This window comes from Bos indicus x Bos taurus, chromosome 10, assembly GCF_003369695.1.
Source record: "Bos indicus x Bos taurus breed Angus x Brahman F1 hybrid chromosome 10, Bos_hybrid_MaternalHap_v2.0, whole genome shotgun sequence".
Classification (NCBI taxonomy): Eukaryota; Metazoa; Chordata; class Mammalia; order Artiodactyla; family Bovidae; genus Bos; species Bos indicus x Bos taurus.
In genome coordinates this window covers 10,475,049-10,619,227 of record NC_040085.1, presented here as the reverse complement: position 1 = coordinate 10,619,227, position 144,179 = coordinate 10,475,049, and positions in this window count along the sequence as shown.

Sequence of the window (144,179 nt, the reverse complement as noted above, 5' to 3'; positions counted from 1 at the left end):
TGAGATTCCATTAAGTTCCCTGTGCAGTAGCAATCATTCTGGAGAAATTGATTGTGACTCTGTTAATGACTGCTTGGGCGGACGTTAATGTACCAGGGGACAGTTTGCACTGTCCGGCTTGCTGGAGCCAAAGCAGAGACACGTTCCCTGGGAGGGCATGAGAGGACTGGATGCAGGGTGGGTGGGGCCTGGAAGCAGGGTGGGCGGAGCCTGGAGGCAGGGTGGGCAGGGCATCCACGCAAGGAAGTTATGCCGTTTCATTAGGACAATAGGAATTTTCAGTGCTCCTCAAAAAAGTATTTTCCACCTGTCAGGGGTGTCTGGGTGAAGTGTGTTCGTATCTGGGGTAACCCTCTCTACTTTATGGTTCCTGCCATCCAGGGGGTCAGGTGTGATGGGCAGTGGCGGGGGTGGGGGATTGCTTACTTCCTGCCCCTGCCCTTATACTCTGAAAGTGCTGTGCTCCGTCATGTAAGAGAAGGAGATCTGATCAGAGACCAAGAGCCCACTCTGGCCTGCCTCTGGGTGTGACTGTGGGCTTCCTCAAGCAACTTTTGGCCTGGGGAAAATAAACAGTCACAGGCTCTTCCCACTGGGGCACAGAAGTCAGAGGACCACCCACCAGTGGCCTACCGGTACCCATCCCTTCTGCTCAGTCCTTGCTGGCAGAGCCAAGTGGGAGCCTCTGCCCTGAGGGGTGGTATGGGTCCCTCTCGGGCCCACAGAGTAGAGAGCTTTGCTCAAGCCCACTGCCAGTGGTGGATAAGAAGGGGCCCTGTGATAGTTCTGGCCACAGGGCAGAGACTCTGCGGAGCCTTCTCAAAGTGGATACCTTGTTGGTAAAAACCTGTGCCAAGAAGTGACTTCTTGCTTCCTGCCTCTGGACACTCTGGCCCAGAGTGTTCTGAGAATGCAAGAATTGTTCAGGACACCTCTCATGCTTGGAGCTGTAGCAGGCATCTTGCAAGCATGAAGGGACATGCCTGAGGACCAGGTGGGAGCAAGACCTAGACAGTCGGGCTTTTATTATCGTTCTAGATGACCAGAGGAAGTGCTCCAGGGGGAAGCTGAGGTATCCCAGGCAGTGTCTCTGAGTTTTTATTATCATTCTAGATGACCAGAGGAAGTGCTCCAGGGGGAAGCTGAGGTCTCCCAGGCAGTGTCTCTGAGTACAGCCGCACACAGAGTAGTTCTGAAGCCCAGGGAAGGTTGTGACCACTCAGAACCTTCCAAGTGGAGTGATTTTTTTTTAATGGCAGGGATTAGATACTGCTGTAATATTTTTCCTAATTGATTCTTCTAATTGCAAATCAATAGAACTAGTTTGCACCCACCCTGGCTGGGTTTGTTTTGTTGTAAAGTTATTGGGGGCCCTGAAGGACTCCCTGTGAGAAGAAGACTTTTGGTGAGGTGAAATCGAACATTTCAGACCGTCACTCACGGGTAGCAGGAGGAGCAGGGACCAGGGATGGAGAGGAATTGGTTCCTTTCCTCACTCCGTATCCTTCAGCTCTCACGAGGAGGCTGATGCTTGGTGGGGTTGTTGTCCAGTTGCTCAATCACGTCCAACTCTTTGTGACCCCATGGACTGCAGCACACAGGCTCCTCTGTCCTCCGCTATATCCCAGAGTTTGCTCAAATTCACGTCCACTGAATCAGTGATGCCACCTAACCATCTCATCCTCTGTCGCCCCCTTCTCCTTTTGCCTTCAATCTTTCCCAGCATCAGGGTCTTTTCCAATGAGTCGGCTCTTCGCATCAGGTGGCCAAAGTATTGGAGCTTCAGGTTCAGCATCAGTCCTTCTAATGAATGTTCTGGATTGATTTCCTTTAGCATTGACTGGTTGGATCTCCTTGCAGTCCAAGGGACTCTCAAGAGTCTTCTCCAACACCATAATTCAAAGGAATCAATTCTTTGGCACTCAGCCTTCTTTATGGTCCGGTTCTCACATCCATACATGACTACTGGAAAAACCATAGCTTTGATTGTATGGACCTTTGTTGGCAAAGCAACATGTCTGCTTTTTAATATGCTGTCTAGGTTTGTCATTGCTTTCCTTCCAAGGAGCAAGTGTCTTTTAATTTCATGGCTGTAGTCATCTTGCAGTGATTTTGGAGCCCAAGAAAATAAAATCTGTTTTATTTTATTTCCCCTTTTGCCTTTCTATTTTCCATGAAGTTAAGGGAATCACAAGCTGGAAGCAAGATTGCTCAGAGAAATATCAACAATCTCATATATGCCAATGATGCTGAGTGAGTAAGGGGCAAAGCCAGCAGGTGGAAAGGCTTGGTTGCCAAGCTGTCCCATTCAGACCCCGAGGGCTGTCTCTGGCTGAATAGTGACATCCCCTTCTCGGGACTTCACTGAGCAACTGTAAGGTAGCCTGGAAATGCATTCATCTAGTCAGTGCATCATGAGTATTTCCTGAGCACCTACTGTATTCCAGGTTCCAGATGGAGATTGGAGATTCAATGGTGGACAAGACACCTGTGGACTGTCTTCTTGGAGACTCTGGCATTGAATGACTGAATCAGTCAGGGTTTAGCTGCCAAGAATTGAATCTTCTCTGGCTATTTATGCAGAAAGGGACTTAATGCAAGGTATTAAGTAGCCTATATCTATCTATCTATCTATATATATACAAAATTTTATTTTTAATTTTATTGTTTTAATTCTGTTTTATTAAAATGTATTATTAAAAAGGCTTTTAGAACTGCTGCAAGGTCTGGGGAAACAGGCATTAATTAGGCTGAGTTCCCAGGCCACTGAGAATGCCCCATTCAGGCCACATCTGGGCAGCTGCTGCCAGTGTTGCGTGTTCTAGAATCCTGATGCCTCTTCAACAAAATAGGAGCCTCATGATTGTCTCTCTCCTCTCTTGCCTTGGTTCTGAATTTGAGTTTCAGATGAGTACATCAATTGGTAGAACCCAAATCAGCGTGGAACCCTAGCTGCAAGGGAGTCTGTGCATGTAGGCATTTGTTCTCTTGGAAGGACCCCTTGGAGCAGGAGGTGGGAATGGATTGTGAGTGAACAGACCTTCACTTTAAACTAAGCAACTGATTACAAAAATTTTTAATTAAATAACTCCGTGGTTAGTGCCTTGCAGAAAAAGCAGAGGGAACTCTCAAAAGGAGCTTTTGTAAGTTCTTGGCAAGCATCAAAAGGAAAGCATGACGGTAGGGGTAGATCGTGGAACCACACAAGGACTCTCTGATGGTAGTGTCCTCTTGTCCTGAAGGCACTGCCCTGGTTTCTCCTGGAACTTGGCTGTGTTTCTTCACCTTCCCAGGCCCCAGGCCCACATGGTGGTCATCACTGAGTTCCTGAAACAGCCGAGTAAAATCCTGGTGATCTCTATCCCTCTTCAGACCACAAGCCCAACACTCTTGTTCAAATGGTCCAGGTGTCCCAGGGCCCATCCATTTGTCCCAAGCTCCCTGGGTAGGAGGTGTGATGGGCACAGCAAATGACTCATCCATCTTAGCTCAGCCACCAGCCTTGCCTGCCTTGGGAAGCCTCCAGACTGACCCTTTCTGGTGTGAGACCACCCTCCATGGTCAGGGAGAATGACTCAGTCCACTATAGAGCTGCATTAGCCACACATCTTAGCTCAGTGTTTCTTGAAGGTTGGCTGAGGGCCCAACCAACATTAGATTTTTTTTCTGCCCAGCTTTATTGGGGTATGGTTGACAAAATGAATGTATTTAATTTTATTAATTTTTAAGGTATACAATGTATTGTTTTGATATATGTATACATTGTGAAGGGCTTCTCAGGTGGCGCTAGTGGTAAAGAACCTGCCTGCCAGTGCAGGAGATGTAAGAGATGTGGGTTAGATCCCTGGGTCAAGAAGATCCCCTGGAAGAGGACATGGCAACCCTCTCCAGTACTCTTGCCTGGAGAATCCCATGACAGAGGATATGGCTACAGTCCATAGCATCACAAAGAGTCAATAAGTGTGGGAAATAGACAATAAACAATATAAGGTAAAATTGGTCACAACATAGAATGTGATTAGTGCTTGGAGAGAATAAAGCAAAGAGAGGGAATAGGCGCAATGGGGCTGATATTTTTGGATGGATGACCAGAGGATGCCCTGGAAATGATCCCTTAGAGAAAAGAACTGGAAAATATGAAGGGGAAGCCTGTGAATAAGCAGAGGAAGAGCTCGCTAGACAAAGGGGCAGGTGCAAAGGCCCTGAGTCAGGAGTGTGTCTCGGGAGCAGCAATGGACAGCATGGCTAGAGCAGAGTGAGCAAGACGGAGAGCAGTGGGAGACAAGGCTGAGAGCAGCCGGGGCCAGATCCCATATGGTCTCACAGTCTGTATCCAGCAAAGACTTGGGCTTTGCCTCTGAGAACACAGGAGCTGTAGGAGATTCAAGCAGAGCTATGCCAGGATTGCACTTGTGTTTTAATAAGATCACACTGCTAATGGGTGGAGCCTGGGCTGTTGGGGCAAGGGTACAATGGGAGACCAGGGGAGGGGCCACAAAGGTGAGAAGTACCAGTGGCTGGTCTAGGGTGGTAGCAGCAGGAGGAGTGCGAGGTCGTCAGATCCTGGGTACAGTGTGAAAGCATGTGTAGCTGGCTGTTTGCCTGGAGATCTGCTGGGGTATCTCAGGCGGCAGGGCTGCTCAGGCTGGATGGGCTACAGGTCTGTGGTTCCAGTGGTCTATGCACTTAGAAAGCATCTCCCCCTGGGGAGGGGGCTGGCAGGAGCCGGGCAAGTGCGAGGTCCAGTCCTTCTGGCTGGACTAGCTCTGGTCTTGCCAAGTGAGCCAGGAGGGTGGCCTGAGGAAAGGCCACAGCTCAGTGAGCACATGGGGACCAAGGACACAGGCTGGAGTCAGACCCACTGCAGCAGGGCTCCTCTGCCTGCCATGGGTTGGCAGGACTGAGCACACTCTGGCGACCCTGGCCTGACTAGGAGCGCCTATGCTGAGCAGGGCTGGCAAAGGTGGGGCTGGGTTCCCAAATTGTACCTCCTGCTTCCCACTCTCAGAGCACCCCCTCTGTCAGCTGCTCAGCACTGAGAAGAGCTTATCACAGGATCCAAAGGGGCCTGCTGAGAGGGGTTTCAGGAACAGCCTCTCTGGGGCTCTCAGTTTAGAGCAGTGGGCCCCAAACATGGACTTTGCCCTCAGGGTGACGTTGGACAATGTTTGCAGACATTTCGGTTGTCACAGCTGGATTGGGGGTGGGGATGGTGCTCTTGATGTCTAGTAGGCAGAGGCCAGAGATGCTCTAAACATCCTGCAATGTACAGCACAGCACTCCATAGAAGAATCACCTGAGTCATCTGTCCCAGTACATCAGTAGTACCGGGTGGAGAAAACCTGGCTGAGAGGCACCTTAATTCACTAACCTTCCCAAGTGTGGCAGATTGCAAACAAATGGCCGCAAATGTCTCCCATCTCTGTGTGTGTGTCTCTTTACCCCATTAAGCAGGGGAATCTACTTCTTCGCCCCTGTGGCTTGCTTTGACTAACCAAATACAATGGAAGTGAAATTATGGCATGTCTGAGCGTAGGTCTCAGAGATCTTGCAGCTTCCACTGTCACCTGCTTAGAGCTCCAGGCAATCACCTGTGCCAGCCACCACTTCAAGGGCATCTTCTATCATCCAGCCCCAGACAGCCGCCAGATGAGTGTGGCTGTGTGAGCGAGGCCAGATGAAACCAGCAGACGTCCTGCCCAGAAAAGTCCAGCTCAAATTGCTGACCCTCAGATTAATGAGCAAACAGAAGGGTGGTCGTTTAAAGCCACTAAGTTTTGGGCTTGCTCGTTTGGCAGCAATAGATAACTAATACACTGGGAAGATGCACATTTAAAGGGGGATATCTAGGGACCACATGCCTTAACGCAAGGGATTAATGGGTACATTTCAGTCAACGGAAGGCAGATTGGGGCAGAAGCAGAATCCTTCTTCCTGTTGATCAAACCCTGCTAGATGAGTGGCCAGAAGGGTGGATCCAATATGCATACAAAACATCTGTGATCTGGTGCTGGTGGCCACAGGTCAGGAAGGGAGCAGTTGGATAATGGAGACTAGATTGATGATAAATAGCTGTGCAGATAGCAAGGAGATCAACCCTGAATATTCACTGGAAGGACTGATGCTGAAACTGAAGCTCCAATACTTTGGCCACCTGATGCAAAGAGCTGATTCACTGGAAAAGACTCTGATGCTGGGAAAGATTGAGGGCAGGAGGAGAAGGGGACGGCAGAGGATGAGATGGTTGGGTGGCATCATTGACTCGATAGAAATGAGTTTGAGCAGGCTCTGGGAGATGGTGAAGGACCGGGAAGCCTGGTGTGCTGTAGTGCATGGGGTCGCAAACAGTCAGACATGCCTGAGAGACTGAACAACAAGCTGTGTGGTGGGTGTGGCTTTAAAGTGGAACAGTCCTGGGCAGGAGCACTGGTCCCACTGCCTGGGAGCTGCCTGACCTTGTCTGGGTCATTCTGCTTCCCCCTCCGAACCTCTGCTTTCTCCTCTGGGAAAGGGATGATCATACCTCTCTCAGGCTTGTTAGGAAGATTAGATCAGATTAGATGAGATAATGTATGTGAAGGGTTTAGCACTAAGCCTGGCACAGAGAAGGTACAATAATGGCTTGTTGGCTGATAGAAACAAACCCTGTTTGAACAGGGTGGGCTGCCAGGGTAGACGGTTCAAAGGCTCCGGCCAGTCCGTGTGTCCTCTTCTGCTGAAGAGGGAAAATGGATTGGGAGCTGTAGGAACTAGGTTGTTGCTGGGTGATTCCAGAATGGGTGTCCCCAGGTGAGAAGAGCAGGTGTAAATCAAAGTGGCACTGAGAGCAGAAGGCAGGGAAACAGTCGGTCTTCGTATTATTCCCGTATGAGCCAGCATGTGGTGTGGGTTTTAATTTAAAGCAAGCATTTAGTGAGTTGATAAACAGGAGTGCACCTCCTGCCCTCCCACACCCTGAGCCCCAGAAGCACAATTATCCTGGAGAGAAGATGAAGCGAACATATGGAAATGAATTCTAATAATGTGGCGAGGGCAGGCGGCACCTGCCTTCCTGGGGCAGCTTTGATGGGGCTCGGGTTGAGATTGTTCACACGCCAGCAGGTAGCAAAGGTCAGCTGAGGCTTTGCTTCCTGCTTCCCTCAGCTGGCTCAGTCCAGCCGTGGGATGGAGGAGGGTCAGGGGCTTTTTGATCTTCTTTTAACCGTGTGCTCTGAGGCACACCCTCCTCTGGTGGGTCTCTATGGTGTTGTGTATGAATGGTCCAGATGGGTGGGCCGGTTGGGTGTTACTTTTCCTTCTCCCAAAGGCTGACACAGAGTGGACACATAAGAGGCCCATTGGTCTAAGGTCTCCAGACCCAACTGGGGAAGTGGTCGTTTGGATTCCAAGTTATGATTCATGACAACCCATTTCAAACCAGCTGGGCCAAAGAAGGGCTTCGCTGATTTGAGGGACTGAGCTATGGAAGGAACGAGGTAGTGGGCTCCCAGGCACCAGATCACTACCACCAATACGAACTCCACTTGTATCACATCTCACGTCAGTGTGTTTCTCTGCCAGTTTTCTCTGCAACACGGAGCATCCTGACTGCCCGTAACTCCCATTCAGAGCTTTCTAGCTCTGTCCCAAGTTGAAAGACCCTTGAGAATGGCTCACTTGGGCCAGCTTGAGTCCCATGTTGGCTTCTGTGGCTGGGGTGGGTGCTCTGGAGGGTGGCCGCTGTCACAGCCTCACTGGTGGGTAGGTGAGAGGGAGGGAGCTCCCCAAAGAAGTGAGGATACTGTTGCCAGAAAGAGGGGAATGTCAGGCAGGTAACACAGTAGTGATGCTACGGGGGGCAGGGGAGTGTCAGTAGAGTTGCAATGGGGCTTTCCTGAATTATTCCTAGTTTCTTTAAAGCCCAATCAGGAACCATATATTCACAGATGGGCAGGCTGTCCACACTGTGGAGAGGTTGCCGCACTGGAAGACAGTGTTCCATAGGCCTCCTGTGTATTCAGGCATCTTATAAGCAGAGCCACAGCCAGCTTTTGTTCTCAGAACATGTTTTTTATGGGTGCTTTATAGTGCATAGATTTGGAAGAGATGCAGTACCATTCTCTGCGTCAAAGGGAGATTTCTTTGCTGTCCAGGATAGTAAAGCTCCATTTAGCACATTTGCATTCCATGCAGCAGAAAAGAGCAAAGGAAAAAGACAAAGTCACCACCTCCCAGCTCTCCTGGAATTCCTACACAACACTCATGGGCCACCACTTAATGCTCGGCCTTGAAAAGTGAAAAGTAAAAGTGTTTGTTAGTCGTGTCCGATTCTTTGCGACCCCATGGACTCTAGCCAGCCCAGCTCCTCTGTCCATGGAATTCTCCAGGTAAGAATACTGGAGTGGGTAGCCATTCTCTTCCCTAGGGGATCTCCCCGACCCAGGGATTGAACCCGGGTCTCAGGCATTACAGGCAGATTCTTTACCATCTGAGCTACCAGGGAAGCCCAATGCATGGCCTTACCTACCTGCAAAGGAGGCTGGGAAATGTCGTAGAGCTGGGTGCAAGGTTGCCCCAGCGATTTGTTACTAAGGAAGCGGGAGAACAGACGTGTTGGGTGGCAACTGCCCGTCTGTCCCAATCCCACCTCCTGCCTGCCCTCCCCTGTCTGCTGGTGGGGACAAGAAGGAGTTCCTCATCTGAGTACAGTGCTCACTGGGGAGAGAGGAGATAGTGAAGAGCAGGTTTGGAGAAGGGCATTCTAGATGAAATACCCTCCCCACCACTGCAAGGGATTCATAAGATAGAAGGAGGGATGGATATGTGCATTACTGATCACAAAACATTGTGAAAAGTGTGACCAGAGCTGGGTCGAGGTTGTCCAGCCCAGGGAGCTATGACAGTACTAACAGGGGAGAGGGGGCAGCTACATTATTTGGGGATCAGGGAGGGCTTTCTGGAGGAAATGGTGCTTGATTTGAGTCTGGAAGGATGAGTAGAAGTTCACTAGACATGGGTTGGGGGTAGGGCTGCCAGATTAAAATACAAGATGCACGGTTAAATTTTCATTTTAGATAAACACCTAATCATTTGGGGGTAAGTACAACCCATATGATATTTGAAACTTATGTGTACTAAAAGGTTGGGGCTTCCCTGATAGCTCAGTTGGTAAAGAATCCGTCTGCAATACAGGGAGACCCCAGTTTGGTTCCTGGGTTGGGAAGATTCACTGGAAAAGGGATAGGCTACCTACTCCAGCCTTCTTGGGGGTCCCTGGTAGCTCAGCTGGTAAAGAATCTGCCTGCAATGCAGGAGACCTGGGTTTGATCCCTGGGTTGGGAAGATCCCCTGGAGAAGGGAAAGGCTACCCACTCTAGTATTCTGGCCTGGAGAATTCTATACAGTCATGGGGTCACAAAGAGTCAGGGTTGCAAAGAGTCACAACAAAAACATTATTTGTCGTCTCTCTGAAATTCAAATACATCATTCTACATTTTTATTTGCTAAATCTGGTAACCCTATGTGGGGATGAAGACAGTGTGTGCAATGAGCTGACATAGGAAAGCCCTAGGGTTGGGGAGCTGGGAGCAGCCTGGCAGCTGGAATGATCTGATCGGGGAGGTGAGTGAGGGAGTGTGGGGAGCAGGGAGGAGGGGAGTGAGGCTGGAAGAGGAAGCAAGGCAGATAAGTCATTGTCCAGTTAATAGGAACCAGGATTAGCTATTATCTAACATTTACTGGGGCCAATTGCAATGTGCCAAGAACTCCAATACTGGCTCCTGTCATCCTACCTCCATCGCCAGGAGGCAGGTGCTTATATTATACCCATTTTGCAGATGAGGCCAAATGACAGCTAGGCAGTGGTAGAGTGGGAATTCAAACTCTGGTGTAAATCCAGCTGTGCCCTGTCTCCTTCACCAGCTCCCTGTGACCCGGCAGGGTTGGTGGTCACACAGCTGCCAGAACAGAGGAGAGAAAGAGCAGAGACCCAGGCCATTTAAGCTCCTTAAAAATGTGGCCCTTGGACTCTCAAAGAACAGCGAGTCCAGAGCTTCCACACTGGGCACTCGGCAGCCCTTAGGGTCCTGGCTTCGTGGGGTGGGGCTGGAGAGGGGTGAACTGAAGAGGAGGGGAGAGACACGGAGAGGAGAGACGGGGAGGGCCTCGCAAAGGGGAGGCCTACTGTGGTGGGACTCCAGCTAGAGAAGCGCTTCTGTCCTGGGCCCCTGTGAGAGGCTGTATTTGAGTACAAAACGGCTCAGTGTCTTTGGAAACACACACTCTGCTGGTAGCCCAGCGCCCTTCTTTTCCAGGGAGGAAACGGATTCCCTTGAAGCGGGTGGTGGGGGCTGATTTTGCTGGTGCAGTGGGGTCTCAAGTGCATCTCTGTACAGCGGGGACACCACCCTCCCAACCCACCTACTTCTGCACCCCTGGACTCCAGACGGTGAAGGAGCCAGCTGGCACCTCCAGCAGACAAAGGCTCCCGCTCAGCCTGGCTTGCCCGACCCTTCCAGGCGCTGGACTTCAAGGCCCTGATTTGCCGCCCAGTGCGTGGGTGGCAGGACCCAAGGGTTTACAGACCTCAGCCGGGGTGGCCCCGGGTGGCTGTGTCAGGGCCACGGGGGCCCAGGAGAGCCCCCATCATACCTGCTCCCCCACCCTCTCAGCTGTGGCTGGGCCAGGGCGGCCCATTGTTGTCCACGAAATGTTTAGGAATCAGCCATTTAATGAGAACAAAAGGAATTAATTGGTGGTTTAGGCCTAATGAGACCGCTGTGCAAATTAACAGTCCTCATCAGCAGAAACAAACAGAGCCCTTAAATGAATTGCCGAAGAGCATTAAACTGAATAAGCTTTTGCCGGGATGATAAATAGCAGGTCAGAGGAGACCATCTGGCCCCTTCCCTGCAGCTTCCTTCCAGGGAGGAGGGAGCGAGCGAGGGCGGGGCCCAGCTGGGCCGGAGCCAGGCGCACACTCACGCCCACTGCCTTGAGCGCACACATGGTCACACGCATCCATCCATAGCTACTCACACACCCTCAGAGCCACATGCACGCACATTCTCACGCTCACTATCACGTCTGTGTGCCTCCATGTGCAGTCACACTCAGACACCTTTGCACGTATTCACAGACACATTTGCACCCACACGTACATGGTTGCACGTACACCTAGAGGTGCAGTGGACTGTTGCTGTCAGTCGCTCAGTTGTGTCCGACCCTGCAACTCCATGCACTGCAGCAGGCCAGGCTCCCCTGCCCTTCACCACCTCCCAGAGTTTGTTCAGATTCATGTCCACTGAGTCGATGATGTCATCCAACAATCTCATCCTCTGTTGCCCCCTTCTCCTCCTGCCCTCAATCTTCCCCAGCATCAGGCTTTTCCCAATGAGTCGGCTCTTAGCATCAGGTGGTACTGGACTAAGGCAACATTTGTCTCTGAGAAGCAGGACAAGACCCTCTGCCTGATCTGTGTGTGTCCCGAGGTAGCAGATGCTGAGGGCAGAGGGGCGGAAGCGCCCGCCACCCCACCCGCACGCTGGCAGAACACTGGGCTGGGTGGGAGGACGGAGAGCACCCCCCGGCCGCAAGGCAGTGGCTCTCTCCTCCTCAAAGGGCAGTCCTCCCTTAGGTGGGGCACGTGGATGCCTCCGATGTGCCCTCTGACCCTGCTATCAGATGCCGCCTGGTGGTCTAGTGACCTCAGGTGGAACGTACTGGGCGAGGCAGTTACCCAGAGGGTCACAGGCCCTCCCGGTGGTCCTGGTGCATACTAGTTGAGTGTCTAAGATTCCTTCTAGAACTGACATTCTAGACGTCTGGCCCTACTTTGTGCACGCGTGCTCAGTCATTCAGTCACGTCCAACACTTTGCGACCCCATAAGCTGTAGTCTGCCAGGCTCCTCTGTCCATGGGATTCTCCAGGCAAGCATACTGGAGCGGGTTGATGTTAGGGGAAGCACACTGACTGAAACCACCCACCCTGGCCAGGCACCATAGTAACCATTTGCATGAGTTGTTTACGACTGGAGGTCCTGGTAAGGAACACAGAACTAAGAAGCCACCACCCAGCGGAAGAGTTTGGTAAAGGTCGAAAGGAGACACCACGTGTCAGACCACTTCCCAGAATCCTTCTCACTGGCATCCGTCTTGGCTGAGCAATGCGTGCGCCACCAGGAAGGACTCTGACTCAGAATGATCTGTCAGAGACAACCGGGAAACTAATCCCATCACCACAAAACCTGAGATCGGGAGCCACATAGCAGAGCAGTTCTCCCCGGTTCTCTTACCCCACTGCTCTCCACCCGGGTACCCCTTCACAATAAAATCCCTTGCTTTGTCTGCACATATGCCTTCTCAGACAATTCATTTCCTATTGTCAGATAAGAGCCCATTCTTGGGCCCTGGAAGGGGTCGCCCTTCCTGCAACATTGTCATTTCCTACTCCAAGGGACCTTCCCAACCCAAGGATCTAACCTGCGTCTCCTGCATGTCGTGCATTGACAAGAGGGTTCTTTACCACTGTGCCACTTTAATTTTTATTAAAAGTATATATTTTTAGCTTATGTGTTCTTCTCTATTCTTCACTCCACACACAGTGACTGCTTTTGTTTATCATTGAACACTCCACCTAACCAGTGTCTGGCACACTGGAGGAGCTTAATGCATATTTGTTGTCTGAATGAGTAAACCAAATTCGTTCAAAAAAGTATGTGATAATCCATTCAGGCTAGGGCTCTGGTAAAATTTGATGGAAATCCCAGTGTTACATTCCATGCACGGAAGGCTGACGTTAGGCCCTAAAGATGTCTTGTGTTCCCCACTGGGGGATCAGCTCCTTAAGTGAGTTGTCTGGATGTTATTTGAATCTCCCACAGGGGTGCTCTGCTCTTTCCGCCACACCCGGCCACTCCAGGCTATGAGAGTCACCTTGCTGAGTCACAGAAACCTCTGCTGGCCCCTCAGTGCCTGCCCGGTATACAGTGAGCACTCAATACTTCCTAATGAGATAATTAATCTATCCTTCCACTCAGTCATTCATTTGCAAGCATTCTTCAGAGTCCAGCACTGTGCTAGGTATTGTATAACACAGGAATGAGTTGAATTGGCCAAGTGTTCTACTCTCAAGCAATTTATATGTGTTGAGAGAGATAGGAGACAAGAAATTTGGGTTAAGCACATGGAGAAGTTAGGTTCAGAGCTAAAAGAAACAGTGGAAAAACCCATTTTAGGGAGGTGGTCAGGGAAGGCCTACCTGTGGAGGTGATGTCTAAGTGCTACCTGAAGAATGAATGAGAAATCTGACACACAGACTGTGGGCAGAAGAGGATTCCTGGAAGAGTAGACAGCATTAGCATGAGCAAGGGTCCTGGGGTTTGTGTCTGGCTGGAGCAGACAGCGTATATGAGAATCCTGAGGTTTACATGTGGCCAGGAGGAGGAGAGAATGGTATGAGGCAGGCTAAGTTAGGCAAGCCTGAGTGTGCAGCCATGAGGATGAAGTTGAAGGAACCAGTGAATATCAGTTGTTAGAGTTTAGAGTGGAAGTAACAAGAGAAAACTACAAGGATTCTCAACCAATTAGTGTTCAGAGAACCTTCCTGGGTATGGCCCTGTGCCTAATGCTGTGGGGGACAGAATAAAGTATAAGGTATGGTCCCTGACCTCGAGCCAGTGACCAGTGCCCTGGCCTGAACAGCCTGTTCACAGTTAGCACCTTCTGAGTGTGGTCCGGCTGAAAACTTCAGAGAAATGCTGAGGTTCCTGGGGCCTCTTTGTGGCCCATAGCACAGTTGCTTAGGAAGAGGCCACGTGGAGGCCTGGCATGGGAAGCCAAGACTTGAGAGGACTTCCCAGGAAAAACAGAATGTAAACTGAGTTTGGGTGATAATTGTAGGTACCAGTGCCTCTCTGCTAGACATCACACACATCTCCTGCCCTTTCAATCTGTCTGCAAGATTCAGATCATCATCCCATTTAACAGATGAGGAAACTGAGGTACAGAGCAGGAATTAGAGCCATTGAGTAATGTAGGTAGGATTTGCCCCTGGCTCTGCCTGACTATCCATTTCCAGTGCCAGGAAATGGAAACCCAGGGCCTAGCTCAGGGTGGCAGAGCCATGGTGTGGTTTTCATGGGCTCTGGGCCTTTTGCCTTCATGGGCCCCATTTTTCCATTAAAAAAATTACTGAAAATTATATTTTGTGACCGTGGTGTTATAAAGATGAATATGTTCATTTCTCCTGATTTTGAAAAGATTAACAACATGCTCATGGACCCCCAATGCATCATGGACTCCGGTGCCCCGCAGTGCCTGCTGACCCCTCACTGGTGCTCTGTAGCTCCTTCAGATCCCAAGGCCGCCTCCCCAAACTCCAGGAGCTCACATCCCACCGCCAAAACGCCCAGACCATGCCCCATGCAGGGGGTGATGCCACCAGGAAGCTTTATCTTGGGGGCGGGGTTTCTGCAGTGGGGCTGTTGAGGGCAGCTGGGCAGATAAATCACTGCCTGGGAACGTGTGTCTGTGCTGATGCAGGGACAAGCGATTGCTTGTCTGTTTTCCTGGAACCAGAGCTTAAATTCACTGGGGTGATAAATGGTTTAGCCTCCACGATTAAGGCCACCTCTATAACTCACAGCACCAAAGAGGGCCCAGGAGCATCGGTCTCGTGTTTGCTGTTTTTCTCAAGGTGGAGGAGGGCCATGCTTAAAAGAGTGAGGGAAAAAATGGCCAAGCCATCCTGCTGTGCCCTCGGGAGGGAGGCCCTGGGATGCTGGATTCCACATTGGGGCGTCTCACAGATTCTACCTTCATTCTCGCAGTTTAAGGCCCTGCTTCCCTCTGATTCACAAGCTTCCTGCTGCTCCTAGGGAGCTCCCAGAGGTTCAGCTCTACTGGGGTGCCTCCCTAACTCAGAGACCCGTGATTGCTCCCCTTTGCCTGCAGGAGGAAAGCCACAGGCCTCAGGTAGGTCTCCAGAGCTTTCCGGGCACCAAGCCTTCCGTTACCATTCAGGAATACTTTCCTGTGAACTTTTTCTTCCAGCCCTGAAACCTGTACTGTACCTCCAGTTCTTGTTGACCCTGGCTGTTTTCCCCTCCTGGAATGCCCTTCCTCCTCCAGGGAGTCCTCCAAGAAGTTCCGCTTACTGGAATTACTTTTTCCTTTCATGGACTGTGTTTGGATCTCTGCTGCAACCCTGGGTTCAGTCTTCTTGTAGTAACCTGTGTGTGCCTCTGTCTCCTCCTAGTGTGAGAACCTCTCAAGGCTGGGGACCTGATTTATTCGTTCTGGTCTCTCCTTGAGGTTTAACATAATGCTTTGCACACACAGGAAATGCTCAGTGTTTGTGAAGTGAATTGACTTTCCAATGGGGAGCTGCTTTGGTCTATTCTAATTTGAGACCTTTGCTTAGAGGCAGACCCAGTTCCCCCATTTCTAATTAGACAAAGTCTTGACCTTGACTCATGGCCTGGGAGAAACTTGGGACATCAGGTTTGGCAAATACATTGGCCCAAGAATCCATAAATATTGATCCGTTGTTTGCAGAGTAATTTAAATGTCAGTTATAAGCCCAAGGCAGATAAAGATCTGTATTAACAATAAAACTGGATACAAGCCACCAAACCCTAGGGAAGCAGCTTTGGGTTAAGACGGAAATGGAATGCACAGGCCTTGGGGAGGGAGGGCATTAGATGGGGAGGCAGATTAATGGCTCTGAGAGACTGAACTGCCCGCGATGCTCACGTTGGGATGTGCTTGCTCATTACCATGTCTTCTGTTTGAGGATGGATGCAGTCCCTCATCCATCCATACATCCATCCGTCCATCCATACATCCATCCACTGTGGAATTCTGTGTCTCAGCTATTCATGAGAGAGACAGATACACATACATACCCAGAGACAGGAACACACGGAACAAAGATAGGCACTGACGTTTGCACACAGAAACAGAGATGCAGAGACACAGAGACAGAGACGGAGACAGACACTCAAGGGGAAGAGAGACAGAGGTGGAGGGAAAAACTGATACTCCTCAGAGCAGGAGGGCACTGGCATAAACAAGCAGAGTTTGGACACGATTGTGCATTAGGGGGCAGCAGGCTGGGCCCTCGTTTGCAATAAGGGACCTTGATTCTGACTCCAAGAGGTAGTAATGTCCAGTGGTTAAGATCCACAGTTAGGAATTAGATTGAAATGATCAAATGAGTTCAAGTCCCAGCTTTCTCATGTACGATTGTGATTTGGACTACTTAATTCAACATCTAAGCCTCAGTTTCTTTCTTTCTATTTTTAAACGGAAAGTTTATTTTCCTAGGCTATTGTTGATATTTTTACTTTATCTTATTTTTTGCTTTTTGGCTTCACTGGGTCTTCACGGTGGCACACAGGCTCTTCATTGCAGGGTGTGGGCCTCTCTGGTTGTGGAGCATGGGCTCAGTAGCTACGCTGTGTGGGCTCTGTAGTCGTGGTACAGGCTTAATTGCACGGCAGCATGTGGGATCTTAGTTCTCCCATGTCCATGTCCCCTGCATTGGAAGGTGGATTCTCAACCACTGGACCACCAGCAAAGTCTCTGAGCCTCAGTTTCTTAATTTGTTAAATGGAGATCTTCATATAGTATACAAGGATTCTTATCTCACAGGTTCTGGGGAGTATGTGTAGATAAAGGTTGAGCACACCACAAGCATTCTAGAAAAGCTGGGTTTTATCACCCTAAGTCAGAGTCTTCTCCTAAACTACTGTGTGACCTTGAGCAAATCGACCCCCATTTCTGTGCCTGGGTTTCTCCATGTGTGGAGTGAGGAGGCACAGCTTTGAGGATTTCCAGGGCCCTCCCTTCCTGCGATGCTTTCTCTTCCTGTTATCCTCTGACTGAGGTTCTTCGTAGTTGCCCTGAGTGAACGGTCTCTTTGGCAGAAGGTGCCCCCTCTGCCTTCAGTCTCATTTAGACACAGTCAGACCCAGCAAATGAATTGCTTCCCTTCCCTTGGTGTCATCAGGAAGCAGCTGGCCTGACAGCTCCCCAGGAAGGATCAATTGGAGGATGTCTGATTTTGAAATGAACCAGAGGACAGCTTTGGGATGTTGAATCTGACCTGCCGCTGTTCCGGTCAGGGCTGGTGGTCAGGAGCTGCTGCCTCTCCCGGTGGTCTCTCAGAAACTGTCAGGGATGGCAGAGGGCAGGCTGCTCTGTGTGGCCTGTGCTGACCCTCCCGTCCACAGAGGCCCCTGGGGTCTATGGGTCCAGTCTCTCACCAGGCAGTGTCCCCGACTCACCTGTTCCTAGACCTTTTGAGAAATATGTACTGACCTTTGGGGCTCAGCCTGGATACCTCTGTGCCTGGAAGCTTACTCCAGCTCCTCTTCTTAGAGATGGGGAGGGCCTTCACTCATGATGCTGATACTCTATGATGATGAGCATCAGCCCTTGTTTTGTGCAAACCGTGTTAAGGAGGTGATACAGCAGATAAAGAGATTTTAAGGATTTTTTTGTTGTTGTTGTTGTTAGGAAGCAGAACAGTAGAAGAAAAACACCCAGAATTAACATTGGATTTCTAGCTCATCTCTGCTCCCGCTCTAAAACCTTATTAAAATTACAATAGAGGGGTTTTCAAAAGATAAGAGCCCCTCAAATGGGGAAGATGAAAGAGAAAAGAGCAAACAAGAGATTTCAAGAAAACTTTAGAAGATAGGAAATAGATGAACAACCGATGAAATCTGCAAAGCTTTCCCAATTGTTGCCACTCTGACACTGTGTCCTTACATGTACTATAGAGTCACAGACACTTCAGTTCAGTTCAGTTGCTCAGTCGTGTCCAGCTCTTTGTGACCCCATGAATCGCAGCACGCCAGGCCTCCCTGTCCATCACCAACTCCCGGAGTTCACTCAGACTCACGTCCATCGAGTCAGTGATGCCATCCAGCCATCTCATCCTCTGTCGTCCCCTTCTCCTCCTGCCCCCAATCCCTCCCAGCATCAGAGTCTTTTCCAATGAGTCAACTCTTCGCATGAGGTGGCCAAAGTACTGGAGTTTCAGCTTTAGCATCAGTCCTTCCAAAGAAATTCCAGGGCTGATCTCCTTCAGAATGGACTGGTTGGATCTCCTTGTAGTCCAAGGGACTCTTAAGTCTTCTCCAACATCACAGTTCAAAAGCATCAATTCTTCAGCACTCAGCCTTAGTAGGCCTGTTTTCCCTACTAGGCACTTAGCTGAGGAAGTGGGGGATATGCCTTGCTCTGATGTTTTTGTAGGTGACTATCAAATGTTTGCTTAATGAATATATATTATAACCTGTAATTTTAATATATGTGGTCTTCAATTGGTCTTTAAAAAATTTAAAATTTTATTGCAGTAACACCTCAATATTGGGTAAGCCAAAAAGTTTTTTTGGATTTTTCATAATATCCTGTGGAAAAACTTGAATGAACTTTTTGGCCAACTCAGTACATTGTTCAGAAAGCTAACTGGTATGACAGGGCTTCTAGCAGAAGAAAGCAGTTCCCATCCTACATCTTCAGTCTTGCTTTCTTGAGGCAATGATTTCAACTCTTTTCTCTGTATTTTTATCTCCATATTTTAAAATAATATGATTATGCCTATATTTTCTGATTTTTCCATTTTAAATATTGTCTACTGGCTTTACATGATAGAATTTAGCCTTCTGACACAGACACATGCACACATTTTTTTTCTCACACTCTCCCAATACAGTTCTATCTATCACAAACATCAGCATTCAGCATTCAATAATACATCGGTATTCAGCATTTAATAATACATCAGTATTCAGCATTTGATAATACATCAGTATCCAGCATTTATACTATTATGACAACCTGAAACTTGAATATTATTTATGGCTGAGCCGGGTAGTGTACTATGGTTAGTTTTCTTTTTTAACTTTAATTTTTTTCTGTGGTTAATAATTGCTTTTTTTTGTTTGTTTGCTTGGTTTTCTATATTTCTGTCAGTAACTTATCTCTGATTTACCCAGACTAATTTACCCAGGTCTCTTGCACTGCAGGTGGATTCTTTACCAGCTGAGCTACCAGGGAAGCCCAAGAATACTGGAGTGGATAGCCTATCCCTTCTCCAGTGGATCTTCCTGACCCAGGAATCAAACTGGGAACTCCTACATTGCAGGTGGATTCTTTACCAGCTGAGCTACCAGGGAATCCTAATTTATCTCTAGATTTTCCAAAAAATTTGTAGAACTCCTCTAAATACGGTCAGACATATCAGATAGTAGTTCAGTTCTATTTTTTTTTCCCACATGGAGACACCCTCTCTGGAACTCTTGACCCTCTGCTGCAGTCTGGAAGGGGGTCTCCAAGTCTGCCGTGTGGCTCCTGTCCTTGGCCGCCCTCCACTGTCCTGGTGGCTTATTCAGGGGCCTCTCTTCTACGCTGGCTCCCCTGTTGTATCTTCTCTTTTCTTCTTCACTGTGGATGAGCATAGTTTCTAATGACATCTGTAATTTTCAGTCCCTTCCAGCACCTTTGCCTTTAGGAACGCTGGTGTGTTTGATTTCCGAGACTTCCTAGGGTTCTAGTATATAAATCAGCTTGCCCTGATAGGTACTTCAAGAGAGAAAAAAGCTGAAATCTAAGTCATTTCATCAGATGTTCAGCTATTTCTTATCTTCCAAAATTTTCTTGAAACCTCTTGTTTACTGTCTTCTCTTTCATCTTTCCTGTTTGGGGGGTTCTTATCCTTTTAAAACCTCTCTACTATAATTTTAATAAGGTTTTTGAGAGGAAGCAGAGATGAGCTGGGAATCCAATTGATTTAAGAAAATTTAATGAATGTAAAATTGATTCTTTAGGTCATATTGTGTCTCTGAATGAAGAGAAAGTGTCTTTGCCTTAATTTAACATTCAGAAGTCAGAAGACAGCTTTTCTTCCAACTCCTCTTTGGCTAAGTTTTCTTTGAAATCCACACTTGAGATGAGGGTGCATTAGGGACCACAACTGTTCATGACAAACTATCAGATGAAAAACAATGAACTATCTGTTTTGGTTGTCTATTACCCAACAAGGCTGCATCACAAACAACCACAAAACCTCACAGTTACAAGATAACTGCTTACTGCTCTCAGGTATACAGGGAGGCGGGAGGCTCTGGTATTCTTGGTGGGTTCTCTCCTATGTCTGGGGTTGGTTGGCTGTCAGCTGATTTAGGATGACCTCATCCGTGGAAATTTGGAAACTAGGGGTACTTGGGTTTGGCTTCTTGTGTCTCTCATTCTGCAGCAGGCTAGCCTGGAGGTCCACTCACGCCAGTGGCAGAGACACAAGGCTTCTTGAGGCTTTGACCCTAAAATGACAACCCGTTACTTCTACTACATTCTGCTGGCCAAGTCATCAGGCTAGCCCAGACTTATGGATACGGACATCACCTCCAGCTCTTTGGTGAGAGGAACTGCAAAGTCATGTGACAATGGCTGTGGATACAAGGTGTGTGTGTGTGTGTCCAGTTGGGGCCGTTGAAGCCATCAGTCTGCTATACCAACTAAAATCAGGAATTCTCCAGATGAAGTCTGCCATTACAACATAATAGGGTGCTTGACTTTACAATCTACTTCCTCCATGAACTTCTGCCTGATCTGGCACCACTGAAATAGTAAAATACATGGTAAATTCCTGCTGGGACAGGCTGAGCTGACAGCTCTGATCTTCACCCTGTCTGCTGATCCTGGTCTCAAATAGGGAATTCCCTGAGCATAAAGAAAAACCACCCAGATCCTTCCCATAGCCAAGGGCCTCTAAGGATTTTTTTGTATGGTCTCCACACTCCTGGGGTCTTCTCTGGTGGCTCAGATGGTAAAGAATCTGCCTGCAATGCAGGAGACCTGGGTTTGATCCCTGGGTTGAGAAGATCCCCTGGAGAAGGCAATGGCAACTCCAGCATTTTTGCCTGGGAAGTCCCATGGACAGAGGAGCCTGGTGGGCTACAGTCCATGGGGTTGCATACAGTTGGATAGGACTGAGTCACTAACACTTTTCCACGCTCCTGAGCCGGACCCTGCTGTTTGTATCTGGACCTAACCCAGAGCCCCAGAACTCTGCTAGGCAAGGGCAGGAGTCATACGTGATCATGCCCATCCTGGGGAGGAGCTAGGATGGTGTGTTCTTCCCCTCCCCTCCTTGAATTCTGATGGGGTTACTCAGTTCTTTAACCCAGAGGGGTGACTTTATCATGAGTGTTTTGCACTGGGCTTGTGCAGCCCCGCTCCCCCATCCCACCAGCAATTGAACAGGATTTCTTTCTTTTAGACCAAGTGGGGTTCAGTGGTGTTTGAAATGGAGCCAATGGGTATTGCCTTGACCCCAGTGGTGAAGTGGGGATGCTAAGAGAGCCACCCTCATTCAGGTGCTTCAGGAGAACTCTTGAGAGGTCCTGCCTCCTAGTTTATTCCTAGAGCTATTAACTGACCTGTTCTCTGCCTCCTATCCAGGGGCTCTCTAAAGAGGCTGGTTCAAATCCATTCCTCTCTCCTTTGTTCCTTGGTGTCTGGCTCAGACTTCCCTACCCTGCTTCTGCTTTTCAGGCTGAACTCCAGTCTGACACACCTGTTCAGCATCTTAGCTTTCTCCTTTCTCATCTGCAGGGCTGGCCCAACAGCTGGGAGGGGAAGAACCCACTCACTCACAGAAGGGGTCACCTGTGCGCCATCCTGGGCAGGCTTGGACCACCGGCTCCATGTTCTGTTTGGGGCTTGGCCTTTGGGAAGATTCCTTGTCCTGAGCTCTCCTCCCAGTTCAGGGAAGAAAGACTTGAAAGTAACATTTCTGTCATATGAGTGCATTTGTAAAGGAAGATGTGTAAAGGAAGAAAGGGTCCCCAGGGTGGGAGAAGTCCAGTAGCATCTCAGTGGCTGCACCTGTGTCAGATGTAGGGGAGGAAGTACTGCTCTGGTAACCACAGAATCCCACGGGTCTGGGTGAATGAGACCTCCACCGAGTGCCTCCTGCCCTCTGGCCTGAGTTCTTTCCCCCAAGGAAAGGAGAACTAGGGCCAGATCTTTGTTTCTTAAGCCAAGACTGCAGACCCCTTAAATGGCTGTGGTCTTTACTGAAGGCAAAAGGGTGAAGGAAAAGGGGAGGGCTTGGGGTGGATCTGGGGGCTAGAATGTGAGGGAGGCACAGCTGGCAGAGGGGCCAGTGAAAGGTGGACAGGATGTGCCAGGGTCCAGACACCTCCAGGGGCCATCCAGTTCCAAATTTCATGAATCTACCTTCCAATCCAAGTAGTGCTGACTTTTATCATTGTCTATGTCAATAACAACAGCTACATTCATTGCTAGTAGGTGCCAGGCAGTATTAAGCATGTTGTATAAAAAAGTAGTAATTAGTAGCTTAGTCGTGTCTGACTCTTTGTCACCCCATGGACTGTAGCCTTCCAGTATCCATGAAATTCTCTAGGCAAGAATACTGGAGTGAATAGCCATTCCCTTCTCCAGGGGATCTTCCTGACACAGGGATTGTAACTGTGTCTCCAACATTGTTGGCATATTCTTTACCGTCTGAGCCACCAGGGAACGTCACCTCATTTTATTTTCATGCCATCTCTATGAAGTAGGATGAATGTCCCCATTTCACAGCTGAGTAAACAGGTTAGGAAACTTGCCCAGCATCACACTCTAACTAGTATTACCAGCAGAACTGGAAATGAAACCCAGAAGTTGTATAGGTCCAGGGACTTTAATCCTGGTTGGATTTCTGGGAGTTGGGCTCTGGTATAGAAAGCCTGGAACACAGAGGTAAGGGAAAACCCACCCTTAGCTCTGGAAACTTGTTCTAACACCATAACAAGGTAGCAAAGAGAGGGCTATGGGAGTTCCAAGCAGGGGTTGGGGACAATCCAAGAAGGCTTCCTGGAGAAGAGGGATTTAAACTGTACCTTGAAGGAAAGGGGTTTCAAGAGTAGTCTAGAAAGACAGCAGGGCTTCTGGAGAATGCTAGGTGGGAAGTTTGCGGAAGGTGGGGTATTTTGGTTGGAAGATGATGGCTGGAAAGCTAGGTTGAGGCCATACGATGGTAGTCCTGAATGCTGAGGCAAGAGCTCGAAACAAAGTAATGGAAAGTGGACAGGAGACTCGACAAGTTTTGCATCTTAATTCTGTGCTGGAGGAAAAGTTGGAAAATGGACAGACACTGACAATACAGGTAGTTTAAATAGGGCTGTGAAAATTTAAAAAATATTGTGAAGTGTTTTGGTTTTGATTTTGTGAAGCAGCTGAACATCCTTATCTTGGAGATCTGAACAAACCTCTAAGAGCTGGGTTGGGAAGGTAATTGACAACTCCTTTCTACTTCTTGGATTTCCTCTCTGCAAAACCTTTCCAAATGACAACCAGAACTCATTTGGCTTCTCAGCCTATGCGGAAGTCCTTAAAATGCTCATTCATTTGTGAAGAACTGGGGGCTCCTGGGTGGAGGGAGACAGCTCACCCTGAAATGGTCCTCACTTTTCACGGGCCACTTGACTCCTTCATTTTCAGCGACAGCGATTTACACTGCTGGTTTGCCTAGAGTCACCCGCAAATGTCCCAGTCCCTGATGCCACTGTGGCTGCAGCTCCAGCTTCAGGCTCAGGTTTGCAACTGGCAATTGGCTGAGCCACCCAGCCAGGGTAGAGGGAGGGCAGGGCGCTGATGACCTGGATGGGGCCTTGGGCTCCAGTCCTGCCTCTCTTGTCACAGTCTCACCGGCAAGTCCGCGGCTCTCTCTCTGCGCCACTGTCTCCTCACTGCAACCCACGTGAGGGCCTGCCCTGGATCAGCCCTTCTGGAGACAGTCATACTCATCCCCTCTCGGAAGGCATCATCCTGTCTGAACATCCTTTGCTATTAGTCAGTGAGTATTTCCTTTAAGTCGACTCACCTTTTAAAACACACCAATTCATGTCACTCTACCATTTCTGTAAATGATGCATCATTTGCTATAAATGGACAGTTAAGTTAGCTGTTAAAAGAGTGAATGTTCACCCTCATGCCTCCTAAAGATCAGTGGACGTGCCTGCTCGAGGCGTGAGTGCATCCCACGAAGCGAAACCCCCATCCTGGAGCCGAGGCAGCCCTTCATACACAGTGTTCCCAGAAACACCTGGAGAACTTACTAAAACACAGGTTCTGGGACTTCCCTGGTGGTCCAGTGGTTAAGAATCTGCCTGCCAATGCAAGGGACACAGGTTTGACTCCTGGTCTGGGAAGATTCCACATGTCACGGGGCAACTACCGGAGCCTGTGTGCCCAGAGCCTGTGCTCCACAACACGAGAAACCACCGCAGTGAGAAGCCTGTGCACCTCAACGAGAAGCAGGCGTTGCTCCCTGCACCTAGACAAAACCCGTGCAGCAACAAAGACCCAGCACAGCCAAAAATAAATAAACAAATAGGGACTTGGACTCAGGAAGTCTGGGGTGGGGCCTGAGGCTCGGCCTTTCTAACAAGCTGTCAGGTCCCAGTTTCAGATACCCCACTGTAAAAAAATGAGGGTTCACGGGGCTTTCCAGTTCTCATGTCCTAGGGTAGGACAAGAACATCAACAGAAACAAAGCAGCGGATCTTCTTGAGAACGTTTGCAGTGAAATGCAAAGCCCCATAGCCAAACTTAGAAGCAAAGCCTGAATAGGAACAGAAAACTCAGAGAGATGTTATTTCTTCTTTTCTCCTAAATATATGTTTAGTTTATCTTTATGCGCTTAGAACTAGTTGTCTCTGCTCATAGCTTCAGAGATTAAACAGCTGTGACTGTCTTCACACCTCCCACCTTTACTTAGAGACCTGAGTATAGAACACCATTAATGGGGACCTTGATTGTAAATCATGCCAGCCTTGCCTGCAGCCTGGGGCCTGGCTCTTGCAAAGAGACACAACCCTGGGGCTCTGGAGGCCCAACTGCTTGGGCTTTCCCCTTCTGTGACCTCCTGCCCAGCTCACAATCAGAACCACACACCAACCACTGACTCACTGCAGCTTCATGGTTCATCTCATGTTTTCCTAGGGGCGGGGAGTCATAAGCTCTAGTAGTACTTGGTGTATGCGTGGGGGTGTGTGGGGTGCTTGGAAAGCGGAGAGGGGAGCAAGGCTGCTCCTCAGGGACCCATACAGGGCTGAGGCCATGGCAGGCCCTTGACAAACATCTGAGTCCAGGAAAGAAAGAGAAATTGACTTGGTGGCAAGTGTGGAGGAGGCTGTCTTCATGGCTCTGCGGTGACTGGTACGGATTGCTCTTGCACTCAGGCTGAAAAACAAAGCTCCTGCTGCACGCCAAGCTGTGCCCTACCTGAGTCAGTCCCTGAGCCCAGATAGCGTCCCTCCCTTCCCGGCAGTGGCAGGTCATGCCACCCAGCAATTCCTGGCCTCCCTGTAGAATTCAGTGCCTCTGGTGTGCTTGAGATGCTGAGAATGGAGGGCAAAGCCAGGACCTGGGAGTGTTTAGGGAGGATTGCTGGAGGGGCTTGAAGGTTGTGTGCTGAGCAGAGGCCTGACCAGAGATCCGGGGCAGTGTTCACACTGAGCACCGGGAGGGGGTTGTAAAGGCACCCCCGCCACCCCGTGCCGCTCTGAGCCCCTGGAATGGTGACTTTCTGATGTTTTGTATCCTCCTACCGGTCTCCCGCCTCCCTCTCTCATTTAGTCTGTTCTGGACTGGATAGAGGAGAGGCGCAGTGTGGATTTCTTGCGTCCTGAGAGGCACGGGAAGGGTTGCCTTTCTTCCATTTCTGAGGCTGTGAACAGAAACATGAGTTCATATACAGAGAAATGAATCCAATCTCTCACATCAGGCCATGGTTCTCTATTGCTTGCAGAATGAAGTCAAAAGCTCCTACACCCTGTAAGGGGCTGATTCAGGATTTGAATCTGTCTCTGGTTCCAGACCCCAAGAGTATCTGTCTTCCCACAGGTGAGGCTCTGTAGTCTGTGAGGACTGTAAGTGTATAGCTGCCTTCTGGACTTGGGCCATGAAACAGCTCTGTTAGGGGAGTAGCTCTCCCATAAGACTGGGGCTCTGGGGCATCAGGACATTTGCATCCTGCTTCAGGGACTTCCCTTGTGGCTCAGAGGGTAAAGCGTCTGCCTACAATGCGGGAGACCCAAGTTTGATCCTTGGGTCGGGAAGATCCCCTGGAGAAGGAAAGGGCAACCCACTCCAATACTCTTGCCTGGAAAATTCCATGGATGGAGGAGTCTAGTAGGCTACAGTCCATGGGGTCTCAAAGAGTCGGACACGACTGAGCGACTTCACTTCACTTCAGGGAGGTGAGGAAGAACGGGAAGAGGAAGCCAGAAGGTGAAGCCAGCCCAATTATCACAAGACCCTGTTACTGGCTGTCTAGTGGCAAGCCCTGCAAAGCCCCAGTAGGTCTTCACAGAGCTTTCATATCATGATGGTGGCTCTTATATTGAGTCCCTAGACCATGACAGGTGTTTGACATGCTTTCGTCACTTCAGTTCTCCAACAGTCGGGTGAGGTGCATTTTGCTAGGTTCAGTGTTCAGAGAAGGAGACTGAATAATTGAACACAGACCTGTATAGAGTTCAAGTTCAAGTGTTTGCTGTCAGGACCTCCTGCCTTTCTTATTTGAAGCTTTGATAACTGTGGGAGATAGACATCACCAGTCCCAACTTATGATGCTGTAATAGAGCTCAGAGAAGTGAAGAGATTTTGCCTTGTAGGTAAATGACAGAGCTAAGACCCAACGCCATTCTCTGCACTTTGCCCAGGATTTTCCCTTCATGCTAGCTCAGTGATTCTTCAGGCTTTTATGGCTTATATGCTCTCGAAGGATTTGCTCTTATGATTGAAACCAGCCTGCACTGGGCATCTAGAGGTCAAGGTCTCAGCCTGACTCTACCAGTGGCTGGCTATGTGACAGCAGAAAGCCAGCTTCTCTCCATGGGCTGTGGTCCCCTTCAAAGTTTCTTCCAGCTCTAGAATTCTGGTCTCTCTTTACACTACAAATATAATACACATTTGTTATGAACATGTTCAACAACATAGAAATATGAAAAGTCAAACAAATAAAAAACCCAGCTCATCATCTTCTTACCATTGTTAGAGGCAGAAGTTGTTAATAGTTCAGTATGTTTCCTTCCAAATGATTTTCTCTCTCTCTCTCAAAATAAGCACATGTAAGTTTTATTAACCTAATAAAAATTTAAAAATTGGTTTTGTACTGAAAAATATATTTCAGTGATCTTCCTGTGTCATCCTATATAGATCTACTTTATTCTTTTTACACAATATATCTTGGACTAATTTTTTTTATCAGGTCTTTCCCTTCCTTTTCAAATGGTAGTTTGTTTTTTGTTTTTTGTATCATGGGTAAGGATAATTTATTTGGGCATTTACATTATTTTTAGGCTTTTCTTGGCTATAATAAGCAATGCTGAAATGAACATCTTTATACATATATTCTAACTCACATGCAGATGTATATCACTTAACGTGAGTTTTTAGAAGTAGAACTGCCAGATCACAACACACATATTTAAAACTTTGAAAAATGCTGCCAAAATCACTCTCCATAAAGGCCAATTGACCTTTCTCTCCAGAAGGCAGGGGGCAGCCCAAAGATGTCTGCATTTGTCCCGTCTGAGACAAGATCGGCAGGAGCAGGTATTCTGGTACCCATGGGAAGATGGGACGGCAGCTCTAAGAGGACGGTGGGTGTTTCGGGGTCACACAGGAGCTGGGGGCAGAGATGGAAGTGGAGCCTCTGTGCCCCAGATCCTGAATCTAAGAGCTCTGCAGTCCTGAGGGGATGGCTGATGGAACAGGCTGTGACTCTGAGGTCAGAATTCCTGTGTCTGAATTGTTGCCATGCAACTTGTCACTGCTTGCACTTTGACCAAGAAACTTAATCTCCTCGAACTCAGTTTCTTTCTCCTTGAAGTGGAGATGGCACCACTGTGAAGGAGGGACTGTCATGGGGATTCAGTGAGAATTTCTGTAAGGATCTGGCCCCAAGATAGTGCTCTCTATAACCTCCTCCCTTCCAGAGAGTTGGGGGCCAGGGAACTTTGCCATACTCTAGAGTACTTTTATATTCATCCAAGAAGGTAACTAGGGGCTTCCTAGGGGGCACTAGTGTCAAAGAAGCTGCCTGCCAATGCAGGAGATGTAAGAGATGTGGATTAGATCCCTGGGTCAAGAACATTTCCTGGAGGAGGGCATGGCAACCCACAGTATTCTTGCCTGGAGAATCGCATGGACAGAGGAGCCTGGAGGGCTACAGTCCATAGGGTCGCAAAGAGTCAGACACGACTAAAACCACTTAGCAAGAAGGTAACTAAGGATTTATTGCCCAGTCACACATAACTCAAAATATTGTTGCTGAATATTGTTGAAAAGATTTGCAATTCAAAAGGACTTTTTTAAAAATGTAGAAATGAAAAAAAAAAAGTTCTTTTTTGATACAGTGAGACCTGATACTGTGGCCCTGAATGTCAGCAGGAGAGCTCAGAAAGACTTTTAATTGTTCCTGATACAATTATGAAAGCGATTGCAGCAGAGGCCAAGTGGACACTCAGCTTAACACAGTTGTAGAGGCAAATTCATTTCTCCATGGGTTCACCAGAGGGTCATCCCATTATTTGTAAATTTAGAGTGCTTTGGGGATGCAGGATAATGGGGAAAGTGGCAGAGTGTTTCAAAAACAATTATTCTTTTCCCTGTGTCTGAGCCTTTGGGGACTCCCCTCCCGCAGACTCAGAGCTTGACCGTGTGACTTGCTTTGGATGACAGAACATGAGCAAATGTGACAGAGACTTGAAAAGAACTTGAGTATTGGAGCTTGCCTTCTCTTGTAGTCTTGGGGCACTGAGTCCACCCTACACATAAGCCTGAGCTAACATGCTGGAGAGACTGCATGGAAAATACTGAAGTGCCCCCAGCTAACAGCTTGGCAATCACCAGACATTTGAATGAGGCCATCCTAGCTCATCCAGTGTCAGCCAAGCTGACCACAGATCAGCCAGGATGACACAAACCAAAATGGCCTAGGCAGCCCATAGAATTATGCAAAAAAAAAATTTTTTTTAATCTATTAAGTTTGGGGATGGTTTATTATATAAGCAAAGCTAACTGAAGATATTTATGAAATGAATATCTGGGTGAACTAGACCATTCAGGTATGACCTAAATCAAATCCCTTACGATTATACAGTGGAAGTGACAAAGATTCAAGGGATTAGATCTAATAGAGTGCCTGCAGAACTATGGACGGAGGTTTGTGACATTGTACAAGAAGCAGTGATCAAGACCATTCCCAAGAAAAAGAAATGTAAAAAGACAAAATGGTTGTCTGAGGAGGCCTTACAAATAGCTGAGAAAAGAAGAAAAGCTAAAGGCAAAGGGGAAAAGGAAAGATATACCCATTTGAATGCAGAGTTCCAAAGAACAGCAAGGAGAGATAAGAAATCCTTCCTCATTGATCAATGCAAAGAAATAGAGGAAAACAATAGAATGGGAAAGACTAGAGATCTCTTTAAGAAAATTAGAGATACCAAGGGAACATTTCATGCAAAGGTGGCCACAATAAAGGACAGAAATGGTGTGGACCCAACCATGATGGTGTGATCACTCACCTAGAGCCAGACATCCTGGAATGTAAAGTCAACTGGGCCTTAGGAAGCATCATTATAAAAAAAGCTAGTGGAGATGATGGAATTCCAGTTGAGCTATTCCAGATCCTAAAAGATGATGCTGGGAAAGTGCTGCACTCAATATGCCAGCAAATTGGAAAACTCAGCAGTGGGCACAGGACTGGAAAAGGTCAGTTTTCATTCCAATCCCAAAGAAAGGAAATGCCAAAGGATAGTCAAACTACTGCACAGTTTCACTGATCTCACACACTAACAAAATAATGCTCAAAATCCTCCAAGCCAGGCTTCAACAGTACCTGAACTGTGAACTTCCAGATGTTCAAGCTGGATTTAGAAAAGGTAGAGGAACCAGAGATCAAATTGCCAACATCTGTTGGATCACAGAAAAAGCAAGAGAGTTCCAGAAAAACATCTACTTCTGGTTTATTGAATATGCCAAAGCCTTTGACTGTGTGGATCATAACAGACTGGAAAATTCTTAAAGAGATGGGAATACCAGATTGCCTTACCTGCCTCCTGAGAAATCTGTATGCAGGTCAAGAAGCAACAGTTATAACTGGACATGGAACAAGAGACTGGTTCCAAATCGGGAAAGGAGTACGTCAAGGCTGTATGATTGTCACCCTGCTTATTTAACTTACATGCAGAGTACATCATGCAAAATGCCGGGCTGGATGAAGCACAAGCTGGAATCAAGATTGCTGGGAGAAATATCAATAATCTCGGATATGCCAATGACACCACCCTTATGGCAGAAAACAAAGAAGAACTAAAGAGCCTCTTGATGAAAGTGAAAGAGGAGAGTGAAAAAGTTGGCTTAAAACTCAACATTCAGAAAACTAAGATCACGGCATCCGGTCCCATCACTTCATGACAAATAGATGGGGAAACAATGGAAACAGTGACAGACTTAATTTTTTTAGCCTCCAAAATCACTCCAGATGGTGACTGCAGCCATGAAATTAAAAGACACTGGCTCCTTGGAAGAAAAGCTATGACCAGCCTAGACAGCATATTAAAAAGCAGAGACATTACTTTGCCAACAAAGGTCCGTCTAGTCAAAGCTATGGTTTTTCCAGTAGTCATGTGTGGATGTGAGAGTTGGACTATAAAGAATGCTGAGTGCCAAAGAATTGATGCTTTTGAACTGTGGTGTTGGAGAAGACTCTTGAGAGTCCCTTGGACTACAAGGAAATCAAACCAATTCTAAAGGAAATCAGTCCTGAATACTCATTGGAAGGACTGATGCTGAAGCTGAAGCTCCAATACTTTGTTCATCTGATGCAAAGAAAAGACCCTGATGCTGGGAAAGATTGAAGGTGGGAGGAGAAGGGGATGACAGAGGATGAGATGGTTGGATGGCATCACCGACTCAATGGACATGAGTTTGGGTGGATAGATAGGGAAGCCTGGCATGCTTCAGTCCATGGGGTCACAAAGAGTCGGACATGACTGAGTCACTGAATTGAACTGAACCTGGATGAAACAGCAAGAATCCCAGTCTTAGGAGAACTAACCTTGTCTCAGTGCACTTAAAAAAAAAAAAAAAAAAAAAAGTTTCAGAACCACGGATAGAGGCACAGGATAGGGCTGTATTTGAGCTGAGCTAATTGGGAAAGACCCTGATGCTGGAAGGGATTGGGGGCAGGAGGAGGAGATGACAGAGGATGAGATGGCTGGATGGCATCACCAACTCGATGGACATGAGTTTGGGTAAACTCCGGGAGTTGGTGATGGACAGGGAGGCTTGGCATGCTGCGATTCATGGGGTCGCAAAGAGTCGGACACGACTGAGCGACTGAACTGAACTGAACTGCACTGAAGCACTTGCCAGACTCTGGAGCGAGAGTGAATACAGTGGCTCAGGGCAGGGGACACAGAAGTATAAAAGGACCTGATAACAGGTGTTAGTGAGTCTTGCCAGACAGCTCTTAACACAGGAAATCCCTCAGTCCCAGACAAACCAGGACTGTTGGTCTGTTACCCATTTGCCCTGAGTTCAGGCAACTGGAGGACTGAGGGGCTAGAGGGCAGAAGAGGCAGGGGACTGAGCTGATGGCTCACTGGGAGGTGACTTGGCTCAGTTTTCTAACTGCCTTCTCTGCCCTTTGTGCACAGTCTGGTGTACTATTAATTCCCTGGGGAAAGTCAGACATCATGTGTAGGGAATCTTGAGTCTGCAATTTCATAATAACAATAATCCCTTGTTTTCAGTGGTGCTTAGACTTAGATAAATCCTTTCATAGTCACCTGTGATATAATCTGGCTTGATCCTTACAACCCTTTCTGAGAAAAGCAGAGCATCCAGGTATATTCACTTCATCCAGTCCTTTTCTCACCTCTTTCCCTTGACGTGTGTGATCAGCAGATGGAGGAGAACCCAGGATTCAGGATTCCTGTGTCCTAAGACTTTCTAACTAGCTGAGGGCCCTAGGGTCCAACATCCAGGCACATAGGATGGATTTTCTCACCTTTATGTTAAAAAGAAAGGTCAGGACTCCAGTCTTAAAATTCTTTCAAGCTCTGAGCTTCTATGAGTCTATAAAAGCTGAGGAACTCAAATCTTTTGTTCATTATATGGAATGCTATTTGGGGGCCTCCTACATAGCTGCCTGTTTTCCCGGCATTTGAGTCAGTAGGGCCCCTCCAAGTGAGAGGTGTGGGTGGTAATTTCCATTTGCTACGCATTCAGTACAGTCTAGATCTTAGAAGCTGGATGGAGGGGCTGCATAGGAGTTTCACAGGCTCATGTGACCCACCTAAGGGAAGGGCAGGGGCCTCAGGGCCTCGGTGTTGATTGCATCCCAGGTCTTCTCCCCATCTCTAAGTGCTTCCCTCTGCACACCAACTTCAGTCTCTCAGGCCAGTTTTCTCCATAAGGCTGGGGTCACATCTTCTCAGCTTTACTCCCAGAAAGGAAAAGGGTACCTTCCTTTATTTCATTTTGAAAATACTCTCGAAGGGGCCCCCAGTTGACCTGGCTGGACTGTGTGCCCACTCCTGTAAGCCAGACAGGTGGGACCACTGTGATGGGCCCCTTCTTTCAGAACTACATGGTTAGAGTTGCGGGAAGAACAGTTTCTTATAGATGGAGAGTCCTTATAAGGAGAGGACAAGAAGAGGAGACAGACGGAGAGCAGATGAAGCAGGTGGCACTCAAGGCAGAGTGTCTTCCCTGCTTTGGGCTGAGGAGCTGATGCAGAGAGCTCGACCACACTGTCTGAGGTTTGACGACCTAGAAGCTGGGCAGAGATGTGAACCCGGCCGTCTGACTCTAAAGTCCATGGTCCCCCCACTGTTGTTTCTACCTACATTCCATTCTCATATGGTAGCAGGGGGATGGAGTCTGTGCCTCTGAGGGTTCTCTGAGATGGTTGCGCTGTGCTCGTTGGAGAGCCCTGGGCTGGGGACCAGGAGACAGTTGAGTTAGTCTTAGCCCTCTACTGTCTTGCTCTGTGACCTTGTGAAAGTCACTTTCCTTCTCCGAATTGCAGCATCTTCTCTGCCAAATGGGGATGATCATCTCTGAGGCCCTCCCATAGGCACTGAGGAGAGCTAATGAGATAATGCTGTGAATGAGCTTTCAAAAGCTGAAAAGCCCACACAGATGTGAGGATTACTCTTATGATCCTCGGCCCCACAGGATTAGCTTAAATTTATGGCAACAGGAGGGGTGGGGGCTGACAGAAACATCCAGATGTCTAGCAGCCTTGCTCAAACAACACAACACAACCTGCTTCGAGGGTGGCCCCCTGATTTATTTACTCATGGTGGGTGACTCACGCTGGGCTCCCTGACTCTTCCTTGAACTCCCTCTCGCCTGTCTCCACGATGCCCTGGGTCAGGGGCCATGGGGCCCTCTGATGACAGTGTGCAAGGGTAGTCACATGGTTTTGGTTTTCTCTTTTTTTTCCTCCCTTGGGCCAAGAAATGAGGACATTGAAATACTTCTTGGGACAGCTGCATCTTGCATGTTTATCTATTGTTTCCTGGGGGAGGAGACACAGGCTGTTGGAGCCATGAAGGATCAGAGAGCTCCGTCTAATTCCATAGGAGGCCAATGAGCGGGGAGGAGTCACGTGAAAAGAGAACTCTTGGCAGAAGCTCTAGTAAACCCCGAGGTAAAGTGAAACTAAACAATTTTGTTTTTATCATGTAGAACTTCTCGGGGCCTTTAATATACTAATGAGCTTTGCTCAGCATCAAGGAGGGGATATAACAGCCACATTTCCCAATATCTACACATATGTGGGCTCCCCAGGTGGCTCAGTGGTAAAGAATCCACCTGCCAGTGAGGACGGAGAAGGCAATGGCATCCCACTCCAGTACTCTTGCCTGGAAAACCCCATGGATGGAGGAGCCTGGTGGGCTGCCATCTATGGGGTCGCACAGAGTCAGACACGACTAAAGCGACTTAGCAGCAGCAGCAGCAGCAGCCAGTGAGGAGACTTGGGTTCAACCCCAATTTCAAGTCCACAGGGTTGCAAAGTGTAGGACACGACATAGTGACTGAGCATGCACACACACACACACACACACACACACACACGCACACTTTGGGTTGGCCAAAATGTTGGTTTGGGTTTTTCCATCATCTTATGAACATTTTTGCCAACCCAATACATATACACATATATTGTTGTTGTTATTGTTTAGTAGCTAAGTCGTGTATGACTCTTTTGTGACCCTCCACGGACTGTAGCCTGCCAGGCTCCTCTGTCCATGGGATTTCCCAGGCAAGAGTACTGGAGTGGGTTGCATGTCCTCCTCCAGGGGATCTTCCTGACCCAAGGATCTCCTGCGACTTCTGCATTGGCAGGCAGATTCTTTACCACTGAGCCACTTGGGAAGCCCACATATAAATATACAGATATATATACAGATATATATATATATACACATACACACACACACACACACATATATAGGGCAGACTTGTTTTTCTCCCCGTGACAGAGCAGTTTGGGGACTGGTGTCCTGCTGAACACACCTTAGGAAACATAATCCAGTATAGCTAACTGCACAGACAGGGACAGGGAGGCCCAGACAGAGCGAGTAGGTGGAGCAGAAGCCCCACCCCCTGTTCTCTGTCTCCTGCCCTGGGGCTCTTCCCACAGCACCACCCTGCTCACATCTACCTCAGGAAACTCTCTCTGCCACTACAAGACGCCAGCTTGTTTAATTTGGAAGTGCCACTGGGCCCCTTGGAAAGCATAGAATGTGCACTTTCCGGGTAAAATACACAAGATAAGAGGGAGTGTGAGTGTGAGTGAGATCGGGAATGTTGGGTGTGGGGAGAATCTTTGGTTTTCATCTTCCCTGAAGGACCAGACAAAAGAAAGCGGAGTAAAATGGCCTCAGGGTAGAAACTGACATGCCGCTCATGCTTCTGGGCCATAGATTGCACACAACTGTCCATTCAACACCTCCTTGGTGAGAGCCTGGCGTGTCCTCCAGGAAACCTGGCCCAGGCAGCCCGTGTCAAGTTGCAGAGCGACCTGGGAGCTCTCCAAGGTGTGTGCGTTCAGGTCCCAGTGAGTGGCACCTGGTGGGAGGGGGCTGTGGTCTGTGTCAAGAGGGCGATGATCACAGCTCCCGTTATCAAGTACCTGCTGGGCCCCAGGTACTGTTGCAGCAGCTTTGCACCTGTTTACTCATCTACTTCTCACTTCATCTCTGTGATGCAGGTGCTGCTACTTCCAGTGCAAATTACGGAGGAGGAAAACAGAGCAAAGGTTAAGGAGCTTAAGAGAGTGAGCCAGGCTGGATTTCTCCCCTGCAGGTTGACTACAGAACACACACTTTTAAACCACAGCGTTCTACTCCCGCTATGGAGCACTGGGGAGCTCGGGAAACTGCTGTTCTGATTGGCTATGAAATCCATGGAGATGCTTATAAGATCAGAATATTAGAGCTGGGATAAGCCTCATGAGTCATTCAGTCCACTCCCTTCATCATAACTGATGAAGGACAGGCCCAGCGAGGATAACTGTCTGGTGAAGGTCAACAACTTTTGGCCCCGCCAGACAAAAGGAATTGAGCTTCCTGGCAACAGCTGCAAGAGTGGGAGGCTCCTTGCCCTGGGGTCAAACTCCAGCCATGCTGCCTTCCTCCGCACAGTATCTCTGAGCCTCTCTAGACCCTCCCCTACCCCATCTGTAACCTACGATGATGTTCACTGACTCCCACACCAAACAGCCCCAGAGTCAGACTGCCTCCCACGCTGAAGAAGAGAACTGACCCTCTCAGCTGCATCTTCCCTATCCACGCCCATCTGTTGATCCAACTTTAAAAAGAAGAAAAAGAAAATGAAAATCACACCTGAGATGCTTTCAAATGATTTTTGAGATCAAGTAACTTCCTCAAAACATCATAAAGTGTGAAGATTCCTACATCAGTACCCCTTATCCATTAAGGGTCTTTCTAATTCAATAAACACGACTTCATGTCCTGGGCCCTCCCTCTTCCCTTCCCCCACTCTGGGAGGACATGGTCTGCTCCCAGGACAGCTTAAATTAAGCTGTGCAGGTTGACAGATCTTTAATCTTGCCAAACACATGTTGAGAAGAATAATACCAATTTTGTTTAGGAAACCAAGGGCCAAACTCAGCTGGAAATTAGCTCTTTGGGTAATCTCACCCCCTGTTCTGATCAAGGAGGCCATGTGGGTGTTGGTGGGGAACTCTCGAAGGCCCTGAACTCGTTGGGTCCAAGACAGGAGAGGGGGTAGAGTTCTCACTAGGGATCCCTGCCCCAAATCCCTTTGATTCTTCCCTTTCAGCACAGAAAGCAGCTCCAATCCAGGCTGCTTATGGATCAGAGCTAATCTGGATGTAATTCCCTGCCCAGCTCGCTGCACCCTTAGTGACACATAAGTACAGATTAAAGGGTTATATAAATGCAATTTTCTAATTAATCAGTGCAAATCTAGCTATTGCAGGGGACATAAATTTCAGCTTTTACGTGAGTGGTAGTCTTCTTTGAGTTTAGTTTACAAAATACAAGTCCTGTCCCCATGATTTCTATTGTACATAGCCATGGGGTGGTCCAGAGGTCTGACAATTCCCAGGAAAGTCCTCATAGTGACCCCTAAATCCTCAGATTCTCAGCAGGAGAGTTTGGATCATGGACAATACACAACTTTGTATGGGGTGGAAAGAGGCTGGGCTTAGGGTCACTTGGCTCAGGTTCAATCCTGGCCTGATCCTTGACAGACTGTGTGGTGTAGGACCTGTTACCTAACCTCTCTGAGCCTCGGATTCCTCATTCTTAAAAAGATGCTGAGACTTGCTTCACGGAGATGCCGAGAACAACAAATGCTGTGCCTGAGGTACACAGTCCCTGTGAATTGTTAGGGGCTGTTGTCATTTGCAAGGGAGGAGAAAGATTCTAGAGGATACAATGCAGGAGATGACCTAAAATCTCAGGCCTGAGCCTCTGCATTTGTTCTGGCAGGATTCTGTTTTTGGATTTGCCCTGTATAGAGAAAAGGGTTCGTGAATCTAAGGGCGTGATCTCCCTAGATTTTCCAGCACTCCTTTCCTCACTGTCTCACCAAACTGCGCCAGAGGTCTGAATGAGACAACACCAGTGTGTGACCCACCCTACATAGGGTGAGCAGAAAGGAGGTTCTACAGCAGCCTCCATCGTGGCGATGACTAGGGTGGTGACAGTGGACTGGGCATGCTTCATACTTTTCTCCCTGTATCCTTAATGACAAACCTACACAGTGGATGCCAACTCTCTTCCCATTTGGGGGATGAAGTAGCTAAGATTGTAAAGAGGTGGAATAACTCACCACATTTTGCAGAGCTTTCCTTAGATAAGCCGACAGTTTCTGTCTTGTCTTCACTGCACGAATGCTCTTCCCCTGAGAATGTGTGTGTGCTCCCATGGCCAGCCCCCAGCGCTCATGCAGGCACACACCCGCCAGCCAGCGTGCCCTCCAGGCCCAGCGCAGCCACATGTGCGCCTGCTCATGGAGACAAACCTCCCTGCGAATGAGCCACGGGAGAGAGAAGGCCAGCAGGGGAGCGGGAGAAGGGTACATGTGAGAATCTTTTCTGAGCAGAGTGATTTTAATTATTTTGGAACCTTAACCTGTTATAGGGAAGTCAACCAGGGTGGCAAGTTGGATGGTGCCTGCTTTGAAGAGGACCCAGCAAGTCTGGCATTTTGTGCAGATGTGGGAAGCCCAACAGGAATTAGAAAACTGCTTTCTTCTGAGTCATTCTCTAATTTTACTTAGACCTATTCTGTGACTTCTGACCTCATCAATTCCTCTGACCTTGTGCAAAGCCTGGGCATCTCTGGTCTTCAACTTCCTTATCCCCCAAATGGCAGGAAACACCCTCCCTTAAAAAACCCCAACCTCATTTATATATTCAAAGGGTTATGATGAAACCCAAATAATAAAATACAAGGAAACTTGCGTTCAAACAGAACATGTGATGAGTAGAGGTGAGAGGAAAGAGCTCATGAACAGTGAGGTCTTTTGAAAACTGAGGCTGGGCAACTTCAAGCTCTCTGTCATGTCCACAGTCCCCTGTCATGTTGGAAACATCAAGGCTGAGATTGCCCAGGCAGTCTAGGGAACGCTGAGTGCTGTCACTTTAAAAGTAGAGTGAAGTGTTCATTAGCTGGGCTATTTTTTCAGGTGTGTTCTAATTGTACTAATTAACTCTAAGGTAGATTTTAGCACTCCAGCCTCCATTGCTGCCTTCAAATGCCAAAACAAATCTTGCCATAATTACCAGCAATCCTTTTCATTACCGGCTGCCTAATTATCCTATTAATAGCACATCCTAAGAGACAGTATTTGCTTGGCAGGCAAATATTTGTTTTTAAATGAGCAAACACAAAGACAAACTGCTCTGTTTGCAAAAGGATTCCAAAATGCAAAATGGTTTATATTCATGGAAAAAAATAATAATCCAAGTAAAACCAAATGCTTAATCCATTTCAAGCATTTGAGCAGCATTAAAAACATGTTCCCCCCTTTCTGGCTCCAGTTCTTCTTTGCTGAAGGGACTGGGTGCTAGAAGGGTTTTTTTTAAGACACTTCTGTGATACGGAGTTGAATGTCTCATTGGGTTGGCACTAAACTCAAGGGAACAACTGAGATGGAATACGGTAATGTTAAGGCTGGAAGGAAAATCATGTAGTCTTCTGGCCAGGGGCTTCCTGGTCGATTATCAGTCACCTGAGGAAGGCCTGGTCAGAATGCAGGTTTCCAGGCCTGCTGATTTTTTTTTTTTTGGCATTTAAAAGCTTTTTTTTTTTAATTGAAATACAGTTGATTTAGAATGCTGTGTTAGTTTCAGATGTACAGTAAAGTGATTCAGTTATGTATATATGTGTGTGCGTGTGCGTGCTAAGTTGCTTCAGTCGTGTCCAGCTCTTTGCGACCTTATGAACTCTAGCCCGCCAGGCTCCTCAGTCTATGGGGATTCTCCAGGAAAGAATGTTGGAATGGGTTTTCATGCCCTTCTCTAGGGGATCCTCTCAACCCAGTGATGAACCCCCATATCCTATATTGCAGGCAGTTTCTTTACTGCTGACCTACCCGGGATATCATATCTATGTATATATACATATTTTTTTTTTAACATTCTCTTCCATTAGAGGTTTTTACAAGATACTGAGTATAGTTCCCTATGCTGTACAGTAGGTCCTTGTTAGTTATCTATTTTATATAGTAGTATGTATATTTTAATCCCAAACTCCTAATTATCCCTCTCCCCTTCTCCCCTTTGGTAACCATTAGTTTGCTTTCTGTGTCTGTGAATCTACTTCTGTTTTGTAAATAAGTTCATTTGTATCCCTTTTTTTAAGATTCCACATGTAAGAGATATCACATGATATTTGTCTTTCTCTGGCTTACTTCACTTGGTATGCTAATCTCTAGGTTCATTCATACTGCTGCAGATAGCATTATTTCATTCTTTTTTATGATGGAGTAATATTCTGTTGTATATGTCTACAACCTCTTCTTTATCCGTTCATCCTCCAGTGGACGTCTAGGTTGCTCCCATGTCTTGGCTACTGTAAACAGCATTGCAATGAACACTGAGGTGCGTGTATCTTTTTGAACTGTGTTTTTCTCTGGATATACGCCCAAGAGTGGGATATATGTACCAAGAGTGGGATTGCTGGATCATGTGATAGCTCTGTTTTTAGCTTTTTAAGAAACCTTCATTCTGTTCCCTATAATGGGGGTACCAACTTAACATTGCCACCAACAGTATCAGAGGGTTCCCTTTTCTCGAGACCCTTTCCAGCATTTAGTATCTGTAGACTTTTGGATGATGCCATTCTGACCAGCGTGAGGTGATACTTCATTGTAGTATTGATTTGCATTTCTTTAGCAGTTAGCGATGCTGAATGTCTTTCCACGTGCCTTTTGGCTATCTGTATGTCTTCTTTGTAGAAATGTCTTTTTAGGACTTCTGCCTTCTTTCTTCTTCTTTCTATTTTTTGCAACTGTCTCTAAGAGATTTTCATTTGTGTCTGTCTATGTTTGGGACTCACTGACCTAATCAACCCCCTCATTTCACAAAAGAGGAAATAAGTGACTGAGGTCATACATTGGATATAAAACCAATATCAGAACCAGGTCAGCCTTGAGGGTTAAACAACCTTAATTCAACCTTCACATTTAATTAATTTTCCTTCATTTAAAAAAAATCGCAATACGAATTGTGATGAAATTAAGCCCTATAGAAGTATGCTGTGAAAGTGAAAATAAAAGCTCCCACCTCCCCAACACACTCAGTTCTATCCCTGCTCCAGTGTTCCCTGTTATCCTCGTGTACTTGAACATGCTCACTTGCTTTTTCCTTTCCTTTTAAACAAGGAGAGACCACACTATATATCAGAGTGAGCCGTATGAATTTGCTGATGTGTGACTGTTTTATAAAAGTACAAAACAGCAATTTCATATGGTTCAATTTAAGATCCTGTTCTAAGTTTGTTGCTGAGTCCTTTCAAACCTCTGCAGAGTGTTGTATATGAAGGCGGTTCCCTGGTGTATATAGTCTTTACAGATGGCTGGTTGGTAACTTTCACCCTTCACCCTCACAAGCCCTAGAGAGCTGCTGTGATGCAGGATCCTCCCCCTGGGGATCTCTGCCAGCCTTGTGGAGCTCACCCTTCCAGGTGGAGCCCAGATCCTATGACTCCGTGAGCCCTCCCGATTCTGCCACCTTTGCCAACGTCCTTGTTCCTATGAAGCCTCTCACCCCACCCCCAACTCTCTGCCATTGAACTAGAGAGTTTGAAATGTTGTCAGTGCTGTTCCCTCTTCCTCCAGCCTCTAATATTTAGCATACATCTCTTACCCCACCCCCACCTCATAAACCCTCATGGGCTCCCCACAATGTCTAGGACAGAGCTCTTCCAGGGTGGTCCCAGCTCTCCATCAAAGGGCTCTGCCTTCTTTGTAGTTGCTCTCTGCTGAAGAGGAGACACAAGAGACACAGGTTTGATCCCTGGGTCAGGAAGATCCCCTGGAGAAGGAAGTGGTAACCCACTCCAGTATTCTTGCCTGGAGAATTCCATGGACAGAGGAGCCTGGTGGGCTGCAGTCTATGGGGTCACAAAGAGTCGGGACATGACTGAGCACACAGCACAGCCTGGAATGCTGGCCCAATCCAGCACAGACAGGTACATAGTAGGAGCTCAAAGGGATGTCTCTGCTTTTTAATAAGCTGTCTGTGTTTGTCATAGCTTTCCTTGAGAAATTGTTAGCAAACATTAAGTAGATCTTTTAAGAATTTGACATTGAAGTGCTGGATTATATCATCAGACCTCCTCACATTAAATGATGTTAAGCCTAGTAAATTGCAGAGAATTGTTCTCTTGGTAGACTGTTGAATGTAGTGGCTTGTATTGTACTTTGAATTTTTACATCTATATTCACTTTTTAGATGTGCTAATTTAATCAGAGCTTAGCAATCTAGTTTAATTTTCTCAGTTATTTGAAAAAAATGCCCCTTTGAAGAACCGTTGCTTCTTTTTGCATTAATTTGTTAATTGTATTTGAGGTTTTAATTGATTTTAAAGTTTGTCCCTAATTCTTTTGTATTATTTCATTTCCTTTCTTGAATTCTCCATTTTGATTCATCTCTCAGAGGACTAACACATGTCTTGAAATATCATTTTTTCTAGCAGGAACATGTGGGTGATATATTTTCTTAGGCTTACAAATCTGCAACTGTCTTTGTGTTGCCCTTCCAGTGAAAAAACAAATTGGGTAGGTAGCAAATTCTTGGGCTTCACTTTTCCCTTCCCATCAAGATTCTTTGAGAAAAAAAAAAAAAAGCTCTATTTTTTTTTTCTGATGTATGGTTCTTTTGAGAAACTTGAGGTTCAACTGGTTTTTTCATCTTGAATGCTCCTAAGGCATATTTTAGTTTTTTAAATTTCAAAAACTATCCCTAAGATAAAAAGTCTGTGTTTGTTGGGTATTGCTATAACACAATGGAAAACAAAAGGCTTCTTCTCTTTTGCATTTGATTAGTTTTGAATTTTGATTTTTGAATTTTGATTAGTCTTCACTCCACTGGCTTAGTTTTTTTCTTCAAGGAACTGGTAAAATCTAGATCTGGGAACACTTATGTGCCCCTGACTCAGTTAAAAAAAACTTTATTAAAGCTTTAAAATTTTACTTACTTGCTTTTTAATGTACATACAAGAAAATTTACTCTTTGGTGTATAGGTTGATGAGTTCTGACAAATGCTCTGACATGTAACCACCACCATAGTCAAGACACAAAATGTTTCTGTCACCTGCCCTCCCCCCGACCAAATTCCCTCTTGCAGGTCCTTTATAGTCATCCCACCATCAACTCCTGGCCGCCACTGATATGTTATCTCTCTTCCAGGTTATTTATTTCTTTAATTATTCATTTTATTTTTAAAGTGGCCATGCACTAAAATTGCCTTTTCTTCCACTGGTGTGCTTGTTTCCCACTTGTGCTATGAATTTGAGCACAAGTATGGATTCTCATAATCATCATGCTACATGTGCACACGTGCTCAGTTGTGCCCACTTCTTTACGACTCCGTGGGCTGTAGCCCGTCAGGCTCTTCTATCCATGGAATTTTCCAGGCAAGAGGACTGGAGTGGGTTGCCACTTCCTATTCCAGGGGATCTTCCCGACCCAGGGATTGAATCCACGTCTCTTGCGTGTCTTCCGCATTGGCAGGCGGATTCCTTACCACTGTGTCAGATGCTGTTCCAACAGTAGCGTGGGGGCAGCCTCATTTGTTTTTCTCAGCACTGCCAAGACTCACTGCTCACAATCGGGGGTGTGCCCAGTTCTTCTCTTAGGGTCCAGGGTGACGTTTCTTTATCAGTAGAGACATTTTCATTGTGAGTTGGAAAAGGCCTACCTTCACTCAAAGCTCTTCTGTCCTGTATTTTCAACTACTTTCTCTCTCCTGGTGCTTTATTCAAAGGCGATGAACCAGGCGATGTTCAAATCTCTCCCATCACTTAGAACACAAACAAAAAACAATAGCTAAGAATGAATCATAATTTTACCCTGAGTTCTGGGCCCCTGTTATGCCATCTGGTTACAAAATAATTTGAGAACCAGTTTTATCAAAAGAATATTCTAGGGACTTCCCTGGCAGGTCAGAAGACTTTGCCTTCAATGTAGAGGGTGTGGGTTCAACCCCTGGCTGGGGAGCTGAGGTCCTACATGCCTCGTGGCCAAAAAAACAAAACATAAAACAGAAGCAATATTGTAACAAATTAAATAAAGAATTTAAAAATGGTCCACATAAAAAAAAATCTTAAAAAAGAATATTCTACACATATTACCTTTACTTTTATATAGGTGTTCATTCTGTTTTCTCCCCAGAGAGTAGTTTTTTAATTGTATTATTTTTATAGTTATCGAACTAATATGTGCTCTATAATATGCACATTTGTAATATGTTTTAAAACTGCTAAAGTTCAAGAAAGAGTAAAGAAGTCTAAAGAAAACCTAATAACAACACTACCCTTATTCTTAGCCAGAGGCAGCTATGAATAACAGTTTGAACACATTTATTTCACATTTCCCTAAGAGTACTTGTTCTTTTCTTCATGATACTGTACAAAACTGTATACAATTTTGACTGTTGATCTCTTTTTGTGCTTAACATTATATCATGATCAATTTCCTATATAATTAAGAACTTCAAAAACATACTTTTAAAGTATTTCATCATATGTGCTCAGTCCTCAGTCATGTCCGATTCTTTGCAACCCCAGGGACTGTGGCTGACCAGGCTCCTCTGGCCATGAAACTTTCTAGGCAAGAATACTGGAGTGGGTTGCCATGTTCTACTCCAGAGGATCTTCCTGATCCAGGGATCAAACCCAAGTCTCCAGCATCTCCTGCATCGCAGGTGTATTCTTTACCTGCTGAGCCATCAGGGAAGCCCATCTCATCCCATGGATTTAATGTGATTTAACTTATATGCAGAGTACATCATGAGAAACACTGGGCTGGAAGAAGCACAAGCTGGAATCAAGATTGCCGGGAGAAATATCAATAACCTCAGATATGCAGATGACACCACCCTTATGGCAGAAAGTGAAGAGGAACTAAAAAGCCTCTTGATGAAAGTAAAAGTGGAGAGTGAAAAAGTTGAGCTTTAAGCTCAACACTCAGAAAATGAAGATCATGGCATCTGGTCCCATCACTGCATGGGAAATAGATGGGGAAACAGTGGAAACAGTGTCAGACTTTATTTTTGGGGCTCCAAAATCACTGCAGATGGTGACTGCAGCCATGAAATTAAAAGACGCTTACTCCTTGGAAGGAAAGTTATGACTAACCTAGACAGCATATTAAAAAGCAGAGACATTACTTTGCCAACAAAGTTTCGTCTAGTCAAGGCTATGGTTTTTCCTGTGGTCATGTATGGATGTGAGAGTTGGACTGTGAAGAAAGCTGAGCGCTGAAGAATTGATGCTTTTGAACTGTGATGTTGGAGAAGACTCTTGAGAGTCCCTTGGACTGCAAGGAGATCCAACCAGTCCATTCTGAAGGAGATGAGCCCTGGGATTTCTTTGGAAGGAATGATGCTAAAGCTGAAACTCCAGTACTTTGGCCACCTCATGCGAAGAGTTGACTCATTGGAAAAGACTCTGATATTGGGAGGGATTGGGGGCAAGAGGAGAAGGGGACGACAGAGGCTGGATGGCATCACTGACTCAATGGACATGAGTCTGAGTGAACTTCGGGAGTTGGTGATGGACAGGGAGGCCTGGTGTGCTGCAATTCATGGGGTTGCAAAGAGTCGGACACGACTGAGCGACTGAACTGAACTGAACTGAATGTAATTAATATAAATCACATGGATTTATATTTAAATACCTATCTGTTGAACATTTAGACCACTTCCAGCTTTTCAGCATCATAAGTGAGTGTGGTTTGCTTTGTCCATTAAAAAACATTTTTTTAAAATTTATTATTATTATTTGCCCTCACTATTCAGCTTGCAGGATCTTCGTCCCCCAAAGAGGAATTGAACCCATGCCCTCGGCAATGAAAGCACCAAGTCCTAAGCAAGACACGCTTTGCCCAGCAGTGATTCTGAGCACTCCTCTCCCAGGTGACTGTGGCTGTCTCTGATCTATCATCAGATCAGTCCTATGAATGTGAAAGGCGGCTGTGACTTTCTGTGGTTTTATTTTGTAGGATAATCCGTGATATGGACGTGCCATGTTTCATTTAACTATGCCCCTTTTACCCATCCTTGAGGTTGTTTCTAACATCTCACGATCATAACTAATGCTGCAGAGAATATCCTTGGACATAAACTATTCACATCGTCGATTACGTCTTATCTTTCTCCCATATACCCACGAGACTTGCCCCCTCCACTTTTTCTGGTCTCTGCTGCCTGTCACTTCCCTGAACACCCTCTACTAAACAACCCCTCTGCCTGTCACTCCCTAACCCCTCCCAGTGCTTTATTTTTCTTCTGTGTTATCACCACCTGACACATTGTTTATTTATTCATGGCCCAATCCCCACCATTATAATGTAGCTCCACCAAGGCATGGATTTTTATCTGTTGTTATAAAAGTAATACATGTTCATCAGATTAAATTTATAAATAGAGAAAGAAGATAAAGTATACTAAAAACACAATGGTTCCTATTTTGATATGTTTCCTCTAGTCTTGGCTACTGTTTTGATTTTAACCTAATAAAATCATACTCTATGTATAGTACTAAATATATATATTATATAATATAATGTATATATATTATAGTACATATATGTGTGTGTGTGTATATATATATAAAGATATAGATATATAGATATAGTTCTGTAACAGCTTTTTTAATTAACAAAGTGCCTTAAGTATCACACCACAATCTTTGGAGTGATAAAAGATTGATCACACAGTGATCTCAGTGATGTGAGAGATCACTGACTATTATAATCCACTGAAATCAGGTTTCTGCTCCCGCTGCACCACGTGCCTATACAGGAAAGGCCATTTCTGGCCTCCTAATCACTAAATTCATTGCCACTTCTCAACCTTCATGTAAATACTTGACATCCAGCCTCCTTAAAATGCCTTTTAAAGTGCCCTCTGTCCTGAGAGTTCCATGACCATCTTCTTTTCCTCCTTTCTTCCATCCCAGCAATAATTCGGCTTTGGAAGGCAACACTTTCACTTAATGTAAAATTTTAAAGCCCCACAGTTTATCACTTATTTTTAGCTCAGTGTGGGTTGAAAGGAATTTTATAGGACTAAGGATTTTAAGGCCAATGGTAAAGTGCTTTGGGTGTTTTCCAAAGGGTACTACGGGGAAGCCCCCTCCATCCTCAGAACGTCATCCATCACAGGCTTCTGCTTCTTCCTTCCCTTCTGCTTTCTATTCTTCTTTTTTTTTTTTTTTTGGCCTGATTTTTTAAATTGAGGTGAAATACCCAGAGTCGGACACAACTGAGCGGCTGAACTGAACTGACTGACACAGAAGAATTACTGCTTTAAACCATTTTTAAGTGTACATTTGAGTGGCATTAAGTACACTCACATTGTTGCATACCCATCGCCACCGTCCATCTCCAGAACACTTCTGTCTTCCCAAACTGAATCTGTACCCATGAAACTCTGACTGCCCCTCCCTATTCCCCCAGGCTCTGGTCACCCTTGTTCTCTCTCTCTATCTTAGGCTACTCCAGGTACCTCACGTGAGTGGACTCATACAGTAGATGTCCTTTTGTTTGGTCTACTTCACTTCTCCTAATGTGTTCAAGCCTTGTTGCCGTTTCCTTGAATATTTATTGTACACCTGCTCTATGGCACTTCCACACCTGGGCCTGGGGACACTGAGGAGATTTGACAAAAGGGCAGGTAAACGCCGTCAGCTGAGATATCAGGCACTAAGCTTATAACAGGGCTTAGCCTCTCACATATTTCCCAAGCTCATGATCAACAGAGAGGAAAATGAATAAGGAGAGGTGAAATTTAATAAAGGGAGTGGAGGAAGAAAGACCTGGAGCATTGGCTGTCAGAGAGGGAGTTCTGGGTGGGATGGGGCAGAAATCCATTTGATAACCAGAGTGTCCTCAGAACTTCTTCAGAATGAGAGGTGGTGGACGTGTCAAGTTCAAATTCTATGCAACTAAGAGCATAAGATACCATGGCTGAAAGGGGGCTGAAAAATAAGTGCCTGCCATCTCATTATGAGTGGTTTGAAGAAACAATCACAATTTTCACTTGACCCTCTAGGACCCAATTCTAGAGCCCTCGGCAGAAACGGCTCTGCTATCAGTTAGCATGTATCCTTTCTATCCTTTTTCTGTGCTTTTCCATGTATGAATGTGGACATATAGAGATCTACATGTTTCTCCATGTACATGAGGTTCACACATGATACAACCTAAATGGAATCACGCATCTATGTGTTTTTTTGCAACTTTTATTTTTCATTCAATAGTATGTCTTAGAGATCATTTCATAGAGGTATTAATAGAGCTACATTTTCCTTCTTCATGTCCCCATACTCTTCCCTGGCCACTAGTGTGGCTATTGGTTTGACTATTTCAACAAGACCAGATAGCAGAGGCTTAAACAAGGCAGGAGGTATGGTTTTCATGTGAGAGCGGTGGTGATCCAGGGGTGGGCAGCTCGGCCCCACCATCTCCTCCAGGGGCCCAGGCTGCTCTTGTCTTGTGGCCCCTATGGCCCCTATGCTGTGCGGTGCTGTGCTAGGTCGCTCAGTTGTGTCTGACTCTTTGTGACCCCATGGACTGTAGCCTGGCAGGCTCCACTGTCGGTGAGATTCTCCAGGCAAGAATACTGGAGTGGGTCGCCATGCCTTCCTCCAGGGGATCTTCCCAACCCAGGGATCAAACCCAGGTCTCCTGCATTACAGGTGGCCCTTATATGTAGTCCCTATTTGCATCACAGAAGCTAGCTCATCATCCTCAGAAAAGGGAGACCCAGACCTCGGGAAGAGGAAAGAGGAAACGAAGGGCAAACAGCTCCCATTTAAGTGTGCAGTCCAGAAAATGCACCCGTCACTCTGCTTACAACTCCGATGTCTCTTCTGTCCTAAGTTTTTGCCCTTTTGCAAGGGAGGCTGGGAAATGTAGTTTCCAGGTGCATGTTCCTGAGCCAGGCTAAGACCAAAAGAAAGGGGGATGGACCTCTGGCCAGGATGACCACAGTGACAGTCCCTTCTGCTGTGTGGCTGTAAATGTACTTCCTCAGCCACTGTCCTGTGAGTGGACGTCTAGATTTATAAATGAGACACTGAGGCTCAGATGAAGTCGTGGTCTGCTGTGTGCCAGTGAGCTGGGCGGCCTCAGGTCTCCTGCCCCTGGTGCTGTGTTTCTCTCAAGCACGGTTTCCTGACCAAGCCCTTGGTGTCCAGGGCAGCCTCCCCATGGTTCTCTTGGAAAGAAGTCTTTAGGTGGTAAGGGGTGGCGGGGGGTGGGGGAGAGGGGTGGCCTGCAGGTAGTGAGCCGGGGCACCTATGCCCCTGCAGACTGACCGAGCAGACAGTTACCCCAGCTCGGCCCCGGTTGCAGCTTGCTGGCCAGTCTCATGATAGCCAGGCCTGGGCTTTGGTTGGGGCAGATACCATGGCCAGGGTAACTGCTCTTAGCTTAGTGTGGGTCCCAGGTCCCAGCTTGTGTCCAGAGCAGACATTCCTTTGGCAGCCAGCCAGGCCTCAGGCTCCTCCTCAATGCCCAAGAGCCGAAGTGGCCTCATGCTGGAGAGTGCCAGGGTGCCTAGTCCCCCTGAGCCCCACAAGGCACACCGTGAGACCCGGCTGCAGGAAGTACTGCTCTCTGTTATCTTCAGTCCTATGCTGTGCTCCTCTGCACCATCAACCCCATCATCCTAGCACTGGACTCAAACATTTAAAATAGGCTCTGGCAACACATCTGAAAGTGGTGTGTGACAAACTGCACCACAGCCTGTCATGGCGCTGACTGACAGCAGCCAGGGCAAGGGTGACAGAGCTCACGGCCCCGCGGGCCCAGGGATCACACGTGGAGGCCATGATGCCTTGTGACCAGGTCACAAACCACATGCCCACCCCCAGAGCCAGATGGCCCTCATCCGCAGGTCCCAGGATGCCCAGCTCCTGTAGCTCCCAGTGGGCTGGGGGAGGCCAGAGAGGAAAGGAGAAGGGAAAAAGAGGGAAAAGATGAGGAAGATGAGAGGGAAATAGTGGGGGAGGTAATTGGCAATCAGCAAGTAGAGTCCTCTATGACTAAGCGGGGAGTTGGAAGGGGGAGTCAATCAGAGACAGATAAATTATTATAGCGACACAGAGAGGTCCAGACAATGACGTGGAGACGTGATGGGAGAAAGAAAGGGAAAGAGGGAGACAGAGAGAGAGAGAGAGAGGAGAGATCCAAGTGAAACAGACATAGAGGCAAAGGAAGAAATGGGGGACAGAGAGAAACAGGCAAAGAGGCCCAAAAGGAGGGAGATAGGAGGCAGCTTGGCAGGGCAGGGTGGTTGGATTTTAGGAGACAGTCCTTTAATCCCACCTGAGAACAAAGTCTCCAGATCCAGTGAGCCTGGTGCCATCACCTTAGTCCCCAGAGATGAGTCAGATGCTCCCACCAGGGACACTGGGGGCCTTTTTGATGAACCCAGGAGGTCTCTCCCTGCAGCCTAAAAGATCACAGGTCAATTGGCTGTAATTGTTTTGTCCAACCCAGGAGCAGTTAGGTGATTTATTAATAAAACCAGAGATGGGGTTGGGGAGTGGTGACAGAAAAGAGAGAGAGAGGGGGGGAAGAGAGAATTTGAGAGACACAGAGAGAAAAAGAGATAGGTAGCTAGAGAGATGAGATGCCCAAATGTGGCATCTCGTGTGCAACCCAGACCCTATGGCCCTCAGAGGGCCAGCTCAGTCCTTGCCCATCTCTTGCTACTTGTCAACACCAGAGTACTTGTGGATATTTCTTCAGGAATGGATGAGCCTGTTTATTCCAAGGTAGGTTTGGAGTACAAGAGCCACCCTCAGACATGGCTGATTTAAGAAGTTAGAAGAGGTTGTGCCCTGTCATTTTTGGCCCTTACCATCCCCCACTGTGGAACCGCTCCACCTCTACTTAATGGGGAAAGATATTGCAACAGGGTTTGGCAGCCATTGGAGGAGAGAGTGAGACCAGCTGGGATCCCGTCCCAATTCTGGCCCTGCCTCCACGTGAAGTGGAGCCCCTTCCTGCTCTGAGCCTCGGTTTCTCCATCTATATTAGGAGAAGGCAGCCCTGCAGTGAGGGCCCTGAGGGCTCTGCTCTAAAGCTGTCCATCTGTGAGCCCAGGCCCTCAGCATCAACTGAAAGATGGGCAATACTGGGTCCCCACCTAACGGGCTGGAGTTGCCCCTCCAGGAACTGGCCAGCTGCAGAGAGCCAGCCCCTCCAGCACTTCTGGCTCCCTCTCCTGGCATGTCCAGCTGACCCAAGGACCTTGCAGAGCCATGGAGCTGGAAGAAACTGGACTCCAGGTGTCATTACCTAAATATATTCTTAGAAGAGCAAGACTGAGAATACGGCCTCTGAAGTCAAACACCTTTGCATTTGAATCCCAGCTCTGCCTTTTTCTATCTGCATGAATTCAGCCCATTGATTTAACCTGGTGCAGCCTGGTGGGCTGCCATCTATGGGGTTGCACAGAGTTGGACACAACTGAAGCGACTTAGCAGCAGCAGCAGCAGCAGCAGCCTCAGCTTTCTCATCTGTAAATGGGAATATAACAGGGCTTATGGCATAACATTGTCATGAGAATTAAACAAGATAATGCCAAACATGTGCTAATATAGAAATAACATGGTTTGTTCTGTTTGCAAAATAGTATATGTATTCTTCTATGATCTGCTATTTTTTGTTGCTTAATAATATATCTTTGTAGATACCTTTTTTTTTCTACATAGATTTGTTATTGAACTCAGGTTCAGCTACTCATCGCTCAAGAATCCAATACTGAGAGACAAGTGTTGGGTAAAAGGAAAGATAGCTTTACTGAGGAAGCTGACAATCCTGAGGAGAAGGTGAACTCATGTCCCAGAGAATCAACTCCTCATTTTCCAGGTTTTACTCAGGAATTACATAAGGAAAAGAGAAGGGCTATGTGCTGATGAGAGAGTTTCAGGGTACATGATAAGCTCCTGGATGTTCTTCTGATTGGTTGGTGGTGAGGTAACTGGGAGTCAATATCATCAACCTTCTGGTTCCAACCCGTCTGGGGTCTATATGCTTATGGGTAGCCTACAGTTAACTTCTTCCACTTGTTCAATATCTGAGCTTAAAGGACATGGCTTAGAATATTATCTGTAGCCCTCGAGAAGGAACTAAAAGTCCTTGACTTTGTTTAATGGCTAGGCTATTACTATTTTGTCTTACTTGACTATTTTCCTTTATTTCTGCATATTCTCATTTCGCGAATTGAATTTATTCTTTAGATCTCAGGGAAAGCCTAGGAAGTTAAAGTTTTTCTACAGTTAGAGGCGGGAGAAAGAAGTGGTGGAGTATCCTGTCCTGGGAAGGCCCCATTAGGTCCTGTTCAGTTACAGATCTATTCTGTTAAAAACCAGATCTTTTGTGAAGTGTTGTATAATACATATGTGTCAGTTTGACCTCCCTCTGTGGATAAACATTTAGTTTGGTTCTTTTTTTCCTTCCTATGGCGATACAGTAATGACTATCTTAGACATATTGCTTTGTGTATATGTGCAGGTATTTCTCTAGGAAGGCTACTCAAAATTTCTCGGTCAAAGGGTCAAAATCTACATATTTAAAAATATGATAGATTATGCCTGCTGCTGCTAAGGTGCTTCAGTCGTGTCCAACTCTGTGCGACCCCAGAGACAGCAGCCCACCAGGCTCCCCCGTCCCTGGGATTCTCCAGGCAAGAACACTGGAGTGGGTTGCCATTTCCTTCTCCAATGCGTGAAAAGTGAAAGTGAAAGTGAAGTTGTGTTTGACTCTATGCGACCCCGTAGACAGCAGCCTACCAGGCTCCTCCGTCCATGGGATTTTCCAGGCAAGAGTACTGGAGTGGGGTGCAATTGCCTTCTCCGAAGTTATGCCTAGTTGTCTCCAAAATGATATTCCAATTACATACCTGCCAGCAACACATGAGACCATTTCTTCAGTCCACCTCCAACCAGAATATGTTCCTCTTCCCTTTCCCCAGTTTTTGTTGATCTGATAGGTGAGAAGCAATATCCCATTACTGCTTTAATTTGCATTTTTCTGACTACTTGCAAGCATGAACATCTTCTCATGATTTATTGACATTTCTTTTTCTGTGAAAATCCCTTTCACATTCTTTGCTCATTTTTCTACTAGATTGTTTGCCTATCTGCTTATTGATCTATACACACGATTTATATATAAGGGTTATTATTTCTTTGTCTTTTATTCATGTGGCAAATATTTTCTCCTAGTCTGTCTCTTGTCTTTTGGCTTTATGTTCTCCTCCATCATTTTTATGACACTTTTATGTGGTGAAATTTATCAGTTGCCATTGAGTCTTGAATCTTTCAAAGATATATTCTTTCCCCAAGATGATATTTTTCTTCTAATACTCTTATTGTTTCATTTATTATGTTTAGTTCTTCAACCCATGGGGATTTCTTTGTGGAGCTTGGTGTGAAATAAGAAGCCTAACTTTACTTTTTTGCCCCAGTGGTTACTCTGTTTTCCCAACGCCATTTATTCAATAGTCTACACTTGTCTCACTGATAGAATTTGTCACGTTGATCATACAATCAAATACCGTTTCTATATGGATTGGAAACTGGCAGCTCTCAAGCCAGACCTAACTCTTGTGTGTTCGTTGTGTTCATTATTTTGAGTAATACAATTATATGTTCTGGCAACCTCTCCATGTTGACACAGGGCTTCCACATCGTTTTCAGGCTACATGGTCTGTTAGGTGCCCACACGGCACTGAATGACATGTATGCATGCTTGATTGCTTCAGTTGTGTCCGAGTCTTTGTGACTCCATGGACCGTAGTCGGTCAAGCTCCTCTGCCCATGGGATTTTCCAGGCAAGAATACTGGAGTGGGTTGCCACAGTCTCCTCCAGGGGATCTTCCCGACCCAGGGATCAAACCCATGACTCCTGTGTCTCCAGCATTGCAGGCAGATTCTTTACCACTGAGCCACCTGGGAAGCCTGTACCATTATGGAGAGATCTTCATTTTTTTAATCAGACTTCCACTGATGGACATTTGGGTTGTTTCCAGTTTTTTCTCTTCTACAAACAATGGTGCAACAACTTGTATGGCCTGTTTTGCAAGCATTTGAATGTATTTGTAGGATAAATTTTTAGAAGTGGAGTTCCTGGGTCAAGGGTATAAGTGTTTATAACTTTGAAGGTGTTATTAAATTGTCTGTCACCATGGCCTGGACTGGGTTATACTCTCATGGCCAGTCTCTGAGAGAACCTGTTCTCTCACACCTTCATCAGCAGAGTGAAATAGCAAAATGTTCAATCTTGCCAATCTGACAGATGAAAACTGGTATCTCATCAGAGTTTTAGTTTGAAGTTTTCATATTATGAGTAAGGATAAACGTCTTTCTGTGGATTTCTATTCATATTCTTTGCCAACTTCTCTCTTGTGTTGTCTTTTTTCTAAAGGAGCTCTTTGTATATTAGGTTATTTGTCCTTTGTCTTTTATGTGAGATAGAAGTGTGTGTACATGTGTTTTACCAGATACTCACTTATTTTTGTCTTTAATTTAATGGCTTTTGCCATTAAGATATTTTTTCCTATAATCAAATTTATCAATTTTTTTCCTTCATGGTTTTTGAGTTCTTTTAATACTTAAAAAGTATTGCCATTTCTTCAGTGGTTTTTCCTCTTACTGTGAAGTCACTGCCTGAGCCTCTCTAGGTCTGCCTGCCTCACCTCCCTCTGGTACCTAAGCTGCTGCTCACGACACTCTCCACACCTCCCTAGTCTCAGCTTCCTGGGGTTGGAGGACCAGGATCTGCACACCCCTTGTCACCAGCCTTGGAGCCTGATCTGCCCAGAGCAGAAGCTCTGATTCTTAGCACCGTTTCTAGGCTCAATGGAAGAGCCCAGACACAGACATAGGTTTCATTCCCCCAGCAACTGCTCGTCAATGACACAGTCTGGAGGTTCACAGGAAATTAGCACTGTGGGTGGAAAATTCTGACCAATGAGAAAGAGTAGCTGGGAAGGAAACAGCAAATCAATTCCTTTTATTTCTCTCCTGCTGACAGACCATTCCGAGGAGTGAAAGTGAAAGAAAGTGAAAGTGAAGCTGCTCAGTCGTGTCTGACTCTTTGGGACCCCATGGACTGTAGCCTTGTAGCCTATCAGGCTCTTCCATCCATGGGATTTTCCAGGCAAGAGTGCTGGAGTGGATTGCCGTTGCTTTCCAAGGAGTACTGGTGCCAAATAGCCTCTCCACATGTAGCCAGTCTCCTTTTCTTTCTTAATTTTAAAAATTGTGGTAAAGTACACATAACATAAAATTGATCATCCAACTTTTTTTTAAAGAAAGTTTTATTTACTTATTTATGGCTGTGATGGGCCTTCTTCATTGCTGCACGTGGACTTTCTCTAGTTGTGGTGTGCAGACTTCTCACTGTGGTGGCTCCTCTTGTGTGGAGCACAGGGCTATAGGGTTCAGTAGTTGTGGCACACCGATTTAGTTGCCCCATGGCACGTGGGATCTTGGTTATCAGATCAGGGATTGAACCCAGATCCCCTGCACCAACAGGAAGATTCTTAACCATTGGGCCACCAGGAAAACTCCCCAACCTCTTTTTGTGTACAGGTATTTGCTGGCAACATTTGGCTTTCCATGGCTTGCTGAAGCTGAAGCTCCAATACTTGGGCTACCTGATGCATACGGCCAACTCACTGGAAAGACCCCTGATGCTGGCAAAGATTGAAGGCAGAAGGAGAAGAGGGCGACAGAGGATAAGATGGTTGGATGGCATCACCAGTTCAATGGACATGAACTTGGGTAAACTCCAGGAGATGGTGAGGGACAGGGAAGCCTGGCGTGCTGCAGTCCATGGTGTCGCAAAGAGTCGGACACGACTTGACAACTGAACAGCAACAACATGGCTTGTAGACCCATCAGTCCAGCTTCTGCCTCCCTTTTCATCTGTCTTCTCCCCTGTGTGTCTCTGTACCTCTCTTATAAGAATACCAGCCATTGGATGTAAGGACCACCCTTACAAGTGGTCCAGTGTGACCTCATCTTAACTAATTAAGATTCTATTTACAAATGATATCGCCTTCAGAGTTTCTGTATAGACATGAGTTTGGGGGACACTATTCAACAGTTTCCTTCTTTATTTTTCTTCTGCCCTCATTCTCACTGCTCTGGGGTTATACTCACTGGTAAGGGAGAATGTTCAATAAGCAGCAGTGAACGACAGAGTCATCAACCTAATGGGTAGAGTCTCTAGTGATATGCCATAGGACTCTGTCTTAAATGCTGATCAGTCTAACCAATTAAGTTGATCAAGACAGAACAACTGCTTGCCCTGAATTTGGGAAGAAGAGTTAAGTGTGTTGGAGGAAGCGTAGCAGGCACGTGCATCCTGATAGTCTAGATTGAAGGGGCAAATCCATTAAGACATTTAATAAGGACAGACACCAAGCCCTACATTTGGGGACTCATAGCCAACAGCACAAATCCTGGGGTACATGTTCAAAATAGGCAGCAAGGGTGGTGAGAAGTGGGGCTGGGGTGGCAGTTAGTCCACTGTTAGCTGGCTATCAACAGAGAGGGCCCAGTTGGGCAGCTTTAAGAGAAGCACAGCATCCAAATGTGGGTGGAGGGAGGCGTACCTAGTGCTTGCTATTCAGCCGACATCTGGAGGAGGAGCCCGGCCCAGGCCTGCTTCAGGGGCAACAGCAGGAGAGGCGCTTCTGTAGCTGCCTCGGAGATAAGACAGTCCCCTCGGGTTCGAGGTCAGAATTCCGAACACCTTTCCACCTGGAGAGCTGGTTCTACAGAGTATAATTAATTAACTAACTAATTATTTCAACAGATACTAATTGAACTGCATGCTGGGCCAGTCATTGGCTGAGTGTTGGGGCAAAGCAGTGAAGAAGACCAACAGATCCAGGTTCCCACAGAGTGTGGTCCAGGTGTGTGGTGGTTATGGGACAAGAACTGCTGAGGGCCATGCCTCTTACCCGGGTAGGCAGGGTGTTCGGGATGCACCCCAGGAACCTATGCTGGGGCCCAGGGTGTGCTTCCCCGAGGTCCTGATGATGGTGTCTTCTCTATCTTTCATAGTAGGCTGGAAGGTTACAGTTACATGTCACTCCTTGAGTCACACTGCTTTTCCAGAAACATCCTGAATTCAAGTGTGCTTTCCCAGCCAGCCCTGTAACACTGTCCAAAGCTGAGTGTGGTCACCCCTCTGGCGACTGGAGTGGAGGGCGCTAGAAGCCAACAGTCAAGGGCCCAAGCTAGACCCAGCTCTGCTATAAAACCTCTCTGTATAATCTCAGGCAAGTCTCCTCCTCTCTCTGGGCCTTCCAGTTTCTTCACCTGTAGAAAGAGGATCCTCAGAGCTGACGACGCTGTGGACTTCAATTCTAGGATTTGGGGATTCCCTGTTACACAGCACACTTCCATGAGTGCACTCACAGGTCCACGCTGGGCTCTGTCCCCAGGTCCCTGTCCTGTGCCCCTCCCCCCAACTCTTCACTTTCATTGACTCAGCCAAATATTTACAGGGTCTGTGACTTAAAGGGGCAGGACTCTGCTGGCTCCAGCCAGTCTTTGTGCATTTGTCAAATGTTCAGGAAGCTACGTGGAGACAGTGACCCAGGAGAGAAGTTCCCATGTGGTGATACTCAGGTCTGTGCATGAAATGAACCAAGCAGTCAAGTTTGTGGGGCCTGGAGAAGAAGCATCCTGCAAATATCACTCCTTCTGAAGGGCTCGCCCGAATAGCCAAGGTGTGTTGGAGAGTCACTCTGCATGAAAAAGGACTACCAGGCTTCCTAGCCAACATGTTTCTGGGGCCTGGGTGCCCTCTGCAACCAACCATGACACACATTTACTGGATCCAGCAGCTGGAACTTAAAAAGCCAATTTTGGGTTGGGTGGTCTGCTAGCTCCAGATCCCCTAGCAGAATCAGGACTAGCAGAGGCTGCTTGCCCACCCTCCACATGACAGGCATTGATGAGGGAACTGGGACCCTCTAAAAGGAAGGAAAGAGGGAAAATAAATGGTGTTTTCCCTGTCCCAGGTGGAGGCAGTGGTATCTGTCATATTGCTCAAACTTCTTTCATCCTAAAAAAAAATCCCCACACTCTCTATCTGCTTGTCTCTTTCCATCTACTGCCCTATTTCTCTCTTCCATCCATCCAGTCAAACCTCTGCGGAGTTCTGTGCACTGAAGTTCTCCATTTCTGTAGCACCCGCTTCCTCCCTGACCCACCAGCCCCTGGCTTCCATCCCTGCCTGCTGAAACTGCCCCACCACGGTCACCAGCAACTTCCTGTGGTCAGATCTGTGGGGAGCGCTTCTATCTATTCTTCTATCTGTTCTTGTTCTCTGGACCACTCAACTGCCTTTGACCTGTTGGCATCTCCCCTGCTCTAAAACCTTCTTCTGTTGGTTTTTACGACACCATTCTCTACTGATCCTCCTTCTACCTCTCTGACCATTCTTCAATCCCCTTTTCAGGCTCCATTTCCACAGGCCAGCGCCTTCAACTCTGATTTATATTACAGTCTATTATCATTTAGGCTTTTATGTGTTTGGCTCTGCTAGTGGGCTGTGTTCATTTCAACCTCCCTGGTGATTAGCACAGGGATTCAGAATGTTCCGTGGACTGAGTGAATAGATAGATGGATGAATGAACACATGAGTGGATACATGTGTTAGCACCACTCATGAGGTTTTGCCCTATGAATGAGGGTGAAATCTAAGGGTGATTTTGAAGGTGATAACTCATTCACATGTAAAACACTCAAGCACCTTCTTGATTAGTGAGAAAAACTTCCAGGAGGAGGTTGTGGAATCTGGGAGAGAGAAGGATGTAACCCAAGTAGAACCAGGCTAGTATTAATACCATGCTTTCCAGAATCTGAGTTTCCTATCCTGTCCAGTTAACCACAGTTAAGAAAGGAAGGAAAAAGAGGCAGATGCTAAGAGGATAACTAGAGGAAAGGGATGGTAGGATAAAGAAGGGAGGGAAAGTTAAGCAGAGAAAGAGCCACTGAGAAGGAGAGAGAATAAAGGAGGGAGAGTGGGGTAAAAAGCTTGAATCAGAGAGGAGATGCAGACTGTGTGTGCAAGACCTTGCACGCACACTCAGTGCCCAACATACGAACCTTCAAGTTGTGAACTTTCAAAGACGCAACGTGTGTTCGCGTGTTCAGTCTTGTAAGTTAGTTCAGGTGTCTGGTGTACACTGTCACACGTGTGCCTCCTCCCTGAGTGGTTGTGCTTTTGTGTACTTTACAGCTCTGTATAGAGTACAGTAGTGCAGTGTCCTTCTTTCAAACCCAAGATGTCCAGAAGCAAGAGTAAAGGCAGCAGTGATAGGTATTATAAGTCCGTTACAGCACAGTACCATACAGCCTATTGTGTTAGTTGGGTACCCAGGCTAACTTTGTTGGACTTAGGAACAAATTAGACTTACCAATGCACTCTTGGAACAGAACTCGTCTGCATGTAGGGGACTTACTGTACTGAAGTATGTTCATTAATCATAGTTGTGATAATAGAATTCCTTAAGGACTACTACTTTTCACTGTTACTCTCCTTTAAACCTTACAGCAACAGGAAGCCTCTGTCCGTGTGGACTGGCATAGCCTCCAACTGGGCAGAGCTGCTTGCTTCCTCCTCTAGGTTCTCAGCACCTTTTCTACCTCTGATCCAGCCCTGGCCGCAATATGTCACTCGTTAACTCTTTGGCCATCTTTCTCCTTCAGAATGTAAAGCCCTCTTTCTCTATCCCTGACTTCTAGCTTATGCCTGGCACCTCGTGGGTGCTCAGAATAGTGTCTTTTTTTTTTTTTTCTTTAATGGAGGAAGGAATTAATGAATGGAAATTCACAGATACTGTCCTCAGGGGGCTTTCCTGGGGCTATGAAACAACACAACAGAAGATCAATTAGATTGCTCTGACCCATGTGTCATCAATATGATGGCAGACACCAGCAGTGCTCAGCTTTCCTGATTTACTTCCTCGCAATTTCCCTAGCACAGAAGCCAGGTCCCATCATGAAAGAAAGCCAGTGTTCAAGAGAGAGGCATTTCTATGCCTAGTAGCCTTTGTGATTACAGTTGTCACCTACAATCAGTTTAAGTTATGAAAAATTAGAGTTGGAATTAATGGAAATACATGGCATATGAAGCTATAGCTTGTAGGCACCCAATGTACACTTCCTCTTAGCGCTTAACGTAAGAATTCAAATGGTCTCTTTATGGGTCTTCTTCTGCTATTAGATAGTAAGCTTTCCACAGGTTTTTATTTTCTTTTTCTAGCAGTGATTATGAGTATGTATCTTAGAATCAGATTTCTGAGATTCAAACCCTATCACTTAATAGCTCTCCCACTTAATAATTGTGTGGCCTCAGTTTCTTTATTGGTAAACTGGTAAAAATTGGAATCATAACAGTATTAATATATAGGGTCATTAGGAGAATTAAATGAGTAAATGCTTAATACAAGCCACTGTTCTTATTATTTTTATCATCTTTGTGTCCTAGTATCTAGCCTTTCAGGTCTTCTCTTGTGGCTCAGTAGGTAAAAAATCTGCCTGTAATGCAGGAGAAGGAAATGGCAACACGCTCCATTGTTCTTGCCTGGAGAATCCCAGGGACTGCGGAGCCTGCTGGGCTGCCGTCTATGGGGTAGCATAGAGTCGGACACGACTGAAGCGACTTAGCAGCGGCAGCAACAGTAATGCAGGAGACCACCTCCTCCAATGCAGGAGTTGTTGCTGTTCAGTCACCAAGTCGTGTTTGACTCTGTGATTCCATAGACTGCAGCACTCCAGGAGTGCCATGTTCAATCACTGGGTTCGATCCCAGGGTTAGGAAGATACCCTGAAGAAGGAAATGGCAACCTGCTCCAGTATTCTTGCTTGGGAAATCCCATGGACAGAGGAGCCTGGTGGGCTACAGTCCATGGGGTTGGAAGAGTTGGACATGACTTAAGGACTAAGCCACTACAACCATCACCATCGGGCCTTTCACCCAGCAGCTCTTCCAAAGATGTTTGCTGAGCTGGAAACACAAGCAAAAATATTCCTTGGAGTTGCAAATGATAACAGTGCTATATTTTTGCAAATTCAACAATAGAACACAAAGACAATAAAAACAAAGTTTGTTGTCAAGGAATTGGGAATACACATTATTATTCTGACTACAACACAAACAAACAAGACTCATAATTCCAGGATCTAAAATGTATCCCAAGAATGGTTATGGCTGCAGATGGCTGACTGGGGAATTCTGAGCGAGGTGCATAATTGCAGTACTGTTGCATCTGCTTGGACGGCTGCTGCACCACTGTACTCCAGTGCGTGCTCCTGGCTGTCAGGGGGAAGGAGATCTGCAAGGTGGGAACCCCCGGGGGTAGGGGTGGGAGTGGGGGTGGGGGTGGGGATGAGCAGTGATGGCTTGGCACTTCCAGAAAGTGAAGTCGCTCGGTCAAAAGGTATAAACCCCAACTGTGGAGTGACCTTAAGGACTTCTGTGACCTTATACACTCTGGTGGCGAGAGCGACAAGGATCTCGGCTCCCAGGAATTACCATCTCCCACACCCACAGCCCAGTCATCTCAAGGGACAACTAATGTCTCTCCTCCCTCAGAAGCAGAGTGGTAAAGTTTCACTCCAAGCTCTACCATTAATATAAGTGCTCCTTTCCCTGGGTCTTCATAACTTTCTTCCAGCCTCACCTGGCATTCTCTCCATTGTGTCCCCATTCAAATTCCAGAGGGGAAAGTCTGAGTGACACCACCCCCGAACTGTCCTGATTTTATCCTGGGTCTGTGCATTGGCTGCTCCTTGGTCAGGAGCCCTCCAGCCCCCTCCTCCAGTCCCCACCAAGGTTCAGTCAGGGACAGGCCTTTGCTTAAGCCACAGCCTGGTCTCTGCTTCCCTCAGGTGGGTGACAGGTGGGGCATAGTGCCTGAGGTGTGGGGCAGTCTGGAGTTGACATGTCTGGTCTAATTAATAAGCATTGCTGGTGGGTGGTTCCCCAAGGAGAGGGGATAAAGGATGGGAAGGCCATGAGTGGAGGAGGAAGGTTCTGGTGTGAGCATGGTGTTGGTCTTTCTTCAGCTCCCTGCTGTCCGTTGGCCCTCCCAGGCAAACAGTCTTCACTGTTCTCTAGAGAGGAGTAGGTTGGTGACTCTGCTTCTGGAACCCTGCCTGCGTGTCTCCATCTGAAATTTTGACTGGTGTTTCTAAGGGTGGAGCTGGGGGCTGGGTAGTGGCCTGAGGACTAGGGCACCTCAGCTCTTTCCAATGACATGGGGTGTAAGTGGGCTTCGGTGGGGGAGTTTCCAGCCTCACACGGGAAGGCATGAGTATGTCAGGTGGGCCCTGATAGAGCCACTCGGGGCAACAGGGGGTCATCACCATCTGTGAAAGGCTCTGGGAAAGAGCCTGCTTAGGGCTCAGCCTGTTTCTTCACTCCCTCCTTCTCCATAAAATATACTCACATTGTATAATCACACCTTCCCTTTCATCTTAAGAAAAAGACGAAAATATCCAGAAATATTTCCACTTTAATTGTCACAGGGATAGCATGGCCTGCTGGTTCTCCTGTCTGCTTGATAATTAGGCTGCAGTCTTCTTCCAGCTCTTCACCAGCACCTGGGGCGCGTGGAGCTGGGCGGGTTGGGGAGGGGGAAGCAATTACAATGATGCTGTCTCACCTGCCGCCTCACAGGGGGCGTGTGATTACCTGTGCCCCCATTTTGAGAAGGGGGTCTGTAATTGAGGTTGACCTAGGTTTGATTTGTCTCCTGGGCAGGGGCTGTTCCTTTGATCTCGGGGTGGAGGAGACCCCTGTGTGGTACAGCAGATAGAGGCCCAGGGTACCTGCACCCTGCCATCACAGATAAGGCTGTTGGCTGAGAAGTGGCCAGGAAGCAGCTGGAGGCAGGGGAGGAAGTGCCCTCCTTCGCCCCCTCTGTACAGAGATCTGTGATTGGGGTCATTCCCAGCTGCATGAGAAGGGCTGTCCCTGTCTGCTTTCCATACACAATTTCAGACTGCGATTCCAGCTTCCTTTCCCTTCCAAGTCATTGATCCTCTTCCTGGAAACAAGAAGTCAATGTCATTCATCTCTCAAACCTGAGCTTAGGTGTGGGGAACAGATGGACAGGCACTATACTGTCTGCCCAAGCTCACTGTATCATGGAAAAGTGGGCCGTGCCAACTAGCAAATGCCACATGTGTGGTGGGCCCAGGAAGGAATTGGGGTACTTCAGAAACTGGGAAGGGACATCATTTCAGCCTCGGTGGTGGGGGTCATGGAAGGTTCCATTCAGTGCATCTTGTGTGTGGTGAAAGCTAAGGTGTAGACCAGGGCCTTTGAAACCACTGGGCACTGGAGACCCAATGCCACCTTTTCCTGCTTGTCAGAAGCCTGCAGAAGCAGAGACACAGGGAGCCAATCACCATGGGCTCCAAAGGAAAAGAAAAATGCAAAATCAGAAGGAGTAAATGGCCCATTAAATGTCTACAAAACGCGCTATGATGTCACTCAGTCGACTGCATCTCCACTCACCTCTTCCACGCTTAAATATAACATACAGTTAATGTGGCATGTGGGTAAATTAAATGGGCTTGATATGATTAGGGGTGAGTGCTGCAAGAGCGCCTGAGGCGGAGGGAAATTCTAAGCCAGTTCTGCTGGGAGTAGCACGGAGGGGGCTGAAGACTGCAGATAAAGGTGCAACGTGGCCACCGCGGCCGGTGGGGAGTAGCTCGCCCTGTCGGGTCCGTAGGCCCTGGGGGAACACTTGTCTGTTTGTCCGGTGTGTGTGGGGGGTTGTGGGGCGTGGTTGCGCAGACAGGGGCCCAAGAAGTGGGGAAGATCCGGAAGGCTCCTGCCTATAGCTTCCCAGCTTCCCCAGCACCGATGCTTCTGACCGCCCTTAATCTTCGCATCCTCCGCATTCAGGGGCCTCGTGCGCGCTGCTCTGCAGCCACAGCCGGCACCACTGAAGATAAACACGCATCCCACAATTCACCGTGGTTTGTCTTCCCCTCCAACTCCAGATGGCCTATCTGGGGACAGCCGAGGCCCCTGGGTGCGGGCCGTTGCCGTTTTTGATGAGCTGTGCACATATGGATACCCAAACATCTGGAGCGGCCATGTGCTGCTCTGGGCAGGCCAGCCCTGGTGAGCCAATCAGGGGCCCCCGGGCTCTGGGGGGTGCGCACGGCCCCGCCAAGTGAGCACGGATAAATTATTCATGACCGAGTTATTTGTGGTGCAAGGGGTCCATCAGCTACTTTGATTAAAAATCCAGTGAGTAATGAATATGCAAACGCCAGCGACTGCTCCGAGCAACAGATTTGTCAAATTGTCTATACTTCACCGAGATAAAGGAAAATCTCCTGGGGTCCCGAAATTGAAAAACCGCACCGTCAAATCACAGCATTATCTTAATTATCAAATCTCCTTGGCCGTGCAAATACCCCGCGTGAAGCTGAGCAGGGCGTTGGAAAAAAAAAATCAAGAGAAAGAGATATATTTGTCAACGAAACCGGGGCCTGGCTAGTGAGAAACAGGCTGGTGGAGGAGAAGCGATTTCAATTCACATGGTGACTCCACAGCCATTTAATTATTTTAATTAGGCTTAATTAGTGGTAAATTTACAATGATATGCTTGATACCTGGCATTAAATCTTTCATGCATAAATGTTTTGTTAAAATGAGAAAAAGGCAAGTGGCATTTCGCCAGCAATTACTGCTGAATGTTCTAATGAAGGATTAGGCTCAGCGGTGATTCATGAAGACAGGCGGGCACCAGACTTGTTTACGAGGCATCAGCTCCATAACTCACTTGCTCCTACCCAAATGGTCGCTGTCCTTGTCAGTTTCAGGGAGCACCTGCTTGGGGTGAGGGCCTGGGTGGTGCGGGCAGGGGCTGGATACTCAGCTCAGCGCCCCAGGCCCTCTGTGTGTGTGTTTATGAGACCCTCCAACTCTCCCCCAGAGGGCCTTCATCTGTGGGCATCAAAAGCCACAGTGAGGAGTTGGGGGAATGGGATCATGTGTTACAGAACAGGGTGATTGTCTGTCTGTGGCCCTGGCTAAGTTTGTGAGAGCCTGGAATTGCCCTGCACATCTCTGGGCCTGGAGCTGAGCCGGCCTGCAGGACAAGTTGGCTGGAAGGATGGGTCCCTTCCTAAGTTGTGGCTGAGCTGTGCTGTAGCCCAGCTGGGGAGTAACTAGTTGTGGCGACCACTACTCGTTCACTAAAGAGGCATGCTATACTAAAGTGTGACATACTCTGGGCTGCAACAGGTGGCAGTTCCTGCGGGGCAAGTCTGGGGATCCTGACAAGATGCCCCCCACCCTTGTCCTGTCCCTGGGTGCAGGGTCCTCCTGCAACTCAGTTAACAGAGAACGAGGACTTGCTCCCTGCACTCAGAGACCAGCTGCAGCTGTCCCTTCCCCGCAAGGAGGAAACACAGCAGCTCACACCTGGACCAACAGGAATGGAGAAGCAAATGAAGCAAACTACCGCCTGGCCATAGAAACCTGTAGAACCCTAGTGTCTGGCTGGCTCTGTCCCTGGCCACGGGCTGCTTGGGTCCTGGCCAGAGCTCAGAAGTCCCCAGAGTGACCCCAGGGGCTGTTCGCAGGTCCGCACTTCACTTCCCACTCGAGGCTCCCCTGGCAGCTGCTCCTGCTCCTCCCACTAGAGGAGGCCATGCTTAGCGTGCCACTGACGGTGGCTGAGGGGACCTGGCCTCCTGCCTCCCTCCTTTCAGTCCAGCACTTGATCCCTAGTCACCTCCCCTCCCCAGGCTCCTCCACATCCTGCTCCCTTCTCATTAGCTCAAGCTCCTCTTAACTTAGTGCTAATGCCTTTGGCTCCAACTTACCCATTTCCCTGGAGAGTCCTGATGTTGTGTTTCTTAAGCCCATCCTGAATCTCTAGTCGATGAGGCTGTGTTTCTTGGTTTCAGTCCCTTAATGGGCTTTCAGAATTTTCTGCCTCAGCTTTTCTTTCCCTTCACAACAAAAAGACGTGACTATTAATAAGGAGAGTTTTTTTGAAATTTCTTGGTTGTTAAATCAGTTTTTCTTTTTACTCATTCAAAGGAGTGTTTTTGTAGCCAGGAGGGTGTTTGTCTCTTCAGAGTAGCGGCTGCTTCTGTCCAGTAGAATGGAAGCCCCACGAGGGCAGGGGCCTCGTCAGTCTTGTTTCCTGTTTATCTCCTGCTTGTCATAGTGCTCGGTACACACACAGGGCAGGGGATCGCTGTTGGTTGGACCCTGCCCAGTGTATCTAACCACTTCAAGGGAAGAGTTATTCAGAGTTTCATCTGTGAAAGTTAGAATCTATCTCTCATTGCATTGTTGGAATACAATACCTATTTGTTGAGTAAGGAGAATGTACGTAGGTAAGTTTTTCCCACTCAACAAGGCAGACTCCAGATAATGCCCCATATTTATCCCGTGGCCTTGTTCCCCCCTGAAACAATGGCATGTACCCCAAGATATACTGTGCTTCTCTTTGAGAAATAATGATTTGAGGGTCTGACCAGGCTGCATCATGGTTTGGTGCCAGGAGGTGGGTGCCGCAGACTAGAGGCTATAGGGAGAGAAGGGGACCTTTCAGATGAGGAAGAAGAGCTATGAGAGGCTGGGAGGAGGGGATCAGACCCTACCCCCAGTGTGGAAATTTGGAGCTCCTGAGGAGTCATTTCATGGAGGGGCTTCACACACTCCACCCTTCTGGATAGGTCAGATAATGTGGGCCTGAGAACAACTCCTCTCCAGGGGGAGGTGACAGGCCAAGTCTAACCACAGGAGACGGCTCTGCCACAGATGATGTCGGCGTAAGATTCACAGACCATAGGATGGGAGCTCCTGGAAGTCCAAGGAGGAAGGGTGATGGGAAGAAGGCAGGACTCAGACCACTTACTGATTAATAAAACTGCAGCGATGGACATCGCAATGATGGCAGAGTGGACGCATGTTTCCTTTCACTCTCTCTCCAATCCCTACTAACATCACAACGAAGGAATGAGAAAGAGGCAGAAATCCACACTGGGGAAAGAGTCAGACGGGATGACACCAGGCAAGAGGATCCAGTGAGACTGCTGAAGCTGGGGAGTAAAAGAACCAGCAGTAGATAACTCATCAGATGAGAGAAGCCAGGGCCCATATAAAGGCGGGTGAGTGGTGGGGAGCTGTGGAGATGATGTGAAGCAAATTGTTTCCCAGTGTAGCCCCCCAGAAAGACTCAGGAGTGGCAGGCACTCGGGACCTCTGAGGCTGAGGTGTGGGCTGGGACTGACGACAGCAGGGATATGTGGCTCGTGCTGTGCTGTGTCATCCAGAGCCTCCCTCAGAACTCATGTCCCCCGCTTCCAGGAATGCTGTTGCTTGACAGCTCTGGCAGAAGGTCCTCACCAAGAGTCACCCTCCATAGGGAAACACCTTGTGTGCGTGCTCAGTCATGGCCAACTCTTGGTGACCCCATGAACTGTAGCCTTCCAGGCCCCTTTGTTCGTGGGATTTCCCATAAAGAACACTGGAGTGGGCTGTCATTTCCTCTTCCAGAGGATCTTCCCAACTCAGGGTTGAACCTGTGTCTCCTGCATCGGCAGGCAGATTCCTTACCACTGGGCCACCTGGGAAGCCCAAGATAGTAGACTCTAAACTGGGATTGTGGAGCTGAGTTGCCTTTCACAGGTTGGCTAGTGATGATACTTCCATCACTGGTGGAGTATAGGTACCTCCTGGTGGGCTGTTGTGGTGCGATTGTTACCACTTTCACAAAAATAGTGCACTGAAAGGGCATACCAGTGGAAGGCAGAACCCTGGTGGGGGCAGTATTCAAGGCAGTTGAGAAATCTGGGGAGGCAATGTCAACCCACTCCAGGACTGTTGCCTGGAAAATCCCGTGGATGGAGGAGCCTGGTAGGCTGCAGTCCATGGGGTCGCACAGAGTCGGACACAACTGAGCGACCACTTTCCCTTTTCACTTTCATGCATTGGAGAAGGCAATGGCAACCTACTCCAGTGTTCTTGCCTGGAGAATCCCAGGGATGGGGGAGCCTGATGGGCTGCTGTCTATGGGGTCGCACAGAGTCGGACACGACTGAAGTGACTTAGCAACAGCAACAAAGGACAATCAATGCTTTGGAGAAAGAAGTCAAAGCCCAAGGGTGATTATTCCCCAACTAAAGACCAAGTCTGAAAGCCAGTGAGCCCAGTTGGCAGCTTATAAAAGGAACTTTAACTCTTGCAACTGGAGGGCAGGAAAAGCTGAGGATCAGATGCCGGACTTAATTATAGGGGTAGCAGAACTCAAGAAGAGATTGGCTTCCCCACCTCAGGAAGTTGGTCATGCCAAGATCAGGGCCATGATTGGGAAGGAGTGGGATGCTGAGGACTGGGTGGGGCCATTTAGGTTGATGCACTCAAACACCTTGAATCTCCAGATCCTTCTAAACTTTGTAGTACCCTCTTTTTTTTTTTTTTTCTGTTAAAATATAGTAATTCTCTCTTTCTTGAAAGTAGTACAAAGGCCTCTCCCCTGTGAGGCAATGCATGCCTTTCTCAGGATTGAATTCCATCTCCCTTCCTGATCACCTGATCAATCATGACACATCTGTTACAGTGAGGGCATATTGGAGTGGCTAATAAAATGGAGTCTCGACCCAGGTCAACTTGACCCAGGTCATAATGGATCAGCTAGGTCCACAGACCTACCCATCCATTATCTAGACTTCAAATGAATACTTGTAATGGACATACTCAGTAGTTGGCAGAACTACTAGACATGTAGGGTGAGACTTATTGTAGAGAGGGCCCAGTGAAAGCCTCTGAAACTGTCTCCCCACCCAGAGCCAAAGCAGGAAGTAAAAAGCAGTATCATATCCCAGTTTTGCCAAGAGAATGCACTGGTCATAGAAAACACTCTCTTCCAACAATATAAGAGAAAACTCTACACATGGACATCACCAGATGGGCAATACTGAAATCAGGTTGATTATATTCTTTGCAGCCAAAGATGGAGAAGCTCTGTACAGTCAGCAAAAACAAGACCAGGAGCTGACTGTGGCTCAGATCATGAACTCCTTATTGCCAAATTCAGACTGAAATTGAAGAAAGTAAGGAAAACCACTAGACTATTCAGGCATGACCTAAATCAACTCCCTTATGATTATACAGTGGAAGTGACAAATAGATTCAAGAGATTAGATCTGATGGACAGAATGCCTGAAGAACTATGTACGGAGGTTCCTGATTTTGTACAGGAGGCAGTGATCAAGCCCATCCCCAAGAAAAAGAAATACAAAAAGGCAAAATGCTTATCTGAAAAGACCTTACAAATAGCTGAGAAAAGAAGAGAACCAAAAGGCAAAGGAGAAAAGGGACGATATACCCATTTGAATGCAGAGTTCCAAAGAAAGAGAAGTTCCAAGGAGAGATAAGAAAGCCTTCCTCAGTGATCAATACAAAGAAATAGAGGAAAACAATAGAATTGGAAAGACTAGAGATCTCTTCAAGAAACTTAGAGATACCAAAGGAACCTTTCATGCAAAGTTTGGCACAATAAAAGATAGAAATGCTATGGACCTAACAGAAGCAGAAGATATTAAGAAGAGGTGGCAAGAATACACAGAAGAACTATTCAAAACAGATTTTCATGACTCAGGTAATCACAATGGTGTGATCACTCACCTAAAGCCAGACATCCTGGAATTTGAAGTCAAGTGGGCCTTAGGAAGCATCACTATGAACAAAGCTAGTGGAGGTGATGGAATTCCAGTAGAACTATATCAAATCTAAAAGGTGATGCTGTGAAAGTGCTGCACTCAAGATGCCAGCAAATTTGGAAAACTCAGCAGTGGCCACAGGACTGGAAAAGGTCAATTTTCATTCCAATCCCAAAGAATGTTCAAACTACCACACAACTGCACTCATTTCACAAGCTAGCAAAGTAATGTTCAAAATTCTCCAAGCCAGGCTTCACCAGTACATAAACGGTGAACTTCCCGATGTTCAAGCTGGATTTAGAAAAGGCAGAGGAACCAGAGATCAAATTGCCGACATTCACTGGATCATAGAAAAAGCAAGAGAATTCCAGAAAAACATCTATTTCTGCTTTATTGATTGTGCCAAAGCCTTTGACTGTGTAGATTTGTTCCAAGTTCCAAATTTGTTCCAAGTTTGTTGTGACAAACAGTGAAAAATTCTTAAAGGAGATGGGAATACCAGACCACCTTACCTGCCTCCCGAGAAATCTGTATGCAGGTCAAGAAGCAACAGTTAGAACCAGACATGGAACAACAGACTGGTTCCAAGTTGGTAAAGGAGTACATCAAGGCTGTATATTGCCACCCTTCTTATTTAACTTATATGCAGAGTACATCATGCAAAATGTTGGGCTGGATGAAGCACAAGCTGGAATCAAGATTGCTGGGAGAAATATGAATAACCTCAGATACACAGATGATACTACCTTTATGGCAGAAAGTGAAGAGGAACTAAAGGACCTCTTGATGAAAGTGAAAGAAGAGAGTGAAAAGCCTGGCTTAAAACTCAACATTCAGAAAACTAAGATCATGGCATCGGGTAAATAGATGGGGAAACAATGGAAACAATGAGAAACTTTATTTTGGGGGCTCCAAAAAATAGATGGAGAAACAATGGCAAATAGATGGGAAAACAATGGAAACAGTGAGAAACTTTATTTTTGGGGGCTCCAAAATCACTGCAGATGGTGACTGCAGTCATGAAATTAAAAGAGTCTTGCTCATTGGTAGAAAAGCATGACCAACCTAGACAGCATATTAAAAAGCAGAGACATTACTTTGCCAATGAAGGTCCATCTAGTCAAAGCTATGGTTTTTCCAGTAGTCATGTACAGATGTGAGAGTTAGACTATAAAGAAAGTTGAGTGCTGAAGAATTGATGCTTTTGAACTGTGGTGTAGGAGAAGACTCTTAGAGTCCCTTGGACTACAAGGAGATCCAACCAGTCAATCCTAAAGGAAATCAATCCTGAATATTCATTGGAAGGACTGATGCTGAAGCTGAAACTCCAATACTTTGGCCACCTGATGAGAAGAACTGACTCACTGGAAAAGACCCTGATGCTGGGAAAGATTGAAGGCAGGAGGAGAAGGGGACGACAGAGGATGAGATGGTTGGATGGCATCACTGATTCAATGGACATGAGTTTGAGCAAGCTCCAGGAATTGATGATGGGCAGGGAAGCCTGGCGTGCTGCAGTCCATGGGGTCACAAAGAGTCAGACATGACTGAGCGACTGAACTGATCCATCCCAGGAGGAATGGAAGAGATTCATCTAGGTCTTCAGACCTGGAGGATTTGGGGGTAGGGAAGGTGGGCAGTGGTCTGCATCATTTCCCTTTATATTCAGTAGTCTGACCCTGATGACAGTGGGCTCTATGAAGACTCCAACAGGTAGTGACCCTAACTGCAGCTGCAGTGCCAAATGTGACTTTGTTAGAGTAGGTTCACACAGCCTCAGGTACATAGTATACAGCCACTGATTTGGTGAATGCCTTCTTTTCCAGCTGTATCAGGAATGAGGATCAGAAACAGTTTGCATTCACTTGGAATGGGTAATAGTGTGGTGCTGGTGGTTTAGCCACTGAGTGGTGTCCGACTCTTGGGACCTCACAGACTGTAGCCCTCCAGGCTCCTCTGTCCTCTGTATTTCCCAGGCAAGAATCCTGGAGTGGATTGCCATTTCCTTCTGCAGGGAATCTTCCTGACCCAGGGATCGAACCTGGGTCTCTTGCATTGCAGGTGGTCTTCTGCATTGTAGACAGATTGTTTACTGAGTCACCAGGGAAGCCTGGATAATAGTGTACATTTATGGTTTTATCCCAGAGCTGTGATAACTTTCCACCCTCTGTCATAATTTAGTCCAGAGGGACCCGAACCATCTGGACATTCTTCTGAATATCACCTTGGCTCATCCTACAGGTGATATGGTGCCAATGAGACTGACTGAGCAAGAATTTTGGAGGCTTGGGTTGCATATGTGCTTCCGAGGTTGGGAGATAAAACTTACAAAGCTTCAGGGCCTTGCCATGGCAATGTCTAGTGTTCAGTGGTCTGGAACATTCCAGGAGGTGCTCTCCAGATGTTAGTCATCGTGTGTCTCTCATCACTAAGAAAGAAGTATGACACCTGTGAGGCCTGGTTGGGTTCTGGAGTCAGCATATTATACACTTGAAAATACTGCTCGAACCCATCTGCCGTATGACGTGAGAGGCTGGTGTCTTTAAGTGGAGTCCAGGAGAGGGTTCTGCAGCCAGCAGGCTATGGTGTCAGTGGCCCTGCGATCTGGGCCACACCATCCAGAAGTCCCTATGATACTAGAGGTGTGGGTGCTGGGGCAAGATGTCAGGTGGAATTTATGGAAGGCATCAAGAAGGGAATCACATAGCACACATCTAGGGTTCTAGAACAAAGCCATCCTGACTGCAGTGGAGAAAACCTCAGCTCCTGGTGTGCTCCAGGCCCTGAAAGAGAGAAAGCACCTAACCCATAAGACAGTGAGCATCCATGTAACCAGCACTGGCCTTTGAGAGCTGAGTTTTGCCAGACACGTGCCTCACAGTGTCAGGTGGGTCCAGCAACAATCCCCCATAAGAGGGAAATGGTACTTCTGGGATCAGGTAGGGACAGGTCAGAGGAAGCAAGAAGATGTTTGAGCAAGTGGTTCGGACCCTGCGTTCTGCCTCACTGTAGCACTGGCCCCTTTTACTGTGCTGGCACTGTGACCAGCACTTAGGATTAGCTGATGGAGAAGGCCTAAGCCCCAGTTTGGTTCATGGCTGGATTGACTTGGAAAAGGGATGCAGGCTGGAAATGGACAGTGGAATTGCAGCCCCACTGCCCTTTGGCCGTGAGTATCAGTCCTCCCCTGAGCAGAGTTTCAGGCTGTGCAGTTGGCCAGCCACTTTGTGTGGAGAGAGAAGGGACCTGAAGCAAAAAAAGGTAAGGACTCATCCTTTTTATACTGTAACAGGTGACTCATTGGAAAAGATCTTGATGCTGGGAAGGACTGAAGGCAAAAGGAGAAGAGGGCAGCAGAGGATGAGATGGTTGTATAGCATCACCAATGCAGTGGAAATGAACATGGGCAAACTCTGGGAGATAGTGAGGGACAGGGAGGGCTGGTGTGCTGCAGTCCACAGGGTCACAAAGAGTTGGACATGACCTAGTGACTGAACAACAGCAAAGGAGGAGTGGCGATGTGCCTGGCAGGTGGAATTGATGCTTCTGAGGACCCAGAAATGGTGGGAGCAGGGGACCTGCAGGGTGTGATGCTTCGTGACCCCCATGGGGAGTTTGTGCTTATTTACCTACAACTTTAGGCTTAGTGGGTCTCAAAATCCTGGCTTCCTGAGGGAGCCTATTTCTTCTAGATACATAGTGAGAATTCCATTAAACTTTCATCAATTACTGATGACCGATTACTTTGAGTTCTTTGTGCCAAGAGACCAGCAGGCAGAGAAAGGGGACCCCATCCTGGCAGGAGGAGCTGACTCTGACTATCAAGACCAGGTGGGGCTCCTCTTCTAAAACAGGGCTGGGGTGGGATCTGTGGGTGGCACTCAGGCAGTACTCTGGGGAGTCTCTTGGCCCTCTGTTGCTCAATGTCTGCAGATAACAGACAAGAGCAATGTCCACAGCTTGAGAAGGGCTTGAGGATGAGGACTCTGGCCTTCAGGGATAATGATCTGGGTCACTTCCCTAAGTTACCCATTTGGTCCAGCAGAAACACCCAATGAGGTAAGATATATCTGGAATGGGGAGTGGAAAAAAAAAAAAAAGATGAGGGGTATCATTACAGCCTGATACAGCTCCAGTGGTTGTTGGTGTTGGGGTGGGAGAATCCCTTTCTCCTCTGTATCTCCCCAGGGAAAAAGACCAACTGGAATTCTAGATGTTATTCCCTGGTGGCTCAGACGGTAGAGAATCTGCCTGCAATGCAGGAGACCTGGGTTTGATCCCTGGGTTGGGAAAATCCCCTGGAGAAGGGAATGGCAACCCATGCCAGTATTCCGGCCTGGAAAACTCCATGGATGGAGGAACCTGGCAGGCTACAGTCCATGGAGTTGCAGACTCGGACACGGCTGAGTGACAAACACACTGAGGAGGCAGGTCGCTGCTGTGCCTGTGGTGATGTGCTGCCCAGGGTCCCTTGGGCCTCAGGCACTCATTTCTCCAGTGTGCTGGGGGTATTAGTGACCCTCAGTTCCTGTCTCTCTCCAGCAAATCGCTCCTAGTTAAAAAAAATCCTCTTGCCCCCCTCTCTGGAGGAGCCCAATTCCAACGACTGGTCAGTGAGGGAGTAGAAAGGCCCTGCCCTCTCGCCTCAGGGCAAGCCAGCCCTGCTGAACCACTTCAGCTGTGGGCTCCCTGGCATTGGCTGAGCGTTTCTGCTCCCTCTGTCTGACCTCTCACACCCCCCATCATCACTCATCCTGGAGGCATGCCCCAGTACACTTCCTGCAGGCAAAACTCAGAGTCTGTTTTCCAGGAACAGGAAAATTTGACCATGATTTCCTCCCCTCTCAGTGCCACCAGGCTACTATTTCTCTCCCCGCCAGCAGAAAAAAGCTTCACTCTTGGAGAGGCTAAACAGGAGAGCCCCAGCCTAGGGAAGCAGGCGCCACTGAAAATGAGGTTGGGTGTCTGTCTCGAAAGTGAAGTGGAGATACTTTCTACTACTTGGCTTCCAGAGTGCTGGAGGCCAAGCTTAGAGTCTCCTTCTCCCTGTTCCTTCCCCAGTGACAGCAGATTGGATGAGTTTTCTGGGGAAACCAGCAGGTCCAAGAGATAATTCTGACAGATACTGGCAGACGGGAGGACCACGAGGAAGTGGCTGGTTGCTACTCATCAGCCTACAGTGAAACCACCCACCCAGGCACGGAGAGCGTCTGATGCCTTTTAGCATCTTATGCATAAATGTGTATGTAAAAAAACAAGGATTATTAGATGTTTGAAGATGATCTCTAACTTGAAAGATAGATGTCAACATGGAACCAACAAAAAAGGAACTCCGGAGAAATAGAAACATCGTGGGGAGAAAATGAAAGCTTCAGATGAAAAAGTAAAATCTCAGGGATCTAAGAAAAGACATATTGTCTATGCAACAAAACCAAGATGCTATTCAAAAGGAGCAGTCAGAAGACTTTGGAAATTAAATGTATCATAGCAGAAATAAAAACTGTGACGTTAAGATATTGTGCTGTGCAGAGGAAGTAAAGTGTGTGTAGGGGTATGTATGAGTGTACATGAATGGGGCATAAAAAAAACAAACCCTCATCTTTCATAGAAGGAAGATTTTAGATTACAGTTATCTCTTAATATCCACAGAAGATTGGTTTCAGGGCAGTGCCCCTCCCCTCAACCCCCATGGATAGCAAAATCCAAGGATGTGTAAATCCCTTATACATAACAGCATGGTATTTGCATATGATCTATGTACATCCTCCCATATACTTTAAATCATCTCAAGATTACTGTGATACCTAATACAATGTAAATGCTATGTAAATAGTTGTAAATACAATGTAAATGCTATGTAAATAGTTGCCACTGTGACAAATTTAGATTTTACTTTTTGGAACTTTCTGGAATATTTTTTTTTTCTGGAATATTTTTTATCACAGTTGGTTGAATCCACAGATGCATACCCATAGATACAGAGGGCTTACTATATATCTAAATGTTTTAAAATCAAGAACTGGAAGTTTAAACATTTTACTTAGAAATATGACTATAAATATAAGAAATAGCCAAAAAATAGCAAGTGCTTGCTACTAAGTTTTGGGAAATCAGGGTTGGTAGAGTTTTGGGCAGAGGACTGCTGCTTTTCAATAAAAGCCTCATGGAATCATTTGATAACTTAAATTAATACTTATGTATTACCTTGTTAAAATGCAAATCAACTTAAAAACTTAATCCTGATGAGATTTGAAATCTGAAACACTTGGGCTGAAGTCTCAGCTCTGCCATCTACTCCCTGGGGAACCATGGGTAAGTGCCTTGGTTTCCCCATTTATAAAATAAAAACCAGACCACTTGCTTTCTCAGACTGTGTTGAGAATTCCTCCAGACAATAAATATGGAAGCAAGTTTTCACCTGAAAAACTCTGTACAAGTGAAGCTAACATGCTGCTGCTGCTGCTGTCGCTTCAGTCGTGTCCGACTCTGTGCTACCGCATGGACTGCAGCCGACCAGGCTCCTCCACCCATGGGATTTTCCAGGCAGGAGTACTGGAGTGGGGTGCCATTGCCTCATCCAAACAGGCCACTAAACATTTTAACCACCACTGGATTCGGCCAGCGAAATAGGCTGAGGTGGTTGTGCTTTTTGGATGACAGTGTTCCAAAAGGCAAATCCCTTTTGGTTGTAAAGGCTTTAAATGTCTTACTCTGAGACAGATTGTCTCAACAGAAATACTAACATATCTGGATGATTTGCAAACCAATCACCAGCTAAATTTGCTGCCTCCTGAAATAGTTTTGGGATATCTCTAGGACAGGCCCAGCCCCAAACACATTTATGCAGGCAGTCAAGACTGCCTTTGACGCTCAGATTCCCTCCTGTCCTGTGGTGTCTCTAGCCTCCAGCCCAGACACCCAGGACCCTTGTCCCCTCCTCCCATTCCTCCACCCTCCCTCTCCAAACAATACCCACTCTCTGGGAAGGAAATGAGAACCTAACTGCAAGGATATAATCGGCCCACAGTAGCTTATATCAAGGTAGTCCTTTCCCAGGGCAATGTGTGTGTAGACGTAGAATAAAGCATTAAACTAAAGAAATAAATCTCTAAAGTGAATTACACAGAAACTAGACATTAAAGAAGTGTCTTTGGGTAAGTGATGACATTCTGTGTGTGCATGTGTGTGTGTGCACATGTGAGTGTGCGCCCAGTTGTGTCCAACTCTTCGGGACCCCATGGATTGTAGCCCACCAGGCTCCTCTGTTTATGGAATTTTCTAGGCAAGGATACTGGAGTGGGCTGCCATTTCCTCCTTCAGGGGATCTTCCACACCCAAGGATTGAGCCCACGTTTCTATCGTCTCCTGCATTGGCAGATGGAATCTTTACCAACTGCACCATCTAGGAAGCCCAATGACATTCTAGTCCTCGTAAAATTGTATCACACATCCAAATAAGAGTTGGATTCTCTCTTTGCACGTCCCCCACCACCCCGAAAGCTCCCCAATCTGATGGGCCTTACTCTGAGGCCCCGGGGCAGGGGGGTTGTCTATGCACGTCAAACTAATAGAATCCTGGGACTTCACATGATAGTCCTTGGAAAGAATCTTCTCTAACTGCCTTCCTGATGCAGGAAGCCACTTTCCAGCATGCTTTGACCTGTAATTATTCACTCTCTAGGCCAAGGGTGACCTTCTCCCTTCAAACTCTAGCCTCATGCTACTGGTGGGTTACTTCATTATTAGAAAAGATCTCTTCTTACTAATTTGAATTCTGTCCTCGCTGATTTTTACTCTTTGGTCCAATTTCCACTCCCTGAAACCAAATAACAAGTTGACCCTCCTCTTCGACGATGGCCCTTTGTTTGCATGAAGACAGTGTTTTGTTTGGCATTGTCCAAAGTGTGTCCCATCGAGCGCTGGTTCCAAGGGATGCTGCTAAGAGGTATGTGATGAAATGGTTGGGTGGTCAAACAGGTTTGGAGAATGCTGAGCTAATTGAACTTGCCCAGGTTTCTTTACTATGGGACTTTGGGGGACTTTAATAAACTAATGCACCAAATCGTGCTCTGAGAATAGGATTTAGCTAATGCTGTGTTTTTCGAAGTTGTGTAACCCTAGCATGCTCCTTTAGTGGGTGTCTTAGGGATTAGTGTTGGAGAATTACTGGACCTGCAGAACGAGCTCTGTGTTGGGAGTTGCTGGTATGCAGGATCTGGCTTCTACCGACTCACACTGGCTGAATGTGCACATCTCTCCCAGCCCTGCATTCGGTGATGGCATACAGGGAGCTTGAAATTGGCCACAGTGGGAGCGTTATGCCACAGAAACCGGCAAACACTATAGATCAGGGCTCTGTATTCCCAGAGAGCTGATTGTTAAACATTTACTGGCATGCCACTCAATCAGAGGCCTTGGGTTAAAGCCACCAGATAGTTGAACTGGGACAAGTCATGTTGCCTCTAGGGTGCCTACCCTCAACCATCTGAATTTGTGAACGCAGCAGCCTATCCTGCTCTAAGGCCCTGCAGCTCCTCTCAGGATGTCCTTCTAGGTTCAGCATCCCCAGCTCATTCTCAGTACATCCTGTTTCCCCAATCTCTTACCACCCTGACCGGATGTTCCAGACCAAATGAACTCTAGGTGGTCAGTTACCAAATGGAAGCTTCTGGAAGGAGACACCATCCTCTACATGTGGCCTGGACAGTGCCCAGAGGCATCTGAAGGGAGAAGACTACCGCACAAAGCAGTCTAACATCTTCAAAGTGGAACATTCCTGCCTCTCACACTGACACCAGGACTCATTAGAGTGATATGTTCAGGTTCTGGGGTGCAGTGTGAACCCCGTCTACCATATGCCCTTAAGGAATCAGATTTTCTGTTCCTCCCTCAGCTTCCTTAACTACAATCTTGGAAAATAATAGTACTTAGCTATCTGTTCGGGCTTCCCTGATAGCTCGACGGGTAAAGAATCCTCCTGCCAATGCAGGTGACATAGATGATGGGGTTCGATCCTTGGGTTGGGAACATCCCATGGAGTAGGAAAGTGGTAACACACTCCAGCATTCTTGCCTGAAAAATCCCATGGATAGAGGAGCCCGGCAGGCGATAGTCCAGAGGGTCACAAAGAGTTGGACATGACTGAGCATAGACACACAGCTTAAATGCTCATTGTCAAGATTAAATGAGAGGACAGATGTGAAGTATTTAGGACACAGCTTTCATAACTCATTGTTGTCATTAATCAATGACGACAATCTTTCCTACTGCTCTAGATGCCCTTGGTGCCCTGCCCAGATCCTCATGCTCCCAACCCTGGGCTGTTGTGAGAGTTCACTGATGAAAGCTCACAGCTGCACGCTTCTCTGGAGCATCTTGCTCAGCAGACAGGAGACCCCTCGCCAGGAGATGCCTGGGAGGTCGAAGTCTCCTCCCACCTACGCTCAGGGCCAGCCCACAGCCAGTGACTGATTGACACAGGGGTGTGAGAGCTTTGCCTCCCTGAGGGACAGCTCTGTGGCCCCGTTCATTTCCTGTAGATCAGGCTTCAACTGAAACTACCTCTTCATGAAGTTGCTTCTCCTGCATCCCTCACTTTTTTATAGGATTTTCTGGAGATCACTCTCTTCACAAATGAAGTACATGGGAATACCTGCCTCAGGTTCTGCTTCTAGGAATCAGACCTAAGATACCCACAGAGCCTGGATATGGGCTTATCACAGAACCTCGTGTAGCCCATGATCAGAGTTGACCTGCGGAGGAAAACCTAAGGGCCACTCCTGCTCCAGGTCCTGCCCTCTTCCTGGCTTGGTTGGAAGACTAAGTGGGGCCATCACAGGTCTATACCTGTGATGATGGCCTGAATGAAACGCAGAGGTGAAACTGGTGAGCAAGTAGAGAACCAGAGAGAAGTGAAGCCAGACAGATAAAGCAGGGCTGAGGAATGTGAGGCCTTATCTGCTAGGCCAGGTGTTCAGCCTTGATCATAAATGTCTGAGATTGGAGGTAGGTGACCCACAATCCAGTGCCAGTTCTCCCCCTTAATAACCTTGTGAACTGAAGAGATGATTATAGATCTTACTTTAAAGGGTAAGGATTACATGGGATAACACTTTGTGCGTTTTAAATTGGCTGTGGTTGACACTTGTTATTTTTGCTTGTCGAACGCCTGTTTTCCTCTTTTTGATCTTGGCATTCATGTGGTTCTAGTGGGCCTTATGCCAGTCTCTCCTTTGAAGGGCGGCTGAGTCATTATGATTGGTTCACAGATAGGCATGTGACCAAGTCAGGTCAATGATAGTTATTCTTATTTCAGGAATGATCCACGCTGTCCTCTGGTCTCTCTGTCTTTAAGGCCCAGGTAAGCCTGGAATTGCTAGGGACCATTAATATTGTCATATAGAGCAGGCAACTCAGGCAATCAAGCTAACACAGAGAAAATGAGAGCTCTCCGTTCCTGGTAACATTTGTCTAAATAACCCAGAAACTCCCTCAGAAAATTTCTCAAAAGGTTGCATATAAATTATAACAAATGTGCTATAAAGATTATGTATAAGATATCTATAAAACATCTAACTAAACTCACAAAATATATGGGGAATCACACAGAGTCCCAAATGAAGATAAGACAAAAATCAGAGCAAAAATTGAGGTTGTAGCTGCCCTCGGACTTGTGGTTGGATTCTTGAATGGAGCAGGAAATAAGGCTTTGAGCCTGTGCTGAGTTTGAAATGAGAAGCCTGCATAAAAGTGGGATTTTAAAAGTATTGTGCTCAGAGCAAGAGGGTAAACTGGAAAAAGATCTTACACAGGGAGACAACAGGAAAGCTGTGTGTGTATTTAAAAATTACTTTATTTATTTATTTATATCGAATGTGTGTCTTGGCCTGAGCTCTAGAGAGGGAACGTCTCCCCTGATAATTTACAATGCAAGTCTATATTTTATGAGGGTTTGAGGTATATTATGGTACTACCTGCATGGTATGAGAATCCCCCAATCTATAAATTAACATAAAAATTATGCTAGGATAGATAGAGAAGACCCTGGGGGATTGCTCAGAAGCAAACTCAGATTTCTTGGCAATGTGCCATCAGCCCAAAGTATTCTCCAAAGATAAATCTCCATTGGAAGTATCCTTAAAAAAAATGAAGAAAGTACCCTTATAGTCCTATATAACAAAATACACAAAGAATCTATCCACGTTGAATGAGACTCCGGTGACTAAACAAAGAGCGGTATTAGATCTTAATATCCTCCACCCACAGAAGTTCCAGGTAGCAGAACTACTCATCTGTAAAAAAATGAGTGTGCTTAAAGTGAATGAATATGTAAAAAGAGGAGTTAATAACATAGAAAAAACCATGAGAATATGAGAAAATAACTTTTACACTGCAAAAAGAACCTGATAGAATTATTAGAAATGAAAAAAATATAGCCATTGAGATTTTAAAAAGCAGATAAGTTAAAAAGCAGATTAAACACAATTGGAGAGAGGATTAATGAATTTGAAAGTATATTTGAGGAAAATATGGATGTGGAGTGTTAAAAAGATAGAAATATGAAAGAGTGGCTAAGAGATATGGGGGATGGGATAAGAAGGCCCCATGTACATCAAATGGGAGTTACAGAGAAGGAGGGAGAGGCAATATTAGACAATCTAATGGGAATCTTGGAAATCACAGACAATCCCAATCAAGATAAATAAAAATAAACCCATTCCTTGAATACTGCACATTGTACTGAAGCTATAGAGCACCAAAGACCCCCTCTCCCCAAAAAAGGGTCTTAAGAGAGATAGCAGAGAAAAGATAGATTATTGTAAAGGCATGACAATAAGCAACTTTCAATACAAGTAGAGATAAGGAGGAAATGAAATGTCTTTAAAGAGTTGAGGGAAAAACCCAGCCAAATTAGAATTCTACTTAAGAGCCAGGATAAAAAGTAAAGACAGTTCAGACAAAGACTAACAGGGTGTCCTATTAAGAGGTGAAGTGAAGTGAAAGTCGCTCAGTCGTGTCCAGCTCTTTGTGACCCCATGGACTATACAGTCCGTGGAATTGTCTAGGCCAGAATACTGGAGTGGGTAGCCTTTCTCTTCGCCAGGGGATTTTCCCAACCCAGGGATTGAACCCAGGTCTCCCGCATTGCAGGCGGATTCTTTACCAGCTGAGCCACAAGGGAAGCCCTCCTATAGATAGATCCTCCTCAAAAGATCTACAGCAAGATTATTTAAAGAATAAGAAAATTCTCTCTGGAAGCAAAGACTGAGACGCAAAAAGAACTAGTAAGGAAAGAAAATGGTTAAAATGTGAATGAATCAAATAATGTATTTCCTTTCTAAAATATAGAGAAACTGTAAAACAATTATGAGATATAAAACACTGTGAAACTAAAGTACTGGCTAAGAATAACATGTAAGATGGGAAGGGACTGAGAGTTATTAAAGTATTCTATGGTCTTATATTGTCGGGTGACTTGGATTTTTATTAACTTCAGACTTTATTAAGTCAATTATACACATTAAAAAATTAAGGAAGCCACTAAAATGATGTGTTAGCCACAAACCAGTAAAAGGAAAAGAATAACATAGAGAAAAAAAGATCAGTCAATCAAAGAGGAGGAGGAAAAAGAAGCATAGACAAGGCAGAGTAAAAGGAATGCAAAAATGAAAATGCTATAAATGAATCCAAACAAATTGATAATCACAATATTTTTCAATGTTAAATTTCTGATTGAAATACAGAGAGTTTCAGATTGGATTTAAAAAAAAATTCATCTCTATATTATTTAAACAACATGCAAAAATCTTAAGGACACTGAAAAGTTGAAAGCAAAAAGGTAGAAAAAGCTGCTACAAAAGAAAACAGAGTTGAGACATAGAGAAAAGAAACATTCCTAATGGCATCCATTAAAACTTAAAATCCAGGCTTTATGCGTTGAATATCCAGTTACGTGAACCTGTAAGTATTCCATCCTCCCTGCAGGTTTATAAAGTTGTTTGAGTTGGATATTTTCACTTTTGCAGCCAGAAGATGTCTGACCAGTGCAGAGGTGGATGGAGGTTATTCTAAGAAGGACAAGTAAGAGTCATAGTTTAGAAAAATTAACCTAGTGGTGAGAGGAAGAGAGGTTTGAGGAGGGGAGAGTTTGGAAATAGGCAGTGGGCAAGGAGCTGTCCTGGAGGGCTGGATTAAGGAAGTGCCAATTGACTGAAATGACTTAACACACACACACAATGCAACTAGAGAAGGCACGGGAAGGTTCCCAGAAACCTGAGTTGGAAGCCTCACTTGCCTAAGCTTTAAAGTCTCTAATCACATAGCCCCTGAGTGCACACTAGAGTTTGTAAGACATTAATTGTGGGGCTTCTCTGTCCTAAAGAGAACCTTTTGAAAACACTTTCAGCTACTCAGCCAAACTAATAAAAGGTAATTAAAAAATAAAACAAAAAAACATGAGCAACACTATTTCAGCCACACCTCTGATCAAAGTGATAATGTCTGAAAATCATTAACTCAGGGAAAGGGCTCAATTATCATACATAAAGATATGCTTTGAGACTTCCCTGGTGGTCCAGGGTATACGAATCTGTCTGTCAGTTTAGGGGACGCAGATTCAGTCCCTCATCCAGGAGGATACCACATGCCGTGGACCAATTAAGGTCAAGCACCGCAACAACTGAGCCTGAGCGCTGGAGCCCGAGAGCCACAACTCCTGAACCCGAGTGCTGTTCCTACTAAAGCCCGTGAGCCTAGAGACCGCTCTGCACAAGAGAAGCCACTGCAGTGGAAGTCCGCGCATCACAAGAAGACCCAGCGTAGCCAAAAGCAAATTTTTAAAAAGATATGCTTTGCATCTCAGATGAGTTGATTTATATATTTCTAGGCAAACCCCCAGGAACATGGGTGTCTGTAAATGGGAGGTGTAGGGGTATCGGTTATCTTTCTGAGTTTTATTTTTCTTACAGGTTCAATAAGGCAGTTGCAGCAGCTCACCAACATCCTTCTCATTTTGAAATACTGTGAGTTTATTTATTTTTCTTTTCTTTTCCTCGAGGGTGAGATACCTGAGCAGAGAAGTGTGTGTGGTTCTTTCTGTGCCTCCAAGGGGTGTGTGTGTGATCGACCACCTCGTGTGGGTCTGTGTTTCCCCCACGGCTCCGGACGCCTGCCCATCTGCATGTGTGCACACAACCATTTGTTGTTCCTCCTTCCCTCTTCTCCTCCTCCTCCTCTCACTGCCCCCCTTTCCCTCTCCCCACAAGTCTGGGAGACGCATCAACATTTCTCAGTTATGTGATGTTCTCAGCAGGAGGATGGAGCCAAATAATGGTGTTTCTAGTTATTACTCTGATGAATCACAGGGGAACAGCCTTCACCAAGGTAGAACGGCTTGCATAAAATATGTTCATTCAATTAAAAAAAAAAGAAATTGAAAAATAAGATACTGCCAACATGGGGCTCTGAGTTATGTAGGGTTTATGCAGCGATTCCATTTGCAATTCAAGCAAGAAACACAGCAGAGAGGCACCTGGGAGCCAGCTCCCTGGAATGGGGGAAGGGTTCCACTGCCAACAAAAAATCCTGTGCCTCAGACGAAGTTTCTGGAACAGGGAAGGGGGAGGTGTAGATAGACCTTGGCCTCCGCCAGCCTAGTTTGAACAAGAAATTCTATGCTAGAAATACTGCCTCCCTGACAGGGAGGACTGGTTGACCTGTGACCTCTGCTGCCCAGTTGGCCATGTTTTATACCATGAGACTACCTGCCCCATTGCCTCAGCTGATTGGCTCAGGCATGGACACCCGACTCAAAGACATCAGACTTACCTAGGAGGTGGCCTGGCACAAAAAGCTGGCTGAGCCAATGGCATTCTGTTTTTCTTTGACCCTGGAATTGCACTTGGACTGGGTACCAAGGAACATGGAGAGAAAGAATCAGTTAACAGTAAAGGCTGTGAAGGAGAGTTGGGCCATGGAGACTACGTACAAACTGAAGTTAAGAGGGAGCAGAGAATCAAAAAGGGGATGGAAGTCAGGAGACAGCAAATGTAGTGTGTGAGAGGCAAGACAATGCAGCCCACAAGAGAGGTATTAAGAGGAGCTAGGTGCCAGGCATTTCTCTAGAAGCTGGAGAAGAGACCAAAGTCCTCTTCATGCAGCTCATATTTTAGTGGGCTGACCCTGACGGGCTGCATTATCACAGTTAGTTCCATTCCCTATCAAGTTAATCCTTCCCAAGGCCCAGACAGTTGTACTATGGGAATATCAGCTCCCACTACTGGACAGGAATTTGCTTGCAAGCAACAGAAATGAACTTATATTTTAAGCAGAAGAGGTGTTTTAAGGCTCACGGAGCTAGGAAAGCTAATGAGTGTAACTCAAAAGAATTGAAGAAGGAGATTTGGGCATCAGACTTCTCACTCTGTCCATCTCTCATTTCTGCTTATTGTGCTAACTACTTTCTGCAGACAGACCATGTACGGCAGGAAAAGTGGCTCCCATCAACACACATTCCCACTCTCTCTGCCCAAGCTTCTCTGTAAAAGGACAGCAATCCCAGGGAAGATTCTGATTGGCTCAGCCTGAGTCAGGTGTTCCCACAGATCCACTGCAGTTTCCAGGGAGCAAGGTAAGGTGGGCTTCCCTGGTGGCTCAGATGATAAAGCATCTGTCTGCAGTGCAAGAGACCCAGGTTTGATCCCTGGGTTGGGAAGATCCCCTGGAGAAGGGAATGGCAACCCACCCCAGTATTCTTGCCCTGAGAATCCCATGGACAGAGGAGCCTGGCAGGCTACAGTCCTTGGGGTCACAAAGAGTAGGACACGGCTGAGCTACTAACATACACAAGGTAAGGTGATTAGTTAGGCCTACATACATAGCCACCTGTGATCAGATGTGTGAGCATCTTTACAAGACCAAGGGAGACAGAGGAAAAACATGAAGGAAGTAACAACAATGATTACCATAATCTAACAGAGGATCAAAAAATAAAACCCCAAATGGCTGAAGCTAGATTGGCCCCAGGCCCCCTGGCCTTCCCAGGTCTGGAGCAGCCCTTGGAGAAAGCATTTTGTAGCTGGAACTTTGAGTCTGTTTACCAGTCGTCTCTGAGAAGGTGGCTGCTGGAATACATTAGGATAACTCGATTGTAAGATTTTAATGACATAACACTGAGACCTCGGGAGGCCTGAGCCCTGCAGTCGATCAATTCGCATACCTTTCACTCAGACCTAAGTGACTGAAAATCATTTTGCTCCCCAAGCTCTTAAAGGTCAGGAGTTGAATGCTTCAAGAAAATCTCTTTCTCTATCACAGGAAACCTCTTGCATTTAGCATCCTGTCGATCAGGAGTACCCCAGGAGGCCAAGGAAGAGGAGTGCAGAGAAAATGTGGCCTGTGTTGCTTTCTTCCCTCTTTTTTTTTTTTTTTCTTTCCCCGCTAGTCTGGTGTGTGTTTATGTGGCATGGGGATGCTGGCTGGGAAAAACCCAGATAAGCCGGGGTTGTTAGAATTTACTTGTCTTCTCCCAAGTTGTTGTTTGTTGCCAAGTTTGAACTCTTAGAGCAATAAAGCTCTGTCCCTTCCAAAAAGGTCTGTCCCAGCTGTCACAGTTTTTGGAGGGAGACTGGGACAAGTTGGGGTCACCATCGAAGTGGGTGCTCGAACCCAGCCCCCCAATCTCTTTCAAGAAAACTCTTTCTTTCAAACCCACTCCTGTGGCTCAGGGCAGGTGTCCCACATGAAAATGGAGCCCAGCGCCTCTGTGCCCCTGCTTGGCAGGGAATCTGAAGCTATGTGCCCCTCTCTGCTCACTGGCCGGCTGTTTAATGACATGCAAATGGGAGGGATACTGTCTGTCAAACGAGGCCTAATCCCTTTGTTCCTACCTGCCAGCCGGGCAGCCTTTTCTGCACCAGTTTTGGCCGCGAGGACAGCTGTGAGGTGCTGATGGGAGCGCTGGGCAACGGTGCTGGTTGCCTGGTAACCGTGGAGGCTCTCAGGGGCCTCAGGTGGTGGATGGGCCCTTCGGGCCGCACCATGAAACTGGAGATTCTTCTCCCGCCCAGGGAGCTAAGAGCCTTCCAAAGATTTGGGGTTCTGTGACCTTTATCAAGGGCCTTCTCTGGGCTTCAGTTTCCTCACCTTTAAAACGAGGCAGGTGTTCTTCAAACAATGTTTCACCAGGAAGGAGGAAGCCTAAAGGCCAGCCCTGCTCTTCAACACAGCCCGAGCAGTTCTGTCTTATAAACTGGGGTTCTGAATTTAAAAAAAAAAAAAAACAAACTAAAAGCTTCATCTGCTAAAATAAATATTTGAAGGCATTAGACTCAATGATCTGCCATGCCTTTCCCGTCTCCCGTGGGCTGTGGTTTGTCTCACGGAGATCCTGTCGGATAGACAAACACGGGTAGCACCATCTCTCCCTTTCATAGGTGGTTAAATGGAAGCCCAGAGAGGCGCAGTAAGTTTCACAGACTCACACAGCTAGTTGGTGTGATGCTAAGATCAAACAGCATTCTAGGTGGGGGTTCTGTCTGCTGAAGCTCTCTGCAAAAGAGGCAGGATAGGGTTGGGAGAAAGACCTCGTCCCTCAGTGGATTCCCACCTGACACTGCATACATGTAAGAGGGTCAGAGAATTTTTGGTGCTCAGATTTGGTTGGCCATGGGACGAAGACTGTGAGGCCAATACTGACCTTGGCTTCTTGGCCAATTGTGTGCGTGTGTGCGTGTGTGCGTGTGTGTGTGTGTGTGCATGTGTGTATGTGTGCACGCTGGGCTGTTCTATACCCAGCTGTTCTTTTAACAGCATCTTGTGGACCCAAATGCTGTCTTTGCCATGTTAACCAGACTGCCTCATGCATGTGCTTTCAGCCAAGGTTTACGGGTACCCGCTTGTAGCTCAGCACCCTTGGGGGACCCCAGGGAGTTTATAGTCCCATCCATGCCACCAGCAACCACCCCCCCAACCCCACCCTGCAATCAAATGAGGGAATCAACATATGTCTGACACCCTGGCCAGGGCATGGTCCTTGTGGGTGGTCAATTTCAGCTGACCTGTAAGCCAGTCGTTCCTGACTCAGTCTCAGCAGACCAGGTCTGAGCAGAACTGGTCTCAGTTGACCAGTCCTGAACCTTGTTCACACTCAGGGAGGTTCTCACTGATTTTGTGCAGGCTCAGGGTGAGGACTTCCACTCACCCATTCATTTAATCCTCACAATAATCTTTGTAGGCAGGGACAATTACCATCCCCATTGTGCAGCTGAGAAAGCTGAGGCTCAGCAGGGAAAGTGCCATGACCAAGGTCGACTGGCTGTTAAGAGGCAGAGGAAGGGGAAGAAGGGAAATAGCTTCTATCATTGCAAATCTGTTATTTCCTCTACTACATCCAAGCCTTCTTTTAAGAAGATCTCTGGGGACAGGTTAACCAAAAGACCCCAACTCCCTTGTTCTATTAATAAACTAATGGAGGAAGCTTGGAGGAGTAGAAAGAGCCCAGGAGGCTGGATTGGAGTTCTCGCCCTCTTGGTGGCCACCGTGAACCTCTCTTGTCCTGGATCCTTCCACCTGGACAAGGAGAGATTGGGTCAGCAACTCTGAGTTCCCTCTCGGTCCTGGCCCTCTGGGTCACCACAAATTTCTCAGACCCCAATCTGATCCTTGGCTGAATTATAGTTCATCGGGTCCTGCAGAAAGCTGAAATTTGCAGAAAGCCATGAATTTGACTGTTTTCTAACTAAAGCTGAGGATGCCAGAAGGGATATTAACTATCTCTGGGATTTATTGATCTCTCAGTCCCAGGCTACTTGGGAAACAATTAGAGGTCAGCGCGTAACACAAAATGAAATTTGCAGCTGTCAGATCAACCATTTGGAACTATTCCCTTGCCCTTTCAGCTCCATTTTCTGTCAAGAGAAAGCCTTCTTGGGAACAGAATCGACATGGGGCCAGGGAGTCAGGCATTGTGTATATGGGGAGGGCAGCCACGGACACTGGTTAGCTTGGCCCTTCCCAGAGAACACTGACCTGGGATCCTGGGGGCCTGTCCTCCCTGCTGGCTACTCTCCGTGTGATCTGGGGCAAGTCATGCCATTATCTGGACGTCGTGGGGATTTTTCCTCATCTGAAACGTCTTACCTGGGGGTAAAAGTCTCAACTTCTTCCAAAAGAGAGTTTGGCTGCAGCGTGAATGATACAATGTGAAATCTCCCTCCCCAGAAACACTCTGAGTTGCTAAATGAGAAATACAGGTGTTTGCTGTTTCCTCTACCCCTTTGAACCCATCTCCTATCCCTTGGCACCCTATCCGGCCCTTCACCCCTAGGCCTAGCTTGTGCTCTGCCCACTCCTGGCTCAGTCCTGGCCAAAATGTCAATTCATAATGGCTTAATGTTACTCCATCTAAAAGTACTCATGTTTTAGAAGCAGACTCACAGACTTAGAGAAGAACCTATGGTTGTCAGCGGGGAAGGATGGGAAAAAGAGATAGGGAGTTTGGCATGGACAAGTACACTGCAATATTAATATGCTGAAAGGCCCTACCGTATGGCACAGGGAACTCTGCTCAGCGTTATGTGGCAGCCTGGGGGGGAGCGGATTTGTGGGGAGAATGGATACATGTATATGTATGGCCGGGTCCCTTTGTTGTCCTCCTGAAACGATCACAACATTGTTAACTGGCTATACTCAATACAAAATAAAAAGTTTAATTTAAAAAAAGTACTTGTATTTTAATGGGAGACTGAGAGACCAAATGGCATAACAAACCCGTGAAGGTAGGGTTCACCTGGAAGAAAGGAGTTCTTTTAAGTGGAGTTAGAAAGTGATACTTTAAGTTCCCTACTTTAAGTCCATCCATCAGATACTTGGGGAAATTCCAAACTGAGAAAAGGTCAACAGTTTTCCTGACTGTAAAACTCAGGGCCTTTCTATCTCTAGGAGGGTAACAGAGCATTCGGCATGCCCCTAACTTTTCCCGCTGGGATACCCAGAGGACCTTGTGTTCAGAGAAAGCCATTCGGGGCAATTCTGAATTAGTCTCACCCATTCACTTTAGAGCTGAATAATCTAAGGTCCAGGCAGCTCACGAGAGCCAGAGATGGGTCCTGGGCTGGGTCTCTGCTCTCTTGCCCAGGTGTTCACACCACTTTCCTGCTTTGTACTGAAAACGCTGCTTAGTCAGGCCTTGCCAGGGACCACATTGCTGAGAGGTTCCAGAAAGCCACTCTCTTGGACTCCTTGCCTGCCTCGCTAGATGGGGCTGGATATCTGCTCCCGCACCCCCAGGCACAGATACAGGAATTTCTAGAGCTCTTGAGGAGACCCCCACGCCTAGGGTGAAACATAAATTCATTTTTGCTTTCTCTTGACTGGATCAGCTCTATCCTTGAAACGTTGCTTATGAGAGGCTGAGCTCAGGAGCTTGTGGCAAGAAGGGTGGCACCGGGTGCTGTACTCCCAGCAATGTGGGCAGGTCATGCCAGCCCTGCGTCTCCATGTGGCCTGCACTGGGGACCCATGTCCCCAGCATCACTGATCCAGGCGGGAAAAAGGGACAGACACCACTGCTCTGGGCTGCAGCCTGCGTGCAACTGTGCAGCCTGGCTCGAGCTATAGACAGCCGATGGCTGGAAAACGAGGGTCATCTTTGTCCTGGAGTCACTCTGCCTACCACGGTGGACCCTAAACTTCTATTTTCAAACTTTGCAATCTCTCTGACATGGCCCTCGCTTCTCCTATCTTGCTATTATCACCCCAAAACTGAGGTTTCCATCCCTTCCACTTTATTATCTCTATAGCTTTCTAGTGGCTCTCTCTGCTTTCACCAGATACACTTTCCTTCACTTAGGCCCCCATCTGCCCCCAGCCCCTCACAGCCCTGAGCCCTCACTCTTTATGAGTGTGAATCTCCCCATACCTGGCTCTAAAACTCCCCAGGAGCGGGTCATGGTTACACAACACTCTAAGTATACTAAACACCACTGAATTCTACTCCCCTTTAAAGGGGCAGGTTTTATAGTCTATGAATTAATCTCAATAAGGCTGAGATATGAATTATATCTCAATTATATCTCAAAAGAAAAGAAAAACAGCTCCCTTGGCATCCCCTCTATTTATCACAATGTTTCTCAAACATTTGTGCCAAAGCACCCCAGTAGAAAAGGAGAGGGGATCATCCCCCCAGGGCTGGCAGGAGCCTGAAATTTCCTGGCTCAATCACTCGTTCATTCAAGTACTCATCCAATAAGTATTTTTTTTTTTTTTTGGTGCACTTTCCATGTGTTAGAAATGCAGTAATAATCCAAACCAGTATAAGCTGACCCCTTGCAGCTTGATTAAGCAGAAAATGTCTTCAAAGACTCATGCTTTAATTTAAAGCTGCAGGTACATTTTGCATCCTAGTCACTACTAAATCTGTGTTCATTTTAAGGTAACATGTTTTGCTACTCTGGGAAGATGCTCCTTGCTGGCCCAGGGTTTCATGTACCCTCTGCCCAATCCACATATTCCCTTGGGGGGACCTTAAGCTGCAGAGGATGTTGTGGTTGGCTCTTCAACATCTCATCCACTCTGTTTCCTTGAGTAGCAGCCTGTGTTTGAGAAGCTTGCCCTCAGCCCAGAGGGAGCACCTGTTTGGTGTAAAGGGATTCCTTTAATCTTTGCCAGTGATTGATTCAGGAAGAGGCGTGTGATCCAATTCTGGCCAATGAGACATGAGACTAGACATTTCTCAGGAAGCCCCCTCTTGTTCTCAGGAGAGAACCATGGGAACCTGTGTTCTCTCACTCTTATGGGAGATGAACAAGAAGGTCCTTTGCCCTAACTGCTGTTTGCAGACCTGTTGTACCCATGATAAGCAAGCAGACATGTAGACAGATGTGTTGTCTGTTTGAGAAAATCACCAGAAATGATCGAGCCTGGAGCCCTGATAAAACTCCTCAGCGTGTGCTTCAGTATAAAGTAAGTTAAGTTTGTGTTATAGCACTTCTGAGCACTCTAGTGACTGGAAGGAACGTAGATCAAGGCAAAACTTCTTCACCAAGTTTTTAAGCCTTCCACAATGTGTAATTAGTTCCCTACACACCTCCTCAAAAATAGGTGGGTTCATCACCTCCTTCAGCAGCTCCTTGTCATGTGGCTCCTTCAGATTACACAGTTCCCTGAACCTCCCATACGTTTTAATATCTGCCTGCCTTTGCTTGCCCCTTCTATATCTCAGAGGCATATCTGGGGATGGCGGGATCCACAAAGCACAGGCAGTTGCCTAAACTAGAGCTGGCTTTTTAGGTCTGGGTTTGGATCTGCCACTCTCTGAAGAGAAGCCTGGGATCTTCTAGTGGGTCTCATTGAGCTGAACTGGCCCTAAATGTGCAGACACTGGGAGACAGTGAGGAGGGAGGGTGGTGGGAGCAGGAGGGAGAGAAAAGGGAGAGAGGCAGAGGTCGGAAAGGGGAGCAGAAGGGAGACATGCAAAGGATGCTAGAGGGAAAAGCAGCATGAGAGAGAGTGGAGGGAAAGAGGCAAGGGTTGGGAGAGAGAAGGGGCCAGAAGGAGAGGAGGGAGGAGGAGTGGAGGCGGGAGGAGGGACCAGCCAGGGGATGAGACAGGCTGGGAAGGAGCAGGGAGGGGTGGGGATGAGCAGGCTGCAGGAGCAGAGCGGGGAAGGAGCCAATAGAGCCGCATGAGCGCATAGCTAAGTTCCGGTGGGAGCAATTTTATCAATAGCACTTTACCATACAAGTGATTCTCATCACAGCTGGTGCTAGGTGGGTTGGGAACAGCAATAAAAAAACAGTTTTATTAAAAAAAATCATTCAGGTTATTTGAAAACACTGTGCACACACGCCCCTTCAGGCCCTAGTGGGAGAGGCCGGGGCATGCAGACAGCCCTACAGGGACTGGCCCCAGCGTGGCGGTGAGGATGGGCACCCACACACACACGCACGCACCCCACAGGGGGAGCACACAGCTATTACAGTCTTCGCAGAAAGGGCTGATCTGGACTCTCGCTGGAGCCCAGTCGCTTGAGTTGGCACCTCTGGCAAGGCTGGGGGCCAGAAAGAGAGGAGACTCTTCCAGGGCCCCTGCTGGACACCAGGCCCCATGCCAGGCATGTCCACTTGTGTGACTCTGTGTCATAAGAGGTGCTTTCCAGACTAGACAGAACTTGTCGGGCACACACAGCCTCAGGAAGCAAGGCCACGTGTCATAGAGGACCAAAGGGGGCTCGAAGAGTCAAAAATCGCCCAGAGAACTGTAAAACCACAGAAAGTCACATGTTCAAGGGTCTCCAAAGGTCACCAGAAGAGTGGGTTTGGAACCAATATCGTTTGGAGCCCTGGGGTTCTAGGGAAGAGGCAGGGCGGGCAGGTAGTCATGGCTCCCATTTAATGGTGGTCAGAGCAATTCTGGTTTTCTTTCCTGTGTTGTTTAATATTGGTGTTTTACCAGTTTGCTTTTAACCATATGTAAAGTGAATCAACACCAAGGAGAAATAAATCCTGCTCTCATTCAACCCATTTCGCAGGTGGAGAGACTGAGGCCATGAACGTTTCCCTCCACTTGCTGGTGATAGAGTCAGGATGGGTGCCCCACTTCAAGAGGCTCTTCCCACCAGTAGCTTTTCTTCCATTTGTTTCATGAGAACCCACGGTTCCCGGGGGCTGGTGGGAGCTGGGGTTGAGAGGTTCAGTAGTCACATTGAGATGGTGTTGACACAAAAACCAGGTTTCAGGATTTTATATCTCTGACTGCGCTATCTTAAGCTATCAAATTTTGAGCTATCAAGAGTCTTGGCAGATAAGCAGTCCTTGCATGGCTAATGTATTATTTCCATAACATATTTATTGATTCTAAATATTTGAGAGGGGAGGTTTTATTGTCTCCTGGTCTTTTTTTTTTTTTTAAAGAAATCCATGTGCCTCTCCGTGGTGGTGGTTTACTTAGAGCTATAGTATTTCATCAAGCAGAGTGGATTTAAACTTTATCACCCCCAGTTTTATGACTTCTGCTGGGTAATAGTGTAAATATTCCTGGGGTTGTGAATGCTTCCTACTGTGAACAGGGAGTAGAGGTCTGTGAATAAATGGTTTGTTGCTAGTGGGCTGGAAAATGCAGTTTTTAGATCTTTCATCAAAACTAAAGAGCACCTTGTGTTTGGATAGTGGGTGATGTTTCTTGAAGCTTAGTTTACCAGGCATCACCTTATTGACCCTCACAACAGCTCCGCAAAGTAGGAAGAGTCGGAATCCCTACCTTACAGAGAGGAAGCGAAGACCCGATTAGGACGAGTTTCACACACAAGGTTGGAGCATAATAAATGCTGTGATTTTAGGTAAGCTGTTCTGAGAAGCCAACTTGCACACAGCCCAACTTAGAGCTTCATATGCCTTAGTTTGTTCTCTTCAGCCTGTGAGGAGTTGCTGTCTTTGGGATACAGATAAAGAAATTGCCACGTGAAAACCATAATTCAGAAAGATATATCCAGCCCAGTGTTCCTTACAGCACTATTTGTAATAGCACATGGATGCAAAATGTCCATCAACAGACGAATAGATAAAGAAGCTGTGGTATGTATATACAATGGAATATTACTCAGCCATAAAAAAGAATGAAGTTGTGCCATATGCAGAGACGTGGACAGACCTAGAGATGATTATACTGAGTGAAGTAACCCATAAATAGAAAAGCAAATAACTGGATAACGTGAGACTGTAAAAAATAGATAACATGAGACTGTAAAAAAAAAGAAATTAAAGTATTTTTAAAAAGAAGAAGAACTTGCCACTCATGGAGACTGAGTGACTTCTAGAAGGTTAAAGGTTGAAAGTCACCGGGCTGAAGAGTGAAGAGGCCAAATGGCACCCTGGGATTGCCAGACTCCCCAGTCCCGAGCACTAAGCTTGGGCCATCCGTCACCTGTCAGGTGCTTGGGAACTCCCTGGAGGACAAACACATGCCCCAATACTCCTCCTACCCAAGTGAAAGGATGCAGGCAGAGGCAAGTTGCTGCTTCTCCATCTGCTCTGAGAAAAGCGCCTCCCCACCTCTCTGCTGACTGTGTGAAGAGATGTGACTCAAGACGGGGGCCCAGCCCAGCCACTGTGGGCCCACTGGATACAGCAGTGGGGTCACAGGGGGCCCTCCCGGCTCACCCAAGGGGAGACAAGCACTTGCGTGTGTGTCCTCCTGTTTGCAATGGTTTGTGGGTCAGGTTAATACACACTGAGCATCTACTGTGTGCTCCCCACATGCCAGTTTCCCGTTTCCCCTGATATAGCTCTGTTTCTGAGGGCACTCATATTCTTGACTCTTCCTCACCTCTGAATACCAGCAAAACTTATCTGTGTCCCATGTCCTTGATATTGATCTGGCAAATGAATTTAAGCCTTCACTAAAAGGCTGGCAATAATACATATGCTCCCTCTTCCAGAAAAGAAGTAAAAGTTTCCTAAATTGATCAAATCCAGAAAGACCTGGATTGAGTCATACTCCATGATTTATTACCTGTGTGATCTTAGGCAAGTCACTTAACCTGTCTCAGACATAACTTTCTTCTCTGCAAAAATAAGAAAGGAAGGGACTTCCTGGTGATCCAGTCCCTGGGACTCCATGCTCGCTATGCAGGAGGCCCAGTTTCCATCCCTGGTCAGGGAACTAGATCCCACACGCCACAACTAGGAGTTCACAGCTAAAAGGTCCTGGTGCTGCAACTGAGACCCAAATAAATAAGTATTAAAAATTAGAAAGAAAGAAAGGTAGGTAGGTAGGTGGGGTTTCTACTGCAAATTGTTTTAAGGAAAGATCTCTTTTTTTTGCTCTTTCAATGCCCTTGTAAGAAAGACAGGCTAATGGTGGGGCTTCCCATCCTTCAGACCCATGCCTGACCCTCTCCAGAAGTGTTCCTTCCCTGCACAGAACCGAGGGCTGTCTCCTGCTTCACACTCTGGAAGCACTTACTATCAGTCTCTCTGGATTGTCAGTTTATCCAGGGCAGGAACCATCACCCACAAAATATTGGAGAGAAAAATTGTGGGTATTTTTACTTTCCCTGGGCTTTTTGCAAAGTAAGTCATGTTAACTGTTGGCTGATTGACTGACTAAATTTGAGCCCTATCTGGACACCAGGAGGAGGACTCTACTCATAGGCTCAGACCCCATCAGTGACCTTTTAGTTTTATATTTTGACAACCATCAATCCAGGCTACTAATCCTCAAAGGCCAGCTCACACCCCATGCCTTCCAAAACCTTCCCCAGAGTTCACTTTTGTTTCAAAGCATCTCTCATTGTTTCAGATGGATTTGTTCTCTTATTTTTACCCATTCATCTCTCTCACTCATTCCCTGACTAAGCCAGGGTCTGGCTCTCAGCAGAGGTCTGTTAGTGAAGTAATGGAAGGCTTTGATTCTAAGCAGAGAGAGAAATGCCAGCCCCTGAAGTTAAGGTCTAAGTACGAGCTGAAGCAGAATTGGTGACGAGTCAGTCAACAGGTAAGAATCCCCTGGGGTGACCACATCTGTTTTTGTGCATTTGCACAGCAGGAGAGGAGTCAGAAGTGCTTGGTTTGGACCAAATTATTAGAGAATACTTGGTTTTCTTCAAATGGGGACATGTGCCCTTTGCAATCCTATGTACCCTTGAATGAATGAATGATTGAAATTCAGAGGGTGGTGCCCCTGAGATATTACTTGGCCTTGCAGCCCTAACAGAACTAATCGTAGTGAGTGGTAGAAACGGAAGGGCAGCAGTGTTCCCGAGCTGTGGGGCCAACTATTTCTGGTAAGGGCTATAAGGGCTACTGGGTCTCCACAGTGGGGGACAGGGATGTTCTTGAAAGAGATGAAGAGGAGCAGCATTTTACGATGCCAACTTGTACAGAGTTGGAGAGACGGAGGCAGACTGGAGATAAATGAAGCAATACATCAGTGAGAATCAAGAAGCAGCAGTTAGAACCCTGTATGGAACAACTGACTGGTTCGAGATTGAGAAAGGAGTACAACAGGGCCGTCTACTGTCACCCTGTCTGTTTAACCTATACCCTGAGCACATCATGAGAAATGCTGGGCTGGATGAGTTGCAAGCTGGAATCAAGATAGGTGGGAGAAACATCAACAACCTCAGATATGCAGATGATACCACTCTAATGGCAGGAAGTGAAGAGGAACTAAAGAGCCTCTTGATGAGGGTGAAGGAGGAGAGTGAAAGAGCCAGCTTAAGACTAAATATTAATAAAAACTAAGATCATGGCATCTGGCCCCATTACTGCATGGAAAATAGAAGGAGAAAATGTGGAGGTAGTGACAGATTTCCTCTTCTTGGGCTCTAAAATCACTGCGGATAATGACTACAGCCATGAAATCAGAAGACAATTGCTTCTTGGCAGGAAAGCTATGGCAAACCTAGACAGTGTGTTGAAAAGCAGAGACATGACTGTGCTGACAAAGGCCTGTATAGTCAAGTCTATGGTCTTTCCAGTGGTCATGTAAGGTTGTGAGAGCTGGACTGTAGAGAAGGCAGAATGCCAAAGAATAGCTGCCTTTGAACTGTGGTGCTGGAGAAGACTCCTGAAAGTTCCTTGGACAGCAAGATGAAACCAGTCAATCTTAAGGGAGATCAACCTTGAATATTCACTGGAAGGACTGATGCTGAAGCTGAAACTCCAGTATTTTGGTCCTCACCCCCACCACTACCACACACACGACATAGACACACAACTGGCAGAGAAAAGGCTTGACAGCATGGTGTGAACAGACGACTTGCCGGAAAAGTCCCTGATGCTGGGAAAGACTGAGGGCAGAAGGAGAAGAGGGTGTCAGAGGATGAGATGGCTGGATGGCATCACCAATGCAATGGACACGAACTTGGGCAAACTCCAGGAGATGGTGAGGGACAGGGAGACTGGAGTGCTGCAGTCCGTGGGGTCTCAAAGAGTCGGACACAACGGAGCAACCAAACAACAACAGCAGCATGAGGAAAGACTCACAAAAAGTAGGCTTGGCCTCAAATGACCAAGAACCATGTGCACCTTGAGGGGTTTTGTTTACACTGGAAGGGATGAACAGTTCTCCTTTGAATATCACAGTGGAGCCGGGTTGCTTGCATTTGTGAAGACACAATCCCCACCCCTACCACTACCACACACACCATGTAGACACAACTGGTATAAAGAGAAGGCTTGACGGCATGAAGCAGACCTCTCTGCCCCTTCAAATGCGCCCAAGTGTCCAATCTGACTTCTGACCCCTCACTAGAGCTTTCTGCAACTCCTTGACTTCCCTTTCTCTGACCATACAACCAAGTGGTTAATTATTTTCATGACAGATTGTTGTAGGTCACCTTCTCTTCCTGGCAAGGCCCATAGTTTAGTAGCCAATCACCTCCTGCAGTTCTCTGCAAAAGGGTTGATGCCTTGGAGGTGCTCAGTATAGAATACAGATGGATTAAAGAACGGTAAAAAAGAAATGTCTGGAATAGGAGCCAGCCTCGGAAAAGAAAGATATGAGGAGATAACCCACATTTCACTTCCCTCTGGTGATGTGTGTTTGGGAGGAAGGAAGGCAGGAGGGAGGAGAAACACAGGCAGTGGGGAGGGACATGTTTTGTCTGCCTACCCTCTCTTTGGGGAAACCAGGCTCCTCCTTCTGTCTGTAGTTCAGGCAGGCAATTGACACACCTGAGAGGGCATGTGACCAGCCCTGGCCAATGACAGTTCTCTATCCAGTAACGAGTTAGGCAACTGGGCCAATCAGAGCCCTCTCAGGATTTTTCTGGGATTCTGGGAAAAGCAGCTCCTCTGTTCTCAGGAATAGCCAGTGATGATGATGATCAAGGCTGTTAGCGACTGATTTTTCCAATATGTGGAGGGCCTGCTTGAGAATAAAACCAACAGAGAAAAGTAGAGTCAGGAGACAAGGAAAAGAGGCTGGTTCCTGGTGTCTTGATGGAACCTGTGATTTAGCAGTATTGGAAGTGAACTTGATATCTTCCCAGATGGCACAGTGGTAAAGAATCTGCCTGCCAGAGCAAGAGGCATGCATCCGATCTTTGGGCTGGGAAGATCCCCTAGAGTAAGAAATAGCAACCCACTCCAGTATTCTTGCCTATGGATGGGAGCCTGGCGGGTTACAGTCCATGGAGTCACAGAGTCGGACCTGACTGAGCACGCTCAAGCAACAACACAGGTGAGTCCATCTGGGACTGTTTTCTTACTGGGGGGCTTCCCAGGTGGAGCTAGTGGTAAAGAACCCACCTGCCAATGCAGGAGAAGTAAGAGAGGTGGGTTCGATCCCTGGGTCGGGAAGATCCCCTGGAGGAGGGTATGGCTACCCACTCTGGTATTCTTGCTTAGAGAATCCCACGGACAGAGGAGCCTGGTGGGCTACAGTCCATAGGGTCGCAGAGTCAGGCACAACTGAAGTGACTTAGCAGGCATAAAGTGAACTTGCTTCTTGAACCTTCCAATTTTATCATCCAATAAATCCCATCCTCACCTCATCCTTTAAATTAAGACCAATAATTCTGTAATAGAAAGAGACCTGACTAATTAGGAAATGAATAGTCAATGTAATTTACTCAGGCTCTGGTTTCAGAAAAATAGCTAACACCAGGGTGAAAATAGGTGATAACATTAGCAACTGGGAAAGAGGGGGCTTCCTTAAACTGTGAGCCAAGAAGGCCTCTCTTAGTGGCAGAAAGGAGGCAGCCATGCGGAGACCTGAGAGATGGCTTTCCTGGCTGAGGCATCAACAAGGACAAAGTTTCTGAGAACAAAAGGAGCTTCAGCTCTTGAGGCCCAGAACAAAGGTCATCGAGGCTGTACCCACGTGAGCAATGGGGAGGTTGCCAGAACCAGACAGAGATGCAGACCTGGAGGACTTTAAGGACGAAGATGGGGAGTACAGGTTTCGTTCCGGGATAGAAAATCATTGGGGAGCAAAGTGACCTGAGCAGCTCTAGCTGCTGTGAGGATACGGGAACAGAGGTAGAAGCAGGAAGGTCAAAGAGGAGGCTGATGTAAGAGACCACGTGAGTGGTAAATGGTGGCTTGAACTGTGGTGGGGGAAGGAGATGGGAGCAAGAGGGTGGGGTCTGCATGAACCTTGAAAGGAGGGCTCACATGAGTTACTGTACACTGGACGCAGGAGGGGGAGGAGCGAGAAATCAGACATTTCTTGAGATGATGAAGACTGCGGAGCAAGAAGTTTTGGGCACATATGTGTGACCTGCCAGTATAAGTAGGATTTGGAAAGTTCAACATGCCAACAGGTATGCTCTAGGCCATCATCTGCTGTGGATCTGAAGATCAGCTTGGCCTGGAGACCGGCTGAGAGAGGCTCGAATCCCATCATTTGTTTTATACACATTGGATTTGAGTGAGCTTCATTCCAACTTTCAAAGCTTGAATTTTCAACATAAATTTTGGAAAAGTCTGGATTCTAAGTGATAGATAGCATGTGTCTGGTTGGCTTGTTGGTTGGTTGGCTGGGTCTTCTCGGGCCAGATCATTGGCTACTTCTGCTTATCATTCCTTTAAAAATGGTTTGTGCACCATTTTATCTCTGAAATCATCCATTGTCCTCCCTTCAACTAAACTGGTGATGGATTGTTTCAGCAGCCATGGGATTTTTGTTTGTGTGTTTAACAAAAAATAAAAAAAGTCCCATTGTGGCATTTTGTCTGGGGCCAGGTCTAGGAAGGGAGGCTATTTGTGAGCAAAGGGTGAGCCAAGATACAAATGTTTACAGCGATCCACAGGCTAGCCCCGACACATTTGCCTGGGAACTCCAGGCTGTGTTTGTCCATGTGTCTCTTCACCACTGGACCATGGCAACTTGTTGTATTCCAAGTGTGCACTGGGCATTGAAGACACAGAGATGAACACAATCAACAGATTTTCTCATGCTTCAGTATGTCACCTTGGGCACATTGTTATGTAATTTCTCTGGCCCTTGATTTTCTCATCCGTAAAGTGGGGATAATAGTGGTACCTGCCTCCCAGGACATCTATAAAGACAAAACGCCTGCTAAATACATAGGACTGTGTCTGGCACTTAGAAAGTGTTCAGTTAAGTGGCAGCTAAGTTATTATTAAAATTGACATTATTGTGACATACATTATTGTGTCATTATTCGTGACCTTGTACAGGAGACAGGGATCAAGACCATCCCCAAGAACAAGAAATGCAAAAAGGCAAAATGGTTGTCTGAGGACGCCTTACAAATATCTGAGAAAAGAAGAGAAGCAGAAGGCAAAGGAGAAAAGGAAAGATATACCCATTTGAATGCAGTTACAAAGATTAGCAAGGAGAGATAAGAAAGCCTTCCTCGGTGATTGATGCAAAGAAATAGAGGAAAGCAATAGAATGAGAAAGACTAGAGATCTCGTCATGAAAATCAGAGATACCAAGGGAACATTTCATGCAAAGATGGGCTCGATAAAGGACAGAAATGGTGTGGACCTAAAAGAGGCAGAAGATATTAAGAAGAGGTGGCAAGAATATGTAGAAGAACTATACAAAAAAGATCTTCATGACCCAGATAACTACAATGGTGTGCTCACTCACCTAGAGCCAGACATCCTGGAATTTGAAGTCAAGTGGGCCTTAGGAAGCATCACTATGAACAAAGCTAGTGGAGGTCATGGAATTCCAGTAGGAACTATTTCAAGTTCTAAAAGATGATGCTGTGAAAGTGCTGCACTCAAGATGCCAGCAAATTTGGAAAACTCAGCAGTGGCCACAGGACTGGAAAAGGTCAGTTTTCATTCCAATCCCAAAGAAAGGCAATGCCAAAGAATGTCCAAACTACCACACAATTGTATTCATCTCACACACTAGCAAAGTAATGCTCAAAATTCTCCAAGCCAGGCTTCAACAGTACATGAACGATGAACTTCCTAATGTTCAAGCTGGATTTAGAAAAGGAAGAGAAACCAGAGATCAAATTATCAACAGCCGTTGGATCATCAAAAAAGCAAGAGAGTTCCAGAAAAATATCTCCTTCTGCTTCATTGACTATGTCAAAGCCATTGACTGTGTGGATCACAACAAACTGTGGAAAATTCTTCAAGAGGTGGGAACACTAGACCACCTGACCTGTCTCCTGAGAAATCTGTATGCAGATCAAGAAGCAAGAGTTAGAACTGGATGTGAAGCAACAGACTGGTTCCAAATTGGGAAAGGAGTACATCAAAGCTGTATATTGTCACCCTGCTTATTTAACTTATATGCAGAGTACATCATGTGAAATGCCAGGCTGGATGAAGCGCAAGCTGGAATCAAGATTGCTGGGAGAAATATCAATAACCTCAGATACGCAGATGATAACCACTTTTATGGCAGAAAGCGAAGAACTAAAGAGCCTCTTGATGAAAGTGACAGGAGAGTGAAAAAAGTTGGCTTAAAGCTCAACATTCAGAAAACTAGGATCATGGTATCTGGTCCCATCACTTCATGGCAAATAGATGCGGAAACAATGGAAGCAATGAGAGACTTTTTTTTAGGCTCCAAAATCAGAGCAGATGGTGACTGCAGTTATGAAATTAAAAGACACTTGCTCCTTGGAAGAAAAACTGTGACCAACCTAGACAGCATATTGAAAAGCAGAGACATTACTTTGCCAACAAAGGTCTGTCTAGTCAAAGCTATGGTTTTTTCAGTAATCACGTATGGATGTGAGAGTTGGACCATAAAGAAAGCTGCGCACCAAAGAATTGATGCTTTTGAACTGTGGTGTCGGAGAAGACTCTTGAGAGTCCCTCGGACTGCAAGGAGATCAAACCAGTCAATCCTAAAGGAAATCAGTCCTGAATATTCATTGGAAGGACTGATGCTGAAGCTGAAACTTGAATACTTTGGCCACCTGATGCAAAGAAGTGACTCACTGGAATAAACCGTGATGCTGGGAAAGATTGAAGGCAGGAGGAGAAGGCGATGACAGAGGATGAAATGGTTGGATGGCATCACCGACTCGATGGATATAAATTTGAATAAGCTCTGGGATTTGGTGATGGACAGGGAAGCCTGGCATGCTGCAGTCCATGGGATCGCAAAGAGCTGGACATGACTGAGCGACTGAACTGACTGTGACATATCCCTGTCCTCAGACAATTAACTTTCTTCATAGGGACACAAGCATGTAGTTGAACAACCATAACACAATCTGATGGGTGTCAATGGAAGTCTGTTAGGGGTACTCTGGGCACAGAGAAGATAGCGAGGTGTGGGAGATGGCTAGTCATGGGCACTATTCCAAACACTGACATGTCAGATATAATTCTTGAGCAGCTCTCACTACCTCCCATGACCTAGAGAGATTAGCATCCGGCCCTCGGCATGACCCTCACGTCCTGCACAGTCTCATTTGTAGTTGTTTAGTCTCTAAGTCATGTCCGGCTCTTTGTGACTCCACGGACTGTAGCCTTCCAGGCTCCTCTGTCCCTGGTATTTTTCAGGCAAGAATACTGGAGTGGGTTGCCACTTCCTACTCCAAGGGATCGTCCCAACCCAGGGATCAAACCTGGATCTCCTGTATTGGCAGGTGAATTATTTACCACTGAGCTATGTAGGAAGCTCAATGAGTCTTCTGGTTGGTCTTAAATCCTGCCATTACCCTACCTGGGTGTGTGTTATGGTCCTGACTCTTCTTCTCTCCCTGGTCCCATCTGTCCATCTGAATCCTTATTCCCAGGGTGCTGCTCATATCTGACCTGTTCCCAAAGTTCTCTGTGACTCCTCTAGCTCACCTGAGCCCTTCCTTTACAACTTTAGGGGCTTTGGGGCATCAGGAAGTAATGTGAAGGACCTGGAAAACCCAAATCCTCTGTTTTATAGAAATGAATGTCCAGGGAGAAGTAACCTGATAAAGGGTAGCAATGACACCTCCCTGACTTAGGTGTCCAATCTGGGAGTCACCTGGACGCCTCCCTCTGACCAGCTCCAACCCATCGCCATGGACTGCTATCTCCAGGTCCTAAATAACTCTCCTGTCCACCCACCTTGGGCTCCTCAGCCACCACCTAGGTCTGAGTCACCGTCATTTCTCAGACCCCCACTGCCCACCATCCCCAGGCTCCCCCAGATATGGTGTCCGCAGCAGCACAAGAATGATCCTTCTAAATTATGGATCTGACCATCCCACTTCCCCACTGAGAATTTCAGTGGCATCCCCCACTTTATTCCCACTCCAGAATGAAGTCCACCCTCTTTAGCAACACTTTCCAGGCCAGCAGTGATGACGCCTTGACACCAGTGCAACCTCTGACCTCCGCATTTGACAGGTGCACCCTAGGGAGTCTCCCTTATGACTCTGAACCCACTGCACCCTCACCCTGAGTGTTAGCACAGACCCTTGCTCCTGCCAGAATTCTTCCTCCCCTTATCCCTATCCCAGCCACACTCCCCTTTACCTAGGTAACATGGACCCTGTTGTCAGCAAGGCCTCCCAGGGTGGGGCTAGACCTCCTGCTCTGGGCTCCTGTGGTCCTCTGTGCCTCGGGTTCTAACACCTGCCCCTGTGCTGTGAGTGATGTTATAGTGCCATCTTCCCCACGTGTATTCCCAGCTGGTTCACCAGCCAATCTGTGGACCTTAGCACAGTGCTCCACAGGCAGGGCAGCCAGTGCTGTTCTTGTTTCCTTTTATGTCATTGTAAAAGTTCCATAATACCTAGTACTCTGCAACTTGCCTTTGCTACTTGACAGTGTCGGGGGTTGAAGGGACCTAGAAATAACTCCCCTCTCTCTTCCAAGCAGTCAGCCTTATTACTGATGGAAGCTAGGCTGGAGGATGTGGCTTCAGTGCTGACCCTCCCAGCCCCATTCTGGATCTGCAGAGGGACACACTTCCCCAGGATTACTGTCTCCTTCTGGGAGAAAGGGGAGGAAAGGAAAGGGCCAGGTCTCTGATTGGATCAGAAGGATATAGGCACCCAGCTCTGGCCCAATCACTTGTGGCTGGTGGGCAGGACTTCTGATACAATTCTCCATCTCCCAACTCTTGAATGGACCAAGGGAAGGTGCATTTCTCAGAAGAAGGGGAAGATGCTGGACAGAGGTAATGGGAGTGTCCACTTCCCAGGATATCAGACCTCCCCAGGTTTATTCTTTCTCCTCTGGGTGATGCTCCCCTACTTTTTAAACTTATTTATTTACTTGGCTGCACCAGATCTTAATTGAAGCACTGGAGATCTTCCGTCTTCACTGTGGCATGATCTTTTAGTTGCGGCATGCAGAATCTAATTCCCTGACCAGCCATCGAACCTGAGCCCCCTGCATTGGGAACATGGAGTCTTAGCCACTGGACAACCAGGGAAGTCCCTGGGTGATGCCCTTTAAAAGAAATATTTTAACATGACATCATGGTTCTCAACCTTCTGGGGAAGGCCTCTTTATGACATAAAGAGATGTTCCTGCCTCCCTTTCTCCCACTTCCCTGTGATAAAGACCCCAAGTTAATAAACGCTTGGGGTTTATGGCAGAGATTTTTTAATTGATTACCACACGTCCATTCTCCCCACCTTCCTTAGTTAACAGAATCCCTAGCTTTGGCTAATGTTCCAGCCAGGATAAAAGACTGTTTCTCAGCCTCCCTTGCAGCTTGGGTGTGGACCATGTGATCGAATTCTGCCAATGAAAGCTTTATATGGCACTTCTGAAAAATCACCTCCAAAGAGAAGGATATATACCTTTCTTTCCTCTTTCCCTTCTGCTTGGAAGAGAGGGCTGATGGCTGGGAGTTCAGCAGCCATCTTGGACCATAAAGATAGAAACCATTCTGAAGATGGCAAAGAAGAAAGATAGGAGTTTTAGCTCCTCATATAATCATAGAAATTCTGCTTCAGCTCCAGACTGTCTCCCCTCAGACTTCTTTTACACGAGAGAGTAAAAAATGCTGATCTTGTTTTAAGCTGCTGCTGGTTTCCCATTGTATGCAGTTGAATCTAAACCTAAGGAATGCCAAACCAAGAGATTCATAGAAGCTTTGAAATCAGGCTCCCAGAAGCTTGGGCTCTAGAGTTCGGAACAACTGAATTAGAGAGTGCATTGCAAAGGGAATCATGAGGGAGGTACCGTAAGGGCCTAGAAACTATATCCGCTGGGGTATGGTGGGTAAACTGGGAATGCTTAGTCAAAAGATGAGCAGATCCAGGGATCACATTTCTGAGGGTCAATTTCAAAGAAGACTGATGAAACTTCTGGAGGGTGTAGAGCACAGAAATTACCAAAGGACAGAATTCATCACTAACTTTCTAATAGAGTAACTTAGAAATGGCATAGGTGTGTAAGCATGAATGGTATATTAGGGTTCTCCAGAAGCTGATCCAATAGGATATATATTTGTTGTTGTTTAGTTGCTAAGTCATATCCACCTCTTTTGCAACCTTATAGACTGTAGTCCAGCAGGCTCCTCTGTCCATAGGGTTCTCCAGGCAAGAATACTGGAGTGGGCTGCCATGCCCCATCCAGGGGATCCTCCTGACCCAGGGACTGAACCTGTGTCTTCTGCATTGGCAGGTGGATTCTTTACCACTGAGTCACCTTGGAAGCCCTAGGATGTATATAGAAAGAGATTTACTGTAAGAGATCGGATCACATTACTATGGAGGCTGAGAAGCCCCACGATCTGCCGTCTGCAAGCTGGAAGTCCAGGAAAGCCAGTGGTAAGCTCCAGTCCAAACTTCAAGGCCTGGCAACTTTGAGACAAGGGGAGTCAAGGGTGTAAGTCCCAGTGCATGTCCAAAGGCCTGAGAACCAGGAGCACTGATGTCCAAGGGCAGGAGGAGATGTATGTCCTAGCTCAAGTAGAGAGAGTGAATCTGTTCTTCCTCCGCCATTTGGCTCTGTTCAGACCCTCCATGGATTGGACGGTAGCCACCCACACTGGTGACAGTGACCTTTACTCAGACTACTGATTCCAATATTAATTCCTTCCAGAAACACCCTCACAGACACACCTAGAGAGAATGTTTTAGCCGCCGTCTGGGCATCCTTTAGCCCAGTCAAGTTGACACATTAAAAATAACACTCACAGGTGCCCATCAATTTTTAACTGGCTAAAATTTGATTAAATCATGTGATTCCAAGAAAATTAGAAAAGGCTTTGCCAAAAGTTGGGACTGTGGGCTGGGATTTCCAATGTCCAGTGTATCTTACCATATCTAGAAACTTAGAACAGTACAAGGCACGTATTAAGTGCTCAGTACACCTTTGTTCCGTGAATGAATGCATGAATGAATGAGAACCTTGTCTATCGGCCAATTTCTATATGGGTCCAAACAAAGAAAGAGCAGAAATTTCTTTTTGCAGTCTTTTTATAATTTTTTAAAGTTTTAATGTAATTTTAAAGGTTTATTTCCATTTACAGTTTTTACAAAATATTGGGCATATTGCCCATGTTGTACAATACATGCTTATAGCCTATCTTATACACAATTGTTTGTACCTCTTAACTCTCCACCCGTGTGGCCCCGGCTTCCCCTCTCCCTATTGGTAACCACTAGTTTTTTTCTGTACATGTGAGTCCAAGAGCAGAGAATTTTCACTGAAAGAAAAATCTGAAGACTTGTCTCTATACTTGGGACAAAATGCCATTTACATAGCTATGCTCTGGAGACCCTTTGGAGGCATAATTTAAAGACATCCTCTGGAAAGTGGTAGTGGGTGAGAGGGAGGTTCAAGAGGGAGGGAGCATATGTATTCATGTTGGTGTATGGCAGAAACCAACACCACATTGTAAAGCAATTATCCTCCAATCACAAATTTTTTTTAATTTTAAAAATTCAATAAACTTCTCAGCATGTGCAAAAAAAAAAAAAAAAAAGACATCTTGTTCCCTGGAGGACTTCCTTCCTGTGGTATACTTGGGGAAAAGCATCACCCTCAGAGCTGCTTATGGGCTATCTGTAGGAAGGCTGCTTCCTCCATGCCCTTGGGAGTCACTTCTGACCACACTGGAACTTCTGTCCTCCATGTGGTCCTGCCAGTGTCACTGTGACCTTCATGGAGGGGTGAGGCGGAGAGCCACACTTCCTGGCACCCCTCCACCCCCTAAATGAGCCAAGGCAGAGACAAGGGGTTGTGGACATCTCAAAGGAATCCTAACACAGGGGAAGACATTGCAGGCACAGGTAAGCAGGATACTTCCCATGGAGAGAAAATAGCAGGAACAGTGGAATAGTGAGTTCTCTGGTCTCCTTCTGTTCACCTGGGCCCCAGGATGCTCCTTGCCCTCCAGCAGTGTTGCTTGCTTCTGAGAAATCTCCATGAGGTGACCCTCCAGTTAATGGAATTCCATCTCTTGCCCGGGCTTCCCAGGTGGGACTAGTGGTAAAGAATCCACCTGCAATGTGGGAGACCTGTGTTCGATCCCTGGGTTGGGAAGATCCCCTGGAGGAGAGCATGGCAACCCACTCCCGTACTCTTGCCTAGAGAATCCCATGGACAGAGGAGCCAGGCTGTCTGTGGTCCATCAAGTCACAAAGAATCGGACATGACTAAAGCGACCTCACACAGACCTTTCTTGCCTATAGGGGCTGGACTTGCTTCCAGATGAAGCCCCCTTCCTGCCAGACAGAGGGAGGGACAGTATTATTCCTCAGTGTCCCCTTCTCAATGCCAGAGAGATCTGGGTTAAAATGACACTGACTGGGGACTTCCCTGGTGGTCTAGTGGTTAAGAATCCACTTTTCAATGCAGGAGACGGGTTTGATCCCTGGTCAGGGAACTAAGATCCCATGTGCTGCTGGTCGACTGAGCACTGCAACTGCTGAAGTCTACACATTCTAGAGCCTGTGCTCTGCAACAAGAGAACCCACTGAAATGAGAAGCCCTCACACCACAGGCAGAGAGTAGCCTCCCTGCTCCCTGCAACTAGAGAAAAGCCTTTGGGCAGCGATGAAGAACCTGTGCGCCACAATGGAGACCCGGCATGGCCAAAGCTAAAAAAAAAGAAATGATACCAACTGACTTTGGGTGGAGGTAGGGAACAGTAGGAGAGTCTAGGGGGACCCTGGCACTTCCGAGTCGGCTCTGCTCCAGGCCTCCTGCCTCCCCACTCACACATACACACAGATACCACTCCAGGGACCAACAGTCATCTCCAGGGACTCAGAGTCCAGACCCACACATAGAAAAGCAGGGACACTCTTCCCTCAAATCATTACCTGTCATATGAGGAGAGAGAATAGTGTTGTCCATTTCCCTTTATTCATCCTTGTATTTCCAAACCATCCCTGGAGGCCAGCCACAGTACAGGAGACAGGCTGCTACCTGGGCTGCCTTCACACCACACAGGCTCTGTCCACAGCGAGCCCTTTGATTCCATGTAAGGTAGCGAAAGCTTTGAAACCCGATTTTTCCCCTGGTCCGGTGCCCCACACTAACCTCTGAGAGCAGAAGGGAGGCAGGATAAGGATTTATGGCCTCTCTGCACATGGCGAGCCCCCGCTGGGGGAGGGGAGTGTGAGAGTGCTGGCCCTTCCTGTTACAGATGCATGAAGTATATTAGGGGTCATGATTTATGGGACCACAGCGAGATTTCATCTGGAATAAAGTTCCCTTGTATTCAGAGGTGGAGAAGTAGCTGACCTTCCCTAATGCCGACACTATTGCTCTGGGAGAAAATGATCAATTTCCTCACAAAGACCCTTTGCGGCAGCAGACAGAGCCCTAGCAGGCTGGGAGCATCACAAGAAGCATCTGGTTTTTCCTTTTCCATTATTCAGGCACTCTTGGTATCGTGGAGGGTTGAGTAAGGCACAATCATAATGCACACGCTTTTATCTCAAAGGGTTGGTATTTTTAGTATGGAAGCCAGGCTAAATGAAATTAAAGTTTAAAAAAAAAATGAAAAGAAAGGGAACATATATTGAGGCTTAGATCACTGGCCAAGATTACATGTGCATTCTTCAGCTCTGAATCTCCATGGAATGACTCTTCGGGGTTTGGAGGCGGGGGTGGTGGTGTGAGGGGTGGGGGCTCATTTCAGGGCAGAGGGAGCTGTGGTGATGGGGCCACCTCCACATCCTCAGCTGCCAGGGCTGGCCTTACTCATCCCTGGGAAGGAGGGCAGGCAGTCCCAGTTCCCGAGCCCCCAACGCTGTGGCCAGCCCTGTCCTGAGCGGCCTCGCTCCTCTGCTGAGTCTCACTGACCCTTGGGAGGACCCTGTGAGGCAGGTCCCACCACTCCCAGTTTGCAGGCGGCAAGACTGAAGCCCAGAAGCTCAGCTCTACTTGCCCAGGTCGCTCTGCTGGGAGCAGCAAAGCCGGGAGCCCAGTTCCAGTCTGCCCGGTGGTACCCTTGTTCCTGCCTGGCCCCTGCCACCACCAAGAGGGAGACTTTGCCTCAGGGATGTGGACGGTGGAAATATTCGTCTCCTCCCTTCAGACCGAAAACCCTGTTTTTCTGGATTAATAGGAAGCCTTAGTCCAGTCAGGCCCTAAAAAATAATTAAAGAATGCCGACAACACCCACCCCCCATCCCCCCTCATCACCACCCCCCGCGACCAACCCCACCACTGAGACAGCCTGGAGCTGGGTCAGCACAGTCTGGGACTGGCTGAGGGGCAGCAAGCTGGGGGCCCTGAACTCAGACCTCAAGACAACACTGAGAGAGCCTGCAGGCAGCCTCCTCGCGGCCCACTCAGTCCTGGCTTCAGGCCACCCTGGAGGGGAACCCTCTGACAGTGACTCCAGCCTGCAGCGGGGAGCATGGCTACCGCCCCTCTGGGTGGTGTTGAGGTGGCCTTGGAGTCCGGGCCCTGGGCCTGGAGGCAAACCGGAAAGCTCAGGCCAACGCTGGTCAGTCTCTGACAGTTGGAGAGGGCAGGTCTGTGACCCGGCAGCATCTGTCCTCTGAGCCATCTCCCTGCCAAGGGTCAAGGTGAAATTTCCTGGAGATGCGGATAGAGTAGGAGAAGGATTCTTTGATTTTAGAGGCAGACGGGCGTGTGTCCAATTTCTGCAGGGCCTCCTCCTGGCTGGGAGACCTGGGGCAAGTTACTTAACCTCTCTGGACCTCCATCTGCCCCCATGATGAAGATGACTGTGATGACCTCATGAGATTATTGCTAAATAAAAGAAGTACTGAAAGTACTTAGCCTAGCGCTCTCCTTGAGGCCAAGGCCCTGTTTTATCCTCGCATCCGGCTGAGGGGACTGGGCGGACCTTTTTGGAATTCTCTTCTTACTAGACAACGGAAGGAGCCTGAACAACAACTCACGTGAGGCCTGAGCTCTAGTGCAAGCTGTACCTCATTACCCTCCCATGACAAGCGGCTACTGTGACTAGGCTCACTTCACAGTGAAGGAGGGACGTGTGTGCGTGTGTGTGCTCCTTCCATGTCGACAACAGGGTTGCGGTGCTGGGTAGGCCTCTGGAGGTACACCAGGCACACGCACTGTCCTGTCCGATCTTCCAGCTTTCTGCCTGTTGATCCTCAGGCCAATCACTGAATTCTTCAGGGCTGCCCCTTCACTGGCTTTCAAATGGGCAGGAGGGTGGCTGCCGGGTTTGCACCTGCTCTCAGACAACACTGAAGCCGTGGCCATCTCCTCCCAGCCCAGGTGACGGCTGGCTCTGGAGCTGTCCTCGCCCTCTGGGAGAACGTTCTTCTGCTCTTCTGACGAGACCGGGCTCTTCCATGGAGGGGAAGCCAGGCCTGGGATTTCTGTGTCCCTGGTGCTATCCTGGGAACACAATTGCGTGTTTAAAGAATCCCTGCTCGATCTTAAAACAAAACTGTGTGTGCGTGTGTGCACGCGTGCGAGCGTGGGTGCATTTCCATATTCTTCTTTGAGAAAGAGCAAGCTTGCTATTTACAGCAACGTGCTTTCCCAAGTACCTTCTGAATGGCTTACCTCCCATGACCCTTGCGTGTCCCCTCCCCAATGAGCCGGAGCAGGCCATAGACCTCACCCTGAAGGGGATGCTCAGGCTCAGAGAGGTGGGGAGACTCAGAAGTCGTGGACCCTTATTCCGGACTAGCTCCCTCTCACCAACACACCTTCGTGAGAGAACAGGCATGGCCACGTGGTGCCAAGGCCTACCTTTTGCAGCAGAAGATGGGCATGGTCAGAGGGGACCCCTACCCACACACACACTGTCTCACCCTCTGCACAGAACCTGAGGGCCTGCCAGGTGAGGATGCGGCAGGTGGGGCATTGGCCTCTCTTCTGTGTCCTTCCAGCAGTGTTCTCTGCCCCTGAGATGAGCAGCCTCCTTCCCCATGGGGCAGACCAGGGCATGGTGGGTGAGGCTCTGGACAGGCCAGGAGGAGGCCTCCACGCAGGGTATATGAGGACGGGCGACCCTGCGGTGAGGGGAGAGTGGGAGGGGTATGTGTGGTGAGGGGATGCACCCTGCCCAGGGCTACATTGTAGGGTCCTCCTCTAATCCAGGCCAGCCCAGGGAAGGGGCCTGGCGTGACAGTGTGGGGATGGTGGGGGTGTGTTTGTGTATATATGAGAATGAGAGAGAGAGACTGAGGGGCCTCTGAGAGTTGGAAGAGCCACAGGGACAGAACAGCAGAAGTGACTCCATGGGTCAGACACCTTCAGGATGTCTGTCTTGGGCACCACCTTCTTCTGTTTCCACGCCCCTCGCCTCCAGATCCCCCTGGTGCCTTAGAAAATGCCCGGTGGACCATGGAAAATTCCCAACGCAGGGCAGGTGAGCAGGCCCCCTTCTGAGCACAGCAAGTGAGTCAAGTCTGAGGGTCTGGGTATCCTCAAGTCGGACATAGGGGGAGGGCCCAGCACTGCACAAGGCTGTGTGGCTTCAAAGAGATGGCGTGGGTAGTAAAACTGACCACAGCAGTGCAAGAGCCTGGCCCTGCCAAGGGGATTCTGGCACGGAGAGTCACGGGAAGGGGGAGTCCACACTTTCGGGTTGATCATTATTTCCACTCTGAATCGTGTGTCTGGAGGCCTGTCTGCAAAGGGGACCTCAAGGGGAGGAGAAGCTAGGCAGCTGGCTGAGGAAGGCTGACCTGCTGTCTCCCTCAGCAGTGCAGGCGGGGCTGGACTTCCCGGGGGGCCCTGCCAGTGGTCAGTTCCTGGCAAGAGGCTGTGAGAGGCCTCCCTTCCCAGGCAGAGGGCACAGGCAGACAGCCAGGTCTTGTGGAAGCCAGACTGAACACCTCCCCACTGGCCAGCCCATACTTGGACCTACTTAAAAATCCCACCTAGAGTTGCCCAGCGGTCCTGGGATGTGGGATGCTTGACCTGGGCCCGTGTGTGCCCAGACCTGAGGAACCTGATTCCATGAAGCAAACACTGGCCTTGGAGTTAGGGGACCTGATTTGAATTCAGCTCCATTCCTGGACGAGTATGTCCCTTCCCAAAGCTGTTTCATCATCAGTAAAATGGGAATAAGAAAAGTGCCAGCCTCACAGTGTTGCTGGGATGATTGAATGTGTAAAAATATATAACCTCATGTAACATAAGAACACTCAAGTGGGTTGCCATTTCCTTCTCCAGGGTTCTCCCGACGCAAGAATCGAACCTGGGTCTTTTGCATGGCAGGCAGATTCTTAACCAACTGAGCTACGAGGGAATCCCCATGTAATATATAACAAGGTATACTACATCTGCTTAGTTATTGTCAGCCGCCAGTTTATATAATTGTCTCTTCCAGAGGAGACTAAATTCTTTGAGGACAGTGATCATTTTAAATTCAGCTCTGTATTATACAATACTGTTACAAAAATCCAACTCCTTTTGGTGGACTGTTAGAGAGTGTGTGTTTATTTTTTTCCTTTTTTTTTAATCAGAGTATAATTGATTTATAGTGTTGTGTTAGTTTCAACCATTGTGGAGAACAGTATGGTGGTTCTTTAAAAAACTAAAAACAGAACCACCATATGACCCAGCAATTCCACTACTGGGCATATATCCTGAGAAAACCATGATTCAAAATGATACATATATCCCAATATTCACTGCAGCACTACTTACAATAGCCAGGATGTAGAGACAACCCAAATGTCCAATGACAGATGAATGGATAAAGAAGATGTGGTACATATATGCAATGGAATACTACTCTGCCATAAAAAGGAATGAAATCGGGCCATTTGAAGAGACATGGATGGACCTAGAGTCTGTCATACAGAGTGAAGTAAGTAATAAAGAGAAAAACAAATATTGCATATTAATGCATATATGTGGAATCTAGAAAATTCAACATTTTTGTGCATTAAGCAGCTATTATGTGTTTACATCATGTCAGATTGTCATCAGAATCTTGCTTATGATGAACCATGCAGTATAGGAAAAACTGGTCCCCTGAACCACTCTACGGTGCCCAAGTATCTTCATGGCCCAGATGCCCTCTCTCTTTCCTCAGTCTCTTCTCTCCCTGCCTCCCCAGCCTCTGAGATCCTCAGGACATTCACCTCCTCCTCCTGGTGCAAACCAGATGCACAGTGTTCCAGAGGGCGTCTGATAGAGTCACATACACTCAGAGAACCAGTTTTCTCTGGTTATCAGAGAAAACTGATAACCACTTGATGTGTTATTTCTCCAAGAGATTATTTCAATTCTAAGAAAAATTTAAACTTAGAGCAGATGTTCTCAACCTGGGTTCATTGGGTAGGGATATACTTCATGTGCTCACACTCTTTTTTTCTTGAGGGAGAGAAAAGCCATATCTTTGATCAGATTTGTTATTGGTCTGTGAATCAAAAAAGACTTAAGATATGGTTCCCTTGAGCAGTGCTGTCCAGTAGAACTCCTTGTGATAAAGGAGATGTTTCGGATCTGTGCTGCTCACTGCGGAATCACTAACCACTCATGGCTGCTGAGCACTTGCAGTATAAGACAGAACAAGCGAGAAACTGAATTTTTAAGTTTATTTACATTAGTTAATTGAGATTTAAATTTAAATCACCACATGGGGCTGGTGGCTACTCTATTGGATCATGCAGCCTAAGATGATAAAAATTCAGTAGTAGAATTTTATTTTATTATTATTTTTGGCTGCACTGTGGTATGAGGGATCTTAGTTCCCCAACCAGGGATCAAACTTGTGCCATGTGCAGTGGAAGCACAGAGACCTAACCACTGGACCACAAGGGAAGTCCCCTATAGTAGAATTTTAGGCATATTGCAGAGGTGGCATTTCAGGGATTCTTACGGGCAGGAATTTCTCAAGGCCTCTGAAATCTGACAAACTCACCCATCCATCTACCCATCTATCCCTCTATTCATCCATTCATCCATCCTTCCATCCATCCATTCACTGATATGCATGAATCAGCACTAGGATCTGCTGAACAAATACCATGCCTGCAGCACTGGGGGAAGAGAACACAATGATGATTAAGAGAGGTGCTTCCAGTTCATTGGGACCAGCAGGTCTGCCTGAAATGTTCAGGTGGGTCTCTTTGGGGGCAGCTCATATTTAAGAACCATACTGTAGTCTGAGCCCCGTGACATTTGGCAATCTTGTGAACAAGAAAATGTTTCTTTCCCCTATGGAGGCTGTTTGATTCCAGGATCTGGGGAAGGAATAGGATGGAGGGGATCTGCAACGTGGAAGAGACTGGGGGTGTCTCGCAGGTGCTTAGGTTGAGTTTGTAAATAGAAATTTCCTCGTTAACTTTTTACAGCTGTCAAGGCAACCTCTGGGAAACCATGGAACTTAGCATCTGGCTTTCATTGATTTTCAGACTTCTCCTCTTACATGTTATCACTAGCTCATCTACTCCCAGGGTTGTGGTAAGGATTAATTAGCTTTTGTGGATAAAGCTCTTATAGCAGCTCCTGTTGCACAGTGAATGCTCTGGAAGCATCAGTTATTATTACTGGTAGAGTGCCTGGTAAATGTAGGAGCGGTTAGTGTTCAATACCTGTCTGTGGAATGAAGGACTGAGGTTGCCAAGTACACAACCCTAAAAAGCACCCAACAGAACCAGACAGGAACAGAAACGTCAAGGGCTGTAACAGCCTTTGCTGCCTACAAAACGGCCCAGTGCCGTGACCAAGGCCATCACAGTTTCTGTAGGGACCAAAAAAAAAAAAAAAAAAGAAAGCTTCAATGATGGGTTCATCAATGAGCCCATGGAGTTTTCCCATCATGGCACCATGCCCCCATCTGAGGGCCATGGCTTCTCACGTGGGCATGGACCAGACATTGCCTAAGACCTGCTCCAGCTAAGAGGATCTGAGAACTTGTCACTTGTCTTTAGCAGGGCCTTTTCAATCCCAGAGGCATAATGATGAAATCCATGGCTCCTCCAGCCAAAAGAGCTTCAACAATCCACCATATGAACATACTCAGAGACTGGAATTTGGGTCCAAATGACCCATTTTGCAACCACTAAAGAATTCCCAGTTGTGTCTGTTAGTGAGCATAAAGCCCAGGGGTGGAATGGCACCGCGGGACATCTGTGAGTGAGCTGTGGAGGCACTGTCGGCTCTGTCAAGGGAGGGGTGGACCGGCATCCACAGAAATAGACAAAACAACCCCCACAGGGTCCAGATGGCACACTGAAGAGTCTTTAAAGCTTAGTTTGGGTGAATAACCTCTTTTGTGTCTGGCTGCCATGAAGCTGGACCCAGTCATAACTCTTCTCTGCTGGCTGCCCACAGCCTTCCCTGTGGCCTTTGTCTGGTCCACACAGAGCCCTTTGGCCTCCATTTCTGTTGTTCCAATTAAAATGCCAGAATGGATCTCTAGATCACCGCCAATTCTGTATCCTCTTAAGAGGAGGGAAGAATGGAGATTGCGCAAGTCCCTAGCCCACATGTGAGGAAAGGATGCTGTTTCCAGGTGGGAATGGGGAGGAGGAGGTAGGGGTTGCCAGAAGACTCTGGGGAACGAGGTCTTCATGCTCAAGTGGGAAGCTCAGCTGTGCAGAGAAATGTGTGTTGGCATCTCTTGGAATGACCTCAGTCTCTGAAAGAATCCTTCCAAGCTGGACATTTCTAAAGAGTGATGAGCCCAGATCCGTCTGCTCAACCAGCAGTGAGGCATTCCTCATTTGCAGTGAGGCATTCCTCATTTGCCCCTTCTCTGGCTGCCATAGCAACACGTGAGGGAACTTGAGACTGGGAGATGGCCAGATCTGACTGGCTTAGCTACTTCTTGGGTAGGGAATCCCGGGCAGGTTTGTTCATCTCTCTGAGTCTTGGTTTCCTTAACTATAAAATAGGATTCCTGAATCTATCCTGTAGAATCTATCCTGTAGAATCTATCCTGTAGAAACTATCCTGTAGAATTCCTAAAGAGAAATGACTCTTTAGGAAAGAAGTTATATTAAGAAAAGTAGAGTTTTCATGATCATTATTTAATGTCTTTATTCAGCATTAAGACATTGAGATCTCCAGTGGATTCCACTCATCTTGGTTGTCCTCAGAGAACCTTCTTTTCACCTTTTAAACTGGACCCTCAAACAACTGGTGTGTTTGACTCCAAGAACTGCTGGTTTTAAGCCATTGTTTATGCAGTGCCCCTTCCTTTGCTATCTGATACATGCTACCAAACTCTCCATTCGTTGTTTAACATTCAACATTTGTTGAGTGCCTGCTCCTACATTATCTATATGGCAGGCACATCAGTGAACAAAACAAAGATTTATACTCCAGTGGAACTACATTCTCGTAGAGGGAGAGATATAGTAACTATAGTACCTAAGTAAATTATACAGTTGTTAAAAGCAGCAAGTGCTAAGGGGAAATGAAATGTAGAGCTGGGAAAGGGGGATGGAGAATGTAGTGGGAGGTGTGGGCTAGAAACCCCACAGACGGGGTGACATTTTAGCAAAGATGAGATGTAGGTGAGGGAGTTGGCCAAGCAGAGATGAGAGAGGGGCTTCCTAGGCAAAAGGGATGATTATACAGAATTTCAAAGCTGTTGTGTAGTGTTCAAGAACAAGGAGGAGGCTGGTGTGACTGGGACCAGAATAATGGGGTGGAGGGGACAGAAAAAGTCACTGAGATGGAGGTGGGAAAGTGCAGACCCCACAGGGCTTCGGTGGCCATTGTAAGGATTTGAGGTTTGACTCTGAATGATGTGGAAGGATATTTCAGGGTTTTGAGCAGAGGAGAGATGAGATTTCACTTTTCAAAGGAATCTTCTGGTTAAGAAGAGATGGTAGGGAGGAAAGGAGGGGAGTGGGGAGACCCTTAGGAAAGCTTTGCTACGATGTAGAGAAGAGGGGGGGCTTCCCAGGTGGTGCCAGTGGTAAGGAACCCACTTGCCAATGCGGAAAATAGAAGGAATGTGGGTTTGGTCACTGGGTTGGGAATATCCCCTGGAGGAAGTCATGGCAACCCATTCTAGTGTTCTTGACCGGAGAATCCCATGGACAGGGGAGCCTGATGGGTCCATAGGGTCACAAAGAGTTGAACACGACTGAAACGACTTGGCACTCAACACACACAGAGGAGAGGCAGTGGTGGCTTTGGGCAGCGTGGGGTCAGGGAAGTGGCGAGAAGTGGCCAGAATCTGGATCTGCTTGAAGGTAGGGGACTTCCGGGTCTGCTTCTCTCTTGGATGTGGGGCATAAGAGAAAGATGTTGAAGGCACTTCCCAGGCTTTGGGCTAAGCGAGGGGAAAGATGGAGGTGCAACAGCTCAGTTGAGGAGAGTTGTTGGTGGAGACAGTTTTGAGGAGGGGAGATTAGGAATTTGGGATATGTTGAGTTTGAAATGCCTGTTAGAATTCTAAGATGTTGAGTGGGTTTTAGGCTACATAAGACTGAAATCCAGATAAAAGGTCTGAGCTAGAAATATTGGTTTGGCCAAAAGAATTTGTAAGATTTTATGGAAAAACCTGAACGAACATTTTTGGTCAACCCAATATAAATGTGGGTGTCATCAGTATACAGTTGGTATTTAAAACCATTAGACTAGATTGCTCGAGCCTTTCTCCTATAATGCTTCTGCTAAGTCTGCAAACCAAACATTACCAGGAGACAAATAAGATTGCATTGATAGTAATTCCCCAGACCTCTCTAGTTCTTTGGCCCCAGCTGACGATGAAGGACCCCCAACTTCTGAAAATGTTCCACTCTCGTCTGGTATCAAGTTCTCAGGCAATGCCTCATTCTTGCTCAGAAAGAAGTCCAACATTCCCAGCCATATTGCTATGCCATTGCCTTGTCCAAAGACGTCAGCTAGGGAGCCTGGTCCAATTCATGGGTACCACTGCTTTCTCACCCATAGGCCCAATATCCCAGGTATCACAGCCTCAATGGGGCTCCATCTCTGCTCCATAGGGCGTCACCATCCTTGTGCCACTGCTCTCAGGGGCCCAGAGCCTAGGTGACGGTGGGCATGCGCATCTCCACTCTCTGCTGACTTCTGTTTCCTGGCAATCTTGCTGCTCTATTAGTGTAGGGCCAGGCTTCTTACACTGGGATGGGGTTCCCTGATGCTATGTCAGGGAGTGCGAACACCACAAAATAAATACGTGCATCTTAGTGGAGCATCAGTGTCCTTCACTGGTAGCTAATTGAAAATATATATATTTAAATATTAAAAGAATAATTATATGGAAGGGTAGGATACAAAACTACCCTACAATTTTAAGTCAAACCCAAGGTGCATCCATAGTTGTCATTTGTGACTCTGTCACAGATCTCCCAGGAGTCTCTCATCATCTTTCAGTGGATGGTTAATTATAAATATGAAAAGTCCTGGGACACTGTCAGGGGGTGGAAGGGGAGTGGGAGAAATAAGTTTAAAGTATTTTTAAACTTTTTAGTCCCTTGCTTGAGCTGAATTAAACATACCAGAGCCCAAGGTGGCTGCCGGCTAGTAACCTCTTCTCTTTTTTCTCAATCTCTGTAGCCAGGTTTCTGGAGTCATGTAGACTTGAAACCAAAGCCAGGTCAACCACAGATGATTCGAGGCTCCAGGGTAATATCCCCAGTTAGCCAAAGCTGGCATCTCTCAAGGCCAGGAAGGCAGCGGTGGCACTGAGGTACCCAAGGAGACCTCACAATGGAATTTGATGGAAGTGTCAAAGAGATGGAGGATGCTGAAATAGGAACCTTGGGGGAGGAGATGTCCAGGGATCTCTAGGGGGACATAGCCGGGAAGAGAGTCCATACACATCCCACTCCAACCAAGTGACCCATACATCCTTCACCTAGCCAGCAATCAGGTGAGCTAGGAGCAGGAGCTGTGTTCTAAGTCAGTGGTTCTAAAGGATGGTACTGATCAGAATTGTGAATGCTTATTAAATATACTTATCTTTAGGCAGTTTTGCTGGTGGTTCAGACAGTAAAGAATCTGCATGCAATACAGGAGACCCAGGTTTGACCTCTGGGTCAGGAAGATTCTCTGGAGAAGGGACTGGCAACCCACCCAGTAGTCTTACCTGGAGAATCCCATGGACAGAGGAGCCTGGCAGGCTACAGTCCTGGGGGTTGCAAAGAGTTGGACATGATTGAGCGACTAACACTTTCACTTTTCTCAGGCACCTCTCCAAGACCTCCTGAATCAGAATCTAATAAAATACAGTTTTATAAGGGCCTTTGGGGACTTCCAGATTGTCCTCTTATTCCAAGTGTCCCATGTTGACTCTGGGTCACTTCTTGATAACCGCTGAGCATCTCTGCCAGGGGATGGGCCACATGCTATGAGAGAGCACAAAACTATTTAAGACACAGGCTTTGTCCTCAAGAAACTCAAAGACAAGACAAAAAAAAAAAGACAAATTACAATTCATGAGTGAACTGAAGGCAATGGAATGACGGTCCTCGCCAGGCCGTGCTGTTGAGAAGCCAGGGAAAGCTACATGGTGGAAGGGCTATGAGATCACAGAAAGGCTTGTGCCAGCCTTTGTCAAGGACTAGCTGAGAGAACTGCAGAATGTGACACAGACCTTGAGCAGGGATTCCAGCTGGGCTTAAAGGGAGTCAGTATCTCACTGTCTGCTGAGATGGTGAGCTGGCAGGAGCCTGGGGAGAGTTTGCTGCCCTGGGGGAGAGAGTGTTGGAGGGAGGTCTGTACATAGATGGCGAGAGCAGATATGTCAGGTTCTAGAGGACAAAGTGGCCTGGAAGCATGCATTTCTCCCCTGCAGGGGTCCTGGGAGGACCCCAGGCAGCATGATGGCCATCTGTGAACAGTGAGAGCAGGGAAACTTGATATTAGGTTGTGGATGTGATTCTCAGCAGGAACTTGGTGGGAGAGCTGATGCCTGGTGATCACGGATGATCCTTTCAACTGGGAATAGGATGGACTCCTGGGGGATTCACTTGAGACCTTCTTTGTGGATTCCCATACTTACAAAATTATGAAAAGTCCTGGGGATGGAAGGGGAGTGGGAGAAATAAGCTTAAACTTGGGAGGAGATATCTTTGGAGTTGGTGGGGGGGGGGTGCATCCTGTATCAGCAGGTGAATGCAATGAACCAAAACAATCTGAATTAAGGCCGTTAAGTACTGAGGTCATTTGGTACCAATAAACTGACGGCATCACCAACTCAATGGACATGAGTTTGGGTGAACTCCAGGAGATGGTGAAGGACAGGAAAGCCTGGCATGCTGCAGTCCCATGGGATTGCAGAGTTGGGCATAACTGAGTGACTGGTCAACAAGAGACTGATGAAGCTGGGAAAACTGTGCAACACAAAAGAACTAGAGTATGGGGGGCAGGGTATGAGAGGTAGGGCTAAGAGTGAGTGAAGACGTCTGTAGATATGGGAGTTGCCGAGGATGGCAGAAACAGCAGTCTTAACCCAGTGGTTCCTAGAGCAACATTCTTTGGTTAATGGAGAGTCTGAAAGTCCTTCTGAAAGGAAATACTTGATGGCACCCACAGTGAGTGGGGCCTGTGTGGAAACCACTGGCCCTAATCATACCGCCTGTCCAAGGCACTGGGAGAGGTCGAACCCTCCTGGGAAGGCCACCACGGACCGAGGCCATCTGGAGGTGAGCAGGGAACTCAGGCCAAGACCTCAGGGACTTCCCTGTGGAGGGCTCTCTAAGAAGGTGGATCCAGCAGCCCGCTGGCCTTCTGTGCCAATGGGCATTTCGAGCGTTCCCCCTAGTCAGTGTTTCTTTTGCCCAGGTTACAAATCTGCACATAACTGTATCCTTTATTCCAGATCCTCTTTCTCCCGTCTCAGGCAAGTCCCCCATCCTCTCAGGGAAGGTCTTGCGTGCCAAGGTAGCCGCTCACCCAGGAGGTAGGAAGCAACCTGGGCTTCGGAGAAACATTTCAATGCCCTTAGCAATTCCATTTCCTCTTCATCTTGCAACCGAGAGCCCAATTGGCAGGCAACCTCAACCCCCTCCTCCCGCCCCACTGAATCCTGACAAGCTGGAGGGCTCTGCAGTCGGTGGGTGAGATTATAAGACACTGCCTAATTTGTTCTTAGCTCCCTGAAACCGGCAGGGAAGACATTGCAGTCGGAGCTTCCTCAGAAATACAAAAAAAAAAAAAAAAGTATAAAATAAAAGGTTGTGACAGAGATTTAAATGAGAATAAAATGCCAATTAACTCAGAGGTATTGGACAAGAATCCATGTCTCAGAAGAGTCCCAGGTCGTACTTGGTGGATCAGTTTCAATTTCCCCCAGAGCACCGAACGGCCGCACTGGGGAAGCAGACCTCAGAACAATCCAGAACTCAGTGCCAGACCCACTACTTATCACTTTAATTGACACTTACTCCATATGATGCTCATACATTCACCGAATGGGTTCAATTTAATTCGAAATGGGAATTTTTTTCTTTCTCCTATTGAAATATTTAATGCGGCAGTCTTGAAAGCTGAATAGCTTCAGCCTAGCATTCCATCACTCTTCCGCTTGGCTTTAAAGAGTGCAAAAGACCCCTCTAACCATGATTTATTTTGAAATTTTTTTTTTTTTTACCAACTCTGTAATTACAAAGCCTATTGATCTATACCTTTTCTTTTAGTAGGGCGATGGGATAGGTGGCGAAAAAAACAAATCCTTCTGTGCTATCTATTCTGTGGTCTTCAAAATTACATTAACAAGCACAGATCTGCTGGAAAGAAGCCATCCTCAGAATTAGGGTAGAGATCAGGAGATCGCATAGGTTCCTACCACCAGGGAGTGCGTGTGTTTCTGCACCCCTCCCCCACACGGGGCTGCACTATGCTGAGCTAGGGAGGTGGCATCTTTGCTGAAGAGAAGGGTGAGATGCTCCAGATCTCAGCTGATCACAGGAAAGCAGGTGGGTTCTCCCCCGCCCGGTGTTTATTAGTGCTGACAGACGGAGTGCAAGAGCAGCGTTCACCCTGAGGTGTTACATACTGATACACTGACAGGCAATTATCTTTGGAGATAGTGTTAAAACACAATAATTAATTGGAAGAGCAAGCGAAAGAGTGGTGGCCCCAGGCCGAGGCAGAATGGCATTTCTAAAAAACGCTCCGTGAGGCTGGTAATTTAGGCTCCATGGGTCATTTGATTTCACCACCTCCCTCTGTCCCGAAACCTTCCCAGCGCTTTGTTTTTCAAAAGCGTCAGCCCTGAATGTGTCTCAGGCGTCATTAAAGCGCAGACCAACCTCCCATAGCAACTTTCCAAAATGGTGCCTGGCAATAGAGAAGAATCACTGCCTTAGCAAAGACGTCTCACACAGCCCTGCTTTTGTGATGGCCCGTGCTGGCAGAGTGTCTTTGTTTCAAACGGAGGCTGACACATGTCTGCCTAAATAAAACATTCCCACTTCAGCTGATTTGGTGGGAACAAAAAGTTCACATGCCAAAGCATGTGCTGACCTTCACGACCCCCCAGCAACAGCGGGGAGGACCGCATTGTTGTATCCTTTTACTAACAAGCATGGAGAAGGGTGAGCTTTTCTTTTGCTTGTTTTACCATGGTGACATCCATTGACCTATATTTGATATTCTGCATAATGTACATGTGTCAGCAATCACACTTTTGATTGGGAAGGGGGAAGGAGACAAGGAAGGAAGAGAAGGATGGAGGAAACCTTTTACAGTTTAGCAAGAACCTGAATGTGTTATCAAGGATTCTTCAGTTACAAGGGGGTAGAAACCATCTGGATTTAACTTAGGGGAAAGGGGAACTTTATTTTTAGGACACTGGATTTCTAACAGAATCCAAGGGAAAGCAGGCTTCCTGAACTCAGAAACAGGCCAGAACAAAAAGCCATTTGCTCTTCTTCCATCCCTGGTCCCTAATAAGAGCTTTATTTGCTTCTTGCTCTTCAAGCTGGACCCCTTCCTTGGCCCACATGGTGATGGACAATCCCAAGCTTCAGGAATCAGGCCGCATGTTGAAGGTACAACCCCACAACACAAACAGTGTCTATCTCACTTATGCCGTCTTGTGGATAAAATTCCTAAGTCCTGGACAGTGGTATTGAATGGTCTGCCTGAAGTTAGGTACCCTGTCTACCCTGAAGTTTCTACCCTGTCTAAGCAACCTCATGTCCAAAAATATATCAGAAGCTGGAGGGCCTGGTGATTCATGGGTGAGATAATATGACACCATCAGATTTGCTGCAGAGAAGGTCATGGAATTGTAAAAATAAGAAAAATAAAATGGTTGTGGTTTACTCTAGAGCAGGGTTCCCCAATCCCCAGGCCATGGACAATTAGCTGTCCATGGCCTGTTAAGAACCAGGCCGTGCAGCAGGAGGTGAGCAGCAGGTGAAACCAAAACCACCCCCCCCAACTTCCTATGCCCTAGTCCATGGGAAAATTGTCCTCCACGAAACCAGTCCCTGGTGCCAAAAAGGTTTGGGACTGCTGCTCTAGATGGTAAATGACTTTTAACAAAATGGTTTATTTGGGGGCAGTTAGGGGTTCAATGGTCACAAAGAGTCGAACACAACTTAGCCACTAAACCACAACAAGGGCTTCCCTGGTGACTCAGAGGTAAAGAATCTGCCTGCCAAAGCAGGAGACACAGGTTCAATCCCTAGAGAAGGAAATGGTAACTCACTCCAGTATTCTTGCCTGGGAAATCCCATGGACAGAGGAGCCTGTGGGCTGCAGTTCATGGGGTTGCAAAGAGTCGGACATGACTAATGAACTAAATAACAATAAGGGATTGAATGGCAGGGAAGATTATTCAAAAAAGTTGTACTACAAAGAGAATAACCTATTTTTTAAACTTTTTATTTTGTATTGGCGTATAGCCAATTAACAATATCGTGATGGTTTCGGGTGAACAGCAAAGGGACCCAGCCATGTATAAACATGTAACCATTCTCCCTCAACTCCCCTCCCATCCAGGCTGCCACATAACATTGAACAGAGTTTCCTGTGCTACACAGTAGGACATTGTTGGAGAATAACTTATTTTTTAGCTAAAGAAAATGTGGAGGGAGACTGAATGATAACTGTGCTGAGTTCTGTAGAGGAAGCTTAAAGAGCAGAAATCAGAATTTCGCAGTTCTTTGCAACCTTCCCTAGACTGTATCACCCTTTCCTTCATTTTCCAGGAGAGGCATTTTATGGTTCCTTAACACCCTGCATTTCCCTTTCTGGACAATCTACATAACCCTTTGGCATAAAAGGTTTAGGAGTCCTGAATTCTTTTCCTTTTCTTTAATTGCTATGAAAAAATTATCTAAGCAGGGTATTGTAGAAGTCCTAACTCTTGAGTTATGTGTGATAGAAATCAATTCAGACTTTCTTGTTAAAAGGGGGGACATGTCACGCTACACTATAACTGACAAGTGTTTGGAGGATCAGGGCAGACACGGCCGTGTCTAGAGGAAATCAAGTGTCTTGAGGCTTTCTTTTACCCTCCTTATCTCAGCTGATGTCCTCTGTGTGTTGGCTCCATTCACTCCTGCTGAGGCTAATCTTTACCCCTGTGGTCAAGAAGATGACTCCTAGCAGCCTCAGCCTCAAACCTCCCTGGCACGAAGACTCAGGCAAAAAAAGCAGATCCAGCGGCTGCATCCTTGCAAGATTCTGATTGGCTGAGCTTGAGTCACGTGTACATCCCTGAACCAATCACTGCAACGAGGACTAGCCTGGGTCAGCTTCTACCTCTATGAAGTAGGAGAGTCTAGGGCACCACGTTGTGGTACCTCCTGGACCACGTGGTGTGTGAAAGGGACAATCCCCCCCAAAGAAAGGGCTGTGTGCACATAATATCCGACCACAATATCCGAGTGTTCATCTTGTCTGTGACTGTTGGACATTGAGTAGGAACATTTCGGGACATTGAAGAGGCACATTTTGGGGGTGCTAAGATACTGGGACTCCAAGAATCCATCTGGCAATGTTTCCAATGCTCATGGGCTCGTGGCATCCTGCCAGAAGATGCTAAGAGCTCAGAAGCATGTGGAATTACTAAACGGGTCTCTGATAATAAACCTCCAAGGTTAAGGTTAATAGTGGCTTTATAGGCTCTTTCCTCTGATCTCTCCTGAAAATATCCTCAGTTTTTGTCATGGGATATGGTTTGTTAGGATAATGGAAAACAGAAAAGAGGGGACTAATAGGGAACTGTGAGGGGAAATGTTTCTGTGGGAAAGATGTGTTTTTTTTGCTTGTGTGTGTTTCTTTTTAATTCTTTGAGATAATTGTGGATTCATGGGCCACTGTAAGAAATAATAGTGATCTTTATACCCTTTGCCCAGTTTCCCCAAGGATAGGGGAGGCAGAGGATGAGATAAGGATTAAATAGCATCACTGACTCAATGGACATGAATTTGAGTGAACTTGGGAAATAGTGGAGGACAGAGAAGCCTGCATGCTACAGTCTGTGGGGTCGCAAAGGGTCAGACATGACTTAGAGACTGAACAGCAACAACGCAATACCCTGTATAACTACAGTATGGTGTCACTACTAGGAAATTGACACCGATACAACCCATGGATCTTACTCTGATTTCACCGGTTTTACCTGCACTCACTTGAAGACTGGCTTATAATCTGTATACATTTTTCTCTACAGTTACTTCTTTGAGCTGAGCTTGATGTTGATGCTCATTATAAGAGCAGTATTTCCTAAGATTCTGCGTCCAGATACCTTCCTATAATCATCTGGGATCCGATTAGATCACACCCCTTGAAGGGAGAGTGGAGACAATCTCTGTGACCAAATATTAATAGGCTGTTCGTGTCTGTAAATTACACCAAGTTTTAGGTTCCCAACTGGCACTGATTTGGATGTACCCAGCAGGTACAGCAACCCTGAATACTCTTTGGAAGGACTGATGCTGAAGCTGAAGCTCCAATACTTTGGCTACCTGATGCTGGGAAAGATTGAAGGCAGAAGGAGAAGAGAGCAACAGAGGATGAGATGGTTGAACAGCATTACCGATTCAATGGACATGAACTTGAGCAAACTCTGGGAGATGGTGAGGGACAGGGAAGCCTGGCGTGCTGCAGTCCATGGGGACATGACTTGGTGACTGAACAACAAGAGCAGGTACAGAGGAGATACAAGGGCAGTATTTTACACTTTGCAGCAGAGTTTAGGGTGGCTTCGGAGGGAGGGAGGCTGGAGGAAGGAAGACACCTGGCAAGCAAAAGTGCTACTTACGATGAGAGGCGACCAAGGACTGCGGCAAAGTTGTGGAAATCAAGAGGAAGGGATACATTGGGGAGATGCAGACGAGCTGGAGAATGGGCAGGCCTTTGCACCTGGCTGTGTGTGTGTGGGGTATGTGTTCATACCCTCTACTGATCTTTATCTCTATCAGGACACATCCAGGAAACCTACATTGCACATATATGAGCTTTATTTCTGCACCCTTCATTTTGAGGAACTGATGAAACAGGCTGAGTGGCATGGTCTCTTCAGAGCATAAATGATCTTTTCTCTGGGCTTGGCTATACCTGGCAGAAGGTGGGGGTGGATTGAAGAGAATCAACCCGCCAAAGTTTCATTTTTGGTTTACTAGGTTTTATAGATGTTACCTCTCTTCAACTCTGGGGAGGTTTTCAGGGGATCCTGCATGAGGTCAGGTGATGCCTCATGTGATCCTCCAGGCTCCTTTCCACTGCTAAGGGGCAGAACAGAGGCTCAGAGAAGCTGCACTGAGGCTGAGGACATATAACTGCCAGGGACGGGCAGGGGGATTCTGCCCAGGTCTGCTGGTTTCCAAAGTCTGCTTCCATTGTGGGCGGGACAGGCTTCAGTCCTGCTTATCCTCCCAGCCGCAGAACTGTGATTGTCTTCAGATCACTAAATGCACTTGCACCGTGGTTGACCTAATGAAGCTGCATCTTATGTAGTTGTGGAAGGAAGGGAGGGAAGGAGCAGCAAAAGATCTTCTGAATCCATATACTCAGATCCTGAGCATTAGGGGGCTAAATTAATTGCTTGAGTTAGGATTTAATTAGGGCTTTAAACAGCTGCGTTATCTTGAGCACCAACTGCAGACGACAGCTCGTGATCCACAGTTACCTATCTGAGACGCTGCACCCATGTAAGATAAGCTTCCAGAAACTGAAGATGCATGATAAACCATATTTAAATGGCAGGAGCGATCTCTCCAAATTCTTAAGCGAAAGATTGCTAATATCTCACACCTTTGGATGAGGCTGGAGATGGAAAACAGAGCAGAAGCAAAACATGCTAAGACTGGGAGTCTGGAGACCGGGGTCTTGCTGGTTTATTAGCTGTGTGACCTTGAGTAAGTTCCCCTTTCAGGTTCTCCATGGCCTCATCTGAGAAGTGGCGATTGAGGCCTCTTCTAGCTGGAAAGTGGTGCCAATGCCCAGTCATACCGAGCTCTCAGCGTTTTGCCTGAGTTTCAAAAGGAAGAAATACCGTCCAAATTCCTTTTCTTTAAAGCCATGTAAGCTCCCCAGAGTAGCCTCTCCCATGTTCTCTTAGCCCTTTCTGGTCTCTCGCCGGCCACTCTGGGTGTTATGGCTCAAGGAGGGAGAGGCCCATGGCGGCTCCCATGTCTGTGTCTGCCTTGTGCTCACAGCTCCATGAGAACAGACCCATGTGGGGCTGAGTCCTCTGTGACCAGCGTCCACCCAACAGCAGGCAGGGAGTGGGCATCTCAGGGAAGGGAGGGTTAAGGACTGGATGAAATAACAAATAGGCAAGGAACAAATGAGAGATCATAACTCTCAGGAAAAGAAGCCCCAAACCCCAGGGAGCCCAGAAGCTCTGCTTTTTCCTGAGAACGAGTGCCCACGTGCCTGAGGTCCTGTTTGCTGAGAGGCAGCACTGTGTGCAGCCTTCTCCCCCACCACCATCCTCCCTTCTCTGGAGCAGGCGCAGTCGTTCCATCCCATTCCACTGAGCAGAGAACACAAATGCCAAGTGCCCAGGGCCACACAGCCGGGGTCAGATCCTGACCCACCGAAGCCAGCACCTTGATCCGAGCCCCACCCTCTCCCCCCCACCCCCGCCACTGAGGGAGACGGGGCTGCGCCTTCACTGCCTCTGAACCCCTTGTCTGCATCAACAGCATCCTTTCTGCCGATGTGGCCTGGAGAGCCCCTGCCCATGCCAACAACTGAGCAGAAATGATTGGGGGCTGCCCCGCACCCTTAGGGAAGAGGGAGGGGTACCTGCTTTGGAATGAGATACAACTGGGTTTTAATTCCAGCTCTTCCACTTGTCAGCTGTGTGATCTTGGCCAAGTCCCTTAGCCTCTCTGAGTCTCTGTTTCCTCTGGTGTAAAACAGAGATAAGGCTGTCCACTGCTTGATTAGAAATCAGCCATGGAGAGTGTTTTGGGCTTCCCTCATAGCTCAGTTGGTAAAGAATCTGCCTGCAATGCAGGAGACTCAGATTCAATCCCTGGGTTGGGAAGATCCCCTGGAGAAGGAAGTGGCAACCCACTCTAGTATTCTTGCCTGGAGAATCCCATGGACAGAGGAGTCTGGCAGGCTACAGTCCATGGGGTCACAAGAGTCGATCATGACTTAGCAAGTAAACCACCTAAACCACCATAGAGAGTGTTTTGTACAGGGTGTGACCCATGGCTGCTAATAAATTAAGCAGTAATGGCAATGACTGCTTGGTTCAGGACAGTTTGTTTTGACATGCCCCTCCGTAGGGTAACCATGGCATTTCACGTCTTTTTACAGACTGGGAAACTGAGACACACAGGGGTGAAGTGACCAGATCAAGGTGACAGTTTGTGAGGGGTAGAACTGAGACTAGGGCACCCTGTGCGATTTCCCTTGGTCTTGTGTTCTGCATTTCCCCAGAAGGGGGGAGGGTCTCCTCTTGTGTACCTGGCTCTGTGAGGTTGGGAGACCCCAAGAGATGCATGGCGCTGACTCAGGCAAAGGCATCTACTTGGTGCCTTGAAGCAAGGCCATGGGACATTTGCTGAAGGCGGCCTGACTGCTGACCCCCCTGTGTGGGGACAATAAGGACACTGAGCGCCAGAATCAAAGCATGTGTGACATCAGGTGAGCGTTTGGGGACACAGAGTCTGGTTGGGTCCCCAGGTGACAGTGGCCTGACCCTCTCTGCCCTGCGTCTGGGGGCCTGGTGAGATAAGGCTCAGAATGCTGTGTCCCAGGCTCCTGGCCCCCCACGTGGAGTGGATCCCTGGCCCAGGGCAGGATAGAGCAGTGGACAGTGCAAAGCCAGCTCTGCAGAGGTGAGCATGGCCTCTCAGCCCAGCCCCACCCCTTCCCCGGCACCTGAGTTGTTTCACAGTTCTTCCCATGTGAGCCTTCATGTGGCAGAGAGAATGGGATCCATCTGCTTTTAAAAGGTATTGGCTGTCCAGTGGTTGGGACTCCACACTTCCATTGCTGCTGCTGCTAAGTCGCTTCAGTTGTGTCTGACTCTGTGCGACCCCAGAGATGGCAGCCCACCAGGCTCCCCATCCCTGGGATTCTCCAGGCAAGAACACTGGAGTGGGCTGCCATTTCCTTCCCCAATGCATGAAAGTGAAAAGTGAAAGTGAAGTCACTCAGTGTGTCGGACTCTTCGCAACCCCATGGACTGCAGCCCACCAGGCTCCTCTGCCCGTGGGATTTTCCAGGCAAGAGTGCTGGAGTGGGGTGCCATCGCCTCCTCCCTTCCATTGCAGGGGACTTGGTTTCTATCCCTGGTCAGGGAACTAAGATCCCACCGGCTGCAGGGTGTGGCCAAAAAAAAAAAAAAAAAGATCACAATTTACCTGCATGACTTTCCCTGGGGCTCATTGGAACTGGAGGCTGGGGAAGCCAAGTACACTGCCTGAGGGCCTGGGGGCTGCCCAGGAAGGGGGTCTGCAGCTCTGGTTCACTGCAGAGACAGCAGCGGCACCAGGGTGGAAAAGCTCTGCCACTGACAGCTCTGGCATTTTATCTTCTGATTGGTCTGAGAAAGAGTCTAGGCCCACGCTGCACCTGCAGTTAGGGTCACATCCAGGACTCGGGGCTTCCCCGAGGGATGACGTTCTGACCCAACCCCCTCATTCCCCCAAAGCCTCTCGTTCTAACTTTTGGCTCCATCTGCAGATGAGGTTATGCTCAGAGGTATGGATGGGATGGGGGGAGATGTCTGTCACATCACCATACCCATCTCCACTTTTAATGCATCCAGAGCCCCACAAGATGAACCTGGCCTCGGCCTCTCGGGAGCTCCAGGGCTTGCAATGAGGCCAGGTAACGCAGACCCACTCAGGAGTGGGGTGTCTGTCATCCGTCTGCCTTGTGACAACAATGATGCTCCTCACCTTACTTGGCCCCACCCCTTGCCCAGGGCCCCCGAGGTGTGGGGACTGGCAGTGATTGAAGCCACAGCAAACTGGGCTGGCACTGCCCGTCACACTGAGCGACACACCCAGCTGCTTTCAAAGCGCCTTTCTCTCCTCTCCTTCCTAATGAAAACCCTCGTGTAATCTGTTAGTGCCGCGTCTGCTGGAGCATGAATTATTCAGAGAAGTCTCTGTTCCGTTATCTCCCCTCCCCGGGGACGCCTCTACCATTGTCCGCCCTGATGGGTCATTATGCACTCTGTGAATTTAATCTTTTAGGCTATCCGGCCGCACAGAAAAAATGTATGAATAACAATTTTCCTGTAATAACCTTCAACTAACCTTTCAACCAGAGTGAGTCATTCCAATCCCATTTTCACATCAAGAGGAGTCAGAGGCAGGCAATTACCTCTTATCTGTTTCAGGAGCTGCCCCCACCTCTGCCTCACCCTTAATTTTTAAAGGGGTGTTGAAGAATGTTATGGGAGCCAGGGGAGGGTGTGGTAGGGATCAGGTGTTAAGGGGTGGGCTCTGAAGTCCAGACACAAAGTCTGGGTGAGGGGTCCTGAGCCTCAGCTGCTCCCTGTGGATGGGAGACCGGTCTGCCCCATCCAGCTCCCAGGACACTGCGTCTGGCTCTCATTAGCCAGCAGCCCGATTTTCTGTTTTTTTGTTTTGCCCCACTGAAGGCAGCCCCTGCAGAAAGGAAAATGACTCCTCTGCACAGAGATTTCCCCAAAGCCCTTCCACAAATGGCAGTTTCAGGTCAGTTTTAGCTCCTGGTGACAGCTATGGGGTCACGATGCGGCTAACTTGAGAGGGTGGGAGAGGGTGGGGGTCATGTGCACACCTAGGGGCCTGAGCATCCCCCGCCCGCCCCTGGGCTCCCACAGTGCAGAGATTTGGAAGAAACCTGGAGTTTGGAGTCAGGCAATCAATTCTGAGAGCTGGCTCCTCCTGCTTTGTGGCCTCTGGTGAGTCACTTTCCCTCTCTGAGCCTTGGAAGGGCTCCAAGGCAAAATGGGAATAATGATACTTTGCAGGATTGTTTTGAAGATCAAATGCGATGCTGAAGCTGTCTATCTGGTGCAAAGCCCTGGGCCTGGGCGGGTTTCTTTCCCTGGGGCTGAGGCACCCCATCCCACTTTCCCCATCTCCTTTTCCTGTTCCTGAGTTTAGGTGGTTCTGAGCACAGTTTCTCTTCCTCCAGGCTCCTTGGCTCTGAGGCAGGGTCTGATATACTCATCCACACTCAAGTCTGAGAACAGATGCTCCCAGTGGCTCAACAGACCCAAAGAGGGTGGGAGAGGGGACATTGCTCATGCCAAAGGGGCCTTGACCCACAGGGATTCTGCAGGATCGCCTTTGACTACCAGACTACGTCTTTTGAGTTGGCTTTTCTGGTTTGCCTCATACCAGTCTTCCTTTTTTTTTTAACCAAATGGGAAAAGCAAACCCAGATGTGAAAGAACGTCTTCAGGTCATAATTCAGAGGGTCAAAAACAGACCCTAACAAGGACCCTGTGTCCTGACTGCCCCCTGGGCTCTCAGGTCATCTCACTGCCCCTTAAAGCACTTGGTTGGCAGCAGCTATACAGGCATGGGGGCCTCAGGCAGGAAGGGGACACTTGATCTCCCTCAAATCACCCTATGCAGGCCAAGCTTTAGCAAGTTTCTTCTTTGGGGTCACAGACATGTTCAAGGAGCTGGTCTCGAGTTCTGATAGGTTCCTCCATGGGAGGTGGGCACTCTGGGTGATCACACAGACCCTCTAGTCTTCAGGGAGACCCTCGGGGGCTGAGTGACTGGGTCTGCACAGACAGAGTGAGGGGGTAAAAGGAGAGAAAGACAGGTGAGCAAACACTTAATAGGAGGCATCTGCCATTAGTTTCCAGATTGTCTGAACAGTTCGCCATGCTCCTGGCAGGCTGACCTGCTCTCAGGGGGCAGGGACGTGAGCCGCTGCCCATACGTGCCTCCCCGCCTGCTCCTGGACCCCACCCGGGAGGCTACCACGCAGTTCTTCCACAACCCGAACCCTGCATGCTGGCTTTGGTGCTTTGAGAGCCTCCCATCTCCCACTTGACCTCTGTTCCTCCAGAAAACTCGCTCACTTGGTCTCTGAGGACTAGAGGGAGGCGATGTGGCCCCAACCCTTCCTTCCTCTCCATTCCCTGTTGGATTCCTGTTCAGGCTTTTCCTCCTGTGTCCCTCTGGTGTATCTGCCAGGCTCACAACACAAGCCTGATGCCCCTGCAGAAGGATCTTCATGAAAAACTGGTCCTCAAGGGCTAAAAGGAAATACAGAAAAACACTCAAAATTGTTGCCTTTGGGCAATGGGGTTCTAAGTGGGTTAAGTCTAAATTTTCCCCCTACTTTTTAGTAGCTTCCAAACTTAAAAAAAAATGTATATGATAAAAGTTGACAGAATTTAAGAGAATAACCTTTTTAACATGTTTTCTCTATCCACCCCCGCCCTCAGATCTGACAGTGATACTCCATGGCCCGTTTGACACACAATTCTGGAGAACCTACTGAACACTGGGCACCCAGGAGCAACACAGAAGGCCAGCCTTATGACTGGCAGGTGTTGCTGTTGGTTGGTCAGTTCAGAAGCTTCTGGAAGACACCCTTGTAAAAGAATAAACCCTCCACCTGCCAGCTGGGCCCTGCCCCTCAAGAATTCACACCTGAGGCACAGTGGTTGCAGGTGAAGTAGCTTTGCTAAGCTGAATGAGACTCTGGGTGCAGGCAGTCACGCTTTGGGCTTTTGGGCCAGGCTGTAATGAAAAATGAAGTTCTTCTTCACGCCATAAAAGCAGCCTGGGCTTCTGAACTTCCCAGGTCTCAGCCGTGGTAGATGGAAGAATAGCAAGGGACCGCAAGGGAACTGACTGCCAGCTTGGGTAGGACTTGGCAACGACTGACGACAAAGGCCACGGTACTTGGCAGATCCACAGAACCCACAGGGAGTGAGTGCATTCACTGTACAGAGGACCTGCCATCCTGGTTTAGAGGCACATGGGAAACTGCCCTGGGCCTCCTCGGAAGTACTTGGCAGTGCAGACTTCCCAGAGAGTGACTGTGCTGTTTCATGAAGGAGGGCAGGAGAGCCAGCCACATCTGTGACGATAGAAATGCAAGCTTGGACAGAGGGTCCGAAGGCCGCTGGGCTGCAGCTTTGCGGGTTGTGTGCCTCCCTGCCCCTTCCCCTGGAGCAACTCCTTCGGCTTGAGGACCAAGGCTAACCCTGCCCTGTTTCCCCACTGTGCCCCGTTAGGGCCCTGGCCCTAAGAGTGTTTATTACATGTGGGTAGCCAGGAAGCTGGAGAAGACAGAGCCTGTCCCAAGGGCGAATGTGAATGGAGGGACTGGGGCAGCAAGGAGTACCAGGGCCTTTGAGCTATTTATGAAGGAGGAAAGAAGCCAAAACAGCAGCAGAGAACACTAGGAACGAGGCATAGGGGCTACCAGTAGGAGATTGCCTGGACTCAGGCCTAGACTGCTGCCTCAGCATCTTCACAGGCTCCCAGGAGAAAGGAGGCAGCTCCCCAGGGAGAACCTTTCCTAGGTCAGAGTTCAAATGCAGGCCCATCTGTGTCCGAAGCCTGCTTGCCTGATCCATACCAAATCCCTTTCCTGTACACAAGGACGGTTCTCAGTCCCTACATACTTGACCTTAGCTTTGTTGATTTCTCCACTGCCCATGGAACAGTCACGTTCCTTCACCTCCACTGTCCCTGTCACCTCCCCCTCCTCTGTCCCATTCATACCCCCACCTTTTACAGTTTTTCCTGACTGCCCGCTCTCAGACCCTATGTGAGCACGAGATCCTTCCTCTTCAGTGCCCATTAATAAACCCTCCTGAACAGTCTCCACTGCTGGAGAGCTTGCCTTGGAATCTGGAGCAGATTCTCCTGTAAGGAAACCGCACAGCAGGGCCAGGGGCAAGTGCTCTGGGCTTCTGGTGCCTGTGTGCTCAGATGTTTCCCATTTTGAGCGTCTATAAAAGAGCAAAATGAGCTGAAGAGCCAACATTTGTGCTACAAAAACATGTCATATCAACAACAGCAACCTTTTCCCCAGAGAAAATTAGGTTGTATATATGTGTATGTGTTTTTTCTGTTTTTTTCCTGGGGGCGGAAGTGTTGCATTTTAATGCCTGATTTTGGCACTGGGTGCAGAAAAATAGTTTTGAGATGCCAATGGCCAAATTTTCCTCCATCCCATCTCAGCAAAACTCAAGTTTATGTTTAAATTTCTTGCAACCGAGTTGCATACACAGTGCATGAGGGCGGCTGTTCAAAATGTACACATTTATAGCTCCACTGTGTTTTATCCCCTTTGCAAAAGAGAACTGAGACATAAACACCACCCCCGTCTGACTGCACACAAGGTATGTATGTATGCGACAAAAATAAATCCCCCAGGATCTCTCCAGCCAGGCTTTCGTGCACACAGGCACGACACATGTCAGTGCAGATTGCCAACAGGTGTGACTCAGGGGGAGGACAGGTGGGATGACTGTGCAGAAGCTGGTGGAAGACTGCAGAGAGCATGCGCCACCCGCTCTCCCACAGCCTGGCCCGGTCCCCCTCCCAGACCAAGCGCAAGGCACAATTGCCAGCCTGTGGCCAAAATCTGGGACTGCAGGCAGTGTTATAGCTCTAAGACTGGCCTCTGTAGGAGAGACCAGGGCACATAAATGTCATCCTGAGTTTGGGGAGTTGGAATAGCCAATCTGTGGAAAGGCCCACTCTATCCCTCACTGTTTAGTGGTTGAGAAACCAGCTATGGGGACCCTGTGGAATCCAGGGTGATGTGTATTGGGGTGTCCCAGAAGCATGACTTATGTCTGAGCCCCATGAGATACAACAGACAGGCATTGTCCTCCCATTTCACAGGAGAGTACCAGAGAGGCTGCGTCACCAGACCACCGTCAAACAGCCGAAAGTGGAAAGGTGCTTTGGAGTCTTTCCGGAACAAAGGCAACAGACCCTGAAGAAAATCTGAAGGGAATGGCATGGGCTCAGGTCAACGAGGGACTGAGGAGGTCTTGCTTCACCCATTTGGAGACCTGAAATTCTTCTGGGGAGAGTCAGCCATTGGGTTTTGATGAAATTTCCTGAAGGTGGTGGAGCGTGAGATTCTTAGGATGTGTAAAAGGTGAAAGGGCTTTGTGCCCAAAGAAGTTTGGGAAATGCTGATTGAAACAAACAGACTTTTCTACCTTGCAGGACTTCTCAGAGCCTTTAATGTGCTAATGATCCAAGATGTGCTGTGGGGGCATCAGTTGTAGCCTTTAGGATTTCCCAGCCCCACAGACTAGAGAAATAAGTTCACCAAGCCCTTAATAGGGGTCTGTAGACACAATTGGTAAAATACTAGACGGTGACTGTGATGTGTTTAGAAAAGTGTGTTTCCTTGGGGAGGAGTAAAATATTATACCGATATTGGTTAAATCCTCCAGAATGCAAAGTGGTTTGCAAAATTTAGCTTTAAATCATCTGGAAGGCTCAGAGGAAATGGGACACAGCAGAGGTAAATTTTGATTAGGAGAGCAGAGGGAAGTGAAACCACCTTACAACCAACTTGAGAAAAGCTTATTTAAATATGTTGCTGAAAAAACACAAAAGAGGTTTCATGTTTTGGAGAAGTTAGATTTGACACCAGGAGCTCTTCAGCTGAGCCATAAAGGAGCTGACCCATTGCTCTGGGGGCCCGTGTCCCTGCAAGCAACACGTGGCCAGAGGCATCATGGGAAACATCTGTTGGCTAGGCATGGGGGGAGGGGGAACTGGAACAGGGAGTTGAATTGTTTTGTTTTGTTTTAGAAGTTTGTACACATTTTATGTTTATTCACACAGAAGCCCAGGATGCACCTGCCAACATCCCCTCCCTCAGAGGGTCCTTGGCTTCAATGTAATGGGAAGGGCTCTCATTTCAGGACTGTACTTTGAGGTTCACTGGGCAGAGGTCAAACCTCAGGCTGAGTGACAGAGCATGCTGTCTATGCTCTGTGGTTTCACGGGTTCCACAAAGACGCCTGCCCCCAGATGCACTTCCCAGCACATTTGAAAGGAAGGAAAATTGCACCACTGGAATTTTCTTCTGTCATTTAAGGATTTATTATCTGTAGGGTTACATTGTTTTATCAGTCTCTTCTTTAGCCACACAAAATTTCTGTGGGTGATAGCTTGAAAGTGATCCTCCAAATCATATTTTCAAACATTAATCTTCTTTTTACTCCTTTTTAAGATGAGAGAGATTTCTGTTTCCTTTTGGAAAAAAAATATTGTGTTTTTTGAGCGGTGGGGGAATGATGCCATGATTTGAGAACACATTTCTGCTCCATCAAAGGGTTTTGTTTTTTTTTTAATGAAGTCCTAACGTGCGAGCTCCCAAAGGCAAGGCCTGGATCCCTGTTGCCTGCCTGCTAGTTTAGGGCTGAGGATCTGAGGCAGTGGTCACCAGTCTTTTTTGCACTAGGGGCTAGTTTCTTGGAAAGCAATTTTCGCACAGACCATGGGAGGGGGACGGTTTGGGGATGATTCAAAGTGCATTCATTGTGCACTTTATTTCTATTACTATTACCTCAATTCCACCTCAGATCATCAGGCTACATGCCAGAGGTTGGGGAGCCCTGAGCTAAGGGAAGGAGTTCTGCTGAACTGGACATTTGACTCCTGTCTTTCAAGAAGGAATTCTAGTGAAATAAGTCAGTAAACCGTAGTTCACACATAGCTCTTTCTGACAGGATTGTCCTATACTTCGTGGTGCTGTCCAGAAGAACCTCGGGTAGGGGAGGTGACTTGGGGGCCCACGCCTCCCTCTGCTTCTCTGCAGCTGAGTGGCCACAGGCAAGTCTCTTAACCTCTCTGAACTTTAGTTTTCTCACCATAAAAAAGGATCCTGAAAGCTGCCTTGCTTATTTCAGGTGTCAGAAACATTAAAGTAGTAATGGAATAAACACATGTAAAATTAAGATGCCACACAAATGCCAGTTATTATTACAGCAGCATTTAAACAATGTCAGGAAGGCCTCCTTGCCTATCTTGAAATATCTTTTGTCAAGGCTTGTCAAGGGGCTTGAAATTGGATCATTAGAAATGCATTCTCTGGGATGTTAAAGGCTTTTAGATCTTTTAGACATTTTCACTAAAATGCATTTGGGAGGCATTAATAGGAAGCCATTATCTCTGGGTCCCTGAGAGCCCGGCCAAAGAGATGGCCTTGTCCAGGCTGGCCGCAAACCGGCTGAGGCGGGGTGGGGAGGTGATAAAGAGAAGTTGGTGTTCCAGGAAAGGGTCCCCAAGAGTGTGACAGACTAGGGGCTTCTTACCCTTGACTGTGCCCACAAATGACCTGGGGATGGAGCTAGAATGCAGATTCTGATCTAGGGGGCCTTGAGAGGGGTGTGAGGATCTACTGACGCTTCTCACAAGCGCCCAGGTGATGCTGATGCTGCTAGTCTGAGGTCCACATTTGGACTACAAGTATATTAATACCAAAAGTAACTAACAGCAAGTCCAACTCTCCCAAGAACACCTCTCCACTGTGAGAGGAGAGTGACTGAGACACGAGGATGCTGTTTGTTACTTCGAATCTACAGTTTCACGTGGACTTGGTTAGTGAGCTGTGCTCTTAAGAACTGCTAAGACATACACGGAGGATGGGTGTTGAGACCTTGCCGAGCTCCACCCTCCCACCTGGCAGTCCAGTGAGAACTAAATCTCCCTGCCCACCCTCACCCCTTGCTCCACTCTCCCCAACCCGAGCTTTGTCATCTCCCCCCAGCTCAGGTTTTCTTAAGCCTCTGGGCTCTAACCCGCCTGTGCATGTTGAGTGGTGTGTATCTATATACATATATTTCTATCTATGTCAATCATCCCCTCTTCCTCTCTCCCTGCGTCTCCCTTGCCCTCTTCCTCCTCCTCATCGAATCACCGTCTCTGTGTTTCCTCTCCCGGAGCTGGTTCCCAGAGGAAGGGTGATGTATCAACTCACCAGGTCATCAGTGCTTACTCCCCTGCAGTCCTGGGCATTTTAGCTGGATGATGAGCCCCCGAGGGAAGATGCGGGTGTTCTCTGTTTGGAGCTCCACAGCGCTAACCAGGCATGGACCAAGAGGTCTCAGAGCTTTCCCACTACTTGTAACAGCTGCCTGTGGAGACGGGCGTGCAGGTCTCATAACAGGCAGCTCCGAGGCCCAGGAGAAGTGGACAGTGCTCCCAAACTCTGGCTTGCTTGTTTTCCCAGATAATGGAAGTTACCACTCAAGGATGGATAAGGAAGACTCCAAATGAAGACAGTGATTCCAGTCATTTATGACAATGGGAGCCCAGCTGATTATCTGTAGATGTGTGCTTGAAGGACCTCTCCCACCTGCATGGCTGGTGCTTTCTGCAAATAGAATGACTGGGGTGAGGCTAATGCCAGGGGGAAGCCTGGGCCACCAGAAGGGAATGAGCTTCATGGTACCTCTGAAGAGGGGGGCTAAATGCTCCTTTGTTCCCCGCACTGCTTGAGACATTGGTCTCCCAGCATTCTGGACACATGGTACCTGATGAGGGGAGACCTGCCCTTACAGGGAAGGTACAGCTGCAAATACTTGACTTTTGGAGCAAAGTGATGGGTGCATGAGGGCTCATCATACTATCCTCTCTATTTTTGTGTAGATGGCATTTTCCAAGATAAAAAGGAAAGGAGAGGGCTTCCCTGGTGGTCCAGTGGTTGAGAATCCCACCTGCCAATGCAGGGAACACAGGTTCGATCCCTGGTTTGGGAAAATCCCACATGCTATGCGGCAGCTAAGCCCACGTGCTGCAACTATTGAAAGCTGTGCTCTAAAGCCTGTGCTCCACAATAAGAGAAGTCACCACAATAAGAAGTCCATGCACCATAACTAGAGAAAACCCTTGTGCAATAACGAAGACCCAGCACAGCTAAAAATAAATTGCTTTAAAGGAAAGGAAAGGAGAAAGAGAGAGAAAAGAAAGAAAGATCAATACAAGTTGTGTTTCCCATACGACCTTCTGATTACAATTTAACTTATATGCAGAGTACATCATGAGAAACGCTGGGCTAGAAGAAGCACAAGCTGGAATCAAGATTGCTGGGAGAAATATCAATAACCTCAGATATGCAGATGACACCACCCTTATGGCAGAAAGTGAAGAGGAACTAAAAAGCCTCTTGATGACAGTGAAAGTGGAGAGTGAAAAAGTTGGCTTAAAGCTCAACATTCAGAAAACGAAGATCATGGCATCTGGTCCCATCACTTCATGGGAAATCAATGGGGAAACAGTGGAAACAGTGTCAGGCTTTATTTTCTTGGGCTCCAAAATCACTGCAGATGGTGATTGAAGCCATGAAATTAAAAGACGCTTACTCCTTGGAAGGAAAGTTATGACCAACCTAGATAGCATATTCAAAAGCAGAGACATTACTTTGCCAACAAAGGTCCATCTAGTCAAGGCTATGGTTTTTGCAGTGGTCATGTATGGATGTGAGAGTTGGACTGTGAAGAAGGCTGAGTGCCGAAGAATTGATGCTTTTGAACTGTGATGTTGGAGAAGACTCTTGAGAGTCCCTTGGACTGCAAGGAGATCCAACCAGTCCATTCTGAAGGAGATCAACCCTGGGATTTCTTTGGAAGGAATGATGCTAAAGCTGAAACTCCAGTACTTTGGCCACCTCATGCGAAGAGTTGACTCATTGGAAAAGACTGTGATGCTGGGAGGGATTGGGGGCAGGAGGAGAAGGGGACAACAGAGGATGAGATGGCTGGATGGCATCACTGACTCGATGGATGTGAGTCTGGGTGAACTCCGGGAGTTGGTGATGGACAGGGAGGCCTGGCGTGCTGTGATTCATGGGGTCACAAAGAGTCGGACACGACTGAGTGAACTGAACTGACCCATTTTTCTGCTGGTAAAGGCGGCTCTGACCCTGGCCACATGGTCCTGGTTTACTTGGTGATTGTATTTCCCTTTGCAAATGAAGACTGTGGCATTCAAGTTTGGATCAGCACTGCTCTGAGTGTGGGATGAGGATCAGAGCTTGTGTGTGAATTGTTACCAGAATACAAGGTCATCAACAGTAAATATTTAGAAACTTCTGTAGCCATTGACTTTGCCCTACCATCCAAGCTCAGGGTCAGTGAATGGGTCTTGTGAACGGGGCTTGAAGGTCGTAAGTTCAAGTGGTCGTGTGGTGTGAACTGGGGCTTGATCATGCACAGGGGGACCGTACATCAGACCATGATGGAGTGGAATTGAACTTTTAAGTGATGTGTCACAACACACAGCTTAAGTCCTCGGGATTTCCGGTGGCATCAGTCAGTCCTTTAGAATCTAGTCAAGGATAGCCCTAATAAAGGGGCTTCCCAGGTGGTGCTAATGGTAAAGAATGAGCCTGCCAATTTCAAATCCTGGGTGAGACAGATCCCCTGGAGAAGGAAATGGCACCCCAGTCCTGTATTCTTGCCTGGGAAATTCCATGGTTAGAGGAGCCTGGCAGGCTTCAGTTCATGGGGCCACAGAGTTGGACATGACTGAACACACACTGCACAGCTGTAATAAGATCAAATTTCTAGACCAGCAGGAAGAACTTCTGCAAAGACCCTGGTCTGGGCTGAGGATCCATTATGGGGGCCAGCCTGGGCCATCTGCCCATCCTCACACCCTACCCTCACCCCTGGCTACGCAATTTGTCAAAGAACAACTAATGCAAACAGTCTGCAAGGGCAGGATGCTTTCTCCAGCCAAGCCAGATCCCCGCTCTCCCTTCTTTTTTCAAATTAAAATGGAGATGTGCTATGGCTGCCTCTCCCAGACCCCTCTTCCTGGGAGGACTTGGCAGGGACCGAGGGGCACTCGGAAGCCCCACACAAGCTGTCGAGGCTGCTCTGGAAGGGGGTAATCTCAGGAAGGATGATTTAGAGCATGGCGTGGCAGGGCTGGAGGCGGTGAGGTAGCTGTTCCCCACGGCGCTCATTAAGCTTCCATAGATTGCATTTCCTGCCTCCCCCGCCAGCCCTCCAAAGTGCCTGTTATTAATTCATAAAAACACTGCAAGCGTGATTGAGTCCGCTGATTACTGGAGCAGGCAGACACAAGAGACGGTAAAATATTCCGTGTCTCTCTATCAAGCTCTCAGGGGCTCAGGAGGAAGAAAAAAAATTAAAAAAGAGAAAAGCAACAACATGAAGAAAGGAATATGAAAAAAAAAAAAAAAACCCTGTGTTGTGAAATATTAATCAGAGCTGTTTGCCCCTGGGGGCCAAAAATATGAGGCGGCATAATCAATGTAGCAAGAGCTGCCCAGCGACATGTCTTTGAGAAGCTGATTATTGCGGGTAAACACAGCTAAATATTCTGGATCTTTGGACTGTGCCTCTGGTGTTGCTGGAGAATCCGATTCCCTTATCATCCTTCTGCAGGTGTGGCCCCAGGGGAGTGTGGGAGGTGCTGGCAGGATATGGTTTCCTGGGCAGGGAGTCACTTGGGCCCCAGTAGGAGCTGCTTCTGTTACTTTCCAAATGCTAATCAGGAAAAAGAAGTGGGGTTGTGGGGGAAGATACCCAAGGAGGTTTGTGTGCACATAGAGGCTGGGGCCATCTTCCAGAATTGGCTCTTAACAGCTAATGACCAGATGCTGATCATGCCAAGGAAGCTCCAGTTCTTGAATGGCCTTTCTGAGGGTCCCCCAAAGGAGCCCAGGTGGTTTTAGGGGGAATTGGGCAATGCACTCAGGAAAGACCCTAGTGTCTTTCCTGGGGTCTTTGCTACTAAACTCTGCATTGCAGAGAGTTTGGTTAGTTGACTGCAACATAAGCTCACTGTGTGCACATCGTGGCATTCATGGGTCCCCACAGCTACCCCACATCCACTGAGTTCAGTGACTGGGATGTGAAACCTGCATACAAACTGGAAAGGAATGTTCACATGTCACAGTGGGCTTGGGTGAGTGTGGGGATCATTCAAACCTGGCGGTGGACCTCACCTGCTCCAAATCTGAGGCTATCAGCATAGAAGTGACTTTGGAGGATGGGTATCTTCTTCATTGAGAACAGAGGTCCAGAGAGGGACCATGACTTGCCCTAGGTCACACAGCAGAGATAGGATTCTTGATGCATAGGCCAATCTCCCAGCACATCCCTTGGGGCATGAAGAAGGAGGAGCAGGGGCAAGTGATGGAGATTGGTTTGCATTAAGCCTTCAGGATTAAAGAAAGCTCCCTGTCAGCTAGAAGGAGCTGGATTAAAGGTGAGTGAACTCAGAGAAAGAAATGGTGCCTCAGAATTCCTGGGTGCTAGCTTCAACCCCACAAGTAAATTTTTTGAGAACCTTAATTAAATCACCATCTCTGAGCCTCAGTTTCCTCACCTGAAAGGAGTTTGACTAAGTAGTGATAGCAAAGATCTCATCAAGTCCTGATGAAAGATAGCAGGATTTGAAGTAAGCTGTGGCTAGGGTCTTTTCCATGAAGGGCAGAAAAGCAAGGCAAGCTGGACAAATCACAGTGTTCCCCACTCCAGGGACCAGGAGAGAAGCTTCCGTAAAAGGACTCAGGAGGAGAACGACCCTCAGCTCCAAAGTGCCCTGAGTTACTTTGTCCTTCTCTTGGTGTTTATTACAGAAGTTCAGAACTCCATCTCTGTTCTCCATCAGTCACAACCCATGCTGGGGGAGGACTTACGGGAGTGATGGCTGATTGCTTTGGTAAGTGGCTTAACTTAGGAAAAAAGTATTACTTCTTGGCTTCAAGAGATGGTTGTTCAAGTCAATTGGGATGATAATGGTAATCGTAACTGTCATTCATGGAATAAGTGCATTACTTCCAATCTTAAGCTAATTCTACCCATTTTACAGAACTGGAGAGCAAGGATTATCAAGGTTCAACAACTTGCCCCAAGTCATAGAGCTGGCCACTTGTGGAGCTAGGATTTGAACAAGGTCTCTATCAGATTCCCAAGGTCTGTGACCTTCCCACTATACCTCATATTGATGTCAGAGGAAGAAGAGGAAATGGATGTTTTCTACCGCTAATTTCTGCTCAGGCCAGAAAAGTGAGCTTCAGACTAGAAAGGAAAGAATTCCCTGAGCTGGTGGTGCAGCTGTGATGGAGGCAGGTCAGGACCCTGAACCTAGTCCAGTCTCCCAAGGCCAGTGAGCTATGCCCTGGATCCTGAGAGCTCCTAGCAAAGAAGATCATCAAACAGCTAGTGGTGATCTTAGGAGAACCATGGGGATGAGACAACTTGAATGGTAATAGGAGTGTTATGTATTCATTAGCCTACTATTGATCCAGGGAGGGATTGTAGCATGAGTGATTAAAGCCATGATTTATTAGTAATTGAAAAATGGCATGGTGATCATCAGAGCTCAAGGTGGCTTTACAATGAATAGCTGAATCAAAATAAGCCGATGTCAAAGCAGCACTCTTTGACAAGGTTACTGGAAAGGTAATCAAAAACACAATAAATGTAATAGATCTAAATTTCCATAAAGTAATTGTCATGGACTCTCAGGA